This window comes from Osmia bicornis, chromosome 10, assembly GCF_907164935.1.
Source record: "Osmia bicornis bicornis chromosome 10, iOsmBic2.1, whole genome shotgun sequence".
Lineage (NCBI taxonomy): Eukaryota > Metazoa > Arthropoda > Insecta > Hymenoptera > Megachilidae > Osmia > Osmia bicornis.
Window position 1 is genome coordinate 1,757,404 of NC_060225.1, and position 118,899 is coordinate 1,876,302.

A 118,899-nucleotide genomic window follows, 5' to 3' on the forward strand; every position below is an offset into this window, starting at 1 on the left:
AGAAAGAGTAGCCAAAAATCCGTATGAATGTACGGGGTGAACTTTACTTTACCGGACCCAAAATTTTGGACTTTTTTTTTTTGAATCTATAGTTTTTGATGCGGAGAATCCAAAAATGCAAGTCTCAACTTTAGGAATTCAATGGTTCAAAAGTTATAAGCATGTAAAGTTTGATATTTTTAGCGCATTTGCTACGGTACTGTGACGCCATATTGACTTCTTGTCCAATGAACGGTGTCGCTAGCTGCAGGCAGATTCATGTGGGTGCCGACTACTTTGGCGGATACAGACAAACCGTACATTTCATACTGTCTGAGTTAGTTAGGTTTATATTTATTTTACAAACAGACTGTACTGCCCATGTGAGAACCAATCAGGTTATACATATAAGGCAATATGGCGTCACAGTAATGTAGCAAATCCGCTAAAAATGTCAAACTTTACACACTTATAACTTTTTAACCACTGAATTCCTAAAGTTGAGACTTGCATTTTCAGATTCTACGCAAAAAACCTATCAATCAAAAAAAAAACGTCCAAAATTTTGGGTCCGGTAAAGTAAAGTTTATCCAATGTACGTACCATGCAATGCCGTATTGTCAACAGCATATAAAATCCTAATAAACTCAAATAAACTTGCACGTATTTATTACTGGGCAACATTATTCCATCTTGCATTCTATTTCATGCAATGTGCGGTTGATTCTACTTGTAATATTTTAATAAGTACTTTCAAGATGTGATTAACTCTAACCTATACCTGTCAAAAGTTATACATATTTCTCTGACCGTATTTGCTTCATCAAATAAGCGATTCATTCTTCAGTTTGTTCTTACTGGCAAGACGAACTACTCAAGTGTAACGCTCACTTATTAATGAAACTTAGCGACCTTGTAGCGCTCGTCGAGCTGAACATGCCTATACCTATTTTGGGGGCAGACGGGTAATTGTTTAAAAGATATTAACAATTAAAGTTAGTTACTCCGTACATTGAGAAGTATGACAGGCTTGTATATACAAACGATTACCTATCCGGTAAAACGTATGACTCGCAATCTGAAGGTCCAAGGTTGAAATCCATGATTCACCGTTTTTTTTTTGTTAATTATAATTTGTCTCTTTTTGAATAACTATTACGGTTATGCTATAATCATTGCATTTATTAATAGTTAATTACATACCCTGATTTTTTTATAGAATTTATGTCATGTTTTCCATCCAGTACGTACATTTGCATTGTTACTGCATTCGAAATTCACAAGCGTTTATTTGTTATTACACACACGCAATTATTGTAAATAGATACAAGTACTTGTAAATAATTATAAATAACTACATATTACTGTAACTACTTGTAAATATAAATTATAAATTGGCACGGTAGTATAAATTTCGAATGCAGTAACGATGCAAATGTACAGGGTGTAAAAAAATTAAATGTCACGACCTATATGGGGTGATTCTACACCTCTGGATCGGTGGAGATCTGTCAAAAAAAGCGACCGCAAAATTGACCTTGACCCCTAAATTCAAGGTCAAACTTTTTTATTGGTTTATCGTATAGTGCTCATCGAGGGGATAAAAAGTCTGAAAGGAACCATGTGCCGGAAATCAACCCTTCTCCTAGAAAAAAGCCGTCAAAGTTTCCATATACCATAATGCATTAAACGTTGAGTCGCCCGGTACCCCTCTCCAGTGATCTTGGCGCGGCAGTCTCGCGTATCGCTCTAATTTCATGCTATAGGACAATTCTTGAATTTCAATCACAATGCCAGCATATAGGAAGGGTAAATTCTAAGAGAGCATATTTAAAAAGACAAAATAACTACTGCGTGTAAAAGAACATAAAAATGAATTTAATTCACTGAAGTTTTGCACTTCGAATATAAACGCAAGATAGATGTTTAGTTTTATCATTTCACAGTTCGTTTACACATGGCATATATGCAGTTAATGCATCAGTTAATTATTACGCAAAGGACTGCATCAAATATTTATTATCTTATTATATTTATTATTATATTACTTATTATTATTATTATCTTATATTATATATTATTATTTTATATAATTATTTTATATTATATTTTTATTATTATTGTATTACTTTTATTATTGTTATTTATATATTATATTACTTATCATACTTGTATCATATTATATTATATTACGAATGTTTCGATTAAATTCATTTTTATTTTCATTTAAACGCAGTAGTTATTTTGTCTTTTTAAATATGCTCTCTTAGAATTTACCCTTCCTATATGCTGGCATTGTGACTGAAATTCAGGAATTGTCCTATACCATGAAATTCGAGCGATACACGAGACTGACGCGCCAAGATCACTGGAGAGGGGTACCGTGCGACTCAAAGTTTAATGCATTAACGTATATGGAAACTTTGACGGCTTTTTTCTAGGAGAAGGGTTGATTTCCGGCACATGGTTCCTTTCAGACTTTTTATCCCCTCGATGAGCACTATACGATAAGCCAATAAAAAAGTGTGACCTTGAAATTAGGAGTCAAGGTCAATTTTGCGGTCGCTTTCTTTGACAGATCTCCACCGATCCAGAGGTGTAGAATCACCCCATATAGGTCGTGACATTTAATTTTTTTACACCCTGTACGTACTCAATAGAAAGCATCACTTAAATTCTATAAATATTGCAGCGTATCTAATTAATTATTAATAAATGCAATGATTATAGCACAGCTGTAATAGTTATTCAAAAAGATACAAATTATAACTTAAAAATAAAAGTTGAAGACCATGGATTTGAACCGCGGACCTTTAGATTGGGGGTCGTGCGTTTTACCGCGGAGCTAACTGTTTGTATGTGTAAGTTTGTAATACTTCTCAATGTAAGGAGTAACTAACTTTAATTGTTAATATCTTTTAAACAATTAGCCGTCTGCTCCCAAAATGGGGTAGAGGTGTGTTCAGTTCGTCGTGCTCTGCAAGGTGGCAAAGTTTCATTAATAAGTGAGTGTTACACTTGGGTAGTTCCCCTTGTGGGACTTCTATAGCTGTATAGATCGATTAGAGGTTGTGGAAACAGAAAAGACTAGAATTCACAGCAATAATATCTATACTTATAACGCACAAAACTAATTACTAATTAATGGTAAACACAATTTGGCTTTGATTTTGGATTTAACTTACTTGTTTATTGATGGGTCTCGATTATGTGCTCTTCTTCTTGATGTAATGAGATAAATACTACTTTATAACGATTACTCTATGTATGTGTTACCGCTAAAGTGCGAAAGCTGTTAATGTGCACATTACCTAGTTAATCTGCAGATTAACTGATTTGCTCCGTTAATGTGCGGAATCAAGAGCTTTTCGCACTTTACCTAGGTAATATGCACATTAACGGTTTCCGTATCGTTAAAGTGCGAAAGTTTGTTTCTCTCATTTCCTTCCCTCACTTCTTCTCCTCTATCCCACCACTTTTAGTTTGGTTTCGTTAGTGTTTTGTCGTCGCCGCTTGTTTTTATTTCTCATCATTTGCGTTGGCTGCTAGTGCGTAGCAAAAAAGCTATTAACATTTAAAGTATACAATTTGTCCCGCCTATATATTAAGTCGAGGAACAGTGTGACTACGGAAAGGTACAAAGTGCAGGATGAGTAAGGGATAGGGACGATGGTCAGGGTACGAAGTGCAGGATGAATCAGGAATAGGGGAGATGTCAAGGAACAGTGTGACTAAGGAAAGGAACGAAGTGCAGGATGAGTAAAGATTAGGAATCGTGGTTTAGGATGTTTGGCTGAGGATGAATCTATAGTGTTTGTGTTATGATTAGTGGCGTTGGTTATCCAACACTGTGAAATCTGCTTAAGAAATAAATCGAGAGGTCAACAAAATTTCGGCTTAATATCTTATTTGGGTTCGACTGCGGATCCTTTTGACATAGTCTCCATAGATACGGTGGGAGGTTTTGGAGGATCCAGATCAACAAAAAAATACTTGCATCTCCTGGTCGACCATTTTACAAGATACGCATACGACTTTATAAAACTCGTTAAAAACGTATCGGATAGCAATGAAATTGGTATGATTCTGACGGATCAGTACCCAGGAATAAATTCTAAGAAAGGGTATAGCAGGATAAGATGGTCAAAAGTGCCCTTGAGCCGAATTTGCTTCGCAATGCACCATTCGATAGCATATCCCAAAAAACCATGGTACACCAGGTTTCAACCCTGTACCTCAACCGGGAGGGTAGTTACAGGGTAAGAAAGAAAAAGTAGTTTTTGTCATATTTTCCCTATTTAATGGCATTCAAAAAACCTGAAAAAATTCTAGAATATTCTAGCCATGTTTCTTTATGATAGTGAATTTTTTCAGATTTTTCGTCTGCAAATCCTAGGCGTGAAAAATCAAAAACGCAAAAAAAAGTCGAAAAATTGAGATTTCGGGTAGAAGCTTTCGAGATACTAGATTTTTACTTTTACAGTAGTTAGATATTAGCATGATTGGTGTCCTTAATTTTTTTCAGATTTTTCATTCTGGTGCGTCAAACCGAAAAAAATCAAAAACCGATATTTTCGACATATTTCGTGCGATAACATGAGAAATACTTTGAATTTTTACATTTCCTTTACACACTTAGTGCATTATATGATTTCTAACATTTGTGCACTGGATGCAGTAAAATCTGAATGGAGAAAGTGAAGTTATTGCAAATAATTGAAAATTACGCACCTTATCTGCTAAAATATTAGAAAGTTTTTCAACTTCGCCGATGGCTAAGTCGGTAAGGTGTCCGTCTATGGAACCGCTGGAAACTGTTTTGTCTCGAGTTCGCGCCCCATGTATGTACAATTTTATTTTTTTTCATAAAACAATTTTTTTTGTAATTATTAATTACATAAGAATATACAATAATCATTTAATAACGTATGAAAATAATTTTGAAATATTTTATTATTAAGTATACATAAAAATAAGTGGTGCACTACCGATTTTCTGATTACGTATTGTTCTAATTACGGATAGCTCCCAATATCTTGTTAATTGAAAAGCCGCGTGGTTGTTGGGTTATGATGGATATTGAAAGCAATATATGTATATTTTACCTTCATTGTACATATAGCCAAAGAGTCGGTAGTGCACCACTTATTTTTATGTATACTTAATAATAAAATATTTCAAAATTATTTTCATACGTTATTAAATGATTATTGTATATTCTTATGTAATTAATAATTACAAAAAAAATTGTTTTATGAAAAAAAATAAAATTGTACATACATGGGGCGCGAACTCGAGACAAAACAGTTTCCAGCGGTTCCATAGACGGACACCTTACCGACTTAGCCATCGGCGACGTTGAAAAACTTTCTAATATTTTAGCAGATAAGGTGCGTAATTTTCAATTATTTGCAATAACTTCACTTTCTCCATTCAGATTTTACTGCATCCAGTGCACAAATGTTAGAAATCATATAATGCACTAAGTGTGTAAAGGAAATGTAAAAATTCAAAGTATTTCTCATGTTATCGCACGAAATATGTCGAAAATATCGGTTTTTGATTTTTTTCGGTTTGACGCACCAGAATGAAAAATCTGAAAAAAATTGCGGACACCAATCATGCTAATATCTAACTACTGTAAAAGTAAAAATCTAGTATCTCGAAAGCTTCTACCCGAAATCTCAATTTTTCGACTTTTTTTTGCGTTTTTGATTTTTCACGCCTAGGATTTGCAGACGAAAAATCTGAAAAAATTCACTATCATAAAGAAACATGGCTAGAATATTCTAGAATTTTTTCAGATTTTTTGAATGCCATTAAATAGGGAAAATATGACAAAAACTACTTTTTCTTTCTTACCCTGTAACTACCCTCCCGGTTGAGGTACAGGGTTGAAACTTGGTGTACCATGGTTTTTTGGGATATGCTATCGAATGGTGCATTGCGAAGCAAATTCGGCTCAAGGGCACTTTTGACCATCTTATCCTGCTATACCCTTTAAAAAGTTCTTGCACGACAGGGACATACCAATGATCTTTACAGCTGTGAATTCACTCCTCTCCAATGGCCTGAATGAAAGACTGAACCAAACATTGGTCAATAAAATCAGATGTAAGATTAATAAGAAAGAAAGGAAAAAATCAGCATGGACGACCATAGCACAAGAATGCGCACGAAAGTACAATGAAACTGAACATTCGGTTACCGGATTCGCTCCGAAATACCTATTAGGGTACGTTTATGTTGGAGCGTCGATAAACGATAAGAGCGTCGATCATAGCAATGTGAAGTTGTCTTATTATCGGAGCTCAACTAATGCCGGTAAGGTCCAGGGCTGAGAGGCGATGAAGGTTGCAGCGGCGTCGTTGAGTTCTCCAGGGGCCAGGCTGCGTGGCAGTCTGGCGCGGGTAGCGAACCCGGAGTGCCCTAGCAACTATACCGTAATCCAGTGGTCAAGTTTCGCTGGAACGGGAGGCTTGCCTTAACCGGCCGGCCTGCGAGGATGACAATCTCTTCAAAAATCCCTAGCCCCAAGCTGCGGCACGCGGTGAGGAGGGTGCCCCTGGAGTTAGCACCAGGGGTGGCTGGTGGATGCACCCCGCCAGCCAAGCCGGTCGGCCTTGAAGCTGAGGGAGACGGAGGAAATTGCGCGGGAGGTGCGCCACCTCCCCTCGCCAGACCTTGTGGCGCGCGCCATGGAGGGCGCCGTAAAGGTCGAGAAGCGACGTGGAGGCGGTCGTAAGCGAGCTGGGGCTGAGGGCCGAGCGGCACCGCGACGACCACGAAACGGAGGAGCTCAGGGCCCAATTACAGCGTCACAAGGGGAGGAGATTGCGACGCTGCGGCGGGAGCTGGAGGTTCTGCGCGAGAGGGCCCCGGCGGTAGAAGCCCCGGCCGCCCCTGGCACCAGGAAGGCGTCGCGGCCGGCGTCCCCGCTGGAAGAGGAGACACGGCCGAAGAGGAACTGCCGCAGGACGACCACGCCGGAGGAGATAGAGGACCCCGCCCCGGTGCGCTCACCGTCGCCCCCCAGGGGGGCTGTGGAGCGGGTTGAGGCCGGTCCCTCCGAGGACGCGGCTTCCGCCGCGCCCGAAAGGACCGGGGCGCCTGAGACCGCCGCGCTCATGGAGGGCATCACGGCCCTCATTGAACGGACTGTGGCGGGCCTCAGGCGAGAATTCGCCTGGGAGCTGGCACGATGCCAAGAGACACGCGCCAAGAAGCTCCCCACCGGAAAAACCGTGCCAAAGCAGCAGCCGAGGGAGCCCCCTACGGCACAAAGAGCTGCTGACCCCAAGAAAAGGGGTGCGAAGACGGCGGGACCCGGAGCGGCCGCCCAGCCAGTGGCTTCTTCCTCCTTCGTCGCCGCTAGAATGGAGAGGATCCGGGAAGAGCACCGCAGGGACACTGAGACGTGGGCGACAGTGGTGGGCCGCAAGGCCAAAAAGGCGGAGGCGAAGAAAAAGGATGGGGCGACGGCCCCCCCTACGCCGCCGGCGAAGAAGACGGGGAGGAGGACGAGGGCCGGGACGACCTATCCCCCGGCCGCACGAAAGGAGAGAACCGCGGGGGGCAAGGCGACAAAGGAGGCCACAAAGAAGCCCCGCCTCGCCCGCCCCCCCAAAACCTCGGCGGTCACGCTAACGGTCGCGCCCGGGGCGAAGACCACCTGCTGTGAGGCCATGATCAGGGCCAGGCAGGAGGTCGACCTCGCGGAGATCGGCATCACCGATCTCCGGCCCAGGCACGCGGCCACCGGCGGTTTCGCCCTGGAGATCGCCGGGAAGGAGAGGGCGGGAAAGACGGCGGCCCTGGCTAGCCGCCTCCAAACCGTGTTCCGCGGGTCCGATGAGGTTAGGGTGGCATGCCCGGTTAAGATGGGCGAGATCCGCCTCATCGGGCTCGACGATTCGGTCACCCGTGAGGAGGTGGCAACCGGAGGCGCCTGCACCGCGGAGGAGGTTAAGGTGGGGGAGATTCACGCCCCACCCCGTGGCCTGGGGAGGGTCTGGGTGAGGTGCCCCCTCACCGCAGCCAATAAGGTGGTCGACGCGGGGAGGCTGAACCGAGGCCCTGTCGGCTCGCCCCCTGCAGTGCTACCGCTGCCTGGAGACCGGACATGTCAGGCAGCGGTGTCCCTGCGGGGTCGATCGCACGGATCGCTGCTTTAACTGCGGCGATCCGGACCATCGGGCCAGCGGCTGCACGGCCCCTCCGCGGTGCCCCCTGTGCACCGATTCAGGGCGGCCCGCGGGGCACAGGATGGCGACCAGAGGATGCCCGTCGGTCTCCTCGAAGAAAGGGCGGAAGAAGTCCGCGAAGACGACGGCGTGCGCGAGACAGTCCCCGGCTGCACCGCCCACTGGGGTAGCGGGCCCCAGCAACGCAGGAGCAGCTGTGGAGGCAGTGGTGGAGCCGACGCGCAATGGAACCTAAGGGTCCTTTTCTGCAGGCCAACATCAACCACTCGGCCGGGGCGCAGGACCTTTTGCTCCAAACCCTGGCCGAGTGGCAGATTGAGGTTGCGGTGGCGTCGGAGCCGTACCGCGTACTGGACCGACCCAACTGGTTCAGCGACGTGGCGGGCTCCGTCGCCATCGTCCTGGGGGGTCGGCACGTCCCACCGCCCGCCGATGTCTTAGCACGGGGGCGGGGCTTCGTGGCCGTTGACTGGGGGGCGTAGCAGTGGTGGGCGTGTACGCGCCGCCCAGCTGGTCCCTGGAGCGGTTCGAGGAGTTCCTGGACCGGGTGGGGAGCGTTGTGGTTAGCTCCCACACCCGGCCGACGTTGGTCCTCGGGGATTTCAACTCCAAGGCAGAAGCCTGGGGGTCCCCCAGGACCGACGCGAGAGGAAGGGCGGTACTGCTCTGGGCGGCTGGAGCGGGGCTCCTGCTCCTGAACAGGGGCTCAGCCAGCACCTGCGTTCGGGCTCAGGGGGAATCCATTGTGGATCTGGGCTGGGCGTCCCCTGTGGCCGGGCGCATGGTGCAAAATTGGAGGGTGGCGGCGAGGGAGACGCTGAGTGATCATCTATACATCACCTTCGACTACTCCCTCCCCGCCGCCCCCCGGCCGGCGCGTGGCCCGCCACTGCGTCGCTGGGTGCTGAAGAGGCTGGACAAGGACATGCTGATGGCCGCAGCCCTTGCCGTGGCCTGGCCAGCTCTTCCGGCCGGGCCGGTCGCGGACGTTGAGGGGGAGGCCAAGTGGTTCCGGGAGGCGATGACCGCAATATGCGACACCGCCATGCCCCGGGCCCCGCGCCCCCCCCCCCCCCCCCGGAGGGCGGTGTACTGGTGGTCGGGCGACATTGCGGATCTCCGATCCGAGTGTCAGCACGCCCGGCGCCAGTGGCAGCGCGCCCGAAGGGCTCGAGTCCGCGACCCGGCGAGGGAGGATCTGCTGAGGGGCACATACCAGGTCTTCGTGGTAGCCCTGAGGCAAGCCATCAGGGACGCGAAATCCCGGGCGTGGGAGGAGCTCCAGGGCTCTCTGGACGAGGATCCGTGGGGGCGCCCTTACCGGATGGTCATGGGCAAGCACCGCGCACGGCCGCCCCCGGTCTCGGAGAGCCTGGACCCCCAGCTGCTGACGCAGCTAATAGACACCCTCTTCCCCTGTTCCGGGGGAACGTCGCACCCGCGCCACCAGCAAGGACCGGCGGAGCCCGTCGCCTGGTCCGCCGACCTGGGGGTCACAGAGGAGGAGCTGGACGATGCCGTCAGAAGGCTCGGGGCCAAGAACACCGCCCCGGGCCCGGACGGCATCCCCGGCGGCACCTGGGTTATCGCGTCCGGCGTCCTAGGTCCGAGGCTGTGCCGCCTCTTCAGCGCCGCTTTGGAGCAGGGGGTGTTCCCCTCGATTTGGAAGGAGGGGCGGCCGGTCCTCCTCCGAAAGGACAGACGGCCCGCAGATTCTTCCTCTGCGTACCGGCCCATTGTGCTGTTGGACGAGGTGGGAAAGCTCTTCAAGCGTGTCATCGCAAACCGCCTCGTCCACCACCTGTCGAGCGTTGGCCCCGATCTGGCCGACATCTAGTTCGGGTTTCGCGAGGGTCGCAGCACCATCGACGCTATTCAGCGGGTGCGCACCCTCGCCGAGTCGGCCACGTCCCGGGGTGGGGTGGCGCTGGGCGTCTCCTTGGACTTTACAAACGCGTTCAACACCCTGCCCCATGGGACGATACGGGGGGCGCTGGTTCACCACAACGTCCCCCCGTATCTGCAGAGGATCATCGGGGCCTTCCTGGATGGCTGGTGGATACAGTACACGGACCGGGACGGTACGCAGCACTGGAGGGAGGTCGACCGCGGAGTGCCCCAGGGGTCCAAACTGGGCCCCCCCTTATGGAACGTGGGGTACAACGAGGCGCTGCGGGTGAACCTCCCGCCCGGGGTGTGGCCCACGGTATTCGCAGATGACTACTTCCTGCTGGCCACCGGGCGGGACTGGTTGAGGACCTGCCGCCGTGCCGAGGTGGGGGTCGCCATCGTGCGAAGAGTGATCCGGGGGCTGGGTCTGGCGCTGGTTCCTCACAAGACCGAGGTCATGTGGTTCTTCGAGCCTCGGCGTGGGGTAGCCCCTCCGGCCCAGCTCTGGCTCAAGGTCGACGGGTGCCGGATCGTGATCGGCCAGGGTCTTCGATACCTCGGCCGGGGTCTTCGATACCTCGGCCTGTATCTCGACAGCCACTGGCGGTTCGATGTTCACTTCGACCGCCTGGCTCCCCGATTGGAACAGGTGGCGACCAATCTTGGCCGCCTGTTGCCCAAACTCGGGGGGCCGGGAGCGAGGGTTCGCCGCCTATACGTGGGAATCGTCCGGTCCATAGCCCTATACGGTGCTCCGATATGGGCCGGCGATCTGGCGGTCAGCATGCGCAGCTGCACTCTGCTGCGGCGGGTGGAGCGCCGGCTGGCCATCAGGATCGTGCGGGGCTACTGCACGATCTCCTACGAGGGGGCGATGGTCCTGGCGGGTCTCATCCCACTCCGGTACCAGGCGGAGGTCGAATTCAGTACATACTGGTATTCGCGAGCCCTCCGCCGGGCCGGGGAGGACCCGCTGGGGCCGACGGTCGAGGAACATCGGAGCCAGGCCCGACTGGTCGCGGCGGAAAGGTGGCAGAGATCCCTAGCAGAGGGGGCTGCCGCCGGAGGCGGCGCCGTCGGGGCGGTCCTACCGATGATATCGTAGTGGCGGGACCGCGGCCACGGCGGCCTGTCGTTCCGGGTCACGCAGGTGCTCTCCGGACACGGGGTATTCGGGGAGTTCCTGTGCCGGAGGAACAGGGAATGGACCCCCCACTGTTGGCTCTGCGAGGCGGCGCGGGACACCGCACAACACACGCTGGCGGAGTGCCCAGTGTTTGCAGTGGCCCGCCACGCCCTGACAGCGGAAATAGGGGAGGATCTCTCGCCGGCAAGCGTCGTGAGACAGATGCTTGCGGGCGAGACGAAATGGAGGGCCGTGACCTCGTTCTGTGAGGAGGTCATGGCCCTGAAGGAGAGGTCGCGGACGGGGGCCGCGACGTCGACGGTGGGACCCACCGCCTTAAGGGGTGCGGGGGGGCGATGGCGGCTTTCGCTGTTTGCCCCCTCGGCGCGACGGATGCGGGACGGGGTAGTGTAGCGGGAGGGCCCGCGTGCCCTCCTGCCTCCTGGGAGAAAAATTTTTACGTGGGGTTTCTTGGGGGGGTGGGAAGGGTCGCGGTGTACCCTCCCACCCCGGACGAGACGAGCCCGGACCCCGGTCGGACCCGGGGGCGTGCGGGTGGGGAACCCGTTCTCAATCGGGGGCCCCTCTCCGTCCGCCGCTGGGGGGCCGGGTGACTCCGGGCGGAGGGTGGCGCCCCCTCCCACGTGGGGAGTAGCACAGGCCCCCGCAGGGGGGGTGCAGTGGAGCCGAGGGAATTCCCCTGGAGGGTGGCCGGCCACGGCTCACCGCAGCCCACAGGGGGACGACTCGGCGGGCCGCAGGCGTCCTGCACGGGCGCCATTGCACGTGGACCCGGGGTGTAGCCGGCACCGGAAGCATCGGAGCGAAGGACAGCGCCCGATCTTCCTTGCGGGCGGGCGGGGGGTTGCTCCTCCCCGTAGCCTGTGAGGAGATCGAGGCGCGGGGACTGCAGGCGGTACGGGCTGGGGGTTCCGGCCGCCATTGCACGCAGTTCCCCCGCGATGGAGCCGGCACCGGGTGCGACCCCTGGTGCCGGCTGGGGGAGTTGTTACTCCCCCGGTGAGGTGCGCCTTCAGCGCCCGGCGGGGGAGGCTCCGGAGTTATAGTAATTAGGTCCCGGAGCCTCTGCCATACGCCAGAGGAGGTCGCCGTGGGGTTTTAGTCAGTAGGAACCTGACACTCCCCCGCTGCCCTCCCCCAGGGGCTCGGGGGGTCTTATGTAAGATTTCCCCACGAAACAAAAAAAAAAGGTTCGAGCGAGACTTTATACGGGGATCGTGCGGAGCGTGGCCCTATATGGGTCGCCTATATGGACAGAGGCCCAGAGCCAAGTTGTGCTGCGGCGAGTAGAGAGAAGGATGGCCATCAGGATTGTGAGGGGATACCGCACGGTCTCCCACGCGGCGGCAATGACTCTGGCGGGTCTCGTACCTTTTAAGGGGGTAGACACGGGTAATAGTAGCGCGTTGACTTTACCGGCAAGAATGGGGCCTAAAACATCGGACTACACTTTTCGTCCTTATATGAGAACATTTGGAGCTGAGTGAGGGCTTATTCGAAAGAGGAAGGTCCAATGAAGGGCGCTGCACTCAAGTTTTAGTAGGATGATGTTCATGTTTAGTAATATAAGCGTCCAAAGTGGAGGAAAAAATCGACAAGATGCAATCGCGGAATCGAAGCATTTTTAGGTCACTAAAAGAGTACTGTGATTAAAATCATGAGTGCAGTGCTCTAGCCACATCCCTTACCTGCAAATTAAGATCTATTTTGTCTTCATTTGTTGCGAAATAAGGACGAAAAGTGTAGTCCCGTAAAAGCATTCCCACAGACCAGTTCCGCCATTTTGTGGATAATACAGAGCAAGTCATGGAGCAAATTTAGTTGAGCTAGTGGTTAGAAGGTGGCGTCTAACTAAGAACGCTGTCGATTTGGAATCGTAGCCAAAATCAGGAGTTAGCTTGGCTACGTCACTCAACTGTGTCAGCGAAGGCAAGCGAAAAAGGCAACAATGCCCGAACGCTGAGTGAGACGAACTACAGTCATGCTGTCCTTCTCTCATTCTGAATGTTGAGATCGTCCCTTTTCGCTAAGTTTTGACTGACGCCCGCCTGGATTTTTCGCAGCGCCCCATAACAAACCTCGCTCAAAGAGGAGGTAAAACAAGAGAAGAATATACCTCCTCTTTGCAATAATTCTGCAAATGTTTACATACATAAGTTGTATATGAGATATTTATTTATTTAAATTATTTGCATTCACTCAGAATAATGACTAACACTCCTTTGTATTTTTTATTAGTTTCGAAAAACAAACTTACTATAGGTTTTTGGAAATACAAGCGTCACGCACTTGGGACGAAGTATATCTTTTTAGTAAGAGATAAGAAAAAGCTATTGATGTAAAAGTTGAATGGTATGACTTATGAAAAATATGAGATATCTCACGAAATATTAGTTTTTTAAACATTGTACTGTTAGATGTAGGTGATAGGTAATAGTGAGGGGGAATAGTAGCGAGTGGAGAGAAGGAGCCGAGGCCCCTCCATTTATTAGTTCTAATACTACTTTTTTATCCAGAATTTGCCAAGGAGTTGATACGAGTAAAGAAAGAAATGCAATTCTATTTAAACAAAAAGTGCATCTGCATTTTTTTAGTGCATCGTTGCATTCACCAAGAAAATGAAGTCATAGAAAAATAAACATTATCATACCATTGAATTTTTACATGAACAGCCTTTTCCTATCTCTTACCAAATTCAAAATATAGCCCGTCCCAGTTGCGTGACGCACCCTGTATGCTTTTATGATTTAAAAAACATTTATTTAAACTAATAACTAATAATTTATTTAAGCTATTAACTTTTTCTAAAAATTATTGTCAGATAGCACGTTCCTTCGGTTCTTCAGAGTATGCATATATTTTTCAGCAGCGAGAGGTGCTACGGTGCGCTATATAAAATCCACGCGTTTGGTCAGTCAGAATTTACCGGAGCGGGACAATTCTATCATTTAGGTTGAAAGAAGGATAGCATGATCACCCTACATCTCACTCTAACTACGCGCCAATGTTTTCCTTTCGTTCTTCAGGCGTATCGTCGCGATGCATCTGGCGAGATGAGCGTTTGAATATGTTTGTAAAAATACTTGAGGCGCTATTGCCTTCCTAGATCGTGTTGCGCGCACGCTAGCTGAGAATTAAACCTTTCAAGTTCGTACCAGACCACGCAAGTGGCTCCACCAGGCCCAACGAAAAATCTGCTGTAATACCGACGTCCCAAATCGAAGAGGTCACGTGCCGTGTCTACCCCCTTAAGTACGAGGCGGAGGACTGCGCCACGATTTTCTGGCGTTTGCGCGGCCGCCGCCAGGCTGGGGAAGACCCGCCAGAGCAGACGGTCAAACGGGAATGGAGGTGCCAGGTCCGGTGGTGTCGCGGGATCATCGCGAGCGGCGCCGCCGGCCAGCGAGCGGTCGGGGCGGTCCTGCCGGTCATCCAAGAATGGCGGGACCGCGGCTTCGGAAGGATCACCTACTGGGCCACGCAGGTGCTCACCGGGCATGGTTGCTTCGGTGAGTTCCTGTGCCGAATCGATCGCGAGGCGACTGCTGCTTACCAGCACTGCGGGGCGGGGCGCGCAGCACACACTGGAGCACTGTCCGGTGTTCGCGCGGGCCCGTCACTCCCTGCAGTGTGAGATAGGCCTTGAAAACAAGCTTGCCGGCGAGAATCAATGGCGGGCGATGACCTCCTTCTGTGAGGAGGTCATCGCCCTGAAGGAGAAGACGCCGTCGGGGGGGGGGGGGGGGGGGGGGGTAATGTAAAGAAAATATATTTCTTTAACCTGAATATTGATAGAGGAGATCGTGAGACACACGGTAGAGAGAGAGAGAGAGAGAAGGAGAGAATTTGCACGCAATAAAAGTAGACTGATCACTGACCAAAGCTATTAATACGTTAGGAATTGACATTGTAATTAGTGACATTAAATGTCGTTTCTTTTATTACAGGTAGGAACGGTTGTAAATAGTGTAAAAAAGGAAAAATGTAAATAATGAAATATAAACTTTTATTACAGAGAAACCCAATTGTGTAATTGATCGGTGTCAATTTTCCTAAACAACATATTATACACATCTACCTAGTCTTCAGGACGACCCACTTATGGTTTTAAAGTACTAGACAGATATGCATCCTTGTCTTTTCACGTCCCTCTTTGACTGGACACTGATCCTGGATCTGTTCAGCTGTTAGCTGTTTGAAAGTGAAACACTCGTTTTGGAAGTTGATATCCCAATTTTCAATTGCTTATATCTCGAAAACGAAGCCACATATTGTGCCGATGTGGTATCGCCGTGCTTGTTCATGACCACCGTTCGAACGTAATCAATAGCCAACACTCTCGCGGTTCAGTCCGCGCTGTAATTGGACAGTGTTTTTCGTTAGTAATTCAAAAATGAAGTCTTAACACGTTGAGTGCCATGCGAATTTAGAATCAAATCTCCGTCAGGCCACGCGCGTCGCTAGATCAGATTTCATCGAAATCGGCTTGCGGCCGGCGACTGTATCTTAGTAATACAAACGGTTTAGAAATGTTTTATGTTTATATTCATTCTGTTCTCTGCGGTTCTTGGTCCAGTACAGACAAAAATCTTTCTTTCGCCTTGAACGTGAAAATGTCAATCGAAGAGTGTGAAAACAATGGTAGTAAAATTATTTTTGTTAATACACAAAAATTAAGTAAATTTTAAATAAATTTTAAGTAATTACTAAAAACAATGTAGTTGTTTTAGTTTTATATTGTATTTTACACTGTCATTCACCGGGGACTGTCGCGGCCTGAACGGAAAGTCTAGTATCAGTCACCGGTGACTGACGTGGCACTCAACGTGTTAATCAATATTTTGGCAAAGGAATAAGTTGTTCAATATCACATTAGCAATCATTCCTCCAGGGGATTCGACCTAATTCTGAGACACTCTGTATATCTCTGTGCGTGAATTCCGAACATTTCAGTGCTTTGCTTCATGTTTTTTACTTTAAACTAATGCGAGTGTTGACTGATTATTCGTTAGTAAATAAACTCTGTTTCATTAAACCGCTTAAAATAATTGAACATTTCACACACATACACATGCGCATTCCATATTCCCAAAAGAAAAGAAACAATAATTATGGCAGAAATAGTGATAATAATTACAAAAATTCAGATAATTTTTCATTTTAACAACGTATGATCCATGTTATTGCATAATTCTGTAATATTTACAAGATCACGAAAATAATTAGTAGACAAAAGAGCCATCGATGGTTTATATTTGATCATAATTATATTATACTATATATATTAAATAAATGATATTATGAAACATTTTTTTTTTTTCATAAGTAGGTTTTCGATGACCGATGGTACCTAAGGTACCTAATAATGATGATGGTGCAAATCAATAGTATCAGTAATAGTAGAAGTAATAATAATTCATATAAACATTATTTCTATTTATTTCTTGTTAGACTTTTCAGCAAATTACAAGAAATGATGCCTCGAACATATTGCAGAGAAATTCTTTACATAAATCATTGGAAATATTATTCTTGCTCCAAGTATATTCGGTATGGCATCATGGGTTTACGCTTTCTCATGTCGTATACAGTATATATACATAATGTATATAAGCGTGAGTAATATATATATATATATATATTACACATATATTTGTTTTACTTTTTTAGATGTATTCTTTGCACAGACTTCGTCTCTTCTCCTCTCTTTATTAATGTAATGAAAATTTTCCGTTTCATACGTGACATAAATTTGTAATGTCACTCATAAAGTTATACCATTATTATAATTACTTTTCTCATTATTTCTTTTTTTAAATAGTACGTGATTCTTAACATGTTTTATTTATATATATATATATATGTAGTAATATTTATTATAATATATTAATCTAGTCTTCTACGAAGTGATGAACACTATCGTACATGAAACTCCATATGACGCATGCAAATGCGTTAATAAACTTTTCATCCTGTTCCTGTCTAGTCAATAGTTGTTATTACCATATAATATTTTTTATACATAAGTAAGTCTGGTAATACGACAACAGATAAAATGCGAAATTTTCTATTTTTATACAAATTAAATGTATGATTCGTTACTGAGTACTTTAATAAATACGCTTGGATAACTTAGCATAACGCAACATTATCGTAAAACCAAACTTACGATTTTTTATTTTATTTTAATCTTAACTGTAAATACGAAATATATGACCTTACAGGATTGTTATATTTATAATATATATTTTTTTGTTTCAAATTAGACAATACACAAATATATCATTAATATTTAATTAATTAAATTAATTTGAAAAACCAAACAAAATTTTAATGAATTTTCCAACTACTGATAACCGCAGTGACTTACATCCATCTTCTTTATTTGTTGTAAGTCTAAAATTCAGTATACCAGTGGTGTTCATTGTAGATGAAACTCAAATGAAACTGGCAAATTTATTGCACTCAACTATGTTAATTATAATTACAATGAAAAACAACAATTATAACTAAAACGAAATAACTAATGTCAAACTTTAGTCGACATACAAATTCGTGTAAAACATAAATCACTTTAAAGTTTTTTTCCAATATAAATTCTTTATATTAAAGTAAACTACGCAGCAATTGGCTAAAAGTAGATACCTAATTACCAATTATTAAATATACAATATTTTTCTCAGTCGCTTTTACAGTGCTTTCATGAAAATAATAAAATATATTTACTTTTAAAACATTTACTTTGTAATGAATGATATATTGAAACTTTTTGCTTATTCTAAAACCAAAATAGCTTTCATTGGATTTATTTTAACTGTAAGATTAAAAAAAGTACTTTGAATTTAACGAGACATTACGAATAGTTATGTTTAGATGCTGTGGTCATTTTCAGTGAAAATTTATTTTACATCGATAGCTTCCCTAGGAAAAATGACGATACCGAAAGGGAGAAATTAATATAACTATTATTTAAAATTTTAAGATTTCAAAATTCTAAAATTCATATTTATAAGTTTCAGATGTACATTGTGAAAAAATAATTATAATTAAATGGATATTAAAAAAAAATGTTTCCCTAGTATACATTCGCACGCCAGGGATGGGATGTGATTTCCCTAGGGAAGGGTATGAATGCGCGGTATTATACAGGGTGATTCTCTCGCTACGCAAGACAAAAGCCGTGCCGAACAATGGAACACCTGCTGTTCCGTTTCTTGTCTTCGTCTCAGTCATAAACACACACAGAGCAGTTTTGGGTCCGGCGATATGGCCCCTGGGTCTCTTTACCCGCAAAAACAGCAGAGTTCGATTGTGCGGCACGGCTTTTGTCTTGCGTAGGGAAAGAATCACACTATACAAAGTATAATTTAACCCTCCGACTGTTGTTCGTTTGAAAGCAACATGAATACCACTGTAATGCAAGTGAGCATCAGTAATATACTGTAATTTCAGGAATTGTATTCAATTATTTTTTCAGTTTTTATATTAGCCGTTAAGGTCAACTGTTATGAAAAATGTTGAATATTTAAAAGAGCGATGGTAGACATTGAAACCAAATATCTATAGGCATTGATAACAGTTGAAAGATTAAATAAAAATATCCAGGGAAACAGATAACCTAAATGAAACGTACACTTTGCACTTCAAATACTGTGCGACAATTTTTTCACTCATCACCAAACCATTTAACGTATAACATATTATATGTTCAATTTTACAATTTTGCAATTTTGCAATTAACTGATATAATAGTCATATACATTATAATATACAAAATTAATATTCCTTATTGGTGCCGTAATCGGGGTGTTATAATAATTGCGGTATTCCATGCGAAATCGGACATGTATCGGAGCACCATGTCGGATTCTGTTCAAAGTGTATAGGGGGTCAAAAGTGCACCAAAACCAAATTCGACTTGCGAAGAATCATTCGATATCTTATCAAGAAAATTCAACCCTGTATCTCATCTGGGAGGGTAGTTACGGGTAAAAATGGGATCGCGAGGTTTTTGGCCAATTTCTCCTATTTAATGACATTCGAAAATTCTGAAAAAAATCAGAGACATTTCTATTTGTGAGGCACATATTACAGAATTTTTTCAGATTTTTACATTGAAAACTAAAGCTGTGAAAATTCAAAAACGTCAAAAAAATGCTGAAAAATTGCGATTTTGTATAGCTGTCCTACATTCATATTTTTTTTATATTCTTTGAGATTTTTTGGTAAGGTGTGCCATAGTTGAAAAAATTAAAAACCGATTGTTTCGCTGCTTTTTGCGTGTTAGAGTTACTTATTTGGCACATTTTCGTTTGTTCTTTATCAAATACATGGTATATACACTGTTCAATGTTTTCACATGCAGTGGAATAGAATAGGAATTAAAGAAACTAAATAAACCTAATTAATAAAAGTATGTTACGTGCGTTATATTTCAAAAGATTAAAGGTGTTTCCAACAGCATCGGTGGTCCACCGGTAAAGCGTCTGACTAGTAAATCATTGCAAGCTTTTTTTTGTAGGTTCGAGTCCGCTCAGGCTCAATTTATTTTTTTTTGAAAATTCATTTTTTCAAGCTTCTAACTACATGACAATCGTTAATATACTTGTTTACAAATGTTTCAATAATATTTTTTTTATATTTTAATCTGTAATATACGTAAATACCATTTTGGGGTACTTTCTATTCTACTGTTTCTCTTGTCGTGTATTTTTTAACCGACTTCGAAAAAGGAGGAGGTTACACAATTCGATCAGTATATTTTGACAAATAGAGGTGTGCTCCACATCAGAAAATACAAACAATTGTTTAATTATTATAGCATGAAGAAACGAAACGAATGCGAAGACCATAATAAACACCGAGGACTTATGCGACTACTTATCCAGAATTGTTAAAGATAATGGAAAATATTAAACAATACTGTAACTGACAAAATACATGAAAAGAGAAACGGTAGAATAGAAAGTACTCCAAAATGGTATTTACGTATATTACAGATTAAAATATCAAAAAAATATTATTGAAACATTTGTAAACAAGTATATTAACGATTGTCATATAGTTAGAAGCTTGAAAAAATGTATTTCCAAAATAAAATAAATTGAGCCTGACCGGACTCGAACCTACGAAGAAAAGCTTGCAACGGTTTACCAGTCAGATGCTTTACCGCTAAACCACCAACACTGTTGAAAACACCTTTAATATTTTAGTACTTTTATCAATTAGGTTTATTTAGTTTCTTTAATTCCTACTCTATTCCACTGCATGTAAGAACATTGAACAGTGTATATACCACGTATTTGATAAAGAACAAACGAAGATTTGCCGAATAAGTAACTTTAACACGCAAAAAACAGCGAAAAAATCGGCTTTTAATTTTTTCGACTATGGCACACCTTACCAAAAAATCTCAAAAACATTGAGGATGATAGTATCAATAATATACACTTATAAAAAAAATATGAATGTAGGACAGCATTTCTTTCAATACAAAATCGCCATTTTTCAGCATTTTTTGACGTTTTTGATTTTTCATGGCTTCAGTTTTTGATCTAAAAATCTGAAAAAATTCTGTAATATGTGCTTCACAAATATAAATATCTCTGAGTCTTTTCAGAATTTTCGAATGTCATTAAATAAGAGAAATTGGCTGAAAACTTCGCGATTACATTTTTACCCGTAACTACCCTCCCAGATGAGATACAGGGTTGAATTTTCTTGATAAGATATCGAATGATTCATCGCAAGTCGAATTTGGTTTTGGTGTACTTTTAATCACCGTAACCGGCTATACCCTTTAGATATGTTGTAGCTTTTTGTGATATATAAACGTATCTCGAAGGATTTTAAAAAATTTCTCAAATTGTTGATTTTACATTTTCTTTACTATAATAAATTATAGCTATAAAATTAACGAACTGATAGAAATGAGCGTTTAAGTTTTTAAAGTGGAGACATGGGAGTACCTAATAAAAATTATTTTAGTTAAAAGTTTCTGTTACCACATATTTTGCAATTGTTTTAAACAAATGCAATTCTATAATAGTAGGAAAACATTGAAAAATCTGAAAAAAAAAAATGAGATTATAATCCGATTTGTCCCCTTTAAGGGCCAATTTTCAAAAATACGAACACTAAAATTGGCTATACGAAAATTAATTATAGTTAACGCGGCGTCAGGGCACGTTGGCTCGACCGGCCGAGTCGCGCAGTGCTAATAACGGCCAAGCTGTTATACCTGCCATTGGTATCCAATAGTGTGGGATTGCTACAAGGTCTAATATTGCTAATAATTATTGGAAACTCACTCTTCGTCAATGATACTTATTGCTATACAGATTCAAGTTAAGGATTAGGTTAAGGGATACCTATTTGGTTGTATTGATGAGCGTCTAATTATATAAATTATTGAGTTTATTCATTATTAAAATTTATTCATATAGCGAAAAATCAAGCTATAACCATTATTAATTAAGTAACCATATACTCAATAATTTATATAATTTGACGCTCATCAATACAACCAAATAATTACCTTTTAATCTAATCTAATCACATCCCATCCCCTCCCGATGGAAGAATACCCACCACTTTCTCGTGGTTTCCATTGAACAATGACAACTTGAATCTGTATAACAATAAGTATCATTGACAAAGAGTGAGTTTCCAATAACTATTAGCAATATTAGACCTTGTAGCAATCCCACACTAGCACCGCGCGACTCAGCCAGTCGAGCCAACGTGCACTGACGTCGCAATAACTGTAATTAATTTTCGTATGGCCAATTTTAAAATATCCGTATTTTTGAAAATTGGTCTTTAACCTCCTAACTCAATAATTATGTTATAACAAGTGTATTCTGCCCGAGTATTCTCGGGCTTTTAAGTTAAGAGGTTAAAGGGGACAAATAGGACTATATTCTCTTTTTTTTCCAGATTTTTCAATATTTTCCTATTATTATAGAATTGCACTTGTTTAAAACAACTGCAAAATAACTGGTAAAAGAAACTCTTTTTTAACTGAAATAATTTTTATCAGGTACTCCCATGTCTCCACTTTAAGTACCTAAACGCTATCTATCAGTTCGTTAAATTTATAGCTATAATTTATTGAAAAAAATGCAAGTACTATTATATTTCAAACAGTTGTAAAATCAACAATTTGAATATTTTTTAAAAATCCTTCCATATATGTTTATATATCACTAAAGGCTACAACATATCTAAATTTGGGGAAAATCCAACATGGTGCTCCGAAACATGTCCGATTTTGCATGGAATGCCCTAATTTGTTTAATGGTGAAATTATGTGTTCATCACTGAATTGTAACGTCTCGCATACTAATTTCTGTATAATAAGTTGAATTTAAAAATAAGTTTTCACAAATAATTTATTAAAACAACTATTTATAGAAGGATATAACGAAATTTAAACTTTGGTACTACTACTATCGCAGTAGTTATTATTGAAATTAAAGTTGATATATTTCTTTGTACGTAGCTGCAGACAAACTTAGTGGTGAACATTTGAAGTAAGAATACGTGGTACGCTGCAGTTAAGACAACTTAAAAAACAATATTCATAATAATACGTAACAACACCGGTCAACCCAATGTTGCTTACCAAAATTACATTCTAAGTTTTTGTAAAACTTAATAGCGCACTTTCATGAGTTAACACAAACATTCATTATGTATACACCCTTCTTTTAAATCAAATGCTTTCATACTCTTTCATCATTTGGTTTAATAGGAAGTCAACACACCAGGAGGTGTAGGCACAACAACAGTATGTTGTGGCACTACTGGTGGCGCTGGCGGCGCCAGTGGATGTCCGACTAAAACAGCTGCCGCTGGTATTGGTAGAACACCAGATTGAGGAATGGCTGATGGAGTGCTCACTTGAGTTGGCGGTCCTTCTGCTGCGTGCTTTCTCAAATGTCTCAACATATTACCTTTCTCGACAAACGTTTTACCACAGTCTGGACAGCTATGCGGTCGTTCGTCCGAATGTGAACGTCTGTGAGATACCAAGTGCCCTTTACACATAAAATCTTTTGGACACAGGTCACAACGGAATGGTCTTTCCGCATTGCTTCCTTTATTGTGCGAACGCATGTGGAAAAGTAGGTTACCCTTCAATGGAAAACTTTTACCACATTCTGTGCATACAAACGGACGTTCACCGGTATGACATCTCATATGATTTACTAAATGTTCCTGTAAAAGGAAAAAAAAAAATTGATGAAAACCATGTAGCTGATTCATTTAGGAAGCATTTAAAAACAATATGTACAGTATAATCATTTAACACATTGACTGCCATGTCACTCTTTTTCTTTTTTTTCTAAGTTGACAATGAGTAGGGCTCTATCTGAGAAAGTAAAGATGGATACCCGTACTCAGAGAATTTCCCTCTGTGTTGCACCTATATCGACAGAGGCCGATTTATCAACAAACATGAAGATATAGCCATGCAGTAAGCTTCTTGAGGATTTAATTTATAAAAGGTGAAATAGTAGAAATGGAAAATTTTCCATTTAGTAAGAATCATTCGTCGGGTGTAACCGGGTACGTTGACTGCCATGTCATTCATATGTGGGCGATGTTTAACCCTCGGACGGCGACCCATGAAGAGAGTCCTAATTTTAATTTAATTTTGTATTTCATATTGTTTCGTATTTCATTTTCTAAGTTATACACTCAACTTTAAATTGTCTAACAACTATTGTCTAAAAACTAACATTATTATAAATTCGCTATTTATCTAATTAGAAATACTTGTATTATGTATGTATACAGCTCACAAGCTGTTTGCGAGCAGAATTCACACAGGAGCTCAGATGTAGCTTGCGAATAGAAAACAAACGAGTACACAATTGTTCACTGGCTGATGTATAATCGTCAAATTCAACGAAAACGTGTTACGTTTTCAGACACCGTTTGAGCTCGCGAACAGGCCATTTGGTGAACCGCCTCCTTAGCAGTGTTCGCTGACGAATTCGCTGCAATCTGTTCGCTGTTCGCGAACAGTGGTGTAAGCAATAGATAAAATTTGTTAAAAATATATGTAAGTATTACCTAATTAAATTCTCCAATAACTTCAGTGTGACAGTCAACGCGTTAAAAAATCAAATAAACCAATACCGTATTCTTTGATACTTAAAAAATAAAAATTTTGGCGAAATTTCCGAAAACCTGTCCAACCTGATTTATCTGAGAATTCGCAAATAGCTTCATTTTGCATAAAAACGGTATTTGCGAGGATTTTTGGCGACTCGAAGATTAAGACTTAAAATTTTGCGAGAAACGTTTTACCATTTTAGTGTAATTTCCTGCATTAGCGACACCCCGTAGAATAAGATTACAACAGTATTCTGTATACGTTCTTCATTAGTTTCCATTATAAACATATTTAATATCTTCCAATAATTGATAAAATGGACCTCCTCGGTTTTTCTTTACTTCATATCGTCACAAATATTCACATAGATGATCAACTAAAGTATGTATCTTGTTTAATTCCACCTCTACTCAAACGGGTCATAAGCCCCACCATGAGAATGCAATATTTTGAGAATACGCGCCAGTGTTTGGATCCACAAAGCAGGGAATGACATTACCGTAGTAATATTACAACAGCATTTCAAATATTTTCGGTACTCCTACCCCATAAAATATAGCATAAAGCTGGGCACGGACGAGCGCGCCGCGGCTACAACGCGGTATGGAACGAACGTACTTGGGCAAATATTCGTTCGTTTGGACGGTAGCGCGAATATGTCTCGCGGCAATACTGTAATGCCGCGCAACGAACCAATTTCTGTCGATCTTTTGTGCGAACACAGAAGGATTCTATGCCGCAGTGTGGACGGTTTTCTTCGGGTTTGCCGCGTTTGAGCCCAGGTACCGAAAACAATGAACTGATGGCAAATGTGCGTTGAAATTCATGGTTCGTTCCATGCGCGGCGCGTGTTCGTGGTAAAAACGAAACACCGGGCAGACTTTGCAATGCCGCGCTGCAATCGCGGAGTGTTCGTCTGTACCCAGCTTAATAGGTCAAGCAACGGGGCATTTATTATGCACTTAATTTTAGCTATACACCGATAGCGCCAACATAAGAAAGGTACTTAATAGTTTAATTGTGTCATATTTTCGAATCGCAAATGGCATTGGTAAATTTTTTATTAACGATTCACACCCAGAAATCGTATTTTTTTAGTTAATTTAGTTATAAAATAAAAACTAATAGAGCAATCTTCATGCCATCAATAGAAACTTTGTAGATAATTAAATTACGAAGAAAATGAGCTATCGTTCGACCTGATCGGATAATTACGGGCGGAGAAAACTCGGAAAAACCAGAAAATTCGACGTTTGTTTATTAAATTAATATCTCCGTTAATTTTCAACTTGAAGAGCTGGTGCCTGGTGGAACAGTAATAATAATTATGCTGTTTGAGTTTGTAAAAAAATTTATGCCGTGAGATAATTAGTTTTTGCGTTATCGCAATTTCAATAATTTCATGTGATTTATTGCATAATGTCTGCTATCGATATAGATGATCCGATTTTAATTTTAAAAGCAGATTTAAAAACTACAAGTAAAGGGCAACAGAACGTCTATCTTGGTTTTTCATGAAAATGTTTTGAAATACATTAAAAAACGGTCCAAACATGGCTACAATCGTCCGAGCGCCGTAAACTGGCAGTGTGGCAGGAGGAGATGGAAGGTAGGGGCAGCGCGTATATAACATCACGCTGGCCGCTTGTATTACTACATATTGTATATATACGCTGCGATTCCAAATCGGCAGTCTTTCTATTTAGATGCCACTTGATAACTACTAGCTGAACTATATTTGTCACGTAACTTGCTCTGTGTTATCCAGATAATGGCGGAATTCGTCCTTGGGAATGCTTTCACGGGAATCGGTTATTCATCCTTATATGAGAAGATTTTGAGCTGAATAAGGGCTCATTCGAAAGAGGAAGGTTCAATGCCGGGGGCTCAACAAATTATTTGAGTCACAAGACTCTTAGTTACCTAAAATGTACTGTTCGTTGCAGCTAAGTTGCCGAGCACCTATAAACTGATCCGACAGAGGAGCAAGGAGACTGTGCGTTCGCTCCACCTAATCCCCTCCAGGAACCCGTAACTTGAGAAGTCAGCGGTCACATTGCATAGGCGTAAAATTTCCATATTCGCGGAAGATACATTTAACTATATAAACATGCGATTTTTTCGGGATATTAATGGATTTTTTATAATACTCGTTCTTGACAACAGTTGTTATTATACAAAATTTGGGTGTGTTTCCGAATGGCCCCGTTAGAATTGAGAACTCGGGTTCGGCATATAACCTAAATTGACTACCAGAAACCGATTAAAATTGGTTTCAGAGCTGGATGTCTTACCGTTTTTGAGATATCGTGGTAAGAAGTTTTGTAAAATTCTGGGATTAAGTATGCGCTATTCGATACTGACCATGCGCGATTCACTACTGCGCATTCGGGAAACGTTAGGCGCATGCGTATTGAGGCTAATAAATTCATATCGACGCATTACAGGCGCATTACACTTCAAACTTTGAAGTGAATTCCAACCCCTCCTCCTCGTGGTGTGGTTCAGGCCGGAAATTCCGGTGGCAAACGGGGCTCTGGCTGTGGACGAAAAGCGCTGTGTTTAATGAAAACGTCCTAGATAAAAATTGCTTACACGCTGACAAAGAGTCTAGCGGAACAAGTTCCGAAGCCATACCTACATTATAAGAATAGTGAATAGGTTAGGTTATGCTATTTTTTATGGGGTGGGGGGGCAGAGCCCCTCCCCCTCCCATTTGTTCGACAATATGATGAAATAGTGACGTGTTGGCATGTTAACGTTATACTATAATCTGGGTACGGCTTCGGAACTTTTACCGTTGGATCTTCCGTACGTGAATACAATGATTGGTATCCATGAGTTGATAGTTTTTCCATTTCCGGTGACACTTGGAGGGTGGTGGCTGCTGGGGAGTGGATTTAATAGCGCAATGCGTCCTCTAATAGCGCTGGTATATGTAAGTGTACACTTGGGAACGGAGGAGCGGGTAATGAACCCCACGAGGCTCATAAAACAATGAGGTTAGGTTAGTTTCCGTGTATGCGCAGTATCGAATAGCATATGTTCAGTACCGAATAGCACATGCGCACTAATGAATTGCGCATGGTCAGTATCGAATAGCGCATACGTAGTCCCGGAATTTTACAAAACTTCTTACTACGATATTTCAAAAACGGTAAGACATCCAGCTCTGAAACCAATTTTAATCGGTTTCTGGTAGTCAATTTAGGTTATATGCCAAACCCAAGTTCTCAATTCTAACGGGGCCATTCGGAAACTTATCCCAAAATTTATGTAAATCACAGTATGGAAAGTGTAAAAACTCTCCTATTTTCTTAATAATGTAAATCCCGAATCGTCGCTCCCTATCACTTCATCTCATTCTGTTTCAATTTCTGTCCTTAGCGACGTTCGTCGCGCGATAGATTTGTGGATGTAAGGGCCGCGGCCAATAAACATAATACATGTGACTGGAGGCAGGTCAACGAATTTGATTGGACGGCAACTTAGCTGCAACGAACAGTACTTGGATTCAGCGGGCGTATTTTCTCGATTTTTCCTGTACTTTGGACACTCATATTATTAGATATCAACACAATCTCGTTGAACCATCAGGTGACCTTCCTCTTTCGAATGAGCTCTCACCCAGCCCCAAGTCCTCATATATAAGGACGAATAACGATTCCCGTCAACCCCTTAATAGGCCCATTTTTGCCGGTAATGTCACCTCGCTGCATTACCCGTGTCTACCCCCTTAAGCTAACCTATTTTCTTTTTGAAGTACATCGGTAATGCAGGAAATAATATTAAAATAAAAAATTTTTTTCGAATCGCCGGAAATCCTTCTCGCAAATATTGTTTTTATGCAAAATTTCAACCAAATCGGATTTGATAGGTTTTTGGTGAAACAGCCAAAACTTTTAATTCAAATACATATGTGAATGTAACTTACCTTTCTTGTGAACGGTTTTGAACAGACGTTACAACAATGTGACGAATCTCCAGTATGTTGTCGGAGATGATTATTTAGATGTTCCTTTCTGGTGAACGTTCTCTGACAGAATTCACATCTGTGCGGTGATTCACCAGTGTGAATTCGTACATGATTCGTTAAATGCTCCTTACGAGTAAATGACTTGGAGCAGAAGTGGCATCTATGTGGCGATTCGCCTGTGTGTTGACGCACGTGATTTGTCAAATGTTCCTTCCTCGTGAAAGATTTGGTGCAATACTGGCACTTGTGCGGCGACTCACCCGTGTGTTGTCTGACATGATTTACCAGATGATCTTTCCGTGTAAATGCTTTTGGACAGTACTGACAGCGAAACGGTGTCTCTCCTGTACAATTTACAATGTGTCGTCATTTTTTATTTCTTACAATTAATAGCATAATTAATATACATTATTCTTATACAATTACTTTCATTTTATACAACGTGTAATAAAATTAGATGCGTCATTGTTTTTTTGTTTTTAAATATTTTCTTCATCAGTAAAATTTAATAAATGAATTAAATTTCAATATTTCAGAATTCAAGATTCAAATCTCAAAATTCAAATTAAAAAATTTCAGACATTCACAATTCAAGTTTCACAATTTTTAACTTAAATTATAGAGCTTCAAAATCCAAATTTTGAAATAAATACTAAAAATAAAATTCTGAGTCCGCTCGGCGAGTGTCAATATCCCAGCTGCGCTGTAAGGCATGTGACCACGTAAAGTGGTATCTTCGGCTTCCTATTAGTTTCCGAGATATTAATTAAAAACTTTCGGTACAATACATAGACTTTTGCCTATACAGACGTAACTAACACAGCCATCTTCGCTGTAGCAACCGTCATCGTCAAGTGTCGAACAGCCATTGACACCATAGCGATATCGGCTTCTGTTTCTATAGGGTGTCCTATGTAAAATCCAGATTTATTTTTAAAACTTTTTGTAACTTTTTCCTTTTGTTGTCGCATGATGACCAAGCTTACCGATCAATCAACACAACAAAAATCGTTAGATTAGGATAGGGTAAATAAATTTCCGGCCGCCGGAAGGCGACCGGCAACGCTACAGCAGTCGTCGTATCTCCAAAGTTTTGAATAGGATACCCCATAGATAGTCAGATTGGAACATCCGCTGCGTCAACGGCTGTTCGACACTTGACGATGACAGATACTATAGCGAAGACGGTTGTGTTAGTTACGTCTGTATAGGAAAAATTCTACAGAGTGATTCTTTTGCTACCCAAGACAAAAGCTATGCCGCACAATTGCTGTTCCGTTTCTTGTCTTCGTCTCAGCCATAAACACACACAGAGCAGTCTTGGGTCTTGAAACAGCAGGTTTCTATTGTGTGGCACGGCTTTTGTCTTGCGTAGCGAGAGAATCACACTGTATGTATTGTAACAAGAGTATTTAATTAACCCTTTCGCTACGGACAGATTCTACGGCGCACTACTCCCGCGGTACGGGCCATCGCGACACGGGTGTGCACTTGCGGAAGAACTGAAATCGCCCGCTGTACGTTCAATACCGCTGCATATTGCCAGTTACAAATCTAAGAATGCAAAACAAATGCCAAATAATGGCAATGGGTTGCCATGGATACAACATATATGTAGACTGTTCGTGCAAACGCACGAACATCCTAATGTAGCGGGCGTCAGGCATTGGGTGACTATAGTCACCGATCGTAGCGAAAGGGTTAATATCCCGGAAACAAATCGGAAGCCGAAGATACCACTTTATATAATATTTGGGGTCCCCTCCCCCGTCCCCCTCAAAATTTCAACTTCATCAGCGACAGGAGACATTCGGAACTTTATCCCAAACAACTTGTGTTTGCTAAAAATTATGACTTAAAATGAAAAATAGAGACACGTCATTTTTTTTGTTTTCAAATGTAAACAACTTCGATCCGGGTAGATCAGATAATTTTTAATTTTATCGACATAACTTTTAGACTACATTTTGCTACACAGAAAACACATCATTATGCTGGATTTTAATACTCCGAAAACTCCAAAACTCTAAATGCGGTTTTTATTTTCTTATTGTTAGATATGGAACTTGTCGGCCCACTTGGGTGAATTAACCCATACGAGAGAGCAATGGTGTTAGATGGAATAAATTTCTTTCACGCATGCATGAGTTTTCGTGACGTAACAATAACGGTTACATTACAGTGATGTTAAGCTGGGTACAGACGAGCGCGCCGCGGCTGCAACGCGGCAGCGACGCGGCATGGGACGAACGTATTTGGGCGAATATTCGTTCGATTGGACGGTAGCGCGAACATGTCACGCGGCAATACTGTAATACCGCGCAACGAACCAATTTCTGTCGGTCTTTTGCGCGAACACAAAGGGGTTCCTCGCCGCAGTGTGGACGGTTTTCTTCGGGTTTGTCGCGTTCGAGCCCAAGTACCGAAAACATTAAACTGATGGCGAATGCGCGTTGAAATTTATGGTTCGTTCCAGGCGCGGCGCGTGTTCGTGGTAAAAATGAAGCACCACATACAGTTTGTAATGCCGCGTTGCTGCTGCGTTGCAGTCGCGGCGCGCTCGTTTGTACCCAGCATTAGATAGGATTTATTTTTTCGCACATGCGCGACTTTGCGTGACTTAACGATGGCGATTAAAGGAACGTATCAAATATACGTGATGGGGGTGCGGACCCCAAAATTTGGCGGGATTGCACTGACAAGGAAAGGCACGGAAGTGTCCCCCTCCGATTTTGATGAAACTTCGTACATTTGTTAAGCAGGTAAAAATAAGGGACACGTATTTTTTTTATATCAGCTGTGACGCGACTTTAAAGGGTGAAACCACCCCTCAAAGGAGATACGTGAAAACGGTAATTATTGAGATTAGGTTACACCTCACCGATTTTTATGAAATTTAAATATGTTGTAAAACTCAACATTTTGAACAACTTTTTCCTATACATATAATCGCCGCTCGGCCTTCTCAGATTGCCCATACTGACGGACGCCTCCCATACTGACGGAGTTCGAGTGTTAGTAATTTATAATAAAGGAATATAACTTTTTTAATTTCACTTGTTTCTATTTACAAATTGTTTTAACATATTAACAAGATTTTTACGATTAAAATGAAACCAAACACGATATAATTCGGACTAAATTTTTTTATTAAGACTTATTAAATAACTCACATATGTAAAAATGTATTATTTTATCTACTTATCTACTGATTTCACAAACACATTGCGGCGGCCGAATAGCCATAGATATAACGTCTATGTTTTAAAACTAATTATGATTTCGAAACCATACTTGGTAGAACAAATTTTTCGGGACGAATAGCAGGCATTGTATTATTCTTAAAAGCGTGAACGGGGCCTCACATCCGTCCCATAAAATATAACCTAACCTGATCTTACCTAATTATTCTATTGATGGAGGATGCATAATTGTGTAAATGTGTAAATAGGATGATTAAGTTAGGTTAAGTTATAATTTATGGGGAAGGGGTGTCGATGCTTTTAGATTTTGAACTTTTTCGGAAGCAATATGTATCTATAGATTAAACAAATATAAACTGTCAATACCGTGTTAAAAAGGTCACCCGTTATATCTGTGGCTTTTCGACCGCCGCGATGTGTTTGTGAAAACGGTAGATAAGCGGCGCACAGTGGGCTATAAACCGATTTTTTTGGACAAAAATCTGCCGACAACTCAAGTTTTTCATCGATTCAATTGGAATTTTTTTTTAAATGTTCTTGGAGCACTATGTTTTGATGACGTAACTGTCACAACAAGGAATCCTTATCTACAAAGTCCTATAACTCCGATACTTCATCCGCCCATACCATAAATTTGCATGTTCCAGCTGAGTTATCGACTCTTCTAACCCTAAACCTTAAACCCCAAAACCCTAAAGTGTAAATCTGGCCCTGAAAATGACTAATCAAACTTACCATTAATTTATTGATCCAACAGCAGCGTTTTGGCTTCTTGAGAAAAAACTTTCTTGTGCTTGCCATCCTTTATTCTTAAAGAGCTTATAAGTGGATCGGATGATACATAATAACATATGCTTCATAATATCTACATTTGTCTTTTTGCGGCAACACATTCGGGAATTTTCAGTTCGTGATTTCCTGAAAACTTTATTATTTGCTTCTTGTGGCTCTTTTGAATACATACCAATTGGCAGTTCAATTGTAGCAAGCACTTCACTTCTATGTTGCAGTACCTTATGAACTGATGGAGGTAGTTTATACCATGGATAAATTTCAATGCACAATTTAGCTGTCTCCGAACAATATTCTTTGAATTTCACAGAATCAGCTTTCTTGTCACATGTAATTACTTGAAGAATGTTATGCAATCTTGTAATAATAACCGCGTTTAATCCAGCCACTGCAGCAACTGATTCGGCTTTCCTAAAGAAAGTTCGGGCCACGTTTCCAGTATTTGATGAATCAGCTCCCTGTTTGGCAACATCAACTGTGATTGTTAGCTCTTTCAAAGATTTTTGCACTTTTTTCTTCCTTGCCGCCTTTAATTGTTTTTTCTCTATGGTTCTCGCAGATCCTTTTTCTAAATCTAAGTTGTATGAAACATGCAGAAGGTATTCCATGAAACGGATCCAACAGTGCAAGGTCGAGAGCCCATATTTATAATATTCTTTATTACATGGCAGACTGTTAACATGTTCCAAATCATTAACTAAGTTGGGCCCGACTGAGCATATATTACAACGGTTAGACGATTTCTGTTTAGTAAGTATATGACTGACTTTACCATCGATCATTGTACACTGGATATCAAAACGTATTTTAAAAATCATGTCTGCATATTTTAAATCATACGCCTCAACCTTCTGCAGAAGTTCAGTAATCTCACAGTATTCGCTATGAATAACAGAATCACTCTCTTTAATAAATTCAAATCTTATTGGACGACAGAAATGAGAAGAGTTTCGCGGTTCATTCGTCCAAATTACCGAATCATCATCTTTAAGTAATAGTGGAACGAAGGAAACAATCGACACAGTTGCATCACTTATTTCAAATGTTTTTTCAGTTCTATTGCCATAATTATTGCTGTTGGTCCATCGTTGCCTTGTGGTCTGTTGACCGGAAGCGTCATCGATACCCCACTTTCCAATAAGGAGCAACTTCTTATTACGTAAATTTTTCAGTTCATCTGGATTCAGTAGAGCGAGTATTTTCTTTGTTGTATGATCCAAAAGAGATATGAAGTTCACACTAGCTCCCGAGTCAGACGCGTCTATATTCTCTGGGTAACACTTTCGTTTTGCTTGTATGAGTGCATCGTAAGGAAGATATTTATTTTCCGGACTAATGATCGCACTATGTTTTTTTAATTTCTCATATCTTTTTTTACTTAGTCTTAAGTCCACGTACATTGCCAGAACATTATTCATATGGCTTTCAATATCATCATCCACATAAATATTCGGAGGATCGACAAAAGAGTTTTTTTCTTTCAGATGCAGCGCTTTTCATAGTTCTTCGTGCGTACAACTAGAAGCGAGCTCTCCTATGCGTTTTCTTTTGGTCTTCGTGGATGCTTCAGCATATAATAGTCGTGGATGACCTTTACTTACAGAACCATTTTGCCCCTGGTTTTCACGATTATCACTGAATGAGTCTTCACAGATGGAATTGAAGTCAACTTCAAAATCTTTTTCTAAAAAGTTCGCACAGTTCTTCATAAAACGATTTTTCTGCCGAGACATTTTTCTCCACAACTTATTGTACTGAGGGAGAACTTACTGTACTCAATCGGTGTGTTATGGACTCTAATTGTATTTCGGAGAAGGAATCATTACTGGCCTTTATATCATTCATTATGACATCTATCTTATTGTTATTTGTATTGGGCTTCTTACTCCATATTGATGTGCACAAGACCAAGTTCTTTACTTTAAAATACATTGTAAGCCGTAAAGTGTTTGGACAGATGATTGTTTTACAACTTATATATTTACAATTCAACGATTATGAATATTAATAGGAATTCCCCCCAGTTTTCCTTCAAAAAATTGTGAAGGAAGTTGTTTTTATCGATCACTATCAACGTGCTAATGAACTCCTGAATAATTACAAGAAAACAGCTCAACCCGTAAATCTGTAACACGCAAACTGCTGGAACCGTGTTCCATCATTTGTTATTCTTTTTTTAGACCGTATCCTCTCCGCTGATGCTTAGAGACGGTTAAACTGTGTATCGAAATTTATCCATGGTATAAACTACCTCCATCAGTTCATAAGGTATCGCAACATGGAAGTGAAGTATATGCTAGATTTAAACTGCCAATTGGTTTGTATTTAAAAGAGCCACAAGAGGCAAATAATAAAGTCTTCAGGAAATCACGAGCTGAAAACTTCCGAATATGTTGCCGCAAAAAGACAAACAGATATTATGCGGCATATTATGTTATTATCATCTGATCCACTTATAAGCTCTTTAGGAATAAAGGATGGCAAGCACAAGGACGTTCTTTCTCAAGAAGCCAAAACGCTGCTGTTGGTTCAATAAATTAATGGTAAGTGTGATAAGTGCCGAATGTAATTCCATTCCATTAATCATTCTCAGGGCCAGATTTACATTTTAAGGTTTTGGGGTTTAAGATTTAGGGTTAGAAGAGTCGATAACTCAGCTGAGACATATAAATTTATGGTACAGGCGGATGAAGTATCGGAGTTATAGGACTTTGTAGATAAGGATTCCTTGTTGTGACGGTTACCGATTTTCGCGCAGGATGTCATCAAAGTATAGTCATTCACGAACATTAAAAAAAAATTCCAATTGAATCGATGAAAAACTGAGTTGTCGGCAGACTTTTGTCCAAAAAGATCGGTTTCTGTGCGGTGGTCCGGTGGTGACGCATACGCCGCCGTACATGCATAGGTATACGTAGAATTCATTGTAGTAGTAGCAGCCGTTTTTCGAAAATATCTCGAAAACTAAGGCCGAGCGACGGTTATATGTATAGGAAAAAGTTGTTCAAAATCTTGAGTTTTACAACATATTTAAATTTCATCAAAATCGGTGAGGTGTAACCTAATCTCAATAATTACCGTGAAAACTTCTAATGGATGGATTTAATGGCTTTTTATATACAATAATATGGTGTTAACAGATTGTCGAATATACAATTTGTTTATAACAAAAAAATGTTTATAACATTATTTTACAACTTATTTAAATTTATGTAATGACAAAAAATGTACAGCATTTCACTCCATTGATATATGTTTATGAAATTCTCTCCTACAGTTTCGCAGATTTTTATTATTTATGTCTCGCGCCTACGCCCGCTAAGTCAGCGCGTGATACTTTAATCGTACCTGACGTTATTCAGTAAAAGCTGGATACAGTAAAACTTGGATGTATGCAACAAACATTGGGACCCAGGCGTTGCATATATCCAGTCGAGGTGTCGAATCTCGGGTTACACGCGACGAGCAGCCAAGCGTGAACGTAGAAAAGGACAGACAGTGGTGGAAAGAGAGAGGTCCGATGATCAAAGGAAAGAGCCGAAACGTATCGGTGTGACTAATACTAATTCAACTATAAAACTTTTTTATTTTTGACTTTTTTTTACTGAAACTTTTACTAACGCATTGATGAAATTTTTCTGATTAAAATGATACCAAACACGATATAGTTTGAATTATAATTACTTGATAAAATTGATGTTAAAAGTTTGCGAAAAGCAAAGGAGGATTGGAAATGAAAACCGGTTGCGGCGTCGACTCGGGTTTCAAACGTTGCATATATCCAAGCGAGGTGTCGATTCTGGGCATTTAAACGTTGCATATATCCAAGCGAGGTGTCGATTCTGGGCATTTAAACGTTGCAAATATCCAAGCGAGGTGTCGATTCTGGGCATTTAATGTTGCATATATCCAAGCGAGGTGTCGATTCTGCGTCCGTACAAATCGTTTGTACCGTGCCGCGTTACCTATTCTACGTTCGTACACAACATGCGACGTGTTGCATGTTGCATGTTGCGTGTTTCATGTATCTTTGGTGTACGGCCTGCCTTATACATATGTAACCGAGGTGTTAATTCTATATTGTTTATTCTATTATTATTGTTTATTTACTCCATTATCATTCTCTTATTATTGTTAACTTGTAAATTACTTTAATTTTTAATAGGAAGAAACTGTCCGGTTTTATGGAAATCACGAGCTGTTCCTAACATCATTAACCACTTGACATACAATGACGTATCTGAGACGTCATCCATTTCATGTGCCATTGTAGACTCTGACGTCTCCGAGACGTCAAGAACTGTTTTCAGTGTTCCTAAATGGCCAAATTAATTGGTATTCTGCGGACGCGTCGACGCGCATTTTATTTGTATGTCAAGTGGTTAAGCACCTAATTTGCAGTCAATAGTTCAGCAGGATATTCTGAATAAATAAATAAATAAATGAATATAATTCAAACTATATCGTGTTTGGTATCATTTTAATCAGAAAAATCTCACAAATGCGTTAAAAATAGTTTGATTAAGAAAAGGTCATAAATAAAAAAATTTTATCATTGAATTAGTATTAGTCACACCGATATTACGGTTCGGATCGTATTACACGACTTCCTCGTCGAGCGTCTCGATTCCTCTCGGGGGAACCCCCCAAGTGGAGGGGATAGCGATGTTGTATATATCCAGCCAATCTTTCGTTGCATTTATCCAGGTTTTACTGTATCCAGCCAATCTTTCGTTGCATATATCCAGCTTTTACTATTGTTGGTTACCATCTTCCCTATCTTCTGCACAGGGCAAAAATCACACCAACAGTCATTCTGTTTACTCCCTATCTCCTATATCTCCCATAAACAATCAGTCATCCTCGTATTCATCCTGCCTCGCCTTCTACAATTAGTCACCTACAACCTTTGCCCTTTCCTTTCTTTGACCCTTCCACACTGCCATTCTCGTAAAATATAAATAGATGCAGAATTTGGGAAAGAGGCGCATTTTGTCAGAGTCTACTGTACGGTCAGTACGTCTGTCACAATAAAGCAGTTTGTGAAAGTATTCTTGTTGCCCCGTGATTCCTGCAACCCCGGTCTCCAACACTGTACACCGATGTTATTTATCCGCGTAAATGGAAAACAACTATTCTTATAACATACAATAGTTAATTTTGTTAAATTTGTATCGCATGATATAAAATAATTAAAGTTATACATACTCCAGGGTATATGTATTAAATTGATAATTTTAATATGCAACAAGTAATTTGAATAACTTAAAGAACATAGTCATGACAATGAAATAATTTTTTACAAAAAATACGGCTGTAGTTCCGAATAGCCCCGATGGCCGATCGACATGGGCTTGGGGGGGGGGGGGGGGCAAATATAAAACGGTATCCACATCAAACCAGTAGTTTCGGAGATATTAATTAAAAACTTTCACAGAATACATAGAATTTTGCCTATACAGACGTGACTAACACAATCATCCCCGTTGTGACACAGTAGAGGTCTCGACCTGGGTATCTACAGGGTGTCCTATATGTATAAAGCGCATAATTTTGTAAACTGTGGTTCACGTTTACATTAATCTCGTCGTTTTACTCGTTTTGATATGCTGAATACGAATATGATTTTTGTTTTTAATGGAAATAACAAGCTGTCGAAATATTCGCAAACAACTTTACACAGAATTTTACCCAATAATGTAAGGCATATGTAAGACGAATTTGCCAGTTATACATATACGAACGGAAGGTAACACTTTGTTCGTCTACGAATATCAAACCGTAGTAGGTTAGGTTAGGTTATATTCTCCGTGGCGGGGGTGCCGGGGGAGGAGCTTTGCCCTTCCCCCAACCTAAAACACAAGAATAATTACTTTAAAAAATGGTACAATGATCACAACTGAATGAGACACCCTATAGATACTCAGGTCGAGACCCCCTACTGTGTCATCGGTTACTTGACACTCGACGACCACGATTTCTACAGCGAGGATGGTTGTGTTAGTCATGTCTGTATAGGCAAAATTCTATGTATTCTGCGAAAGTTTTTAATTAATATCTCCGAAACTACTGGTTTGATGTGGATACCGTTTTATATTTGGGGTTTCCTCCCTCCCCCCTCTCCCCCCTCCAAAGCCCATGTCGATCAGCCATCGGGGCTATTCGGAACTACAGTCGTATTTTTTATAAAAAATTATTTTATTGTCATGACTATGTTCCTTAAGTTATTCAAATTATTAATTTAATACATCTACCCTGGAGTATGTATAACTTTAATTATTTTATATCATGCGATACAAATTTAACAAAATTAACCATTGTAAGTTATAAGAATGGTTGTTTTCCACTTACGCGGATAAATAACATCGGTGTATAACGTCAGGTATGATTAAAGTATTACGCGCTGACTCGGCGGGCGTACGCCCGAGATATAGATAGTAGAAATCTGCGAAGCTGTAGGAGGGAATTTCATAAACATATATCAATGGATTTGGAATGGAATGTTCTACAGTTTTTGTCATTACATAAATTTAAATAAGTTGTAAAATAATGTTATAAACAAATTGTATATTCGACAATCTGTTAACACCATATTATTGTATATAAAAAGCCATTAAATCCGCCCATTAGAAGTTTTCACGTATCTCCTTTGAGGGGTGGTTTCACCCTTTAAAGTCGCGTCTCAGCTGATATAAAAAATACGTGTCCCTTACTTTTACCTACTTAACAAATGTACGAAGTTTCATCAAAATCGGAGGGAGACACTTTTGTGCCTTTCATTGTGAGAGCTAACGCGAGACGGAGTAAGTATACTGTGATATATATTATAACATAATTTGTGCAATATTCGTTTCAAAATAATCCAATAATGTGTAATGTAAAACCAAATGTTACTAAAGGAGCCATTAAAAAACAAAGAGTTCGCGTATTTAAATTGTAAATTATGTAAATTAAGTTAAACTCGTAATTTGAATGTTGTATGATATATGTATAATATATATTTATGTATAACTATATTTATTCATTAGATTTTTCTAATCAATTTATTTAATTTGAATGAAGTAATTCAAAATTTTTAAATAATATAAAAGAGATTAAACGCGGAGGCACCATAGGACCTCATTTTATGAGAGTGACTAATTCATTGACACTACATTCAAAAACCTATTCCGTTTAACATCAATCCATTTTGTGCCTAGATAACGCTGTTCAGAAAAGGACACCGTAGTACTAAACCATGTGAAATTGGTCCTCGGCGAAAATGACTGAATTTGAAATATGTTGTAACTTTTAGATCACAGAACAAATGTTTCTCAGGCAAAATGTTAAAAAATGTACAGTTTCGTCGTTCCAACCCCTCAAAAGTCTTTGAGGTCAGACCAGCAAAGATATCACTTTCGGATCAATGCGGCTACCGTTATAAGGGAACAATATGAATTTTTAGTGAACAAAGTAGTTAAAAAATAATTGTTTATGACAATATTATTTAAATAATTTGAAAATGTCATTATTTGCAAGAACTGATTGGTGATTTGAAGTGAGAAAAATCATAACAGATAGCGTTTTCTTAACGCATTATTTGTTTTAAAATAAGCAATAAACAAATAACTGATAGTGAAATCTATTCCAGTAGACTACCCTTAATTATGAAAAAACAAGTACTATTAAACAGAAACAATGATATTAAATGTTTTTGTTACACCGGTTTAACGGTACTTGTTTTTTCATGATTAAGGGTCAGTCTACTGGAATAGGTTTCACTATCAGTTATTTACATATTTATTACCTGTATTAAAACAAATAATGCGTTAGGAAAACACTATCCGTTATGATTTTTCCTACTTTAAATCACCAATCACTTCTTGGAAGTCTGAAAGGCTGAAACGAGGAAACTGTCCATTTTTTGTCATTTTGCCTGAGAAACATTTGTTCAGTGACCCAAAAGGTACAACATATTTCAAATTCAGCCATTTTCGCCGAGGACCAATTTCACGTGGTTTAGTGCGGGGTCCTTTTAACTTTTTTTTGATGTTCCGATCCCCACTAGGTGATTCTTATAGTGTTTTGTACGTTGATTACGAATCTGCAAACCGTTTTGCTCCTACACGTATAGCTGTTGTGAAATTTGATTTTGAAAAAAAAACCACACATAGTTTACAGATTTATACAAAGGGTATAGCAGGATAAGATGGTCAAAAGTGCCCTTGAGCCGATTTTTTTCAGCAATGCACCATTTTATAGCTTATAATAAAAAACCATTGTACACCAAGTTTCAACCCTGTATCTCAACTGGGCGGGTAGTTACAGGGTGAGAAAGAAAAAGTGGTTTTTTGCCATATTTTCCCTATTTAATGGCATTCAAAAAATCTGAAAAAATTCTAGAATATTCCAGCCATGTTTCTTTATGATTGTGAATTTTTTCAGATTTTTCGGTTGCAAATCCTAGGCGTGAAAAATCAAAAACGCAAAAAAAAATTGAAAAATTGAGATTTCGGGTGGAAGCTTTCAAAACACTAGATTTTTACTTTCACAGTAGTTGTTAGATATTAGCATGACTGGTGTCCTCAATTTTTGTCAGATTTTTAACTGTGGTGCGCCGTGTTTAAAAATATCAAAAACCGATATTTTCGACATATTTCGTGCGATAACATGAGAAATACTTTCAATTTTTACATTTCCTTTACACACTTAGTGCGTTATGTGATTTCTAACATTTCTGCGCTGGATGGAGCAAGATCTGAATGGAGAGAGTGAAGTTATTGTAAATAATTGAAAATTACGCACCTTATCTCCTAAAATATTCGACGGCTTTTCAACGTTGTCGGTGGCTGAATGGTGAAGGTGTCCGACGGCGGAACCGCTGGAAAGATTTTTGTCGCAGGTTCGTACCCCATGAATGTTCAATTTTTTTTTTTTCATAAAACCATTTTTTTTTAATTATTAATTACACAAGAAGACACACTAATCATTTAATAACGTATGAAAAATATTTTTAAAATATATTATCATGAAATAAGTGGTGCACTACCGGCTCTCTGGCTATATGTACAATTAAGGTAAAATATATACTGCTTTCAATATCCATAATAAACAAATAACCACGTGACTGTTCAATTAACAAAATATTTTGGGCTATATCCGTAATTAGAACAATGATAATATATTTTAAAAATATTTTTCATACGTTATGAAATGATTAGTATGTATTCTTGTGTAATTAGTAATTTAAAAAAAAAATGATTTTATGAAAAAAAAAAAAAATGGACATGCATGAGGCGCGAACCTGCGACAAAAATCTTTCCAGCGGTTCCGCCGTCGGACACCTTCACCATTCAGCCACCGACAACGTTGAAAAACCGTCGAATATTTTAGGAGATAAGGTGCGTAATTTTCAATTATTTACAATATCTTCACTCTCTCCATTCATATCTTGCTCCATCCAGTGCAGAAATGTTAGAAATCACATAATACACTAAGTGTGTTGTTACGTCTCCAGTTATAACCCATTTTCGTCTTTCGCCATTCCAAGGGGGTCTTGCTCTAGAATCCGCGAAACATCAGCGTTTTCTCGCTTAGCGACGCCCGCGATACGAAATCGGGGAACTCGCGGAATGCGGTAGCGAAAACCCTTTGCTTGCAGGTTTTCGCAAGCAAGGAGCGTGACCTACTCCCCTTTTGGGAGTATAAGTTATCGGTGCAACGCAAGTACGCCAGTTCCGTGATAGCGTAAAGCAAGGACCGAAGTTCTGCCCGTTCATGACCCGCAATAGATCCGCGTGTAAGGCTACTCGAAACCAGGAAGGTCATCGACGACATGCTCGGCCGACGGTTCAACACGAGTGTATCGCCGTGGTCTGAAATAGCAGACCCTTAATTGGACCAGCGTCTAGGAGTGCACCCGTGTGCTGTGCAGGACCACCACCAACCGCTTGTATCTCCAAGGTCGAGTCATAGCCACGCGCCGCGAGTCTAGTGTACCGTCCGAAACGCGAAGTAAGTGAAAACCAAGACCTCTAATGTGAATGACCAGCGAGTGTTACGAGAACGAACGAGTGACGCACAACACCTGAAGTCAGCGAAAGGTATATAACGACCAAGACAGAATATATATATACCGATAGAACCATATACGAGTATTATAATTACTAAACGCCCACCCTGTATCCTAAACTACCTGCAAGGAAGGTCAAGGTACGCCTTAGCATTTTAATCGGCAGAACCCGAGGAACATATTAATAGTAAAATAACCTTTCATTGGAGGAGAGCTATTCTGGCAGTTGCTCTCCGTGGGCCTGATCAAATTGCTCGGAGAGCAACGAGCGGTCGTGCTACAAGACGAGACTCGGTTGGGTAATGGCTGGACCAATGGCCATTCCTCTTAATCAAGAGAATCGGCAGAAGGAACGAACTTGCCATTTGATCACAACCAGTGATTTACAGATGCAGTTGACAAAATTTTAGGAAATTGAGGATTGGAGCGTTTCCAAAGGATTGAACCCGATTGATAAGGAAGACGTCTGCAAGAAACACTTCGTCGAAACGACCGCACGCGATAAATCCGGACGTTTTATTGTCAGCAGCCCATTCAAGGACAATGTAAAGAACTTAGGGAACTCTGAGGATGTTGCTTTGCGAAGACTCCATGGAATAGAAAGAAGACTAAAAAAGGATCCAGAATTGAGCGCAAGCTATCATCAATTTATGAACGAGTACCAAATCCTGGGACACATGAGCCTCATTGAAGATGACGAGGATAAGGATTCAACGTTGGCACTATATTATTTGCCGCATCATCCGGTAATGAAACCCGGCAGTACTAGTACCAAGGTTCGGGTGGTGTTTGATGCGTCAGCTAAGACGAGCTCCGGCCTTTCACTAAACGATACGCAATGGATTGGACCTACAATTCAGGACGATCTCATAACGATTATATTGCGTTTTCGAAAACATGATTATGTATTAACTGCTGACATTTCAAAGATGTATAGGCAGATTCTGATTAAAGAAAATCAGCGAAACTATCAGCGCATCCTTTGGAGAACGGATCCTGAATTGCCTGTACAAAGGTGTCGTCTCAACACGATTACATATGGCACATCATCAGCTCCGTTTTTGGCTACGAGGTGTTTACTTCAACTGACTCTAGATAATGAAGTTCAATATGCGAGAACGAGTCGCATCATTGCCAAGGACTTCTACATGGACGATCTGCTAACTGAAGCAAAGACTATTGAAGAGGCAAGGACGAACTGACAACCTTGCTAAGCTCTGCGGGACTCGAACTTCGAAAATGGGCATCTAATGATCCTCGTACTCTTATCAATGATCGTAATAACTGCAAGCAACCCCAGGTGCAAATCGATAAAGACCTTAAAACATTGAGACTTTTGTGGGAACCTGAGGAGGATCAATTACGTTTCTTGTTGCAAATAACTACGGAGCATAGAGTAACCAAACGCGTGATTTTGTCAGCTATAGCCAAGATATTTGATCCTCTAGGATTAATCGGACCGCTTACAGTAACAGCAAAGTTTATCCTGCAAGAACTCTGGCAGCGGCAAGCAGGCTGGGATGAAACGGTACATCAGGACTTACACACCCTGAATGGTACTCGATGTTACCGACACTTAACGAACTGAGGATTCCAAGACAAACCTGGAGCGCAAGAACGGTGCATGCACAGATTCACGGATTCTGTGATGCCTCTGAGAAGGCGTATGGGGCCTGCATTTACGTCCGCTTTACAGACGCCACAGGTCATCGTACAGTAACATTATTATGCGCGAAATCCAGAGTCGCGCCCCTGAAGAACTTGACATTGCCACGCCTAGAACTATGTGGCGCGGTACTTCCAGCACGCCTAGCCAGCAAATTGACAAAGAATCTACAGATTACGACTGAACAGCAATATTTTTGGTGTGACTCTATGATAGTGCTGCACTGGATCGCAGCACCTCCGAATCGTTGGAAGACCTTTGTTGCTAATCGTACATAAGAGATCCAACAACGAACGAATCAGCACCACGTTTCTACTCATGAAAATCCAGCTGACCTAATATCACGCGGAGTTGAACCTAGTCAACTGGCAGCAAACAAATTGTGGTGGCATGAACCTTACTGGCTGCAGCAGAATGAACGCAACTGGCCTGCATTCCAACCACCAGCACCGAACGAAGATATCCCGGAAGAACGGACTCCAATTTCCACCTTAGCATTGTAGCGGCAACGCTGTTACCATGCCCTCGACCCTAGTCGAGGGAAAGTTTTATAACAAGGGACTTGGCGAGCGTGGTTACCGTTAGTTTTAGCATCTGGTGACCACTCGCCAAGTCCAGCATGTTTTCCAAGGACATGACAAGTCCGTTTGGGGTTTTTCCCAAATCGCGGCGATTTTGCCGTCTTTTTCGTAGGCGCGGCGTGCTCGCTGTCCTTGTCTAGGGGTGCAGTATTTAACCCTGGGCAAGCGGCGGCGAGTCGCCACTTAAAATAAGATTTTTGTCTTGCACGTATCGTGTGCACGTTCGCTCCGTAACTTCAAAGTTCGGAATAATAAATATAGAGTGAGAAAAAGGAATAAGTAACATTTACTCTCCTTACCCCTTTCATAAAGGCTCCTCAGCATGTACCCGTGTACCGGAAGAAACGTGGCTCTTTAAAAGATATTCGTCGTTAATAAAATTAACTCGTGTAACCGCATATTGTTATCGATTTGCGTGTAATACCAAACTGGCTGTAAGGGAAAGGAACTTTGGCACGTTGTCAGTCGAGGAACTCGGTCGAGCTACAACAGCCTTGTTAAAATTAGCTCAGAGTCATGAATTTAACGTAGAACTTCAGGAACTTAAAAAAAATGGGAGGGTATCACCTTCTAGTACTTTCCCCTTTCTTGGACGAATCGGATTTAATCAGGGTGGGCGGGAGACTAAAAAATGCCCCTTTGGACTATGAGCAACGCCATCCTATTGTGTTAGCATCTAAGCACCCCTTGACGAATTTGATTGTTTTGTCCGAACATTTACGACTCTTGCATGCTGGGCCACAAATGGTGCTAGCATCCCTCCGCACAAGATACTGGATAATAGCCGGTAAGAATACAATTAAGAGCATAGTAAGGCGTTGTATAAGATGTTTTCGCGCGAAGCCAAGATGTGTGAATTATCAAATGGGTGATGTTCCTGCTGATCGGTTAACTCCGGTTAGAGCCTTCTATTGTAGCGGGGTAGATTACGCGGACCCGTACTATGTAAAGGACAGGATACGTAGTCGTACTCTAACGAAAACATATATGTGCGTATTTGTTTGTTTTTCGACTAAAGCCGTGCACTTGGAATTGGCTGGTGACATGAGCAGCGATGCATTTCTGAATTGTCTTCAAAGGTTTATTGCTAGGCGAGGTAAATGTGCCAAACTTTATAGCGATAACGGATCGAATTTTGTGGGCGCTCGAAATGAACTGAACGAGCTGAAGGAACTGCTATCTAATCAGACTCATCACGACAGGGTGGCAGATTTTCTGGCTGGGGATAGTATTCAGTGGCACATGATTCCCCCCCATGGGCCTAATTTCGGTGGACTTTGGGAGAGCGCAGTAAGATGTGCAAAATATCATTTAAAAAGAGTACTAGATAATTCACGCTTGACATACGAAGAGCTGAACACCGTACTGATCCAGGTTGAGGCGTGTCTCAATTCAAGACAGCTGTCACCTTTATCAGATGATCCTCATGATTTAAGTCCATTAACTCCAGCTCATTTTCTAATTGGAGAATCATTGAGTAATCTCCCACAACGTAATTTGGTTGAACTTAAAACTAATATATTGGACCGGTATCAGAGAATGCAACAAATTCTCCAACATTTTTGGAATCGATGGCGGATAGAATATTTACATTTGTTACAACAACGCTATAAATGGCGTCGTGCAATGGATCCTAATCTGGTGCCAGGTAGTATGGTCCTCATCCACGAAGATAATCTGCCACCTACTCGATAGCGCCTAGGGCGAATTAAAGAATGTCGCCCTGGTAAAGACGGTATTGTAAGAGTTGTGACTATACACATCGCGGCCGGAGATTGCAAAAGATCGGCGTCAAAGGTGTGTGTCCTTCCTGTAAACGATGATTGCACCAAAGATATTTCCAAAGATAAACCCGTCACCAAAGACGCATAATGCAAGTAATCGAGAATTGAGATACATTAATGTTCATATTCTCCTTTATATTAATGTTTATATTCTCGTTTTATATGTAAGCTAATATTATTAATGTTATATTCCTCTTTCTATATGTAAGTCAAGATTATTAAATTTATGTTCACTTTGTTATATATGTCAGTTATTTGTTGAAAGAAGTACCTTTTAAGGTGGGCGGTATGTCCACGCTGTGGCGGAATTGTCATCCGAGATCGCCCGATCGTGGCCAATCGTGACCGAGTGATCGGCAGGAGAAGGGCGTAAGAAGAGAAAGAAGGAAAAAGATGGCGTTGTAATGTATCACGCGATAAATTCGTTAAATAAATTTCCGATTGTATTAAGTATAAAGACATAAAATTATTTAAAGTGAGTGAACAGAACCTAACCCAAGCCTACCTCGCAGAAGGTAGACACTAATGTCCAATCGTACTATGCGCTCACCCCACTGTGCGGCGGGACGCCGAGCCGAGTAACCGTCCTGACCAGAGCACCACTGTCGGTACTTCGTCTCCCACAAAGCTATTTCGCTTTCTGGCTTGATAAAAAAATCGATGTTGCACCTTTCTCCGGGTGGTTTTTCAAGATACAAATCTGCTCTATCGCGTGGTATAATTCGATTTTACGCTAGACCTCTACTTTTTCAGATAAATTGAAAAATATCCTAAACAATTGGTGTCAAATCGTGATCCATCTGCGTTCAATGATCGTTTAAACATACTTAAACATTTATAATGTATTAAGTTGTATTCAGGAAAGTTTACAGAATCTTTTAGTGTAAATAGAATTTCAATATCTTTTATAATTACGTCAGAAAATTTGTTTAAATCTGAAAAATGTTTTTTTTTTTTCAAAATCAAATTTCTCAACAACTGTACGTGTAGGAGCAAAACAGCTTGCAGATTCGGAATCAGCGTACAGAACACCATATGAATCACCTAACGGGAATCGGAACACCAATTTACTGTTGGACAGTGTAATCCACAAATCTGTACTAAACTGATTAGATTAGCTGTGGATGGATATATGAAAACAATTCTTACCTGTATGTTGTCGAATGTGATTAACCAGGTGTTCTTTTCTGGTGAATGATTTGGAACAGAAGCCACATCGATGAGGTGATTCACCCGTATGCTGCCGAACGTGGTTCAAAAGGTGTTCCTTTCGAGTAAATGTCTTCGAGCAGAAATCACAACGATGTGGCGTTTCACCCGTGTGCCACATTATGTGGTTCGTAAAATGCTCCTTCCTTGTAAATGACTTACCTATATTAACAAAACCAAAAATCCAAATATTTTATTACACTGTAACATCAAAGGTAAGTTTTCAATGTAATTAACACTAGATTAACCAACAAATTAAAAGTAAATAAATAAGGGATTAACCGTAAATTAGCTTTTCCCTAGGTTTTCTTCAAATTTTTCCAAAATTGGAAGCAAACAGTAGGCTCTTTTCTCATCTTTTCCCTATACCAAATGAAATCTAAATTGCACCTTAGAATATAATCATACGCGTACTTTACTTCCACAACAGTCAACATACAATTAGACAAAGTATACACACGAAATTGCCTGCAAGGCGCTAGGGTGCCCTAAGTGCTTTTCACGGGTTCGTGTATGCATGTCTATTACTAACCTCCCCGCCCTTAAACGATTGGTTTTCTAGTCTGTGCCCATACGTACGTCCGCGTGCTGCTTTAGCCGCTTATGCTCGTTTTATTATTTGCTGTGCATGTCTGATTTAGGCAGAAAGGTCTCAATAAATTTAACTGTAATTTAAAATTAAGAACCTTGTACCCATTTATTTTGAATGGTTGGTAGATCTAATGTTAAATATATGTTTGAAAGTATTTTAGAACAATTAAAATAGTATTTATTATTAAATACTTTATAATAATGGTAATTATAAAAATTATAATTAAACAACAATTAATTTAAATGGGTCCTCTTGTCTGAAAAAATACGTTATTTTATGACAAAATATTTTAAAAAACATTTTTGAAACATTTTTAAATTAATATTGTGGTAAACTTGTAGAAACGCTACTCCCCCTCCGATTTCGATGATTTTTAATTTTTGAACTTTTTTCCTCTAAGCTATATGTCGGACTCGATTAGTTTGCGAGATATTGGCGAAAGAATATTGTTATTACTACAGCGAATTCTGCTTATAGGTATGCGACGGCTCACTTGCCTACCGTAAGCAGCACTATGCGGTCCGGCTCCTATTCATACAACTGGTGAACTGAAAAATCAAATTATAACATTTGAGTCGCGCGGTCGGCCGCAATATTAATATAACCTAACCTGATCTAACCTAGACGTATAAGTAACAAAAAAAATAAAATACCGCCAACGTTAGGGATAAAGTTCCGAATACGATCGGTCGCTGATCATGACGAAATTGGGGGGGGGGCTAATATAAAGTGGTATCTTCGCCTTCCTATTAGTTTTCGAGATATTAATTAAAAACTTTCGTACAATACATAGAATTTTTCCAATACAGACGCAACTAACACTACCGTCTTCGCTGTAGATGTCATAGTTCAGCCTTCCGGCGGCCGGAAATTTATTTACCCTGACCTGTCCTAACCTAACCTACATACAGGGTATCCCAGAATTGGGGTAGGAGCCGAAGAGGGATGATTGCTGAGGTCATTCTAAACAACTTTTTCCTTTGTCAAAATGTTGGTGAAGGCTTCGTTTTCGAGTTATTAACGAAAAACACTGGCCAATCAGAGCGCGCCGTTAGCGCGGGCCGAACCACAAGAGTGTTGGGTATGCTCCGGGTGGTCATGATCAAGTGCATCGGCACTACGTCGGTATAATAGGATTCGTTGGGCAGAAGTTGCATCGGATAATGAATAAAAAAAGAAAAGAATAATAGTATCGAATTATTGATTGCTCATGAACAACGAATAAAGTAATGAATCGTTGTTCATGTAGAATGAATAAATTGAATTTATCCAACACTTTTATTAGTTATACGATAGGAATTTAAAAAAAAATACTTTGTAACCATTTTTGAAACAAATATGAAAAAACGAATACACGATTTGTAAATAAAAAAGGTTTCCAAATACTAAAAAAAGGGTTAAAATGGAATAACTAATAAACATGTTAAATTCGAAAACACTCAAAATGTAACGTCCCAGCGGTACCTCAATTTAAGAATCAGTCGTAATGGTTGATAAATGTGTAGTCGATAAGTCGGTCGGTAAATTAAGTTATCGATAAGTGATCGACGTGCGACCACGTGTGCGCCAGCGAAACGGCGATGATCTCGCGGTGGGGTGAAGTCTTAGAGTAGGGAGACCGCGTAGATTAGGGAGTAGGGGTGCTTGAGAGACACGTGATGGGGAATTCCAGAGATCAAAAGGAATTCTATATAGAAAAAAAGCGCTTGGCCAGCAGAATCTGACTATAAATCTGAAGTGAAAAAATCGACCCCTAAAGGGGCTAGATAAGTGCAATACCTAAGTGCAATTAACGAGGCAAGTTCACTAACCCGACCATGAAATCAGCTATTTTGCACACGTGTTTCTTCGTCGAGTGACGAAGACCGACACAATAACCCAGGATTGACCCAGGTAGGAATTATCTACTTTCAACATCGCAGGTAAATTTACGAACGAATGGGTAAGTTTCATTGAAATTGTTTTAAAATTTTTATTCATTATTTCATTTCAAACATTTTTATTTGTTATTTAGAATGTTTAAAAATTCCTTTTTTACACAAGGCGACAAGAGATTAGATTCCGTATTTATTTTAAACAACAACTAAAAATGTTCAACCATTGCAATTATTTTATAGTACTATGCCAACGGGGTGCCGAGCCGTTCGTTCGCGATCTACGTCAAGCTCCGCTTTCGTGGCCGACGCTGCCGTCCCTGAGCCCGCGCGCTGTACGCGCTCGGATTGGTCAGTGTTTTTGCTTAATAATTCAAAAAGGAAGTAGCAAACCACTTTTTCGCAAAGGAAAAAGTTGTTCAGAATCACCCCACCTACCACCATCTCAAAGGGTGAAAATGCGTTACGGAATACCCTGTATTTGTCGTCAGTATAAGTAAAAGGTAACCATGTTTTCTTCTAAATTACTTTTAACATTAACATTTTCACTGGAGAATTCTGATTTGATTGCAAGTATGTGTTCCCTACAACTAACATAAATGGTTTAAATTGCATGAGGCTGTACAAATGATAGTTATTATGAACTGAAATGTGCAGGTTGGACAAGAAGCACAATCTTAGCACGAATAAAATCTATTTTACCATATCATTTTCATGAAATTGAAGCAGATAACTAAGTGCGTCAATGAATGTTCAAGACATAACGAATGCTATTTAGTTCAAAATCTTAAAAAATCTTAAAATATGAACTTTGTAGATATAGCGACCAGAATGAAAAATCTAAGGAACATAAAATTCTGACTGTTAAAATACAAGCTCTTACTCTTGATGCAAATAGAGACTCAAAAAGCAATGAATAGAAGGACACACACATGAAGTTAATATAATAAAACTTCTTAAAACAATAGAAATGATCTTTAAATATCTGCAACATGTACAATAATTGCAACATTCTACACAAATGTATTAATTGAAAAATAATAATAAAAAAAAGACAAACAAACAAATTACTTACCACATATTTCACAACGAAATGGTGTGTCGTTGGTATGTGAGCGCATATGATTTGCAAGATGCTCCTTCCTTGTATATTTTTTACCACAGGCTTGACAATGATGTGGAGTTTCTCCTGTGTGCCACATCACATGGTTCATAAAGTGTTCTTTCCGGGTAAAACTCTTTTTACAAATATCACATCGATGAGGTGTTTCACCCGTATGTTTGCGAACATGGTTAACCATATGTTCTTTTCTAGTAAATGTCTTTGAACAGTACTGACACCTAAAATATAAAATAATAACATTAATCTTTTTCAAATTTAAAAAAACGTAATTCCAGATAAATACTAAAATAATATCTCGTACGCTAATAACCTAAAAATAGTACATACTTTTATATATTTTGTTAAGTTAACATATCTGCTATCATTCAAAAATCGCGAGAAACGCGCAGTGGAAACTTTGAGATATGGGTAGCTACCCCCCCTTCCTTCTTAATGAAAATCATCTACATGGCGTTATGGTACAACAGACTCTTGTTATATTACCGCGAAGGGGCTGTAACGGTAAACAATTTTTTAACCTCCCAAGCGCTCATTTGGAAAAACGAAACGGAGATAAAAGTGTATCCATCTTTGTAGGCTATGATAGTGCAAGAGCAGCAGCAGTATGCTTGAAAATCCGTAAGTAGGTCAAATCAATCAGATGACAATATAACGAGGGCACACTATACATAAATAAAATACCATATAGTTATGCAATTTGGAATATACTTTCTGAGATGGCCTTGACGATCCCAATCTTTAACACGTTCGTTGCTAATCACACAATACCGCGAGCACTATCGCCAATGTTAAATATCCTATCACGCGATATTGCGCATTAAATTAGATTTAGAGCTACGGATAGATTATTTATCATGATCATTTTTGGCTACTCTACTACCCTACAAATTTTATCCAAATTAGAACTAAGTCTTTACGATATCTCTTTGTGAGTTATATTTCAAATGCTAAAAAGTTTTTATTCAAACACGAATAAAAAACAATTTATTTTATGTGCCACGCTTTCCTTCTTAATTAAAATGTCCTGTCTTAAGCATATGGTTAATTATAGAAATATAACTTTGAAACCATTGAACCAATTTTAAAGATCTTTGTTCAAGGCCTAAGTCAAATGTAACAGATTTCATAAAAATTGACCTAACAATTCCAGAGAAATTGACGGACAAACGTATTAGCATATATATTGTACGTATCGAATATACGTATATACATATATTGGTGTCGGTCGCCGTGCTGCTGCCTGCAATAAAATAATTTTTAACAAAAAATACAACCTATTTCAAAATGCGCTAAAAAGTATGAAATAATTTCTATTTCATTTGTACCAATATACCACGGCTATTAATAAAATCTGTTTGATCGTTAAATACTATACTAAATACATTTCAAAGTTTTCGGAGGCGGCGCAAAATTAAACACTTTTCTTCTACTCGGAAGATCCTAGCTCAGGGTCCTTGAAATCGACCTATGTTGAGATTAGAAACTTCCTGTTTTTTGCAATAATAATCCTTAGCAATAAAAAAATGCAAAATATTTTTTTTACGGGATTAATGCGGAGTTATACTCTACAAGATGCAAAAGGTTTCGTTCCGATTGGTCCATCGATCTCGGAGTAATCGGTGAACAAACACAGAAAATAAAGAACATATATACCATACTGATCGAATTGAGTAACCTCCTCCTTTTTCGAAGTCGGTTAAAAATGACGCAAAATTCACACAAACTTTATGTCGTATACTGAGCAAAACTTGTCACGTCCAAACAGGATGTATTCGAAAGCAGACGTATACGAAGGTACCACTGTATTAACCCTTTGACTGCTATGGGCGCATATATGCGTCCAGCAAAGGCTATCAGTGTGGCCTATGGACGCATATATGCGCCCGGCGAAAGCTATCAGTGTGACCTATGGACGCATATATGCGCCCGGCGACGACTTTGGTTGTATACTATTGTCTCATGTGTATGTTCGGTAATTGTTGCTATCGTATGTGTCCAACACACGCAGAAACCACATACCTCGCTGCTTAGCAACGAGAAAAAACAAAATCTTGTTTATTTCGTCAGTTATTCTCTTGTTTCATCTGTTGCCATACAGTTGTGATTGTTAATTCCTTCAAAATGTGTAGCAGTTTCAAAGAATTCGTTACGCAAGAGGACAGTGACTTGGATGAAACATCAGATTTCAGTGAAGACTATAATGGTGAAATACAAGAAACACCCCAATATGTTCCACCATTATCTGATTCGGAAGATATAGAAAATAGCATCAATAATGGGATAGTTAGGTGTAGAAGGAAAAATAAACGGCCAAGTACTTACTTCTACAAATGAGGAGAACTTAAATTCAAATTCAAATTTAGAGAATTTTGATTTGAATGAAATGCTTTCGACGTTGTTATGGTCGAAGAACAGTTTCAAACCCATAATACATGTATTTAACAATCAAAATTCTGGAGTGTAAGGAAATTTAGCTCCGGAATCAACACCTTTAGATGCTTTCCAACTTTTCTTTTCAGGAAAGTTAGTTTCTCATATAACAAAAGAGACGAACAATTATTTTAAATTTGTGATCGAAAATACTACACCTAAAACGCATTCTCGTATTAATTCTTGGAAAGACACATCAATATGTGAGATGTATGGATTTTTGGCCATCATGATAATGCCGCGGGTGAAGAAATTAACAGTAAATGAGTATTGGCCGACTGATCAAATGATAAAAACCAACATTTTTCGAAAAATTATGGAACGAGACAGATACATGGTATTATTGCAAATGTTACATTTTAATAATAATAACGTAAGAAGTGATGATCCATTAATAAAAATGCGACCCATACATGATGCACTTAAGAACTCTTTCTCACAATCATTTTACCCGTACGAAAATTTGTGCATTGACGAAAGTCTTATGTTGTTCAAAGACCGATGTTACTTTAAACAATTTATTCCTTCCAAAAGAAGCAGATTTGGTAATAAATCATTTATACTCTGTGATTGCACAACTAACTATGTACTAGATTTTATAATATATACCGGAAAAAATACAGATATTGTGCGTAATTTTACAACCCTTGGACAATCGGCAAATGTTGTCATGACGCTTTTACGTTCATATCTTGGAAAAGGTCATACAGTGATAACAGACAATTGGTACACAGGTCCACATTTATACAGGGTGCCCCGGAACTGGCGTAGGAGCCGAAGAGGGATGACTGGTGAGGTCATTCTAAACAACTTTTTCCTTTGTCAAAATGTTGGTAAAGGCTTCGTTTTCGAGTTATTAACGAAAAACACTGGCCAATCAGAGCGCGCCGTTAGCGCGGGCTGAATCACGAGAGTATTGGGTATGCTCCGTGCGGTCGTGATCAAGTGCATCGGCACTATGTCGGCATAACAGCATTCGCTGGGCAGAAGTTGCATCGTATAATGAATAAAAAAAAGAAAAGAATAATACACTCCGCAAAACAATTAACCCTAGAATTACGGGCTTAGGGCACGGAGTGCACTGGTCCCCTCGTCCTCCTCGGCCACATGGCGCCTTCCCGCTCTCAGTACCCTCCTACCAACACCTCACGAAGAGAACTGGATGATTCTTCACTCTCCAACTCTCTCCTCCCTCCGCGATAGAAGTGCGGGGTAGGGCACTGACTGCTTCCAGGAAATGTGACCCTGTGGACCCTTTTGCAACTAATTTTCTCTCAGATAGTTACTTGGTATAGTCAGGAGTTATTCTGATGGAAATATGCTTAAAAAATATTAGGCGGGGAGGTTGAAAAAAGTGCAGTGCACTGTATGCGCAACCCCGCAATAGTTGTTACGAGATTTCACCCCACAATCGGAGGGTTAAGGGATCACCTCTACGAACCCGAAAAATAGGACGAAATTCAGATGGTTATAACTTTGAAAAAAATGGTCGAATCGATATCGCGGAAAGATCATTTGAAGCTGTGACATCTCTATTTTTAGATCCTCTTTTAAGATTTTAGCTATCTTGAATTTTATAAGTTATAGTGATAGGAGCACTTCGAAAATTTTTAAAAATTTGATTCAACTTTGTAACGTTGCATGGCACTAAGACATTTTTTTTAGCAATTTGCATTTGTACCAGTCGGAAGCGACTACCTTCCTATGTAAAACCAATAGTTTTTTGTTGTTGTACGATTTTTTTTGGCTCACAAGGAAGGTTAGGGAACCCGGAAATTCCAAAAATTATGAAACTTCGCATACAAGTACAGTAAGTCATCCGTAATACGACCCTGTTTACCGTTGGTGCCATAATTCGGTTTTAAAGGGTGAAATTACCTCTTGAAAAAAATTCGAACTGTGCAACTTCTGTTTAAACTTCTTTTTCATAACGCTCACCATTTTCAAGATATTCCACAAAAAAGAAAGTTCCGAATTTTTTTCAAGGGGTAATTTCACCCTCGTTGTTTAGAATGAATACGGAACCTAATCTCTTGTCGCCTGTCATAATGTAAAAACGGAAATTCTAAGGATTCTAAACAACAAATAAAAATGTCTGAAGTGGAATAATTAATAAACGTTTTATTGAACGTTTGTCTACTGACATTCCAATTATATTAATAAATATACATATTATTAATCGCCAAGTGTTAGTTCACATACACCCACGTCACATTCTAAATCTTTTATAATTACGTCAAAAGTGCTCTTGAGCCGATTTTTTTCAGCAATGCACCATTTTATAGCTTATAATAAAAAACCATTGTACACCAAGTTTCAACCCTGTATCTCAACTGGGAGGGTAGTTACAGGGTGAGAAAGAAAAAGTGGTTTTTGTCATATTTTCCCTATTTAATGGCATTCAAAAAATCTGAAAAAATTCTAGAATATTTCAGCCATGTTTCTTTATGATTGTGAATTTTTTCATATTTTTCGGTTGCAAATCCTAGGCGTGAAAAATCAAAAACGCAAAAAAAGTCGAAAAATTGAGATTTCGGGTAGAAGCTTTCAAAACACTAGATTTTTACTTTCACAGTAGTTGTTAGATATTAGCATGACTGGTGTCCTCAATTTTTTTCAGATTTTTCATTCTGGTGCGTTAAACCGAAAAAAATCAAAAACCGATATTTTCGACATATTTCGTGCGATAACATGAGAAATACTTTCAATTTTTACATTCCCTTTACACACTTAGTGCATTATGTGATTTCTAACACTTTTGCACTGGATGCAGTAAAATCTGAATGGAGAGAGTGAAGTTATTGTAAATATTTGAAAATTACTTTTTCACTAAAATTACTTTACACTACTAATTTTCTGATTACATACGTATTCTTCTAATTACGGATAGCTCCCAATATTTTGTTAATTGAAAAGTCGTGCGGTTGTTGGTTTATGATGGATATTGAAAGCAATATATGTGAATACGGCATACTGGCTGCGCGCTCGTGCGTGACCCGGTGGTAGGGGCACCTTCCCCTTTAGTGCTTTTTCACTAGACGAACGGACACTATGATTGATATTGTACATACATGTACATCAGAAGTGCTACCAACTTCTGATACAATCGTTACAATTACAAATGTTTTCTGCTGTATCTATAACGTTTCGAATTTTTTTTCTTACCACATATTTCGACGTATTACCAAGTTTGGCAGATCGCAATCAAATCGTAATTGGCAGCATCGTATATTCGGGTATTTTTAATTTTGCGCCGCCTCCGAAAACTTCGAAATGTATTTGGTATCCTATACAGTGTGTCCCGCGTAACTGGAAACACTCCATTATTTCCTAAACTATTTAAGATACATGAAATTGCTTTGGTGGTCATTGCATGGTAAGAGGGGGCAACATTTTGACGTAGGCGAATTTTTTTTTGCATTGTTATTTTCAAAAATATAATGGCAAGGTTTGGTTTTTTAAATGGAACTATATATTTTTCTTTCGATCATTTGATAGTGTTTTTGAAATTGAATTCATTAAGCTTGCATGTATAAACTTGATTTTCATTTGTTTTCGAGATATTGCGCTAACAAAGGGTATAGCAGGATAAGATGGTCAAAAGTGCCCTTGAGCCGATTTTACTTCGCAATGCACCATTCGATAGCTTATCCCAAAAAACCATGGTACACCAAGTTTCAACCCTGTACCTCAACCGGGAGGGTAGTTACAGGGTAAGAAAGAAAAAGTAGTTTTTGCCATATTTCTCCTATTTAACATTATGCAAAAAATCTGCAAAAATTCTACAATATTCTAGACATGTTTCTTTATGATCGTGAATTTTTTCAGATTTTTCGGTTGCAAATCCTAGGCGTGAAAAATCAAAAACGCAAAAAAAAAGTCGAAAAATTGAGATTTCGGGTAGAAGCTTTCGAGCGACTAGATTTTTACTTTCACAGTACAGTAAAACCTGGATAAATGCAACGAAAGAATGGTTGGATAAGTGCAACATCGCTATCCCCTCCACTTGGGGGGATCCCCCTAGGCGAACCGAGCCGCTCGACGAGGAAATCGTGTAATATGATCCGACCGTAATATCGGTGTGACTAATACTAATTGAACGATAAAACTTTTTTATTTTTAACTTTTTCTTAATGAAACTTTTACTAACGCATTTGTGAGATTTTTCTGACTAAAATGACACCAAACATGATACAGTTTGAATTATATTTATAAACAATAGTAATAGAATAAACAACATAGAATTGACACCACGACTGAATATAAATGATGTCGGCTGAATACAAAAGATGTGTACGGACAGAGAATGGGCATGTCGGCTGAATACAAAACATGTGTACGGACACAGAGTCGGCATGTCGGCTGAATAGAAAACATGTGTACAGACGCAGAATCGACACCTCGCTTGGATAAATGCAACATTAAATGCCCGGAATCGACACCTCGCTTGGATAAATGCAACATTAAATGCCCAGAATCGACACCTCGCTTGGATAAATGCAACATTAAATGCCCAGAATCGCCACCGTGCTTGGATAAATGAAACCTTTGAAACCAGAGCCAACACCGCAACTGGTTTTGATTTCGATCTCTGTTGCTTTTCGCCAACCTTTAACATCAATTTTAGCAAGTAATTATAATTGAAACTATATCGTGTTTGGTACCATTTTAATCAGAAAAATTTCACCAATGCGTTAGTAAAAGTTTCAATAAAAAAAAGTCAACAATAAAAAAGTTTTATACCTCAATTAGTATTAGTCACACCGATACGTTTCGGCTCTTTCCTTTGATCATCGGACCTCTCTCTTTCCGCCACTGTCTGTCTCTTTCTACGTTCACGCTTGGCTGGTCGTCGCGTGTAAACCGAGATTCGACACCTCGCTTGGATAAATGCAACCACTGGGTCCCAATGTTGGTTGCATTTATCCAGGTTTTACTGTAATTATATATTAGCATGACTATTATCTCCAATTTTTCTCAGATTTTTAGGTGTGGTGCAACGTACTTACAAAAATCAAAAACCGTCATTTGCAGCATATTTTGTGCGATAACTTGAGAAATACCTTCAATTTTGACATTTCCTTTATATAATTAGTGGATTGTGAGATTTTTAATATTTTTGTGTTGGATGGAGCAAGATCTAAATGGAATGACTGAAGTTATTGTAAATAATTGGAAATTACGCACCTTATCTTCTGAAATATTAGAAAGTTTTTCAACGAAGCCGATGGGTGAGTGGTTAAGGTCTCCAACTGCGGAGCCGCTGGAAACTTTTTTGTCGCAGGTTCGCATCCCATGAAGATCCAATCGTTTTTTATCATAAAATCATTTTTTTTTTAAATTATTAATTACATAAAAATACACAATAATCATTTAGTAATGTATGAAAAATGGTTTTAAAATATTTTATCAATAAGTATACATAAAAATAAGTTGTGCACTACTGATAACAGCATTACAATTAAGGTAAAATATACATTGCTTTCCATATCCATCATAAACCTATAACCACGTGGCCTTTCAAGTAAAAAAATATTGGGACCTATCCGTAATTAGAACAATACATAATCAGAAAATCGGTAGTGCACAACTTATTTTTATGTATACTTATTGATAAAATATTTTAAAACCATTTTTCATGCATTACTAAATGATTATTGTGTATTTTTATGTAATTAATAATTAAAAAAAAAAAATGATTTTATGATAAAAAACAATTGGATCTTCATGGGACGCGAACCTGCGACAAAAAAGTTTCCAGCGGCTCCGCAGTTGGAGACCTTAACCACTCACCCATCGGCTTCGTTGAAAAACTTTCTAATATTTCAGAAGATAAGGTGCGTAATTTTCAATTATTTACAATAACTTCAGTCATTCCATTTAGATCTTGCTCCATCCAACACAAAAATATTAAAAATCTCACAATCCACTAATTATATAAAGGAAATGTCAAAATTGAAGGTATTTCTCAAGTTATCGCACAAAATATGCTGCAAATGACGGTTTTTGATTTTTGTAAGTACGTTGCACCACACCTAAAAATCTGAAAAAAATTGGAGATAATAGTCATGCTAATATCTAACTACTGTGAAAGTAAAAATCTAGTCGCTCGAAAGCTTCTACCCGAAATCTCAATTTTTCGACTTTTTTTTGCGTTTTTGATTTTTCACGCCTAGGATTTGCAACCGAAAAATCTGAAAAAATTCACGATCATAAAGAAACATGTCTAGAATATTGTAGAATTTTTGCAGATTTTTTGCATAATGTTAAATAGGAGAAATATGGCAAAAACTACTTTTTCTTTCTTACCCTGTAACTACCCTCCCGGTTGAGGTACAGGGTTGAAACTTGGTGTACCATGGTTTTTTGGGATAAGCTATCGAATGGTGCATTGCGAAGTAAAATCGGCTCAAGGGCACTTTTGACCATCTTATCCTGCTATACCCTTTGGCGATTCTTCACGGGAAAAATTCATTTCGGTGGGAAATATCAGCAGGGGTCCTGTTCGTGCGTGAAGTGCCGCGTGTTAAGGGGGTAGATCCGGGTAATAGTAGCGCGTTGACTTTACCGGCAAAAATGGGCCTAAACATGGGTTTACGGGATTCGACTTTTCGTCCTTATATGAGAGAATTTCGGGCTGGGTGAGGGCTTATTCGAAAGAGGAAAGTCCAGTGCAGTATGGTCAACTCATGTTTCAGTGGAATTATGTTGATGTTTAGTAATATAAGCGTCCAAAGTAGAGGAAAAAATCGACAAAATGCAGTCGCGGAATCGAAGCATTTTTCGGCCACTAAAAGAGTGCTGAGATTGAAATCATGAGTTGACCGTACTGCACTGGACCTTCCTCTTTCGAATAAGCCCTCACCGAGCTCCAAATTCTCTCATATAAGGACGAAAAGTCGAATCCCGTAAAAGCATTCCTACAGACCAGTTCCGCCATTTTGTGGATAATACAGAGCAAGTCACGTGACAAATTCAGTTCAGCTAGTAGTTATAAGGTGGCGTCTAACTAAGAAGGCTGTCGATTTGGAATCGTATCCAAAATCAGGTGTTAGCTTGGTTACGTCACTCGACTGTGTCAGCGAAGGCAAGGGAAAAAGGCATCAACGCCCGAACGCTGAGTGAGACGCATTCATGCTGTCTTTCTTTCATTCTGAATGTTGAGATTGTCCCTTTTCGCTAGGTTTTGACTGACGCCCGCCTGGATTTTTCACAGCGTCCCATAACAAACCTCGCTCAAAGTGGAGGTATAACAAGAGAAGAATATACCTCCTCTTTGCAATAATTCTGCAAATGTTTACATACATAAGTTGTATATGAGATATTTATATGTTTGAATTATTTGCATTCACTTAGATTATTGACTAACACTCCTTTGTATTTTTTATTAGTTTCGAAAAACAAACTTACTATAGGTTTTTGGAAATACAAGCGTCACGCACTTGGGACGAAGTATATCTTTTTAGTAAGAGATAGGAAAAAGCTATTGATGTAAAAGTTGAATGGTATGACTAATGAAAAATATGAGATATCTCACGAAATATTAGTTTTTTAAACATTGTACTGTTAGATGTAGGTGATAGGTAATAGTGAGAGGGAATAGTAGCGAGTGGAGAGAAGGAGCCGAGGCCCCTCCATTTATTAGTTCTAATACTACTTTTTTATCCAGAATTTTCCAAGCAGTTGATACGAGTAAAGAAAGAAATGCAATTCTATTTAAACAAAAAGTGCATCCACGAGTGCCGTGTTTAAAAAAATAAAAAACCGATATTTTCGACATATTTCGTGCGATAACATGAGAAACACTTTCAATTTTTAAAAGAACCTTTATACACTTAGTGTATTATGTGATTTTTAATGTTTTTGCACAGAACGAAACTGAGAAACATGTATTTTACAGAAAAAAAAAATTAGCGTGAGCGGACTCATACTCCCACTCATACTCCCACCTAACGATAACCCGTAACCCTTCCCTCACCTCACCCCTTCCTCCCTGCCCAACGGTGTCGGGCCGATGGAGGCGACGGACAGACACAGCGAGGACCACCCTCAACAGGAGCCTCGAGGCCGGCGACAGACCCACCCCTCCAGCAAACAAGGAGCAACGTGGGACTCCCAAGAAATTCCGACGAAGCGACCCAAAAGCTGACGCAAACGTCCACCCGGAGACATCTGTCGCCGAGCCCGAAGACCTCAACCCACCCGTCACCGCAGGATGTCCGTCAGCCCCATCGACCCTGATCACCAGTATATCGAAGATCGATAATCGATCTATCCCGTTGCCGGAAGATGCCCCCCTTCCTAGACCCATCCCCTCCCCAAAAATATCCCGCGACGGTCTCGTCGTCGACGCAGCGACGACGAGCCGGCAATGAGCGCCTAAGGCTACCATATAGCGAACAGTCATAGATTTTGGAAAAGTGTAAAGAGATTTCGGAAAAGACCAGCGCGATTATAGAGAGTGTTACAGCGTGAAAGTTTGGTGTGAGGTTTTGGGTGAGCCCTTTGAATATATTAATTGCATACGATTATACTGTTTGAGTTTTGACAACGACCCCCTTCTGTTCGATCCCCGTTCTCTTTTTGCAAATCTACGCGTAACGTAGCGAACCCCGTGCGAACCCATCCCAACCCTGCAACCTCCCTTCCCCCGATACTCCTCCCCGCGTACTCCCCTGCGAAGCTGTACGGACGCAAGTGCCCGAGACCAGTCCGTTGTGGACGCTCCCAGTACCCCTTTCCCTTTTTTCGATTTTGATCGCCACAGTAGGTGGCTGGCGCCCAACCAATTTGTATTTCGCAACGCCCCCCCAGTATAGAATGAACCCCCGAAAGGATCACAATATATATTGCACATAAAGTACTTTCAATAATTATGGTTTATTTAGTTTTTTAAATTCTTATTGCGTTTCACTGTACGTAAAAACATTGAACATTGTATAACACAGTTACTTGATAAAGAATAGACGAAAATTCGCAGTACAAGTAACTCTGACAGGCAAAAAACAGCGAAAAACTCGGTTTTTAATTTTTTTAACTATGGCGCACCTGACCAAAAATTCTCAAAAAAATTGAGAATAATAGTATCGATAATATACACTTATAAAAAAAATATGAATGTAGATCCGCGACTCCTTCCATACAAAATCGCCATTTTTCAGCATTTTTTGACGTTTTCGATTTTTCACGACTTCAGTTTTCAATCTAAAAATCTGAAAAAATTCTGTAATATGTGCCCCACAAATAGAAATGTGTCTGATTTTTCTTCAGAATTTTCGAATGTCATTAAATAGGAGAAATTGGCCCAAAACCTCGTAATTACATTTTTACCCGTAACTACCCTCCCAGATGAGATACAGGGTTGAAACCTGGCACAGATTAGTTTTTTTTTATCACCTATCGAATGGTTCATAGCAAGTCTAATTTGGTTTGGGGGCACTTTTGACCCTCTTATCCGGCTACACCCTTTGTAAAAGTTATATCTTGAAAACTAATTAAAATCGAGTGTATACATTAAAGCTTAATGAATTTGTCTTGAGAAGCACTATTACATGATCTCAAAAAAAATATGTAGTTCTATTTAAAAAACAAAACTTGACCATCATATCTCTTAAACTAATAATGCAAAAGATTTTTCACTTCGGCCAAAACATAGACCCCCTTTTTCCATGTAATTTCCATATCAACAATTTTTTGTATCATTAATAGTTGCGGAATAAGAGCTCTGTATCAGTTTAAATGAGAAACCCTGCATGTACATACCTAACATACACGTGAAATATAATTGCACCAATCATGTTACTATTGTACCGGAATAAGCATAGTACCGGAAATTAATTTACATTTATTATATTCCTTACCATCTGTATTAATACGTAGGTACTAATGTAATTTTTATTAATATTGTAAGCATTAAATAACTTTATTAATGCCTAGTATACATGGTAAACACCGGATATGGTAATGGATATTAACCGTATATTTGTTACGGGTAATGTATTTAACGTGGGAATGTTGTAAAATACCAAAACTGGTAGAATAATATTTAAGATACAACAGTTATAAAGAAAATATTCATCGATAGACTGATTAGATCAATTCTGGTTTGAACCTGAGATAATTTTTAAGGGAACGAATTTCATAAATTGGAAGAATAATTTTTAAAAGAACAGTGTAAAATTTAGAAAATGAGAATAATATGAAATACAAAATGAAATTAAAATTGGGATTCTCTTCATGGTCCGTCATTCAAGCATTAAACAAGAGGGATATTAATGTAGATCTATATGGACAGCCTCATAGAACATAGATCAATCCAATCTGTTAGGAATTGTAGGCGTTTAGTGGAGGGGGCGAAGGGTTTCGTCTCCCCGGACGCCTTTGATTCGGGGTGGGGACCGCTAGGTGGCGGCGAGATGATCGGTGGATCAGTGTTCTCGCTGGCGCACAGTGGTTCGAATGGCTGATCTAGGTGGACAGAAATCATTTTCGAATTGATAAAAACTACAGTAAAACCTGGATATATGCAACAAAAGTTTGTCTGGATACAGTAAAACTTGGATATATGCAACAAACATTAGGACCCAGGCGTTGCATATATCCAGTCGAGGTGTCGAATCTCGGGTTACACGCGACGAGCAGCCAAGCGTGAACGTAGAAAAGGACAGACAGTGGTGGAAAGAGAGAGGTCCGATGATCAAAGGAAAGAGCCGAAACGTATCGGTGTGACTAATACTAATTCAACTATAAAACTTTTTTATTTTTGACTTTTTTTTACTGAAACTTTTACTAACGCATTTGTATGATTTTTCTGATTAAAATGGTACCAAACACGATATAGTTTGAATTATATTTATAAACAATAGTAATAGAATAAACAACATAGAATTGACATCACGACTGAATATAAATGATGTCGGCTGAATACAAAAGATGTATACGGACTCAGAATCGGCATGTCGGCTGAACAAAAAACATGTGTACGGACACAGAATCGGCATGTCGGCTGAATACAAAACATGTGTACGGACGCAGAATCGACACCTCGCTTGGATAAATGCAACATTAAATGCCCAGAATCACCACCTTGCCTGGATAAATGAAACCTTTGAAACCAGAGCCGACACCGCGACTGGTTTTGATTTCGATCTCTGTTGCTTTTCGCCAACCTTTAACATCAATTTTAGCAAGTAATTATAATTGAAACTATATCATGTTTGGTATCATTTTAATCAGAAAAATTTTACCAATGCGTTAGTAAAAGTTTCGGTAATTATTGAGATTAGGTTACACCTCACCGATTTTGATGAAATTTAAATATGTTGTAAAATTAGACATTTTGAACAACTTTTTCCTATACATATAACCGCCGCTCGGCCTTAGTTTTCGAGATATTTTCGAAAAACTGTCGAAATTAACATATTGAATTCTGGCCATCCGTGTGCGTCCGTGACAACGTACGCATTAGTGTGAGATCGCCGCTTTTCTACTGTTTTTGCAGGCAGCAGCACGGCGACCGATATCAATATACACATACATATATTACGGGTGGGCTTAAAAATTAAATTTAACTAATTTTCATGATTTTGAATCCCCATAAGTGTGTCTGGTCGCCGTTAGGCTTATCTCGAAAACTAAGGCCGAGCGGCGGTTATATGTATAGAAAAAAGTTGTTCAAAATGTAGTCAAAAAGTTTTATACTTCAATTAGTATTAGTCACACCGATACTCTCTCACTCCTCCACTGTCTGTCCCTTTTTACGTTCAAGCTTGGCTGGTCGTCGCATATAATCCGAGATTCGACACTCGGTTGGATAAATGCAACCACTGGGTCCAATCTTGGTTGCATTTATCCAGGTTTTACTGTAAGACCACGTCGCGTGTCACATTACACGCTTGACTGACTTCCATCGAGAAGTGATGTATACATAAGCGTAGAAACAGCGTAGGGACAATGTGAGGCGTCCGTCAGTACCTTTCTTGTATTTTTGTAAATCGATCTTCGAGTTAGGTTATTATTTCGTATGAAAAATTTTCATAATATAACGATTCTCGTCAGTGTAGAAAAGTAGAGATTGTCTGTTTTATTTTAATACCATACTTGACATATATTGGTACAACCGACACGCTCGTCAGTTAGTGATGTTTTTTTTATAATTCACAGTTTCGTTTTTTTTAATTGTGGTTATTATTATCCTGTTTTACCATGCAAAAGATATAATTCAATTTTTTATTGTCCGTATTGGGCAAATGTCGGAAGAGGCTCAAGAAGCACGCCATAAAGATAGCCGCAGATTCAGAGGGAGACACACCAGAAAAACAACACGATTCGACACTAGTTCGGACTTGTTAACAATGTTATTAGTTACCTCGGACCCGTTAATAAATACTTTTCGTGAAGTACCAAAAAAAACACTCAACTTGTTAGGCGCTGAGGTATTTGAATTATTAGAAACAGATACAGATATAAGTGACTTGCAAAGAGGAATTGTTAGTACTGCTGCTGATGAAGATGAACAATCACAATCGACTGAATGTTCTTCGGGTGCTAATGACTCAAGTAGCGAGTAAATTTAGTTTGTAATATAGTTTAAATAATCATTATTATGTATTATTATGCATTAAATATTTATTGATTATTATGTATTTTCATATCTACATTTTTTTTACCTCATAGCTACAGTGCAATACCGTAATTTTATTTTTTTTCCTTTAATTAGTCATATTTTTATGTAACAAATGTTTATATTGAAATAATAACTTATGACACAAAACAAGATTATTTTCTAAGGATAAGTACCCCAAATAAGCTAAAAAGCATGAAAAAATATTTTTGTCCAGCTAGCACCCTAGTGTTCGAACCACTGTGTGGCGGTCGCTCGGAATGCAGTTCGAATATACAGTATAGGAGTTCCGAATTACGGTATGACGGGTGGCTGGAACAGGGATCGTCTGTTGTCAGCCCCACTGCCGAGTCTGACAGACGATCCCAAGACAAAACGCCTTTTTCTCCCCTCTCCTACAGAATACATATTCTTCATCGCTTCCTAAAACTTCTTCGTTATCGCTGAGCTGAACAGAGCATTTAAATCTATGAACAACATACTATCAGCATTAGGTATTACTAAATTACCTCATCCCATGAGGTAATTCGCAAAGTATCCTTCATTCGCTGTTCTCTCAGTTCTTCTAAAGTCAATGCGATGAATACCCTCTTCTCTTCATTTCCTGTCTCATGAGACATGATCGGGACTTACACTTTATACAGGGATAGGATTAATGTCATCCCTTCCCCCGCTTGCTACGCCGTTCACAATTTCTTTTTCTTCTTCATCCATTTTCCATTTTCCACTCTTCTAACACCTATTTTTTCCTTTCCATATTTTCTTCTACATCTTTCCAATTTTTATAGAGTAAATGTCTACAATTAGGGCTCCAACGAGAAATCAATTGAAAAGAGGTAAATTCTATGTATTTTTGCCCCTCGAATCCAAAACTGTTGATCAAATTTGGGGGTCGTTTGTATTTTTTAAGATACATAGGTTAGGTTAGGATATCATAAAAAATATAACTTACCTCACGGCAAAAACTTGACCAGTCAACAATAGTCTCCTTAAAAATAATAACTTCAAAGTGTGAATTTAAACGAAGTATTAAAAGTCGTACGAGGCTTGCTAATTCTAATCTTGATATCACGTCGATTGCCCGTTTTATTGGATATTTTCTCATGATACGTCCTCCACGCGGTGCATTCTACGAACAGGAATTAGAACTGAGCCAGGAGACTATTGTTGACTGGTCAAGTTTTTGCCGTAAGGTAAGTTGACGCCATTTTGTAAACCCAAATGAACTGTGCAACTTTTGTTTAAACTTTTTTTTCATATCTCTCACCGTTTTTAAGATATTCCACAAAAAAGAAAGTTTCGAATTTTTTTCAAGGGGTAATTTCACCCTTTAAAACCGAATTATGGCACCAACGGAAAACAGGGTCGTATTACGGATGACTTACTGTACTTGTATGCGAAGTTTCATAATTTTTGGAATTTCCGGGTTCCCTAACCTTCCTTGTTAGTAAATACAAGCGACCCCCAGATTTTATCAACAGTTTTGGATTCGGTGGGCAAAAATATATAGAATTTACGTCTTTTCAATTGATTTCTCGTTGGGACCCTAATTGTAGACATTTACCTTTCATAGTCCTATCTCTTCATATTTCTAAATTTTATTATTAATCATGTTCCACCCTACCGTCATCTTCTCCTTCAATTTCTCTGTTCTTTTTTGGCGGCGTGGTCAAATGGCAAGAGGTATCGACTTGGGATCTTAACCTATGGACGCAGGAGGGTCAATTACCGGAAGCTTCTCCAAATTTTCAGACCTCTAGGACCACTCCTTCCACCCGAAATCAGGGGGTCAATGTCCCCCCTGTGAGTTATGCTATAAGTTACGCTTTGTTACGTAACCGCTATATCGCGCTTAGTGCAAAGCACTAAATTATTAATTTTTTTTCCGTGTATATACTCCATCCAATAAGTCACACAGACTATAAGAGACAACGAAAAAAGAGGATTCTTCTTGTATTAATTTTCCACTCAGCAGTCCGTTTTCACTGTTTTACTACTTTACCTTCTATCTCAACTGGCAATCTCATTAAATAATCTTTCTATTTGTCCACTTTTATACTTTCATTCAATCTCTTCCTGCCCCGTCTTTTCTATTCTAGCTCTTTTCAGTTGTCTGTAAATTTCTGGTTTTGCCCCATTTTTTTAACCTTACATAGTTCTTTGTTCTTTTCTCGCTACTTCTGCCATTTCTCCAATTCGTTAGTTCCCTCCTCATCTTATTTTTTCTCTCTTTTCCATCCTACATACATTTCTTCCTCATTGAAAATAACGTAATGTCATTAAATCCTTTCATCGTAATACAATGAAAATTTTTCTAAATTAAATTTAGAAAAAAACTTCATAGATTAAATGTTCCGAACAGAATCTCAAAAACTGAAGCGTAATATTTTTTTAAATAATCAAAAGTTTTCACTCACTTTTTTATTCGAACAGTCCATCTTCATCTATTCTTCTTTTCATGAAAGAGAAGAATATACTTAATTTAGAACACTGTAAAGTAAAAACTTGACGCACATGAAAACATTTCATTCCAGGATAGAGTAATATAACAACGCGCGTTATAAAAAAAATAGCATGTTTCATTTTTCTTAGGAGTTTGTCACGTAAAGAAGTATATTTCATCGTTTCTTAAAAATATTACTATAATTTTTTATCGCTTTCGTTATATCGTTTTCTAACAAACCCAGTAGGAACAATCGTAAAACTACATAGGGGTAAAGACAGAACAGTGTTGACGTGAAGCAGGCATGGTGCGTTCCGTCACCACCTACACGTTCCTCATTATTAAGATACCCCGTCTTCCCACTATCGGTCAGCCTGTACTCCTACTTACGTCCTCTCGTTAAAATGTTGGAGTCATATGAGGATACATCTTTAAAATAGAGTTTATATTTCGCCGCAATGTGAAAGGCGATAAGCGTCCCCAAACTTAGGGGTTTAAACCTAGAAAGGCCCGATTGACTGCCGAGGTTTCCACCAGTAGAGGAGAAAGTGGTTCTACCTCCCAGTGAACCCTTCCTCCCATAGGCACGAAATTCCTTTAGTTTGTAGTAAATAAAGATCTTGTGCACTAAAAGGCGCAGCCACACACTTACTGTGTTGCTGAGAAAAAGTTCTCCGTATGGAATGTGAGTCTGATTGGTAGTGCTCCACCCTCCACATCGCATGCCCGTGTAAGACTAGAGAGTCGAATCGTGTGTGCAAAGTACCCTCCTTGCCCTGCGAGATTTATTTCCAGCAACGTGCAGTACATCATATGTGTGTACAATAAGATACAAATAACAAAACAAGGATGAAGGAATATTCGTAGAAGATGAAAAACGTCACCGAAGCGTTTGCGAATATGATGTTGCATGGTGGATTTCTCTCCAAAATAACACCCACATCAATATAGCACAAAATCACCAACAGAAGTGTAGCAGAAATACTAAATCTGAGAGATATAGTGTAATCGTAAATTAAAGCGTGAAACAGACACCCATTTATGTAATCACAACCAGTGTCGTACATGTCATAAAGTACTTTATGTAGACGAAATTTCAGAAAAATTAAGAATAATTCTTAAGAATATTAAGAATAAATATGTATCAATAATTTGGTAAATTAAAACTTATCGACGATAAAGTGGATAAACAATCCTGTTTAAATATAATGAAAAATAATTGTAAAGTTAATGCTGAAAAAAAATGAGTTTTAAATGGTTTCAAGTAAATGTTAAGAATCGCATATAATTCTACTGGTTAGGACTGCCTAGTAACATGTTCACCTTTAACCGTCGGATGGCGGACCACGAAGAGAGTCACAATTTTCATGTAATTTTGTATTTCATATTATTTTCATTTTCTAAATTTTACACTGTTTTTTAAAAAATTATTCTTCCAATATATGAAACCCTTTCGCTTAAAAATTATACATTTAATTTTAGTTCAAGGGTTAATGGATAATATACATGGTGTCCCAGAAAGAGTTATAATCACTTGGAGGGGTAGTTTTTGATGTGATTATCAACAACTTTTTCCTTTGCCAAAATGTTGGTTAAGGTTTCGTTGTTGGTGAAGGAAAAAGTTGTTCGGAATCACCTCAGCAACCACCTTTCCAATAAATTATCAGTCTTTCTGGGACACCCTATATAACTTACTTTATAATACGAAACATGTTGTTCAACATAATGATATGCCTAAAACATTTTTCTTTCTCTTTTTTTAACAAATTTAACATACTTACATACTTAAAAATTGATTTTAATTATTGAAATTTCTTTTTGAAGTAATACAAACTTTAACATGATCAATGCAATCAAGAAATAAAATTTTGCTTTAAGATAGAATTTTCAAATCCCATTTTCTCAAAAATCTCAAACAGAATAAATTGATTCTTTTTTCAACTGATTTTATTTATAAAATCATATACTGCCCAATTGTACTACCCAACCTAAGACCCTATATAAATGCGCGGAGCATTATTGATTAACCGGGCCTTTAAAACAAAACACTTGTGTAACTTCTCCTTATCTTGAATATTTAGTTTCTTCTAGTTTATAAGGCTGTAAACTCCACTTTGTTGACCATTCTTCTAATTCTACTAGCGTGTTATAAACATTGGTATCTCTTTCAGATAAAGACCTCTTCTTGGAATTATTATTAATGTAACGACAATTACAATAATGTAATATTCTGTCTATTTTCTTAATAAATTCTGTCGTGTTTTTACACGTTCTACTTCTGTTTATTAACCATCTTGAATCACCTCAGTATTTCTATAGCTGCAGCAACCCCTACTTTCTAAAGATTTGAAATGCTCGTTTCACACTTATCAATCAGAATGTATTTGGATATACCTAAATGTATTTAAATGATATGTAACAATAATTTTGACGAATTCATCGTCTTATCCTTATTCCACGTTTTGTACATATCAGTACATTTCCTTATGATTTCTTATTTGTGAATTATGGATATTCAAACTATATAATCTAACAGCTTGCAAAAACTCATTAAAATGTGAGGTGGTTTTTCTGTTAGAAAAAAAGATGCATATCCAATCACAATTAAAAAAAGCCCACAACTTTTCTTTATGAGATTAAAAGAAATTAAATATAAATATTTCCGAATTAATTTTTTACTAGTATAAAGAAAAGAAAAAACTTCAGACACCTATATCAATATTTGTGTAAATAAATCGTGAAATGCATAAACAGTTATTCATATGGACGCTACAAATACTACTCTGTTATAGAAATTTGTATCCCTCATAAACGCTGAAAATACTTAAAAGATATATGGTCTGAAACTTGTATTTCAACAACCAGCTTTACTACTATATTCAACAACAACAAAAATATTAAATTCTGAATTACTGTTGGTGAAAAATAAGTAAATTTACCTGTAAGGTGTTTCTCCAGTATGACAACGAGTATGATTATCCAAATGTTCTTTTCTCGCAAAGCTTTTTCCACATACAGTACAATTATATGGCTTATCAGTAGCATGTCGCTTCATATGACGTTCTAGTGACGGTGCATTCGCAAACACGTGAAAGCACACTGTACAAGTGAACATAGATCCTCCTAAATGACATTTTCCATGACGTGTCAAATCATTTGCATTTAGAAAAGCCTTGCCACACACCTAAAAATTTAGAAACATTTTAAATGTAATATATGAAAACAATAATGTTAAAGAATGACAAATGTTATTACTTTTCATGCATCTGTTGTTACGTACCTGACAAGTAAAAGGTTTTCTTTCTATATGATATCTACGATGTACGATAAGTTGATAACGAAACTGAAAAATCTTTCCACATATTTCACAGGCATGGCTTCCAACTGACACTGGTGACGCACTTGGCCCTGGTGTAGCTTCCCCATCGCTTGATTTAATATCAAACTTATTTAACTGAACTTGTTGCACAATTGGTGTCCCATTTTGTATAGTGGTAACTGTTTGTGTAGGAACTGTGCTTCCAACCAAGGTAGTACCTGCTGCTATTTCGCTTTGTAACTTCCCAAACACTTCATGATATGCTAAAAGTTGATTAATGTCTTCGACATTAACCTAGAAAAGATGACAACAATTAAACGTTGCATATTCCATAAAATATGCTTATAAATGTATCACTGTATCACTTACCTTGTACATATTTTGGACCATTTCAACACCAAGAGTTTTTGCTAAATCTTGTTCGTTTCCAGCACTGATTTTCACAACTGAACCATCAGCTGTTCGTACATCCATCATGTGACCTCCTGGTTTTAAATCTGGCACTTGAAATCTACACAAAAATTGTAATTACATACACCATATTGCGAAAATTATATTACAAAGAAATAAACTATGTAAACATACTGTGTCATATTTAGTTGACGTAGCTCTTTCTCCTTTTCGGATTTTTCTGTATTATTTTGACCTCCCCCTTCTGTCGAGGAATTCCCACTTATGTTTACACCAATTTGTTGTTGTTGTTGCTGTTGTTGTTGTTGCATAAGGCTTTGTTGCAAGTCTTGAGATGTTTGTAACTGAAGATCACATTGAACTTGACAGTGAACCTGATTATCACTGCAACGTTCAGTTGTGCAACTTCCACCTTCATCTTTTACTTTGTTGTCATCTCTCTGTGCGTTTTGATTATGCGCAGTTGGTCCACTATTCTGAGCATTTTGATGATTTTGTATTTGATGATGAGATTGTTGTTGCTGTTGTGGTTGCTGCTGTTGCTGCTGATGCAGCTGTTGTTGTTGCTGTTGTGCTGCTTGCATTTGTTGTTGCATTTGTGCATGTGCTGCTTGTAGATGACTGACACTGGCAGGTATGTGTGCTCCATCTAAATTAAGGCCTGGCAGAGAAACTGGTATCTGTTAAAAAACGAAAACACAGTATTACTGTAACACAGGTTTAATCAAGTGAATCACAACTTTAAACGTTGTTTAGTTTTTATCATAAAATATACAACTAGTATACGATCAGATGCAATTAAAGGAAAAACTAAAACAGAAACAAACTTTGATAAAAGCCACATTTTGATTTGCAAATGTAAGATTTCAAGCATTCCATATGTTTTATTATAGTATATAATTCTAGTACCTACTACTCACACTTATATGAATACAGTATATTACCATGAAACCTGCGAATGCAGATACTAAACCTGGTGTTCTTTTTAGAAACTACACAGTAATTCATTAATTATTGCATACTTCTAAATAAACAAACCTGTGGGTTTGGTTGTAAAGAACTATGATGGTTGCTACTGCTAACTGAAGGTTGATGTTGATGATGCGTAGGTGTTGACTGGTGATGAGAGCTAGAAGTCAACGCCATTTCTTGATTCAACAAGGAGGCTGGTTCTTTGGAAGATGCCTCTCCACCCCCACTACTCCTATGCGAGGAGTTGTGATGGGAATGATGATAGACTGAGACCTGAGGTAGCGGTCCAGGAAATAGATTCGTGAGGACCCAATATTTAGCTACCGAGGAGGCTAACGCTACAGCTGTACCTACACGCAGGTCCGCGGATGAATGCGGGGTACTGCCTACATTGCCAAGACTGGTTGCTGTAGTCAAACCACCTGGGTATGAAGGACGACCACTTTGACCCGCGTTTACATCCTACCGATATACATTCAGACATTTGTACAACATTTATAGGGCATGCAATAACATGCACCAGGCTCAAGTACAAGCAACAAATGCGCTACCTTTTCAATTATAAATAACGTCTTATAAAATGCATGCAAATATTGTTAACTATTAACGTTTATAAATTATTGAGAATAAACAACGTCGTATCCAAATTCATTCAAAAAAGAAAATTCATTTACATTTATACAAAATATATGTAATGCGAACAACTTATAGTATTATAATATTCTCGAATGTCATAAATGCATTGCGTTATTTACAGAAGAATATTCTTTGTTACATATAAAACTATCTAAGCAAAAATTTATATATATATTTATTAATTTTTACAATTCACTAAAATTTTTCGTATATATGTATAGTAGATAAAATATCAACGGTGTACCATAACCTTCTTTTTTATGAGGTAAATAGGAGTATCTACCTTTTTTTTAATATTATTACTTTTATTATATAAAATATATAAAGTACAAGTATAGAATATATGTATATTTTATGTAGGAGTATACATATACATATGTATACAATATGTATAGGATATAGGGTTTTATATCTTTAAATATATTTGATATGATCTAATAGCATTTTCTGTATCTTATACATTACGATGGAAAATATTTGTTTATAAAAGAAACATTTACAATATTGAAAAAAGTTCAAGTGAATTCTTTAGAACAATGTTTCTCAAAACATACCTTAAGGGGTACATGGCTTCTTTCAGAGAACTTTTTAAATAACTGATTCAGATTTTAGTACACTTTTGTATGTTGGTAGATTATGTTATAATGAATCTTGTTATATATGGTTTAAGTTAAAGAACGGAGAGAGTTTATCTACTCTATGCTAGTAACTGCCTTTGAATGTGAGTCTTATAATTTCATGATTATGTACATTACTTTAATTTTAGCTCTCTATTTTGTTGCAACTGTTCTAGATAATTGCTATATTTTCTAGTGGTATACAGGTAGCCCTCCTATAACACGGTAGATAGGTTCCTAGAAAACGCCGTGTTGTGTGAAATCGTGTTATATGAGACCCAGAGCAAATACAAAAAGGGGGGTTACGTTCCGAGAACTTATTAAAAACAAACATTTTTTTTTGATTCTATATAAGCAACTTAATTTTTATTAAAATTATAACACAAAACGAAAAAAAAAAACCCAAAAATATTATTTTCATTTAATGTATCATTAATTTATTAAAATTCTTCGTCATCACTACTTACAATGAGACGACAAGTCTCACCGCGGATGGCGTATAAACTGTGCATGACGCATTCCGCTATAACATCGGAACAGAGTTATAAATGAGTTAATTATAATTCATTTATATATTATCATGTAAAGGCACTATAGTTCATTATTCCTTCCCGTTATTATCATTAAGCAATTTAGTTTTTAAATATGTTAAACAAAAATCATGTTATCCAGTGCTGTAGAAGTACAGTGTTGTACAAAGATTTTCTCAATTTTCTTATCGTGTTAGAGCGAAACAGTGTTATAGGTTGCAGTGCTATACGAGGGTTCCCGCAATTTACCCTATCGTGTTAGAGCGAAACCGTGTTATAGGATGCCGTGTTGTAGGAGGGCTACCTGTACTTGTAGTCGTTTTCCTACACATTGCCAATATAGTATCTGAAATAAGTATCTAAATCCATAACGACGTCCAGATTTATTCTACAATAGCAAACTGATTGATGATTAATGGAGGAGAGTGTATTTAAAGATCATTAATTTATAATAACAAGCTATCAAGATGTAACAACTTATTAAAATTTAAACCAGCCAATTGGGAAGCTATCCCTGTGAAGAAGTGAAAATAGTACTTAACATGCTACGTCTGATCTGGGTAAACCCATAAGAGATTACAGTACAGGAGAAAAAGATCCTACTTCATAAAGCTTTATCTGTTAAGAAAAACAGAATTATTGAATTCTTAAAAATACAATTTTAGACTTTACATACTACATCTATTGTTATGAATCAATTGTGGTCAGATGTTAAAATTTTTATTTGTAGCATACACGTTTCATCAAAATGTCTTTGTAAATGAATTTCTTCTGAGATTTCTTATGATGTTAAATAATGCAGTTCAACAATCTGTTATCTTTTCAAAATAGATGAAGCTTCTTGTGGAATTTTTTTTACCAGATTATCACTCATCTCTGATAATTTGTATAAACCGTTATTCTGAGCATTCTATAATATACAACAAATAATTAAAAGTTGATTAAAAAAATACAAGTTGTATTTGGTAAAAAATACAACTAAAATAATAGTTTCAAGACTTTCATAGCTTGATTTGTTACAGTTAATATTACTGAGGCTTTTGAGTATAAGCTATGTCCAACAAGAATATATTTCCAATATTTTGGCAGTATTATTCATGTTTATATTTCAAATCATTGAACAACTAACCAATGTTTTTAATTGATCAGCTGATCTCTTGAGTTAAGACTCATGCATACACTTAAAATCCTTAAGGATATTAGCTGCAATTTAAATCCTTTGAAATAATGTTAAATATAAATTATATTTAATAAGGTAGCGTGTAACAAAGAAATAGGTAATTACATATTAATTTTAGCTTATTTCAAGATATGTTTAAATAATGAATGATTAAATATTTGTTGCGCATTTGTAGCTTGGCAAAGGCCTGTTTTTATTCAAAATGTTCTTACCTCTTGTTGTGCCTGCGTAGTCGCTGGCAATGCATGTTGGTCACTGTTCATCTTTGTTCATTGGATATTAACTAAATATATTCGTGATATATTTTATTTCTCATCCTGCAAAATAATTTAATTAGTATTAATTTAAAACTTACAGATACATCAGAATTTATTTGTAATAATTTATAGAAGATATAATGCTATTTTTTGTTAGTCGTTAGGTATAAAAAATGATCCAAAATATTATAATTATTAAAAAAGAAATATAATGCGTGATTACTAAAGTAATCACTTTGTCCTTTACATCATTGAGATTAACTAATAAAACACATCTAGTACCTAAATTTCGAAATCAATCGGCCCAACATTAACAAGCAAAATAATTGTTGCTGAATATAATGAGCTTTATTGGGTGGACATTTATTACATAATACTCATATGACAGGTTAATGTGACAAAGAAAAGTATTGATACGTAAAAAAAAGAAAATAGTTAATTTAACCTCACGGTATTTAAAAGCGTTTTTGTCAAGTGAGCGGGAAAGGTGAGTCATCCGATACTATCTTTCGAAGGCAACAAAGGGTAATAGCAAAATACTAAAATAGTAGCGTACCAGCGGCTCTAATAAGTACGTAGCTGTATTTCCATATTTGCCAGGATTCGCCGCAGATCCCCTCGTACTTAAAAGAGGGTTCACGGGCACCATCTTTTGGTGTCTCAGACATATGACGCGTCAATTATCGTGACTCGTTGAACGAGGACAAGGGGCTACAAGATGGAGGTTTCTCAGGATTCGAGGCAGGAGGATTTATGAAAAATGTTCCGAGAGGGCCAAAACGATAATCGACAGAACTCGCAGGATGGACTCACATGGTGTATAGTGCCGTCGGCGGTTCTGGCATCTCACTTCGTCAACCCTAAGTCGTCTCGTACAGAGGGAGATGCGCGTCCCGACGCAAGGGGGGACGCCTTTCGCCACCTCTCGACGTCTCACCTCGCCATGGGTACCCACAAGCAAATCGTTGATAATGGCCACGCTCTCTTGCCTTCCGCCATCAAAATATACTCGAAGGAAAGTTTGGCAAATTCATAAAACGGAATTGCCAATTTTTATCTAAATAAATACCAAGTTGTACAAGAATTTCACAGAAATGCGAGCAAGAGCTTACGTGCTCGCAGTTAACAGAAAATACGACTGTCATGGCGTCCTTCGCCCACCCTGCAGGAACTTACGCGTTAAGTATATCATTTAATCGTTCACCTTTTTATTACTTCTTACGTAAAAATCACTAGATAAATAAGCATATCGTAATTGAAAACAAATTTTTAATAAAATTTTTTAGAAATAAACTATTGATTTTGTAGCATAATAAAATGAAATTCATCAAGTGTTTTATTAATCATTCAGTATGCGCGCGCAGTATCTGAGTGCGCACGCCATTTCCCTCACTTCCTATTTAAAAAACCGCCAATTTAAAAATATGTAAATAGTATCTTTTTGCATTATGCTTATAATGTTGTAGATGAGATTAAAAATATATGTTTTTATACAATTTTTTGAGTTTATTTTGGAAATGTATCAAATATAATTACTTATATAATATAATACTTTACAAATAACATATACTTTCAGTATTTTTACCTTAACTTATTTAATTTTTTTTTAATTTGGTAATGGCTTTAGATAAAATTATTACAGAATACAATTATAAGTATTATGTAATACACGTTGTATAAGAAGCAATGTTTTTTGAAACCAAGTTATTTATTGTGATTTAACGCTACAGAAAAGTATGATATTTAAAAATTTTAATATTGAAAATATAAAAAGGAGGTAAATTTTGCTAGTAATTTCACACATCTGTATTCACTTGAACATATTAGTATTTATTGATAAAACGTTAACATTTATATATATTTATATTTAAAATTCAACATTATTATTAAGATTTTGAAAATATTTTGCAACTATTTGTTTGGTAGTTAATAATAAATTATAGAGATTTAGAATTCCTTTTTTTGTTTTGAACACATAGTAGTATTATATATTTATAACTTAATTCGTATTTTTAAATGAGTGAAGTATTGACTAATGTAATAAATTACATAATAATAATTATTCCACAGTGAAATCAAAAAGATTTTGTAAACAGAAATAGTAAGGCATAAAAGTATTTGTACATTCTATCAGTTATTTATGTAGTTTATGTTTCTTTGAGAGAAGCAGAACGAGATTCTTGTAATGAAAATATATAATACACATTAATAAGCTTTCACTTTATACACGCACGCACAGGCTTACCCATATGTGCGTAAACAAATACATATTAACGTATATATGCACATATATATACAGAAATTTAAAAACGGGTTAAATATTTTAAGGGTAGGTAGTACTCAGCAAATAGAAGAAAAAAGTTTCCTTGAACATGGGCCAAAAAATTAATATATTCAAAGTTATAAGCAATTTCTTGTTTAAGTATAGTGCTCAACTTTTTTGTTTCTGGTAATCAATCATGATATGTAAATAACCGAATGTCTTACTATTTCTTCTATTGATGTTTGTACAAGACTTTCTTTAAGAATATGGTATACTTTTCACTGATAACTGATGTAGATGAATTACGTAGATGAAAAACAATACTCGTGAAGTGTTGGGGAAAAAATCAGAGATTTTTCAAGAGCTTCGAAATTCTTTTATACAAAAGATCCAATTATTTACATATAATGATTAATTATCAAAAACAAAAACGTTGAGCACTACACTTAAACAAGAAATTACTTATAACACTGAATATATTAATTTTTTGGCCCATGTTCATCGAAACTTTTTTCTTTTATCTGCTGAATACTATCTACTCTTAAACTATTTAACCCTTTTTTAAACACCCTGTGTATGTATGAAGTTTACAATTTTTTTATATGAAATCTAATCAATGTTTCAAAAGATAAAGGCTATATTCTTTAAATTTAGTTTCTGGGTCTTACTACACATTTTATCCAGAAATAATAAATTAATGGTAACAAAAATGTAAATTTGAGTAAATTATAACAATTGTTACAAAATTATAGTCATTTAAATGATTATTATTTTGTTACACTGCCTTTATATTAAATAATACTTTTTACACAAGTTCAGAAATGGTAAACTAAATATAATACATACTTTTTGCTATAGAATTCCAAATTTCAGTTACTTTATCTTTTATCAATTTACACTAGGGCTATACAACTATGTTATTAATTAACTATTAGCCATATGTTTAGGCTTATTATCTAGTGAAAATTTTTATATAAAATATTTAGATATTGTCCAGTTTAAAAATCATTTCACCGGATGCTTTGTTTTTCTGTTAGTTTTCAAGTTTTTCAAATCAAGTTTGGTACTTAATTTTTAATGTATCATTGTATGTTTTCTTAAATGAAACACATTAAGTATGCTTTCATCTAAAAATATATCTTCTCAAAAGTTAATGTTTATATACAGATGGGACTTAATAAATACTAACAATCTGGTATGATTTATATTACTAATAGTGGTTGTTCCCATGTACAAATTCTTTTACGATGTTAATTTTCTGATTTTCGTTGAAATATCTATTTCCGTTTTATATTACATTATTAGTTTTTTATTTAATTTATACATTAATTGAAAGCTTAGTTAATATGGTATACACAGTGAGGGGCAAAAGTGAGTAGACACTTCAAAATAGAATACATACCTTGGGTAAAATTGGCCTAAATAACTTGAGGTTTTTTGAGAAGCTATAAAAATTAATTCATTAAAATATGTATTTTCTTCGTTTTAAAAAATTACAATTTGTTAAAGTCGTGAAAAAAAAATAGTGAATGGTAATTTTTCAACTTTTTTATGTGAGTCTATAATGAAAATTTAAAATATGTCTTTCGTAGATTCAGATAAAGTTATGTGTATACTAAAAATTTCATCGGGATCGGTCAATGCATTTAAAAGTTAGAAGTAATTAAAATTTCCGAAAATCGCGACTTTTTATCTAAAGAACGGAATTAGTCACAATTTTCGGAAATTTTAATTAGTTCTAACTTTTAAATGCGTTAACCGATCCCGATGAAATTTTCAGTATACACATAACTTATCTGAATCTACGAAAGACATGTTTTAAATTTTCATTATAGACTCACATAAAAAAGTTGAAAAATTACTATTCACTATTTTTTTTAACGATTTTAACAAATTGTAATTTTTTGAAACGATTAAAATATATATTTTACTGAATTAATTTTTATAGCTTCTCAAAAAACCTCAAGTTATTTAGTCTAATTTTAACCGAGGTATTCTATTTTGAACAGTGTCTACTCACTTTTGCCCCACTCTGTATCTGTATGTTCCTTTTAAAGAAATATAAAATGTGAAAAGTTAACAATTACAGCAATAACATTACAATTATTTGGAATTGATATAAATTGGTCCTGTTACCATATATATGCATATACATATATGCACATCAATAAAAATACATATACACAGAATATATTTAATAACCGAATAATACAAGTTTCTTGTATTAAAAAAAAAAAGAATAAAATATCTTTTATTATTTAATAACACAAAATTCTGTTTATAAGAAATAATCGAGTAAAATTTCAAAATAAGAATTCTGATGAATGTTATATAAGTATAAAAAATACTTGTATAATTATTTAGAAAAAAGATGTAAAATATAAATCAAATCTTATAAAATAAACTTTGCTCTTGTTTAAAGTTCTTTGGTATATGAGTGTGCAGAACTTCTGAAATTTGTAGATAACAGTGTGCGCTTAGTTACTCTGATACATACTGGTAAACATTTCAAATAAATTATTTTAATAATATAATGATACGTAATATTTTTATACATTGATATTAAATATTATGTGAAAAGAGAAAATTATATTTTGTATAAATCAAAATTACTTTTATAGGAGAATTGTATAAACATTATATTAAAAATAAAGAAAATATGTTTATAGTTCTGTGGTTATTTCATCCTGAGGGCGAAAACCCAGAATTGTAAAATCATCAATGAAATATTCATGAACAGATGACCAATCAGATAAAATAGTGTAATTAGTAGCTTCTGCAGTGCTTTGAAATTCCCATTGAAGATTCAATTCATGATTAAGTTCATTTGTCTCGAACTCATCTATTGCACAAGTAGATTCCGTTAGAGTAGTACCATTATTGTAAGTATGATTAAAAGTTGAAATGGCAAGTTCTTTTATTTGATCCTGATTATTATATACTAATGGAGTTGTTTGTTCTATACTAGATTCATTTGGACTAAGTTTTTCATCATATATTCCAGAACTATTTTGTTCAAGACTAGAATTCATTGGGCTATCTTTTATGTATCCTAAACTGGAGCTTACAGGGCTAATACTTGATTTGTCGCTTGCTTGAAATGTTGAGAGTGGTGTATTAGCTTGAAACGTAGTCAAACTAGTTAGAGTGTTCCTGTGTTCATAGGGCTGAGGCGATTGTGAGATTCTTACTTGCTGCGGTGAAACTAATGGAACAGATACTCTTGGTTGTTGCAAGAATGTCATAAGTTGAGTCACCTTAACATATAATATTTTATTGTTAATTTTTATTACTATGTATTATTCTACTAATTATTTTTTTAACCCGGAATTATATTAATTATTCTTTTAATAGGTACAACTCACCAAATTGTTTCATGAACTTGCATGAAAAAAAAAGTAAATTTAAAAATAACAAAGTTTTTAAAATAAATTCCTTTAAAAGCTAATTAATGAACTTACTTCAGGAGAACTATGCTTTTTGTATTGTTTTAAAAGTCTGTGTGCCCATGAAAAAAGTCTTTGCCAATCATCTGGTGGAATAAGTATTCTTTCATCTTTTCTGTTAATAAGAACTAATATTCTTGCCAAATCACGCAGAACTGGTCTGTAAAACACGATTATAATTAAAAAGTAAAATGTAATTAATATTAAATAGAAATAATGTATATGCTGTTATACCTATATGCTTGTATCCCAACAGCACTATGTCCGTTGTTTCTTGAATAATATAATTCTCGAACTTGTCTTCTGGTATCATTGAGCATGGAAAGAAATGTATTACCTTCTTTCCTAAGTATTGCCAAATGTTTTAAGAATTCTCTTCTCTCTATACTAAAACACAAGAAGAAATGTAATTATTTTTGCTAATTATACTAGTAATGTTAAAGACATACCTATCTTCAAAGTGTTGAATTAATGTAGTAGCATTTTTTTTTCTTCTCTGTATAATTATTGCTCCACAAAGTATAATGAATATACATATAGTTGCACCAGAAAAAATTCCTACTAAAATGGCTACTTGACTACCAGTAAAACCAAACGCGTATTTGGTTTCTTTACAAACTCTGCCCATATATTCATCTTTAGTTGACCAATCTGCAATATGACCTGGTGGACAAGTATTTACACAATTTCCCTGATGTAAAAGAACCGCACATTTTGCACATATTCCATCTCTGCATCTTTTGCATCCACTTGGCTCTTCGACGCATTCTGCAAATATAACAAATACATGACTTTTGATACATATATATATATAAACAATGTTAACAAGTTAGTCTTTGTAATAAAATTTGCAAATATTTACATACTATTTTAAGAATACACATAATTTAACAATATAAGAAAACGTTTATTTATATTTAACCGTTTAATTCTGCATTGATAATTACAATATTTAAAAAGTATATGTTATAAAACTTGTGACCGATTTCTTTTCGTTGAAACTAGATCAAAAGTTATCAATTTCTTTTACACGTAAAAATTAAAAATTGTATATAATTCTTACGGAAACGTCATTTTGTAAGATAAAAAAGCACAAGTAGGTGAAGAAACATATTTTATTTTTTAAATCGCATGTATCTATAATATTAACACACAATAATATTTTTAAATGTTATGATGATAAAAAAAGAATTAAAAATTTGTTTTTGTATGGTATACCATGAAACAAGGTGCGGCACATAGTTCTACATTACAGGATTTACAATAATATCCGAGTTCCTTTTGTACCTTTCTCCCATCACGACCGTGTTTACAGTATACGACGCAGTATGTAAGTAGCAAGTGCCACTTTTCCCTGTTAGTTAAATAAATTTAACAAAATGTCTTTCTGTTAGTCGCAACCGTTCTGGATTTTTTAATCGATTTACTTTTTTGAATGAAATTCTGTATCCGCTGTTCTTCATGATATGGAAATTAAATTCTTTCCTATGACCTATGTACTTATGTATATTTCTTTCTTACAAAATAAATGCGTTCCAATACTTAAAAATCTGTTAAATGGAAAAAAATTTTTTTACAATGACTTTTTTGTTATAGGTAAAAATGGACGTGATGGTGTAAAGAATTAACATTTTCCAATCTATAATGTCATAAACTATGGTAACTAACGTATGTTTTGTATTGCCCCACATTATATATTATTAATAATTACTTTTTAGATATTTTGAATGGTTGAAAGTAAACAAATGAGTTTTCTGTCATGTTATTTTATTTTTGAACTAACGTTACTTTTGTTTTTGAATTTTTAATGGCGTTTCTCATTTATTAACCAATAATGCATAAACAAAATAGTGCATGAAGGAAATCAAGTTCTTTATACATATGTATGAAACAATGTAGGATAATACCGTTTTTTTTTTTTTTTTCAAAGTTTAACTTAAATTTTTATTTCGCGGGAGTCGTGGATAATGACTCACGTCCAGTGATTTTAAAGGAATTCACAAAAAAGCATATTTCTCGGACGAGTTTTCGTTTATGACCGATGTATGTACATACACGGTGCAAGAAAAGCGTTCGAATCTCGCATCTCGAAACTTCCATGCATGGATGTGTTGACACGGTTCGAGATATAAATCGGATGTACCTATGTATTTCATTCGAGCTTAATGTCACACGTCAATCACGCACGAGAAACTCAGTAACTAATAAACAAATTTGAACTCGGGTCGGGTTCGTTCGCGCTTACATGCGTGTAACATATGTATATACTTTTAGGGGCCACGCGAGATGCGATCGCGCGGGCACCTCACTATTGTCAATGAATAAATAAAACACAAGATGGAATGATTATGTTGTAATACTTTTTATTTAATAAAGACTCGCGATATTCAAGATGGCGATGGAAGCAGGAAAGACGCGTGTCTTTTACTCCCGATCGCGTTGCCGGAAAAGTACAGAGTGAAGTGTTAGGGAAAAATGGGGGTGCGTTGAAGCGATGGCGTCACATAGACATATGAAATATAGACGGAGCCTTTCTACGAGGGGTAACTGATAATCGCGGTAAGGGGGGAACTCATCTGACTTCGACTATTTTCGTAAGCGCAAACTCGGGTACGAGTCTTTCGCATCCGTACGATGAGTTGCATTGAACTTGTCGCAGTGAAGTTGGCTACAAATTCACTACGCATTCACGCCGCGTCGATGAGTGAATGTGTGGCCAACTTCACTGCGACAAGTTCAATGCAACTCATCGTCGGTGTATGTACATACATACATGTGAAATGTGAGCCGAATACTACCGAGTCTTGCCGGAATAAGTCGAAGTCAGACGAGTCCCCTCCTCGCCCCGATTATCAGAGCCCCCCTTACATAAAGTAGCAGTTTATGCTCCGTCTATATTTTCATGTCTATGGGCGCCACATACTTATGTACCTTTGACTATATGTATACCTATGGACTGCTAACGGCCGCCATTATGCGTTCCATGACCTGTGGCGGAGCTAGGTCCCAAAAGCGGCCAAGCTAAGAACTAATAACTGTGCATAAATGTGTGATTGTTACACGCGATCGGAGTGAGTCAGAGAAATATACATATAAAGTGCTAGAAATAAAATAATGGTTCGTTATTGTTTTGTCGAATTGTGTAGTAACACAAGATATAAAGTAAAAGGAGCAAATGATTCTAAATGGGTATCATTATATATGTAAGTTGTAAACTTGTATTTACTTAACCTCACAAACCATTTTATCTTGTACTTATTATTTATTACACAATTTCATGGGTTTTCAGCCTTACATTCATATTTAATTTGTATACGGGGTGTTCGACAACAGGTGGGCAATATTTTAAGGGGTGATTCTAGGGATCAAAATAAGACGAAAATCAAGAATAACAAAATAGCGTTTACTGCTTTGTTTTCCAGTTGTTAACGTTTAAAAATTCGAATAAAAAGAGCCAGTCATAAGAATCGAAGCCGAATGCTGTAGTACCGAGAAACAGAATAGCACGAGGTAAGTTTCTAGTATTCAACGATTCTTGGTTATGACTGTACCGACCCCTGCTGACCTGACGTTCGGTCGTCGGTGCTGAGCGGATTGCAGGTTTCTGGCGCTTTTTACTCGAATTTTTAAACGTTAATAACTGGAAAACAAAGCCGTAAACGCTATTTCGTTATTCTTGATTTTCGTCTTATCTTGATCCCTAGAATCACCCTTTAAAATATTGTCCACCTGTTGTCGAACACCCTGTATTTTTCAGCAGCGAGGCGAGCTACGATGCGCTATATAAAATCCACGCGTTCAGTCACTCAGAATTTACCGGAGCGGGACAATTCTATCATTGAGATTCAAAGAAGGATAGCATGATCACCTTACATCTCACTCTAAATACGTGCCAATGTTTCGTTTTTGTTCTTCAGCCGTATTGTCGCGATGCTTCTAGCGAGATGAGCGTTTGAATGTTTGTAAAAATACTTGAGGCGCTGTTGCCTTCTTAGATCGTGTTGCGCACACGTTAGCTGAGAATTAAACCTTTCAAATTCGTAACAGACCAGTGGCTCCACCAGGCCCAACGAAAAAACTACTGTAATACCGACGTCCCGAATTGAAGAGGTCACGTGCCGTGTCTACCCCCTTAAATTAGTTACAAAATGGGAAGGTAGATATGGCGCCGAGGCCCTGATAGCAAAACCAAATTTTCATAGCAGATCAATATTTTCGGAACATTTGGTTGCAATAGAGATGCGAAAGTTGGAAATTAAATTTAGAAAACCCATTTATGTTGGTATATGTATGTTAAATAAAATGGTGTTACTCCTCTCGCGATTCTGGGGTAAGTGCCATGCTGTTCCTCATGGTCCTCCTATCAGAAGATGCAAGATCTTCCCCACTCCGTGGCCAGATCCTTCTAGAAAATCCTTATCTTTTTACACGTGCCATGCAGCACCAAGACTTCGGGTCATCGGCCACACGCGCGTTCCTTCGAGAATCGGCGATCGAACTCTCTATCGCCGTTCCATAAACAAACGTCTGCGACTCTTAGAATTCGTCGCACCTCAAGTATCAACTACCGCCGGCCTAGGTCCGACGACAGACGTATGGCTCGGGGTATCGATAGCCTAAAGAATCCTGAGAAATCCTTGAAAAGCAGGTCAAAGTCCCAAATGCAATGACCCTGCCACGTATCAACCCTTGAATACGTACTGACGCTAACATGTATTCTGGATATATCAAAAACATGTTTGTACGAATTCCATCATGATTATGTTTGGCCGAAATTTAAACATCTTTGTAAAATATTATACACAGACACAGACAATCTTATATACGAACTGGAATGTGATGACATATACAGTAATGCTTCGAAATAAGCAAGTGGTCTCTGCTTCGAAATAAGCAACTCGCTATCCCCTCTTCTTTGTTTGAAGTCGCCCGCAAAGTGAGAGGTACGAGAAATGAGTGAAAGGTCCATGAAAGCGCGAAGCCGATGTTTAGGGTAATAAATTTCACGCTCGACTGAGCAGTGACATCGGTTAGTAGAAGAAGGATGGAATATATATAATGCTTTCTCAGTCTGGTATATTTGCTTCGAAATAAAGCATAGTGCGAGAATGAGAGGACATGCTATATTCTATCCTTGTCCAAAAAATAACATCGCTGCTCGGCCAATCACTTTATGATTTGCCGCTACCTGGGATCTCTCACTCGTTTCTCGCGTTCTCTATCGTCCCGTTTCGAGAACAAAGTCAAGCCGAATAGCATACCTGCTTCGAAATAAGCAACTGTTCGGTCCCGAGCCACTTGCTTATTTCGAGGCAATTCTGTACATCTAGGAAATATGTAAATGCCGCTAGTCGACAATGCCAATACGGGCAACACGTACTTATTGTAAAGAAATATTCTGTTTTACGGGTGTTAGAACGAACACGCGTTTTATTACCTATTATTCGAAAACGACTTAGGAAATTACTCGTCGTGCAGCAAATTTGGGGAAGTCCTAATTACTTTATTACCGTCAGCGTCGGCTACCTGCGTTACTCCACGCGGAGTCCTCAAGCTGATTGAAAATCAGACCCCTTTTTCCAAGAAAATCCAATCAGAATCGCTGTTAGAAAAATCCCCACCGCCGAAACAAGTTTACCTTATAAGCAAATTTACAGACCACATTTAGATTTTAAAACACATTCAAACAGTTTGGTCATTTTGCTCACGCGTGAAAATTAAATCAGAAAATGAGCATATCGAAATCCCGTGATTGGTCCCGTGAGGATGTCATCAAATTAATTGAACTCTACGAGTGCAACCCATGCTTATGGGATTGCAGAAACAGTGATTATAAAAATAGAATATTAAAAAGTGAGGTATGTGCTACTATTGCCGGGGAATTATCGACAACTGTCGAGGAAATAAACAGGAAATTACACAACTTAAGAAGCCAATGGCATAGTGAAATAAAAAAATTTAAAATTAAAAAGAGTGGTAGTGGAGCGGAGGAAGTCTACAAATCTAATTGGTGGTGCTTTGACGCACTGAAATTTTTAGACGTGGGCAATGCTTCGACTTCTGACGCATTGGTAAGTACCTATATATATTTATATTTTCTTGAATAAAAAAAAATGTATGAAATTAATTTTTTTTATATTTTTCTATATTATTACATATTTACATATTTACAAATTTACATATTTACAAATTTACATATTTACAAATTTACATATTTACAAATTTACATATTTACAAATTTACATTTTACAAATTTACATATTTACAAATTTACATATTTACAAATTTACATATTTACAAATTTACATATTTACAAATTTACATATTTACAAATTTACATATTTACAAATTTACATTTTACAAATTTACATATTTACAAATTTACATATTTTACATGTATTGATACTGCCATTGTACTTCGCCTTGTGGCGAAACAAAATATTCTTTGAATTCCTCACGAATTCTCATCGCCTCTGTTCCTGGCCTGTTATTTTGGCCTCTTTGTAAATGAATCAGGTTCTGTGAAGGCAGATCTTCCATCTCGTTTACATTCGAACCCCCTTCAATATATCGTATCCGTGTGCCGTCATTTGCTGATAATATAAAATTGTGCAATGCACAAGCAGCCATTGTAATCAACTTTGCTTTTTCGGGGTTCAATTCCATCGGCTTCCTAAACACACGAAACCTGCTCGCAAGTATCCCAAACACGCTCTCCACCATTCATCTTGATCGCGATAAACGATAATTATACACCCTGTTGGGTGCAGATTGATTTTTGTAAGGAAATGGCTTCATTAAATACGGTTTTATTGCAAATGCATCATCGGCTACAAACACATATGGAACTGGCATGGACCTCCCCGGTAAAGGTGAATATGGTGGAAGGTCTAAACTGTTATTTTCCAAAGCTGGGAATAGTGAGCTTTGTAAAAAAACACCTCCATCAGAAATTCTGCCATTGCATCCAACATTCATGTACGTAATTTTGTAACATGGGTCTGCCACTATCATTAGCACGATGCTATTGGATCCTTTATAATTGAAGTAATAACTCCCACTATTAGCCGGTGCCTTAAATACAATATATTTCCCGTCTAGCGAACCAAGGCAATGAGGAAAATTCCATTTTTCTTCATACATTTTCGCAATATGCATCCATTCCGATTGAGTAGATGGGACCTAAAATAAAGATTAATATTGTTACAGGAAAATTCATCAACGCTTCCAACCGCCCAAAATGAAGGTTCAGGAGAAATTCCTGACAATGAAATGTTGAGGCCACATCGTGCAGTAAAAAAAACGAAAGGCGAGGATATTCTGCGAAAGTGCACAAAAATTCTTTCGGAGTCGAACGATGATGATCAAATATTCGGAGATTATGTTGCCTCAGTGTTGAGGAATTTCACAAACAAAGAAAGCAAAAGGAAATTACGAAAAATTGTTCAACGAGCAATCGTAGACATCCAAGATGAAGAGGATGCCTCTACATCTTCGACGACATCGTTCTCCTCCGATTCGTCACCACAAACTATCTTGTACCAATTATAATAAATATTTTTTATAGTGACTTTTTTAAAACATGTTCATTTTTACTTAAATAAAAACCTTCCGGAATAATTTTGGATATGGTGCAGACAGGAATTCTGAATAAATACATCAATGAATGATATGATTCTCCTAAAAAAAACGATTATGTATATTGACTGATAAGTAAGTACGCGAAACGAGACTTCTTGAACGTGTGTATGTCAATTGAATAGAGAAATAAATACAATTAAATATGTACTTACCAGATGCTAAAAATCTTAACGTTAAGATCAGTCTTTCCTTCGGAGATATTGAATCTCGCATCCGGGTGTCTTCTTTTTGAATTATGTGACCCACTTTTTGTAACAAAACTTCCACCTCCACAGCAGTCATGCGAAGTAAATTAAAATATTGCTGTCCGTCTTTTATTTGAAGTTCCCTTAGTAAATTATGGAAGCAACCGAATTCAGGTCGTCTCGAAATCCATTGTCGCACCCAAACAGATCTTTTCTTCTTTTTATTTAATAATAGCATTATTGCTGCTGCTACACGTTCACGTCTGCGCGGCATGGTGTTTGAAACTAAACTGGCGAGAAATCTCGGAACAGGTCAAAATACCCTGTCTATACAGTCCCGCAAGAAGTTGCGACAGTATTCTCTGACAGTCTCTCGCGCGACACATTTCTGGCGATACTTATTGCGGGAAGTTGCTTGCTAGTGTAAACGGCATTGCAAGTATCTTCCGCAAGACTTCTTCGGGTTCTCTTCCTCTCATATTAAAGTTGCATCAACCTCACGAGAGTCATTAGTAACTTATTTCAGCTCTTATATTACACAGTAACAGAAAGAAATGTAAAATTACTCGAGGACAAAACATGAAAGTGTCATTGCGAGCGCGAGATATTCGGAACAAGTCCTATTGTGCGAGAAGTTGCGGCGAGTCGATGTGAATGTGTTTAGACCTGCAAGTAATCGGCTCTCGCGACTCGCGATCTCACTTGCAGTACTGTTTACATTGGCTAGTTGGTGTCTGACAGTCTGTCAGACACTTATTGCAGAAGTTTTTTCGCAAGTGGAAACACGGCCATAGACGCGATGACTTTAACTTTACAAAACGCGGTACGCCACTCCTGGCTCGTTGATCTTTTTAATTCTTCCAGCTCCTATTAGATGTTATGTATATTGTCTGCTAGAGTCGTTGTCAAAACGATAGGAGGTCTTGCCCTTGCGGGATAGAGTCCCATATCGCTGACCCACACTAAGCACCATACGAGCAGTGATGTCCAGGAAACGTCCAGAGGCACGTTAGAAGTTTCCGGAATCAGTAATTCGTGTGGGGCCGTGTTCGTCTTCCACACACTCCAAATCTTGAACTATTTTGTAAAGTAGGAGTTGAAAGAATCAACTAGATGACTTGTTTCGTTAGGCGAGAAATGTTACGAACTGAATTAACTGGGCACTATCCCTTAGAACGACTAGGAGGGTTCGGCAGAGCACAGTATTGTGATCTTGACGTTATCTCCGTCACTAATGGATAGTAACCGTGACCTTCATAATGTATTAATATATGAAAAGAGACTATTTTGAATTTACAAAAAGCGAAGCACGAATCATATGCGCCACAAACCCAGGAGTCACAAACTGAGTCGCGGCACTGCTTCACGGAACTTATTTCACTGGTGTTGATGTGAACGGAAATAAATGTAACTGAGAATTTAGATGGAATTAATTCTGTAAATTGACTACTACGACGAAACCTTGGTTATTCGCGAACGGGTATCCCTTGAAGCAGTGCCGCGGCTCAGCTTGTGCACGCGACTCCTCGGTTTGAGGCGCATACACGAAGAGAGTAGATCGGCAGTTTGACGATTGTACAAAGTCGGTTTGACTCGTCTTCGTGTATCGTTTCTCGCCCAACGGACCCTCGTATTTCGCGTGTTAACGCTAGCGCATTCGAACGTAGAGTGCTTGATCATCGGTCCCGCATCAACCTCCTTCGATCGATCCTAGGTAGGGATCGATACCGCGTGGGGATCGATGCGCACGCATCTCGGGCGAGTGGTAGGTCTAGAGAGATTTTTAATAACGCGTGCTATTCCCCTCTACAGCTTGTTTCTTATTATACTTTGCGATCATATAAATGGTGGGCAGAAATATATGACGTACGATAACTGATAACCGGTGATGATATTGTAAAGTTTCACGATACAATGAAATTCCTATTATTAAAAAAAAAATGATGTGGACGCAAAGTAAGAAGCAAGCTGTAAAGAGGAATCGCAATGGGTATGTTGATTCCCGTTGAATATTGTTTACTTGAAATTATCAAATGGGTCATTTATCATAGGTTGCCGACGCCCGAGTTAGGATCTTCCTAGTAGAGAAAAAGTTTTTAATTTTGCGCCGCCTCCGAAAACTTTGAAATGTATTTGGTGTCCTACTTAACGATTAAGTAGATATTATTAATAGCTATGGAATATTGGTATAAATGAAATAGAAATTATTTGACACTTTTTAGTACATTTCGAAGTCAGATTTGTTTTTTGTTAAAAATTATTTTATTAATTAATATCTCGGAAACTAATAGAAAGCCGAAGATACCACTTTATATTAGGGGCCCCCTCCCCCTCAAAATTTCATCTTGATCGGCGACCGGTCGTATTCGGAACTTCATCCTGAAACTCCTGTGCGATCTAAATCCAAAAGAATTCATGGGCAATCGATTTAAATTACGTCAATTTATCGCAAATTGCAATAACACAGATGATGTTGCAACGGAAAGACAAAGAGTTCCCTTACTTTATTTTATTTTATCGCGAATATCTGGTCATGCAAAAGAACAATTAGCACTCCATAGATTTAATAATTGGAATGTTCGAGCGAACGGTCGTGACAAGCGAACTATTTCAAGAATACCTCTCGCGACTAACTTCTATTATACAGTAAAAGCTGCATATATGCAACATACATTGGGACCCAGACGTTGCATATATCCAGCCGAGGTGTCGAATCTCGGGTTACACGCGACGAGCAGCCAAGCGTGAACGTAGAAAAGGATAGACAGTGGAGGAAAGAGAGAGGTCCGATGATCAAAGGAAAGAGCCGAAACGTATCCGTGTGACTAATACTAATTGTATCAAAAAACTTTTTTATTTTTGACTTTTTTTTAATGAAACTTTTACTAGCGCATTGATGAGATTTTTATGATTAAAGTGGTACCAAACACGATATAGTTTCAATTATAATTACTTGCTAAAATTGATGTTAAAAGTTGGCGAAAAGCAAAGGAGGGTTGGAAATGAAAACCGGTTGCGGTGTCGGTTCGGCTTTCAAATGTACATTTTTGTTATTTGTCCTAGTATTTCATTCCACACTGTTTAATTTCTTTAATGGATCTATTCAACTTTTCTACTCCATAATTTTTTGGTTGTAATTTCCTCATCAATGTCTGAATAAATGCTGAAAATAAAGAAAAAGATATCATATTATTATACATATATTGATACATTGTACTCAACAACATTAATTTGGAATTAAGAATGTACTGAAGATAATAAGGTGTAATATTTCGTTACCTTAAACATACTTCTAGATATGTCTTGTAAGAAAGTAACTGCATTCAATTTCCAAATATTTATCACTCTAACCTATACCTGTTAAATGTTACAAATAATTTGACCTTAGTTATGAGACAAGCGTACTGTTGTTCATTCAATTAAGGTGATGAGAGCCGCTGAAATCAATTATAGGCTGTAGAAAGGGTAAACTTTACTTTACCGGACAGAAAATTTTGGACCTTTTTTTTTGATTTATAGGTTTTTTTGCGTAGAATCTGAAAATGCAAGTCTCAACTTTAGGAATTCAGTGGTTAAAAAGTTATAAGCGTGTAAAGTTTGACATTTTTTGCGGATTTGCTACGTTACTGTGACGCCATATTGCCTTATATGTATAACCTGATTGGTTCTCACATGGGCAGTACACTCTGTTTGTAAAATAAATATAAACCTAACTAACTCAAACAGCATCAAATTTACGGTTTGACTGTACCCGCCAAAGTAGTCGGCACCCACATGAATCTGCCTGCAGCTAGCGACACCGTTCATTGGACAAGAAGTCAATATGGCGTCACAGTATCGTAGCAAATGCGCTAAAAATATCAAACTTTACATGCTTATAACTTTTGAACCATTGGATTCCTAAAGTTGAGACTTGCATTTTTGGATTCTCCGCATCAAAAACTATAGATTCAAAAAAAAAAGTCCAAAATTTTGGGTCCGGTAAAGTAAAGTTCACCCATTTAAGCTAATAACTTTTTCTAAAAATTATTCTCAGATAGCACGTTCCTTCGGTTCTTCAGAGTAGGCATATATTTTTCAGCAGCGAGGGATGCTACGGTGCGCTATATAAAATCTGCGCGTTTGGTCAGTCAGAATTGACCGGAGCGGGACAATTCTATCATTTAGGTTGAAAGAAGGATATCATCATTACCCTACATCTCGCTCTAACCACGCGCCAATCTTTTGCTTTCGTTCTTCAGGCGGATCGTCGCGATACCAGCTAGCTTCATGTAGGTTCACCTTACTGTGAATACGGCCCAAAGCCTTAAGCCGGGTATCCACCGGTATCAAACGCCCGTATCGTATCACCGTTCCGAACCCTTATGAACAGGCAGGCGTTGCCTTGTTGCATGCAACGGCGTGCTGCGGCTCGGACAACATTTCTTCGTTTCTTGATAGAAACGGTTAGGCAATAGGACTGGACCACTACAGGCGAGGAGTTTCGTTTTGCTGCGAGCCGTTCCAAAGGAACGGAGGCAACGGACCCATCCGAAAAATTTGTCGATTCTTTTTGCCGTTCCATCGAAGGAAAGGTTCATGCGTTTTCACTTGACATAGCGTTTCGTGCCGTCACTTGGGTTTCAATTTATTTGAAATCTTGCAGTATTATTGGATTCATTTCAAAATCGATGAAATTATTTATGCACTTAATCTAATTTAATTTAGATAAATTTTATCGTCTAAATACATTTAAACAGATCAATTATCTTCGGTGATACGCTGTACATAAAAGAGCAATGTTAATAATCACCTGTATGATTATTGAAAAAGGACAATGTTAATTTTCCAGAGATTTTTCCGTTGCCAAGTATCGAAAGTTCTATTGGGCTGTGATACGGAGGTGAAGGAACGGGCCGATCCGAAAATTGTCGGTTTCTTGCCGTTCAAAGCATAGGTTCGGAGACCACTTGAAACGTACAAACAACATACCCAGGCGAAGGCCCGAAATGCTATGTCAAGTGGAAACATGACACTTGAGGCACGAGATAATATGATTTGGAATCGGATATATCAGTGAGATAATACGAATGCAACGACTGAACTTTGTTATGTTTCATGTTTTTCTTATAAAACTGTTACCAAGATATTTGTGACGTTTTTCTGATTAAAATGATACCAAACACGATATGGTTTGGACAATTCTTATTTATAATAGTATTTCCTACAGTGTGATTCTCTTGTGCTCGCAAATTCATTGTGCTATAACTTAGTAAAATCGAATAAATCTGTTGAAACTAGCAAATGCTTCTACTGCTGTTGTCGAAACAACATTGATCTTTTTCCGTATTGATGAGAAATATATAACTTCCTAATCGTGGTGGGGGTTTCGGTGTAGAAACTTCCACTTCCTCTATTGGTTGAAATTCGTATTGCAGATGTAATAAAAGTTGTACAGTACTAATTGTAAGCGACGGAATCCTACAATAAAGAAACAGCATGCAGCAAATCGAAACTTCTCACCTATAGGAGTTTCTTTCAAGAAACGAAGAACTATTGGCCGAGCCGTAGCACGCCGTGGCATGCAACGAGGCAACGTCTGCCTATTCAAAAGGGTTCGGAACGGTGATACGATACGGGCGTTTGATACCGGTGGATACCCGGCTTTATACGCTGCAGTGCCGTCGCGTATGTATGTAAGTATGGGGCATAGTGTCCGTTCGTCTAGTGAAAAAGCACTGACATTGAAGTCCAAGTTTAACCGTAGCAAATAAATATTCTAAAGCGTTTATCACATGATTATGTTAATTATTTTAACGCTTTTATTAAATAATTGGATTTATGATATTTGCTGCAGTTAAACTGCAATTCCAAAGTCAGTGCTTTTTCACTAGACGAACGGACACTATGACGCATGCTATACATACATACTTATGTATACTTAAATGACCTCTAGAGGGAGTTTACAGTTTACCCAAGTTTACCCAAGTTTACCGCACATAAGAATTGAACTCCCATGTTGTCAATAGTTATAAAGGTTATGTTAATTACCAATTTGTTGATCCACAATACAGAAAATAATTTCTAACAATATAAATTACACATATATATATGGAAATATTGAACTGAAATAAAACCGTATTTTGAATTTAACGGTTACACCATAAATATGAATATTACACTATAAATTAAGTAGTTATAAAACCACGTTAAAACGTCACATATTTTAGATTTTATACAATAGTTGAAATATGAGTACTCAAAAAGGAAATTCTAATCGATCAAGACCACAGAAATATCAAAACAAAAGTGCTTTTAAAAATGATTTGCATGACAAATCGAATAAAACAAAGCTCATTAATAAAATTGAGGTTGCCAATGTGTGTGAAAAATGTAAAAAAATAATTGAATGGAAAATTAAATACAAAAAATACAAACCACTGAAGACCCCATCAAAGTGCCTAAAGTGTGAACAAAAAGCAATAAACAACGCTTATCACAAATTGTGTTTACCTTGTGCTAAACAATTTGAAGTTTGTCCAAAATGTGGTGAGGAAGGTAATATCATTGAAGGAAAGCCAAGTAAAGAAGATGCTATTAAGTTAGATGCAGAGTTACAAAATGTTCTTAAAGGATTACCAGAACGAAAGCGTAGAACATTTATACGTTATATAAATCAAAATGGTAATGTTAGTCGTATTTAACATTCAATATACATTTAGAGGATAGTAAAACTAACATTTTATTTTTCAGCAAAAGATAAAAATAATAAAAAACAAAACAAAGAACAGGGTCAAGAAAGTAAACAAGAAAAAACTTCCATAGATACTGTAACCAGAGAAGATTTGTTATTAAAATTAAAATCGTTGGTTGTTAGTGAAGAGAATGATTACAATAATGATTTTGATAGTGATAATAATTCAGATTTATAGTCAAGTTTTGTTTTAAATAATATCGTACAGAAATTATTTATTGGAAGATTTCTTGTAAATTCATTTTACAGATTTTCTAATTTCAGTACAGGTCTTTTATAATAAAATATTTATATCAGTTTTTCCTACTTTTTGTTTTACAAAATTAATTAGTTAAGTTTCTAAAAAGCGCAGATATAAAACACTAGCAGACTAATACTAGTTAATACGTTTGGATCAACTTGGGTAGATCTACCCTGTAGATATTATGTTTATGATCTACACATTATTGAAAAGCGGTGAGATTCAAATCTATTTCTCTAGGCTTGAACGTGTTAATTGTAATTTGAATGATTAATTGAAAATCAGAATTGCGATAACAATATGTTATATAATATAACAAATTGTTTATAAATAGTTTTTATATGTCTAGTCCATGTCGTATTTAATTCCTTCGCGTCCACGCCATACGCATTTCCAAGAAAGGTGGAATGGAAACGTTTAGATAGGACTTCAGTTTTTTCAAATAATTTAAATGAAGCTAAGTATTTAAAGTTCTTATGCGAAGTCCTATCCGTTTTGTTAGAAGACATATCTCTGGTTAGTGAGATAAATTTTTATTTGTCAATATGACGGAGCTCCACTGCATTTTTGAATTAGCCGCGGTGGTACGGTAACCTGGCCATCACGATCACTGGATTTGTCACCTCTTGACTTTTATCTGTGGGGTCACATTAAATCAAAAGTTCATTCTGAAAACAGTTCAAGTCTTCCGTAATTAAAAGCGAGGATTGTTTTGACGTTCGAAGAATTAAAAACAGAAAATGCGTTGGAGAGCGTGAACAAAATAAATCTTAAAACTGACATGCTTCATTGTTACTTATAAATCTACGACATATGGTTTGTATCGAAATTCGTTCAAGTACAACATAGTCAAGTGCTTGCGTACTCAAAGAAAATTCAAAGTTGTTTTTTATCGAAAGAAAGCTTCAAATGAAAAAAATTTAGGATGAAGTTCCGAATACGACCGGCCGCCGATCAAGATGAAATTTTGAGGGGGAGGGGGGAGGGGGGAGGAGACCCCAAATATAAAGTGGTATCTTCGACTTCCTATTAGTTTCCGAGATATTAATTAAAAACTTTCGTACAATACATAGAATTTTTCCTATACAGACGTAACTAACACAATCGTCTTCGCTGTAGTAAGCTGACATCGTCAAGTGTCGAACAGCCGTTGACACAGCGTGGATTCCAACCTGACTATCTATAGAGTGTTCTATTCAAACCTTTGGAGATACGACGACTGTTGTAGCGTTGTCGGCCGCAAGGGCCTTCCGGGCCCTCCTGGAAGAAGATAATCTGAAATTACTGCGCAAAAAACGCGTATGAGACCAGAAATAAGTGAGATCTTTACTTCGGCCGAGGTAATACCCAGGTCGAGACCCCCTACTGTGTCATCGGCTGCTTGACGCTTGACCACGATTTCTACAGCGGGGATGGTTGTGTTAGTCATGTCTGTATAGGCAGAATTCTATGTATTCTGCGAAAGTTTTTAATTAATATCTCCGAAACTACTGGTCTGATGTGGATACCGTTTTATATTTGGGATTCCCCCCTCCTCCAACGGTCGAACGGCCACCGGGGCAATTCGGAACTACAGCCATACTTTTTTATAAGAAGATAAATTCCAAGTCGGATTCATACTTTGATCGTATAGGGAGATAAAAGTCAAATCTATACTTCAATTGTATAGGAAAATAATTTCAATTACCGCGTAACACACACGTATGAGATCGGAATTTCTAAATAAGTTAGATCCATACTTTTTTTTTTTTTTTTTTATATTTTGACAGCAAGAAAATACATTTACGTACGCGAGGGACCCGTCGGGTTAGGAGGGGTCTCGGGCAGTGTAGGACTCAAAGGTACATACCAAAACAGGTTTCCCTGAGTTGGATCGTTACAGTACCCCAATACCCACTAAAAACTTGCTCCGTATCAGCCACAGACACCTCCGGCAACCTCAAGGGGCTTTGATGGAGAGCATACTGTGTAGCCACGATGTTGCTTACCCATCGACCGACTCGGACGACCTAAAGGCGTTCAGTCGCCCGAGAACGTCGCGGATAAACCCCAGCGCACCTCCGCTCATGACGCAGGCTCGTTTTGGCCGACGGTGATTTCATTTAGCCACAGAAGGTACAGAATGCATTAGGTGGGCACCCTGCAGCCGCTGTGCGTACACACCGCCGACAGTGTAAAATTTTCCTTGAAGAGTTGTTTTCCCTATCCGTGTGTTTGCTACGCAGGAAATGGATGGGATAAGCTGAGTCGCTTGGTCATCAGAGGCCGCAACGCACATTTGGGCGAGCTAAGCCTCTCAATGAGCGAATTTCAGCCCGGGAGAGGTCGCGAAAACGCAGGAAAACTCGCGAAATTGCGAGAGAAGGAGAACCTGAGCCGCCTGGACACCAGCGACCGCATCACGCATTTGGGTGAGCTAAGCCTCTCGATGAGCGGAGTTCAGGTCTGGATTTGGTTACGCGCACAGGGGAATGCACGCATGAGAGCGAGCGAGAGGAAAGCTTGGGTTGCCTGGACACCAGCGACCGCTACGCACATTTGGGCGAGCTAAGTCTCTTAATGGGCAAATACCAAGCATAGGTGGACTCGCGAAAGAGCATTGCAAGCGCGCAACGATGCCCTTTAAAACGCGTACCGAACCAACCTGGATCGCCTGGACATCTGCAGCCAAAACACAATTTGGGTCGATGGGCGAGTTCCAGGTTAAGGATAGAGCGCGTAGGGTGATTCGTCTCCGTGGGAAGCTCGTGTGAGCTCGCGACAGGTAAGGCCGAATCGCCTGGACATCAGGGGCAGCAGCACCGGGTTAAGTGAGCTGTCCTCTTGATGGGCGAAATCCGGATTCAGGGATGGAAACGTAAGGTATCGCGTGATCGGAGGAATGTCGGTGCGCGAGGGTTCCGGGTCGCCTGGACACCAGTGACAGCAGCACTCGTGAGAGTGAGCTGAACCATCCGGTGGGCGAATTCCAGATGAAGGAGAGGGTGCGAAGAGTAACGCGTAAACGAGGGAGTGCTCGTGAGAGCCCGCGAATGGGGGATGCCCGGGTCGCTTGGACACCTTCGACCGCAACACACATTTGAGTGAGCTAAATCTCTCGATGAGCGAATTCCGGGCGTGGAAGAGGCCGCGAAAAGTTTTCGAACGAGGGGATGCTCATGCGAGTAGCACTCGGTAGGCTCGTGCCGTTTGTCGCATGCATTCATCCATTCATTCAGATTCATTTCATTCGATTCTGTACTACACGTATCTGAGGGTACCGATTCGATTCTATACTACACGTATGTAAGGGTAATTCAATTCTATACTACACGTAATTCAATTCTATACTACACGTATGTAAGGGTACCGTAAGCGGGATGCTACGTATAGTACGTATGCAGTCGGAGAATCTGTGGAGAAGAACGGGTAGGGTCGTGGTTCGCTAAGAGTCGGCCGGCGAGAAGAAGGATCAGGCCGGCCGGTCTCGATCCACTGCCGACGGGTACAGCGAGAGGGACCGTTCAAGCTTGGGATGCTGCGAGGAGCGAGCGCAGGGGATAAAGAAGAAGCCGCGAGTTCAGCAACCGGACGAGAGCCGAGACGCGAGCATAATATCCGGGATTCAAGGTCGCTGTTTGGAAATCGCGCGTGCGAAAGATTAAAATTTTAATTAAATTAATAAAATGTAATTTGAAATTTGAAAAGTGTAATAAAGCTCAGAATTATCAGAATCTGGAAATTATCAGGAGGCTAGAATTGATGATTTGTAATTGAAAACCACGTTGAAATTATAAATGAGAGTTGATATGTATCGAAACTAACTTTTAAAATTGTCATGAAGATTAAATGGAAATTGAATCTAGAGGTAATTAAAAATGGTTTTCGCGAAGTAAAGTTGATACGGGTTGTTACCAAAATTCTATCAAAGGGAGAAGTAGGTATTCGGGCGATAAAGCGTGAATTAATTTGGTTTTCAATGTTTGAATTTTAGAACCGGCGTGAGAGCTGTGAAGTTTTAGCGTCTCGTTGGGTGGATGGGAGTCGCGCGCGAACGGGCGGTGTACGGATTGCGTCACCCGCTCGCAGGTAGTGGCCAGAACTGGGTCTATGAGTCAGCCATCGGCCGATATCCGAAGGGCTGCGGACGAGCCGTGTTCGTGTACGACGGGCACGTCGTTCTCTACCTGAAGGGGCTTCGCGCGCGGTTCCTTTTTAGTCGCCTTTTACGACAAGCCAAGGTGGCTGGAGACGTATCCTGAACCCTCCGTCTCCAGGGGAGAGTTAGATCCATACTTCAATCGTATAAGAAGACCAGCCTCGATTTACCGCGCTAAACACGCGTGTAGTCAGATCTATTTTTTTCACGAAAATCGTCACTTGGACCAGCCAGGTCTCATCAAATCGATCAAGTAGTCAGATCTATACCCCGATCGCACAAGAAAAGACCAGCTTCGATCAATCAAACATACGCGTGTGATCAAAATCCAAAACATCATGGTCCAACATCCCGTGTCAAAGCAAACCATACTTAAATCAAGTCAAATCTATACCTCAACCGTGGAAGAGAACCATCCCTAACAATACTACAGGCACACGCGTGCAATCAATCTTATAAAAGCTTCAGTCAGTTCTATACTTTGAATGTATAAGCAGATAAAGGGTCTAGCGGGATATGCATATGAAAAGTGCCCCCAAACGGATTAGTTTGATTTTTGGCTAGATATTACTTCTAGATATGTATATAACTTCCTTAAATTTTTAACTTGAAATATGCATTATTTTTTATGTTATTTAACAATAAAGAATTTTACAAAATATTTTTTATTTAAAAAACTACTGGTTCAAAAATTCTAAAAAAAAATATATGTTGTACATACATCTGTCATCTATCTAAAAAAAAATGATTTTCCTTAATTTGTATATTGTTACGCCCCGGCGGAAAATTTGGAATTATCAAGGCCTTTTGGGTTACGAGAGTATATCATGTAAGGGTCGTGAGGTGGGCGTTTCACTTTTCCGCCAATCTTTTCATTCCTCCTCGACCTTGTACATTCTTGTCAAGCCTTTCGAGGTTACGAGGATTTCTCATGCAGGGGTGTACAAGGAAGAGTTTGAGCCTAATTCTTTTCTATTTTTGACTTCTTCTATCGCTTTCTCTTCTTTATCTGCTCTACCCTGGAATCGTGTATCTTGTCAAGCCCTTCGGGGTTCCGAGGATTTCTCATGCGAGGTACAGGAGGAAAGGTCGTTTCTATTTCCTTCTTTACAATAGTTTACGTGACCCTCCTTGAAACTATCGTCGCCAACCATAGTAGCACAATACAGTTTAATACAACGCACAAAAACTCGGGTTAGCTCGAGAGAGAGAGAGTCGTAAGCATAACACCAGCGCTACGCAGTTAGCCAGTGCTTCGCATTTCGGGAATTCCCCTTGCTAACTGCGTAGAAACGGGAAAACCGTAATAACTTCTTTGTCAAGAAAACTCTTTCTCTCTCTATTGCACAAAGCGTCAGCCGGTCCAATAAGGATCATTATTACCTGGTTGGAATGATAGTGTGAAAGAGTGGACGAATGAATATGTATCTAGACGATAGAATTAAGGAATGAGAACCCTTATACAAGCGAACGTCCCAAACGTTCGACCGCCGTTCGAAAATCAAGGGTGGTTCGAAGCAATAAACACTATTGTATTGAAAATCTTAAGAACTGCCTAGTGACAACGGCAAATTTTGAACAAAGGCACGTTCTCGAAGGAATGTTCGCCAGATTGAAATCGTTTAAATTCATAGATAACGAAATGCCGAATCCATCGAAACAAATATGCGATAAATTGTTTGATAAATGCGTAATTTGCCACGGCATTACAACCACCGTAAGCGCATCGTCCGCTTTTAACCTGTTAAAAATGATCATCTTCGTTGCAAATCAGGAAAGTAAATAATTTTGATCCTGTTAAGGGAGAATATACGGATGACGGTTTCATCTATTAAACTATATATTTTAATTTCAAATCTCATTCTACATTTCAACCAAATCAATAGTATTTAATAGTTAATCATTTAATAATCAACCAAGTCAATCATTTGATAATTATACATATAAAGAGAAATACTGCGTAGTTTCTGAAAACCGTTGAAACTATCATGGCGACGAAATAGAAAAGAAAAGGAACACCAAAGAAAGGGGATGAGGGTGTGTTTCCGAATGGCCCCGTTAGAATTGAGAACTCGGGTTCGGCATATAACCTAAATTGACTACCAGAAACCGATTAAAATTGGTTTCAGAACTGGATGTCTTACCGTTTTTGAGATATCGTGGTAAGAAGTTTTGTAAAATTAAGTATGCACTATTCGATGCTGACCATGCGCGATTCACTACTGCACATTCGGGGAACGTTAGGCGCATGCGTATTGCGGCTAATAAAACCATATAGACGATTCTCGCGCATTTTCTGATCATTACACTTCAAACTTTGAAGTGAATTTCAAAGCTTCAATTATCTTTCCGTAATTTCTTAAATTTTTTTTATAACGTCATTGTAGGTTTCTTAATATAGCTTTTACGTTTATTAATATAGGTAGGTTAAAAATTAATACAGGTTTATCTATATAGATTGTAGATTGATTGTAGATTTATTAACATAGGTTACAAAATGAACGACAATCCATTGAATGGTCAGTGGAATATGTCTCGTATTTTTCGCGAGATAATTCCAGATCGAGAAACTTTGATACATTGGTGCCAACGTGTGGGGCTTCTCTCAATTCGGCGGTTTTGCCCGAAAAAGCGGAACAAGTTCCGAAGCCATACCTACATTATAAGAATAGTGAATAGGTTAGGTTATGCTATTGTTTATGGGGTGGGGGTGCGCCCATTTGTTCGACAATATGATGAAATAGTGACGGGTTGGCATGTTAACGTTATACTATAATCTGGGTACGGCTTCGGAACTTTTACCGTTGGATCTTCCGTACCTGCATACAATGATTGGTATCCATGAGTTGATAGTTTTTCCATTTCCGGTGACACTTGAAGGGTGGTGGCTGCTGGGGAGTGGATTTAATAGCGCAATGCGCCCTTTAATAGCGCTGGTATATGTAAGTATAAACTTGGGAATGGTAGAGCGGGTTATGAACCCCACGAGGCTCACAAAACTATGAGGTTAGGTTAGGTTCCGTGTATGCGCAGTATCGAATAGCACATGCGCACTAATGAACTGCGCATGGTCAGTATCGAATAGCGCATACGTAGTCCCGGAATTTTACAAAACTTCTTACTACGATATTTCCAAAACGGTAAGACATCCAGCTCTGAAACCAATTTTAATCAGTTTGTGGTAGTCAATTTAGGTTATATGCCAAATCCGAGGTCTCAATTCTAACGGGGCCATTCGGAAACTTATCCGGGGATGAAAGATCTTCGTCTAGCTCGCGCGTCTTAACCAATCACCGGGTACGCGACACTACCGAAAACGTACCACGATTCGTCAAACCGTCCGCTCCAAGGACGATGATCGCGCGACGGGCCCTTCGACCGTCGATCTCGCGCAAAATTTCTCACTCTTGATCGATCAATCGTAAGTACGTGATCGAGAGCCCGTGTGTTTGAAAGACAGAGTTGTTCAGAATTCGTGATAGTTTTCCTCTGCGGTAAAGACCTCCGCGTTGAAATCGTCCGATTCTTAACAAGGACTCATAGACGCGCTCGTAAAACCTTCCTTCTACCTAATTTCCTATCTTTTCTTTCTGCTTTTAAATCGTTTGCTCGCGTAAATTTCCGTATTAACTTCACTTCGCGTAATTATATATTGATTTTCGTATTTCTTTAGTGTTTGTCTCTCGTCGACGTACTCGTCCGAATAATTCGTTTTCCGCCGCGACAAGTGCAGTAATCGAAAATCTTATCGTTTTTTGGTGTTCCAGATCATCAAGCGAATACACATAGCGAACTACAAGCGAATATATTATCTTGTATTTATAAAACAGCGTTTCGGTAAGTCGATCCTAGTACATTTTTGAACACGACGTTTATCTATTGACAAAACGGGCGATCTGGTCCAGCCCTTCAGGGTTACGAGAGTATCTCAGGTCAGATCGTTCCAGCATACGAGGTACCGATTATTATTTTCGATTATTATAATTATAGCTTATTACGATTTCGTTTTCCATTTCTTGTATTATCAAGGGCCACCTTAGTCCAGCCCTTTCGAGGGTTACGAGAGTATCTCAGGCTGGGGTGCACCCTCACGGGCGAAAACCGCCAATTTAACGTAAAATCGAAAGAAAAGCGAAATAGTAATAATCATCTCGCGCGACCGGTAGTACACTCATATAGTTTCAATTGTGATATCAGAGCGTTGGCACATTATCATATTTTTGTTATTTAATATTAAGCATCTTTACCTTTGTTACGATTTTTGCATGAACTGGTATTTTCAATATTAATGAGTTTTCCAAATTAATTCAGATCTCAATTTTGGCATTTCTTGTATTTTATTATTCACTTGACTTTTCTTTCAAAATTAAACCAGTTTCATTTACTCACACAGTTTCAAAATTTATTTCAAACACACCTAACACTTTTCAGTTAAAACACGCCTACCAACATATTCAGATTCAAGGAGGGACCCGTACGGGACCTAAAGCGTTGAATGAACCCAATGAAAGGCTAAAAATCTAAATTCTAATCTAACATCTTATTAAGATGAGAGCGCTAACCCGATCAAGACTGGTGGCAGCGATACCAACCATCGCGTCAGAATAGGGGAGAAAGAATAGGGAATTGAATTTCAACTATCTAATTGAAATTCATTCTTTTGTCTTTCCTTTTTACGTTGCGCCGTCGCACGCGCAACATAACAATATTGTAAATGTTTGAAAAAAGTAATGGTTATTTTAATAACTTTTTTAAATGCTTTATCGTTCGGGCACCACAAACATATTTTGTACATATATGTATTAGTCATATATCTGTAACATGTATATTTTTCAAGTCGATTGTTGTGGTAGAACGTATGCAAATAAACTAAAAATCAGTGCAGCGCATTGAGCGCATGGCGCGCAGCGGTGTGTCGCTCAGCCAAGACCGCTGCAGTAGTAATAGTGATGATATTAAACAGAATAGTAATATTGGTAATGGTAGTAAGTAGCAGCAGCACAAGTAGTTATATTAATTGTTGGAAGTAGTAATTTTAATATACATATATAAAAAATATTTAATCGTCGATGTCGCTATTTTCATTTATTATCGGGTGTATTTCATTTTTAGTAAATAAATTCGTCAGAATTTCAGCTGGTTAATTCCTACATCGGAATTTAAACGTTTTCCATAGTAATTTTGTAAAAATGATACAATTTTACAATATAATTCCCAAACCAGCTGAAATTCTGACGAATTTATTTACTAAAAATGAAATACACCCGATAATAAATGAAAATAGCGACATCGACGATTAAATATCTAGTTTTTTTAAATAAAAAATATTTTGTAAAACTCTGTATTGTTAAATAACATAAAAAATAATGCATATTTCAGGTTAAAAATTTAAGGAAGTTATATACATATCTAGAAGTAATATCTAGCCAAAAATCAAACTAATCCGTTTGGGGGCACTTTTCATATGCAGTTCCCGCTAGACCCTTTCAAATTACCGCGCCAAACACGCGTATGCGTCCAGAATTTCGAAATAGATCTATACTTTGACGGCATAAGAGAAAATCTCAAGTCGGATTTATACTTCGATCGTATAGGGAGATAAATCTCAATTTTCCGTACAAAACACGCATATGAGACTAGAATTTCGGGATATCAAGGTCAATCTGCCGCGCTGAAACCTCCGAACCGGAAGTCACATTCACCCTCGTAATCCGCGAAAAGCATCTGGATACAGCCTCGCGGAGTATTAATTCTCGCATCATGCGAAACAAGCACACACCAGAAATTGACGATGCAAGTCAAATCCACACTTTGATCGTAAAGAAAGATAAATCCTAATTCACCGCGCAACACATATGAGACCAGGGTTTTAGAATTGCAGGGTCAACTCCTCTGCAGGTCAGATTCAAACCTCAATTATATAAGAAGATACTTCTCAATTAACCTGCACAAACATACGAATAAAACCAGAATTCCGAAATAAGCTCAATGCTCAATCAGATCTACTCTTGACCATATAAGAAGGCAATTCTCATCTAACCGTAGTCAGATCCATACTTTATAATGAGAAATTTCAAGACAACAGAATTCCTTGTTCACACGTCAAGCTACTACCCTTCGTAGGACAAGAATAGAGAGCGTAACGTGAAGAATGCTCAGAAATTCTTGTACTCAGAACGAGCAAGAATGCAAGCATCTCGAACTAGTTTCATTCCGATAAACGGAAAGGCGGCATCAAGAAACAGAAAAGAAAAATTAGAAAATCAGCAAGATTGGAAAAAATTAACAAGGGAAGACTGTAAATCGGAGGCAATCCACAAGCAACAACTACATAGTCCCAGTTACCCGTTTCCTATTCTATTCTATTTTACACTTTACTTGGGCAAAGCCCAAGATGGCGTTTCAGGGGGAAGCGCCCCCTATATTGCCCAACGAAAATTAACGTCGCAGCCGTTTCCTATTATTACTCAATGCACGCGAGCGACTTAAACCTCGCGTAGATATACCTGCCTACTGACCCATTTAGATAAACGTATTCCAACAACCCCCATATTCTGAAAACTTTAGTGAATCTAACATCACAGCTACCGCCACTGTCAAGACAACCTGCTAGACCAACCTACTCTACAACAGTGACCACGTACCTGCCATCGAGCACGTGGCCTGCAACAGCATGCAGTATCTTGACACCTTAACATTACTTCCTGGCGCCATATAATAGCCAAAACGTTTAGAAGGGTTGTTGACACACAATTAATCGATTACATCATTGTTCCTTAAATTCTGAAAATTCTAAAAATAAAACATCTTTCACGTTCCTTGATAAATTAACGCCCTAACGGAAACACAAATATACCTCAATCACATTTAATATTTAGTTGATTAGCAGTTATTTACCATATTCCTGCGTAAACAAAAGAATCACAAACCAGATTGAGCTTTTCTTGCCAAGCAGAGCATCCCTTAATAAATAACCTATACAGTTAGGAATTAATTTACGTATATCAAAACTTCCAGGATTTTCTCACCGCCAACTGTTTATAACAACGTTTATTGTTCTTTTGTTATTTTAAACAAATCAGAATTACTTTTGTAACCATTCATTCTTCGTTGAGCAATTCAAACTAAAACACGTATCAGCATTTATAACAACATTTTCAAATACATATTTTCAATATTAAAACTTTAACTATTCATTTAATTCATGGAATAAATCTTCCATATTGGTGACCCCGACGTGATATTAAAAAGAAAAAAATTTTGAAAGCAGCAAGGAAGAGGAAAATCAAAATTTTCTCAAAAGAAAAATGTTTTATTCGCCGGTTTATGAAAGAAGGTTGCAGATGGAGGCAGAAGAACCGGCGGCGGTACCTCAACCGCCGCCTTTCCAGAATCCAACTTATTCAAATCCTCCTGAAGCCAGTGTAGAAACAGCCCGTCTGGTAAAATTACCGCCTTTCTGGAAAGAAAATCCTTCACTTTGGTTTAAGCAAGTGGAAGCAGCCTTCGCGGTAGCTCGCATAGTTAGCGAGGAGTCAAAGTATAGGTACGTGGTCATGCATCTCGAGCAGGAAATTTTATCTGTAGTCTCCGACATCTTGGAATCGCCACCTGAAAACGGGAAATATGAAGCCATAAAGAACAGGATTACTACTGTCTTTGCTGAGACCACGGAATCTAGACTTAGAAGATTGCTGCATGGTCATGAACTAGGTGATGAAAAGCCATCAGTCTTTCTACAGAAGATGAAACACCTCAGTGCAGGTCAGTGTAATGACTCAATTCTACGTAGCCTTTTTTTGGAGCAGTTGCCGTCAAATGTTCGTACAATTTTGGCAATTCGCGAAATGACGGATTTGACAAAATTAGCGCTTCAAGCAGATAAAATTCTAGAGATGGCTCACTCAAATAGCGTCGAAGCTCTCACCGTCAATGTTCGTCGCAATCAATTTCGTAATAAACAACCTTTTGGTAGGCGCAGAGAACGTTCTACGTCTAGAAGCCGTTTTTCAAGAAATTGTTCGCAGAATTCTCACCAAATGTGCTATTACCACAGGAGATTTGGAAATTTAACTCGTCGTTGCGAACAACCTTGTAATTTCATTAAACCTCAGGAAAACTCCGACGACCGTCGCCAGTAGAGGCGGTGAACGATGGTCCTAGTTACAAAAGCCGTCTTTTCATCACTGATCGCACTTCTGGAACATGATATCTTGTGGACACAGGTGCTGATGTGTCAGTTTTACCTAGAGCAGAATGTAAGGGACCTCTTCATCCAACTGATTACAAACTTTATGCGGCAAATAATTCAGCAATCGATACTTACGGTGTAATTACTAGAACAGTCGATCTAGGACTTCGTAGAGTTTTCAAATGGCAATTTTGCGTAGCCAAAGTTCAACGCCCAATTCTCGGTGCAGATTTCCTGAGACATTTCGGACTTCTTATTGATCTTAAACATCAATGTCTGCGTGATAGTTTGACCGAACTTACTTCACCAGGTATTCCTACTGTTACCGCTGCCAATTTATCATCAGTAGAAAAAGATAATCCTTTCGGCAAAATTCTTTCTCAATTCCCTGAAATAACCGCACCTAGACGTGTTACTACACAACCTGTTCATCAAGTTCGTCATCACATCGTTACGAAAGGTCCTCCTACTGTAGAGCGTCCACGTCGTCTAATTCCTGAAAAATATCGCATTGCTAAAGCAGAATTTGATGCTATAATTGAGCAAGGTATTTGTCGTCCGTCAAGCAGTCAATGGGCGAGCCCTTTACACATGGTTCCGAAGAAAACAGGAGACTGGAGGCCTTGTGGAGATTATCGAAGACTCAACGCTTCTACAATTCACGATAATTATCCTTTACCTCATATTCAAGATTTCGCTTCACATCTTCATGGCCGGAAGATATTTTCAACTATTGATCTTAAGGCTTACTACCAAATCCCTGTTGCAGAGGAATACATTCCAAAAACTACTGTAACAACTCCATTCGGGTTATTCGAGTTCGTTGTTATGCCTTTTGGATTAAGGAATGCAGCTCAAACCTTTCAAAGATTCATGGATTATGCTCTTCGAGGATTAGATTTCGTTCATTGCTATTTAGACGACATTCTGATTGCTTCTATGAATTGGGAAGAACATGAAGAACATCTTCGAATCTTGTTTCAACGTCTGAAAGATTTTGGCATAACCATTAATGTTGCAAAAAGTTTTTTTGGACAAAACTGAAGTTACTTATTTAGGTTACAAAGAGAACGCTTCTGGAACATCGCCATTACCTGATAAAGTGAAGATTATTCAGGAATATCCTAAACCATCAACTGTATACCGCAGTTCACCAGAGTCCATAACTGCGAAAAGACCAATTTTCGTTCTTCGCGCATCTCCAGTGTGCATCTTCGCCCCTGATTGGCGATATGTACTCCCAAACGAAGTGGAAAGCGATTAGCAGAGAGCTCACTGCGTTCCCCCACCATCTTCCAATCTGCGCGTCGCAGTTATGGACTCTGGTGAACTGCGGTATAGCAGAACTTCGTCGTTTTCTTGGTGTTATTAATTTTTATCGTCGTTTCGTTAAAGATGCAGCTCGCATTCAAGCGCCTTTATGTTCTTTTTTGGTTAAAAGTAAAAAAGGAGACAAAACTCCCATTCAATGGACTCCTGAAACTGAACGTGCGTTTGAGAATTGCAAAAGCAGTTTGGCAACAGCAACCTTACTTGTCCATCCTCTTCCTTGTGCTTCACTGAGGTTAAAAACCGACGCTTCAGACTCAGCCATAGGAGCAGTCGTCGAACAACTCGAAAATAATCACTGGCGTCCTCTGCGTTTTTATTCTCGAAAGCTACACGGTGCAGAACTACGTTATAGCGCTTACGACAGAGAACTACTAGCAATTTATGATTCTATCAGACATTTCAGACATTTTCTCGAAGGCCGTCAATTCACAATTCTTACAGATCACAAGCCTCTTATTTATGTTTTTTGCAAACGAGCTGAAAAAGCTTCTCCTCGTCAACAACGGCAATTGGACTTCATTTCACAATTTTCCACTGACATTGGACATGTTTCAGGCAATGAAAATATAGTGGCGGACGCGTTTTCCCGCCTGGAAGAGATTGATCTACCAGTTATTATTAATGCTAAGGAGTTAGCGGAAGAGCAGGATAAGGATCAAGAATTACAACATCTTTTACAAACAACTTCTTTACTTCAACTTAAACAATTACGTATCGATGATTCCGACATTCCAGTTTATTGCGATATTTCTATGGGTGTTGTTAGACCTTACATACCCATTTCTCTACGTTCAAGGGTTTTTAAAATGTTTCATAATTTATCACATCCAGGAGCTAAAGTCACGAGCAAGATGATCCGTGAAAAGTTCGTATGGCTTCACATGAAAAAAGACATTGTTAATCGTTCTCGGACATGTTTGGCTTGTCAGCTTGCCAAAATTGGTAGACATACTAAACATAGACCTAACGCCTTTCCAGTTCCAGACGAGCGATTCAATCACGTGCATTTAGATCTTGTCGGTCCTTTGCCTCAATCAGAAGGTTTTCAATACATTCTCACCATGATTGATCGTTATACTCGCTGGCCTGAAGCGATTCCTCTCAAAGAAGCAACAGCAGACTCTGTTGCCACTGCTTTCTACAGAAATTGGATCTGTCGATTTGGATCACCAAGAATTATTAACACGGATCAAGGTTGTCAGTTCGAAGCAAATTTCTTTAAAGCCTTAACAAATCTTACTGGTTGCAAGAGGACAAGATCAACAGCTTATCATCCTCAAACTAATGGAATTGTGGAACGCTGGCACCGATCTCTTAAAACCGCAATTATGTGCCACGGAACCAAAAACTGGGTCGATGTTTTGCCAACAGTCTTGCTTGGTCTAAGAACAGCTTATAAAGAAGATCTTAAAGCTTCGACAGCTGAACTTGTTTATGGAACTACACTCCGAATTCCGGGAGAATTCATTCATTCCAATTTAGACGCTCCTCTTCCTGAAGTTTTTGTTGAACGCTTCAGAGAACATATGCAAAAGTTAAGACCCGTTCCTACTTCTCATCATGTTAAACCTTGTTTCTTTGTTCATAAAGATTTGCAAACCTGTTCACATGTTTTCGTTCGAGAGGATGCTGTTAAACGCCCGCTGGTTCCGTCTTATCGGGGCCCTTTTGAAGTAGCAGCCCGACCTGAAGGCGCCAGCTACTTTTCTGTTAAAATGGATGAAAAAATTGTTAACATTTCAATTGATAGGTTAAAACCCGCTTTCATAATCTTCGATCGTGGCGATCCTGAGTTTTTGTCCTCAGATACAACTTCACAGTCACCTTCTCAAGTCGGTCGAAGCCTTTCATCTCCGGATCCTTTTCGCTGTTCTGCCTCATCTCAACCCGGAACTTCAAATTATTCAACACCTCGTTCGGACAACGCAAAAATCAGGACCTATCCGCCTGCAAAGAAGAAAGTCCACTTTGCAGTAACTTCTTCTCTCGGGGGGGAGTATTGTGGCGGCCGCTGTCGATAAGACAGATTGAAGAAGTTTCTCACCGCCAACTTTTTATAACAACGTTTATTGTTCTTTTGTTATTTTAAACAAATCAGAATTACTTTTGTAACCATTCATTCTTCGTTGAGCAATTCAAACTAAAACACGTATCAGCATTTATAACAACATTTTCAAATACATATTTTCAATATTAAAACTTTAACCATTCATTTAATTCATGGAATAAATCTTCCATACTCTTGTGGCGGCGTCGCGTCGTCGCCTGTGCGTTTCCGCTTCCTGCGCTCTATTTCAAATTGTTTATTTAACTTTTATTCAGTTGTCCTGAATTGCTTTTGTTTTCTTCATCCTCCGGCATCGAAACACGTTGTTTTAAATCGGAGCCGTGATAATTTCAGAATCGCATTTCTTGCTGAATTTTCTCTCGTGAGATTTCCTTTTTTAAAGTGCATTTAGAGTTCCCTTGAACTTTAGTGTTTTATCTATATAGTTCCAAGTTAGTTGTGTTTCGCGTTTGAACGCCTTCGTCTTTTCGATTGATTTATCTTTTGTGATTCGTGTTATTATTAAACATTTTGTGTTATTAAAACTTTTAAAGTTTGGTTTTAATTAATTAATCTGTTCAGAGTTTATTGCGATTAAATTGAGACCAATTTTATACATGAAGTGTGGTGAAGGTAAGAAGAGCACGCAATTACCGACTGAGGTTTCTTTCTGAGCACTCGAACTACATTACCATCACCCCACACTCTTCTAACGTGGAATCATGGCAAAAGACAAACGTTAGCTTCATGTAAAAGCATTAATTCGGTTTATGCCTACATTTCTTCGTGAATACGTTTATTAATTTGGTTAATAAATATATTCGTAAGCAAGGAATATAACTTGTAACCTATGTTCTTATATTTCTTAAATAAAAATGTTGAGTGTAATACCTTTGTCTACATATAGTATATTTATATTGCGCGTGACTTGTGTGAATCTGCCTTCTCCTACTGCGCGCACGACGCAGATTTTGGAAGCCATCTGTGATGAGAACAAAGAGGCATTGCGTACATTAAGTTTCAATATAATTACCGTGTTATAATTAATAAAATAATTATTCTAAGCACACATGCTGAGTAAGGTGCATTACCCAACAACCTAAAATAACAGGTTATGGGCCCAGTAAGTGGGATTCAGGTGGATTAAAAAATACGAGGTTGGAAAGGAAATCATACACGTGGTTGCATATAGTAAAAGTAAAATCATGGCTAATAATAATAAGAATAATTATCTGAATATTGAACCATTAAGTGGAAATAATTACCACGCTTGGAAATTTAGGGTTATTACGTTACTTAATGAAAGAAATGTTGTGGAAAGAATTAACGACGAATTTAAAGAAGAAGATTACACTGATCCAAATAAGAAGAAAGAAGCGAAACAGCAAGATGAAACATGTAAATCAATAATTGTCCAATGCATTGATGACAATCAAATAGATATTGTTAAAGATAAGGAGACAGCACATGCTATGTGGGAAAGTTTAAAGGAGATGTATGAAAAACGAGGTTTACCAGGACAGTTATTTTTGAGGAAAAAGTTAATGGGAATGAAGTTAAAAGAGGGAGAGAGTTTGCAAGAATTTATTTTAAAGTTTGAGGAAACAGTGCGACAACTAAAAACGTCAGGTGCCGAAGTTAAAGAGGAAGATGCTGTTTGTAGCTTGCTTCTTTCATTGCCAAAGTGCTATGAGACTGTAACTACAATTTTGGAAAATATGCCAGCAAAAGCTTTGACATTTAGCTTTGTAAAATCAAAGTTAAGAGCTGAAGAAGAGAAAAGAAAAATGGACAAGAGTGGATGCATGGAGGAAACGTCATATCCTTCGGCTTTTGTGTCGTATAAGCATGGATCTTGCTTCAATTGTGGGAAACAAGGACATTTTATAAAAGATTGTAAGAGACAATACAAACCAAAGTCAAGGAATTTTGAAAACTACAGAGGAATGTCTAAATTGGGTCAACCAGGAGGAACAACGCATCAATATAATGCAAGCAGAGGAACTAGAAATTCGTATCCAAGTGTAGGAGGGGTATGCTGAAATAAAACACACAATGTAATCTGCTTAGGAATACTGTGTTATAATATTCTGACGTCTGTCGTCTAAGGCGTCTTAGTTCGAACTGTTTCGAACTGTTCCGAACGAGTGAGCCGTTGAAGAAAACTCTGGGCCCACTTAAGGGTACGTGACCGTGTCGGGGTGGGTCGAATCGAAGCCCCTTGACCCGTCCTGTCTCTGCAAGGGTCTGGACTGTCTCTCAGCCCGATGGGGTGTCATAAATTTAATGGCTAAATCTAACAGTCTACACAAGGAATTTCAGAGGAAGAGGAAGAGGATACCAAAATAGTCGAGGAAGGAACTATGGAGAACACAAACTGAGATACAGAGGACAAGAAGGAAATTATACTGAATGTAACCAACAAAATAGAGATATTTGCTTTATGGTTGACAACTACGAGAATCAAGAGACTGTAAGTGAGAACTATGTAACATTCTTTGTTGATTCGGGATGTACAAATCACTTACAAGGAACCATACCGAACTGTCCGTCTCCGATTTCAATGAAACTCAGTGGATATATTAAGCAGGTGAAAATAAGAGACACGTATTTTTTTATAGCGGCCCAATCGCAAGTTAAGGGGGTAAAATCACCCCTTGAAGTTTTAGCAGAAAAATGGTATCTCGAAAACTATCACAGATATAAGAAAACTTCTTAAGGAAAAGATTCATGGTTTCTTGAGGTAAAACAAAAGGTGATTACAGATTTTGTAAAAAGTGCTTTGTTTATAACAAAAAAATTTATTGTTACATTATTTTAAGAGATACAAAAATTTACATTATGATAAAAAGAACCGACATTTTTTTCTGAATTCATTGATATATAATATGATAGATTTGCCTCTTACAGTTTTGTAAATTTTCATATAATACACAGAACACTCGAATCCGCCGGGATACAGCCGCACGAGATATACGTGTATAGGCATACGGGCGGCTATTTCTGTGAGATACGCATTTATTAATAATAGTCGACACCAATTATACGACACAGCTGCAATACAATATGGACAGGAATGCGAAAAATTCGCACGTGAAGAACTAAGTGTGTGCGTTGGTGTTGAAATTAAAGAATGTGGATTATTTATTGATAGTGCCATCCCGTTCTTAGGAGCTTCGCCAGATGGACTTATAGACGAAGAGGGCATTGTGGAAATCAAATGTCCGAAAACGGCGGAGAATTTATTGCCGGAGGAGGCAATCAAAAGTGTTGCAGTTATTCGGCGTATATTTGCAGACGCAGAAGGAAATTCATTGAACAGGAACCACTACTATTACTACCAAGTACAAGGACAATTACATGTCACAGGTAGAAAATATTGCTTATTTTATATTTGGACCCGAAAAGGGTTAAAGTACATTAGAGTCGATAGAGACGATAACTTTTGGCAAAAACAATATGGAGCCAAAATTAATTCAATTTTATTTATTATGCATGTTACCGGAATTAATAGATAGCCGGTACAATAGGGGAATGCCCATTCGGGAGTTTCAATTTATAACAGAGGAGAGAGCAAGCTTAGAAAAGCGCGAAAGGTCTCTCTCAGAAAGTAGCACGAATACTGCTACTGTCCGGCGTCGCACTGCACTGTAAAGTGTAGTAACACTGACTCTGTTGGTGGTTCACAATTGCATGAAATAGCAATTGTACTCGCGGATCATACGATCTCGTGAGTTGCTCGACGCAAAAATACTGTTACTGTCCGGCATCGCACTGCACTGTAAAGTGCAGTAACACTGACTCTGTTGGTGGTTCACAATTGCATGAAATAGCAATTGTACTCGCGGATCATACGATCTCGTGAGTTGCTCGACGCAAAAATACTGTTACTGTCCGGCGTCGCACTGCACTGTAAAGTGCAGTAACACTGACTCTGTTAGTGGTTCACAATTGCATGAAATAGCAATTGTACTCGCGGATCATACAATTTCGTGAGTTACGCGATGCCATACTATATTTCTTAAAATTTGTTACAGATTTTCGAAGAAAGGATTCCCGAGAAGAGGTATTTTGGAGCGAAGCGAGCGTAGGACTCTAAATTTATTTTTTCAGCTGAAACAATGAAGAAGCGAAGGAACGTGCAATCTGAGAATTTTTTTAGAAAAAGATATTAGTTTCTTTAAATAAATGTTTTTTAATTAATAAAAGTATACAGGATACGTCATGCAATTGGGACGGGTTATATGGTATGATAATGTCTATTTTTCTGTTATTTCATTTTCTTCGTGAATGCAACGATGCACTCAAAAAATACAAATCCATTTTTTATTTAAGTGGAATTGCATTTTTTTTTTGCTTGTATCAACTCCTTGAAACATTCTGCATAAAAAAGTACTATGGTACTATTAGAACCACAGCCGACTCTAGTACTAGCCATGCTGAACAACGTGGCAACACCGCTCACGTGACAATCGGGAGTCCTATTTTCAAAAACAGAGTCCTGTGCTCGGAATTGTAATTACCGTCTTTTTTAATTAAAAGCTGTAGTAATATACGCTATTTTGTATTAGTTATGTATAAACAATACATAAACGTTGCAACTATGGCAAGTAGAAGTGATGTGGTAGTATAAAATTGTTATAAATGTGATATAAATTTTGTGTACTCTCGAAGTAGTTTGGTGTTGTGAAGCATGATATTTGAAATATTTACAGTGGTTTCAAGAAAATTTAGGTATGAAGCAAAATGAAACCATCTTTGGATCAAATTGAAACATTTAAGAATTGATAAACGTGTATATAAGTGAATAAAAACCTTGAAACAAGCGAAATTATTGGAACGAAACCAAAGAGGTTATGTGAAGTCCAGAGAGTAGCCGAGAGTCCGACGACGTTGATTGGCTGGGAGTCTGGGAGTCCGGGAGGCAGATAGAGTAGGGTTAGATGTTGATATATTCAGACCGGACTCCCGCGGTGTTGCCATTTTTACTTCAGCACGGCTAGTACTAGAGTCGGCTGTGTTAGAACTAATAAATGGAGGGACCTTGCGTCTATCCAGTAGAAGCTGAATATATGCAACAGAGACAGGGAACCAGACGTTGCATACAGGGTCTACCATTTATCTCGCAACCCATGCGCGCGCAAATTGATGAAAATGGCAACAGCGCAAAAATTCTAGAGATGTAAAAATCCGTACAGTTAAGTTGGTAATTGATTCGGGATACGAGTACACCGAGTTTCATCGAAACACATATTCACGCCGGAGAGCCGATTGGCGAAGGGCACACAAAGGAGGGATTGCAGCCAATTGACTGCCGTCGTGAATATGTGTTAGAGTCACATGCCGCGACAAGATCGATGAAATCCAATGTACTTGTATCCTGAATCGAATCTCGGACCACAGTTCAGTTGATTACCAACTTAACTGTACGGTTTTTACATCTCTCGAATTTTAGCGCTGTTGCCATTTTCATCAATTTGCGCGCGCATGGGTTGCGAGATAAATGGTAGACCCTGTACATCCAGCCGAGATGTCGAATCTCGGATTACATGTGATTACATGCGACGACCAGCGACCACCCGCCAAGCTTTAACGTAAAAAGGGACAGACAGTGGAGGAGAGAGAGTCCAATGTTCAAGAGAAAGAGCCGAAACGTATCGGTCTGACTAATACTAATTCAATTATAAAACTTTTTTATTTTTGACTTTTTTTTACTGAAACTATTACTAGCGCATTGGTGCAATTTTTCTGATTAAAATGATACCAAACACGATATAGTTTGAATTACATTCATTTATTTATTTACTTATTTATTTATTTAGAATATGCTGCGGAACTATTGACTACAAATTAGGTACTTTATGATATTAGGAAAAGCCCGTGATCTCCATGAAACCGGACAGTTTCTTCCCATTGAAAATTAAAGTAATTTACAAGCTAACAATAGTAATAGAATAATAATAGAATAAATAAACAATACAGAATCGACTCCTCGGCTGAATACAAACGATGTGATATCTGTGACACCACGACTGGATATCTGTATACAATGTTTGGGTCCCAATTTC

At 38.3% G+C, this 118,899-nt stretch overlaps 5 protein-coding genes and 3 long non-coding RNA genes across 20 annotated transcripts in view; 4 read left to right on the forward strand and 4 right to left on the reverse strand.

The window, feature by feature from the left end:
* LOC114875669 overlaps positions 1–4,092 on the reverse strand; it is a 4,734-nt gene extending 642 nt beyond the window's left edge. Inside the window, exon 1 of the long non-coding RNA XR_003789270.2 lies at positions 3,165–4,092. This is a non-coding gene — a long non-coding RNA (uncharacterized LOC114875669). The remainder of the gene's footprint in view (positions 1–3,164) is intronic.
* Positions 4,093–22,930: 18,838 nt separating this feature from the next.
* LOC114875741 (zinc finger protein 271-like) lies at positions 22,931–78,040 on the reverse strand. Of its 7 annotated transcripts, XM_029186371.2 has the most exons (12): positions 77,428–78,040; positions 76,570–76,674; positions 73,749–73,856; positions 73,461–73,667; positions 72,597–73,102; positions 72,381–72,522; positions 71,973–72,305; positions 71,632–71,876; positions 51,150–51,415; positions 47,549–47,770; positions 28,281–28,666; positions 22,931–23,442 (listed from the first exon to the last, which is right to left on the reverse strand). In XM_029186371.2, the coding sequence occupies exons 2-12, from the start codon at positions 76,618–76,620 to the stop codon at positions 22,969–22,971; spliced, it is 2,940 nt and encodes a 979-aa protein (XP_029042204.1). In that variant the 5' UTR covers positions 76,621–76,674; positions 77,428–78,040; the 3' UTR covers positions 22,931–22,968. The 7 variants fall into 7 exon arrangements, with proteins under 7 accessions (XP_029042204.1, XP_029042205.1, XP_029042201.1 ...); XM_029186372.2 differs by lacking the exon at positions 73,749–73,856; XM_029186368.2 differs by having other exon boundaries at positions 73,461–73,856.
* On the forward strand, positions 77,048–77,709 carry LOC114875742. The gene is made up of 2 exons (XR_003789278.1): positions 77,048–77,139; positions 77,215–77,709. It is a non-coding gene; the product is annotated as an uncharacterized LOC114875742 (long non-coding RNA).
* A 3,426-nt stretch (positions 78,041–81,466) lies between the features above and the next one.
* Positions 81,467–84,570, reverse strand: LOC114875693. 6 transcript variants are annotated; one of them, XM_029186281.2, is made up of 6 exons: positions 83,751–83,913; positions 83,542–83,677; positions 82,773–83,091; positions 82,558–82,710; positions 82,339–82,483; positions 81,467–82,134 (listed from the first exon to the last, which is right to left on the reverse strand). In XM_029186281.2, exons 2-6 carry the CDS (start codon positions 83,561–83,563, stop codon positions 81,541–81,543), a joined length of 1,233 nt encoding a protein of 410 aa, XP_029042114.1. In that variant the 5' UTR covers positions 83,564–83,677; positions 83,751–83,913; the 3' UTR covers positions 81,467–81,540. The 6 variants fall into 6 exon arrangements, with proteins under 6 accessions (XP_029042114.1, XP_029042115.1, XP_029042117.1 ...); XM_029186287.2 differs by adding an exon at positions 82,243–82,258 and having other exon boundaries at positions 81,947–82,134; positions 83,542–83,913; XM_029186282.2 differs by lacking the exons at positions 83,542–83,677; positions 83,751–83,913 and adding an exon at positions 84,467–84,570.
* Positions 84,571–85,072: 502 nt separating this feature from the next.
* On the forward strand, positions 85,073–90,110 carry LOC114882182. 2 transcript variants are annotated; one of them, XM_046287654.1, is made up of 3 exons: positions 85,073–85,526; positions 87,981–88,394; positions 89,533–90,110. In XM_046287654.1, the coding sequence occupies exons 2-3, from the start codon at positions 88,053–88,055 to the stop codon at positions 89,872–89,874; spliced, it is 684 nt and encodes a 227-aa protein (XP_046143610.1). In that variant the 5' UTR covers positions 85,073–85,526; positions 87,981–88,052; the 3' UTR covers positions 89,875–90,110. The 2 variants fall into 2 exon arrangements, with proteins under 2 accessions (XP_046143610.1, XP_029054895.2); XM_029199062.2 differs by lacking the exon at positions 85,073–85,526 and having other exon boundaries at positions 87,568–88,394.
* LOC114882183 lies at positions 89,117–91,156 on the reverse strand. Its single transcript, XM_029199063.2, has 2 exons — positions 90,117–91,156; positions 89,117–89,505 (listed from the first exon to the last, which is right to left on the reverse strand). Exons 1-2 carry the CDS (start codon positions 90,421–90,423, stop codon positions 89,459–89,461), a joined length of 354 nt encoding a protein of 117 aa, XP_029054896.1. The 5' UTR covers positions 90,424–91,156; the 3' UTR covers positions 89,117–89,458.
* Positions 91,157–95,912: 4,756 nt separating this feature from the next.
* Positions 95,913–97,188, forward strand: LOC114882043 (uncharacterized protein C9orf85 homolog). Its single transcript, XM_029198924.2, has 2 exons — positions 95,913–96,812; positions 96,882–97,188. The coding sequence occupies exons 1-2, from the start codon at positions 96,380–96,382 to the stop codon at positions 97,058–97,060; spliced, it is 612 nt and encodes a 203-aa protein (XP_029054757.1). The 5' UTR covers positions 95,913–96,379; the 3' UTR covers positions 97,061–97,188.
* A 1,784-nt stretch (positions 97,189–98,972) lies between these two features.
* Positions 98,973–99,610, forward strand: LOC123988286. The gene is made up of 2 exons (XR_006829849.1): positions 98,973–99,238; positions 99,349–99,610. It is a non-coding gene; the product is annotated as an uncharacterized LOC123988286 (long non-coding RNA).
* Positions 99,611–118,899: the final 19,289 nt, after the last annotated feature.

What these genes read in the sequence shown, in the direction of transcription:
- LOC114875741 (XM_029186368.2), bottom strand. Translation starts at nt 76,620, where the DNA reads ATGAACAGTGACCAACATGCATTGCCAGCGACTACGCAGGCACAACAA. An exon ending in ACTGGAGAAACACCTTACAG is followed by an intron (nt 51,416 to 71,631) that starts GTAAATTTACTT and finishes TTTATATTTTAG; the next exon opens with GTGTCAGTACTGTTCAAAGA. An exon ending in CAAAACCGTTCACAAGAAAG is followed by an intron (nt 23,443 to 28,280) that starts GTAAGTTACATT and finishes TTCCTTTTACAG; the next exon opens with GAACATTTAGTAAATCATAT.
- LOC114875693 (XM_029186281.2), bottom strand. Translation starts at nt 83,563, where the DNA reads ATGTGCCGCACCTTGTTTCATG. An exon ending in GTGCCGCACCTTGTTTCATG is followed by an intron (nt 83,092 to 83,541) that starts GTATACCATACA and finishes TTATATTTGCAG; the next exon opens with AATGCGTCGAAGAGCCAAGT. An exon ending in ATTCAACACTTTGAAGATAG is followed by an intron (nt 82,711 to 82,772) that starts GTATGTCTTTAA and finishes CTTGTGTTTTAG; the next exon opens with TATAGAGAGAAGAGAATTCT.
- LOC114882182 (XM_046287654.1), top strand. Translation starts at nt 88,053, where the DNA reads ATGAGCATATCGAAATCCCGTGATTGGTCCCGTGAGGATGTCATCAAA. An exon ending in CTTCGACTTCTGACGCATTG is followed by an intron (nt 88,395 to 89,532) that starts GTAAGTACCTAT and finishes ATATTGTTACAG; the next exon opens with GAAAATTCATCAACGCTTCC.
- LOC114882183 (XM_029199063.2), bottom strand. Translation starts at nt 90,423, where the DNA reads ATGCCGCGCAGACGTGAACGTGTAGCAGCAGCAATAATGCTATTATTA. An exon ending in GTTAAGATTTTTAGCATCTG is followed by an intron (nt 89,506 to 90,116) that starts GTAAGTACATAT and finishes TCTTTATTTTAG; the next exon opens with GTCCCATCTACTCAATCGGA.
- LOC114882043 (XM_029198924.2), top strand. Translation starts at nt 96,380, where the DNA reads ATGAGTACTCAAAAAGGAAATTCTAATCGATCAAGACCACAGAAATAT. An exon ending in ACGTTATATAAATCAAAATG is followed by an intron (nt 96,813 to 96,881) that starts GTAATGTTAGTC and finishes TTTATTTTTCAG; the next exon opens with CAAAAGATAAAAATAATAAA.